The sequence below is a fragment of the Choloepus didactylus genome, chromosome 7, assembly GCF_015220235.1.
Source record: "Choloepus didactylus isolate mChoDid1 chromosome 7, mChoDid1.pri, whole genome shotgun sequence".
NCBI classification, from domain to species: Eukaryota; Metazoa; Chordata; class Mammalia; order Pilosa; family Megalonychidae; genus Choloepus; species Choloepus didactylus.
In genome coordinates, this window is record NC_051313.1 from 104,379,190 (window position 1) to 104,523,368 (window position 144,179).

A 144,179-nucleotide genomic window follows, 5' to 3' on the forward strand; every position below is an offset into this window, starting at 1 on the left:
TACAAGTCTTTGCAGCAAAGTAGATGCTAGACTGGGATGTACAGGGTGTAAGAAGGCTAAGAAAAGGAGCAGTCAGGGGTGGCTTTGGGATCCAAGCCCATGGATGGGGAAGAAGTGTAGTGCCACTAAAAGAAACAGTGATAGAAAAAAGAGGCATTAGTTGATTTAGGGAAGAAATGGAGGATGGCTTCGGAAATGTGGAGTTTAGGGCCATTTTTACATTGAGGAAGAGGCATCAGGCTGAAAACACAAAATAGGTCTTGAGCAAAAGGTAGGGCCAGAGGAGAAGAGTTGGAAGTTATAACAAGTGATAATAAATGCACTTACGAAGGAGAAGGCATTGAGAAAACAAAGAATGAGGCAGAAGAAAAGAGGAGTCAGAAAATTAGACACATTCAGGTAATACTGTGAAACAAAAGCCAGCAGAGAACAATTTCAGGAAGGAATATGGAGTCAGTAGTGCCAAAAGGTGAGCAGGAGCACTGAGGCACTGAGAACTGATGATGAGTGTGTGCTGTGATGAGAAGTAAAAGCAGATTTAAGAAGGACAGAGATGTGGGTTACTTTTTTCAAGTAGTTTGTTGAGAAAAAGAAGATAGATCAAATAAAACCTCAAGATAAATCAAACAGTAACTTGAAGAGGTAGCAGGGTATCATATATTTGTTTATGCATTTGTGTATTTAAGATAGATTCTTGAACATTATTATATGATGGGGAAAACAAGAGAGTGATTTTAAAATGCAAGGTAGAAAGAAGGTACAATCCTAGAGGAGGCCTGGACAGTGAACTCAAGATCCTAAAAAGAAGGCAAGAAGGACTGGTGATTCAACCACTAAAACAGAAGTAAAGAAAGAAGAGGGAAGTAACAGAATAACTTACACTTCTAAAGAAGGAAGTGCAGGAGGTTTACATTGTGGAACCATGATCATCAATACTGATTATAAGATGAGAGTGAAGGGACATGGCAGGGGCAGAGGATTTGAGGAAAACAGAAAGAGCTTAGAACAACCACAATGTAGAACACAATGAGAAGTAGAAGATAGCAGTACAATTGCCACTAAGCAGTGAGGATCAAGCTGGGTTTAGGCAGCAAAGAGTTCTCTTAGCATGGACTGGGACTTTCTCCACCAACGCTGGGCATTCATGAGGCAAGAACTGAGAAAAGGGAGGGCAGGTCTTACTAAACTGGATGAACCTTGTAAGGTAGGAATGGCAAGTCTCAGGGTAAGGACTTCTTGAAAGATTCTGGGAGCAAGTAAAGTGACAGTGGGAGGAAGGGTGTCAGACTGGGAGAGTAGGGTGAGGTAGACAGATCAGAAGCCATGATGAGAGTAATGGTCTGGCTTAGTGGGGCTGAAAGAGAGAGAAAAGGACAGGGTGTTTGTTCAGAGAGGGAGGATCTTAGATATTGAAATGGCAGTGTCATGTCTTCCTTGTTTGTACCTCTGCTTGTGTGGCTTCTCTGGATCAGAAACCTAATCAATTTCTTTGAACACAAATATTTTCCATTTTCATGAATTTTAATCCGTTCAACCTTGCCCAATACTCAAACTCGCAACAATCTTCTTTCTCCTATCCATGTAGAGCTTGGACTACACGTCTTGGTACTCAATTACATATGGTCCTGTGTGCTTTTATTCTATTCGTCTTATCTATTTGATGTTGTTGTGAGCTTCTGGAAGGCAGAGAACTTGCCTGATATTCTGCCTGCAACCCGGCCTCGTAGCCCAGCCCTCAATAACTGGGCCAAAGCAAGACCTCAATAACTACTTGGGGATTGAACAGAAGAAAGGAGATCAGAGAGTCAGAGGGAGCTGGTGAGAAAGGTAGAGAAGACAATGACTTGATAAAGTTCAAACTGGACGAACAGCTCCTGAACAGAAGCTATTTGTGTTCCATGATCCTTCCACATCTCCCATTTTCTGCTTGGATGTTTCCTTCCCCAAATATTTCCTTCTTCAATCTTCTCACCTTTCCTCCTTCAAATAGCTTGAACTCCTCATAGCCAGGAGAATGTATGCCACATGAGACAATTAGCACCCTAGAATTTCAGTTGTAGAAAGGATCATAAATGATCACTTAATCCATGTTCATCATTTTGCTCATAGCTGACTAATGCCAGAGGCAAGATTAGAAACCAGGTCTCCCAATAATTACACTTTTCCTGACACCACATTGCATAATATCCAAGTAAGCAATTTTTCTATTTCAATTCCAAATTCTAACGTCTTTGAAGAAATGTCAAACTTTCAAACCCAATGCTTCCTCTCTATAAGATAGTTTATGAAATATTATCCTCTCCAAAAAAGAACTGGAGAAGGGGAGTTGATTTATTGAGTACATACTAAGGGACAAGTCCTATGATGGAAATGTTACACATTTTTTTAAATCATTTATTCCTTATATCACCACTATGAGATAGTCCTTAAACTGCTTTACAAATAGATAAATTCAAAGAGATTAAAAGACTTGCTCAAACCTACCCAATTAATAAGTGGTAAGGCAGAGATTTGATTCAATAGCTGATGGATTCCCAAACCTATGTCTTTTGATTAAATCTTCTGTCTTCCATCAAGGAAAGGGAGGGTTGAAGAAAGAGGTCTATTTTCTTATCAATTCTCCCATCAAGAGTGGGAAAAGCTATGGCAAAACTAAAGTGTTATAGGTGCACATTCTGGAAGTGGATGGGTGGTGGACAATTCAAGGTGAGCTCCAATTTTCAAAGTGCTATAACTCTTGCAGCACCTATTCTCTCCTTTAGAGAAGAGAAATAAATCCAATTACCTTACTGATAGTGGAAGTGACAAAAAGGTGTCAAACCTTTGAGAGATTAACCATTTTATTATTTTAATGATCCTTTCTTATCATCCAAGAGAGAACTTCTGGAATTAAGGCTGCTTTGCAATTCTATCCCTATTTAATCTTATCCAAGAGTGTCATCTTTATAACATGTCACCATGGAGACTTGATCAAACTCATGCTCATGCACTCAGTCTTACAATCTGTTGCTGAATTGTTGATACTCTCTCTTACGCCAAAAAACAGAAGGTTCTTAGATGAATTCTTTTAAGGAAATAGCTGTGGACAAATTGTTTAACCCAAGTCTGGGACAAGGCACTTTAGTAATGCACAAGATTAAGCCTATAATTATTTACGTAACACAATTCAGAATATTTGAATTAAAGCTTGGAAAAAGAAAAGAAAGATCAGATTTGTTAACTATTCCATTGCTTATCAAAAATTCCATGTATGTTTCATTCAACAAATACTGAGCCAAGTAAATACCTCATATCTTTACTATGGAAATATGAAGATGACTAAGATGTGGACTTTACACTCAGAGAGCTCAAGATCTGGCCAGGGACACAGGGAAGTAAACTAACAGTTGGATAATATTCTATCATGTTATAACAGAGCCAAGAGGTAAAAAAACAAAAAACAAAAAAACTGGAGAAATGGGGGTAGGGAAGGTGACGAGAGGAAATTAGGAAAGGATTCTCAGTGGAGGTGCCAATTGAATTTAGTTTTAAAGGGCAGATTCATAGGAATTCAGTAAGCAGAGGGGGGAAAATGAAAAGAAAATAGCACCTAACTAAGGCTTGGAGATGTGATAGGATCAAGGTAGCTAAGAAACACAATGATCTAATGGAATTAGTATGTAGAACCTAGGATAGGGATTTCTAGAGATTGGTAGGCAGTGGGGATGGAAAACAAAGCAGGGTAGGAGGTAAAAGACATAATGTGGCTTGCTTGTGCATGTTTATTTGACCCTGTAGCAATGGGGAGTGAATGGATCATAGTTCAAGTAGGACTTGAACTTCAAATTGAGCATAATGAGGAAACTTTGCCAGGCTTCTGGCAAGGGAAGGACATGATCAGATTTGGGTTCTAAAAAGCTCACTTTCCTGAGGGTGTAGGAAGTGATTTATTATGGGGCTCAGAGGTCCATGCAAAATCAGATGCAGGGAAACCAAACGTGAGGTTTGTGTAATCCTCTATGTCAGAGGTATAGATCAGAACTAAGGCAGAAGGAAAAGGGATATAGAGGAGAGGCAAGGGAACAAAATGAGAGACCACTGAGCTAGAATTGGCAGACTTTGGTGACGACTGAATGAGAGGGATGATGGATAACTAAGTCCCAGTCAATGAGAAGCCTTTCCAGAAGGCACACATGATAATTCTGTTTACATACCATTGATCAGAACTTTAATCATGTGGCCATACCTAGGACCACTGGAGGCTGAGAAATGTAGTCTTTTGTTCTGGGCAGAAGAAAATTGGTGTGGACCTATAATGGGGGACAATGAGCAATCTCTACCATCCATATGTGTATTACAGCTGTAGTATTTTAGTCATCTTTTTACCTTTCTTCTCCCCCAGACTGTGAGTTCCTCAAACACGAGGAACTCACGAGGTTGAAATTGAATATCCATTTTGAGAGATGAAAAAATTCAATCTTGTTTACTACCAACATTTAAATATGTGTCCCTCTGTACTAGTGATAGATTGTGGATAATTTGAATCAAGATGGGATTTGAAGCTTTGTTACTTTGAACTAAAATATTTAAATAGTTTTCATTTCACTTTGGAAACATTCTTCAACCATTGATTGACAAACTAACTGCTGCATTTTCAATATTGTCACTTAGATATGGATATTTTCTAGGAAAGGAGAGAAATGTAACAATGCATGAGGAAGTTTCTCTTCAAGGTTCAAGGAAAGAGAAGTGTTGCTAAATTATAGTTATAGCCAAAATCCAGAGGCCCAAATAAATAAATAAGGCCTAAATTTGTAAGACCAAAGTCATCTTTGCCATAAAATCGCTCTACCCCCAACCCCCAACGCCTAATGACACCCCGGCTTTGGGCTTTTTCTATTTCTAGCAGGGCTGCACGATTCTAGTTTCCCAGCCACAAAATCATCATCCTTCTTCTTCCTTAGTACCTTTCCAATCAACTTGCTTTTTTATCCTACTTTCCCCATTTTCTCTGTCCTTCCAGTTAAAAACCTAATACTACATATCTAGACACTGGAGTATCACGAGAACTATTACTCTGTCTTCAGTTTTTTTCTTATTTGATTTCTCCTGCACACTTTTAGCAACTCTAGTACAGTCTCAATTTTTAAAAATGTAAATAACCATTTTCATATTGAAAATAACAATTTTTTCACATTCTGAGACGTGACTACTTTAGGCCACATCCAGAATTGAACCATAAAGTACTGGCAGGAATTTGATGGGAATAAGAGTGAGCATGCAAAAGGTGTAGGAATCAGCTGAAAATAGGCTTGAAGGGAGGAAGAGCATGAAATTTGTTTAATCAACAGTAAGATTGTTTCATTTCAACATCTACTGAGTATCTGTTATGTGCCACATCAGGAAACTCAAGTCAGATTCCTTTATCTGAGGACTATGCATTTGACCTCAAATCTCTTCAAATAAAAACTATACTTTCTTTATAAGATAGTTTTAGGAAGACAGATAGTTGAGAAAAGACTTCTCATACCTGTATCATAATCCAAACTCTGAATTTGCCAAACTCCATGGAGCAAATCAATCAGATTTTACCTTGAGAAAGAAAGTTCTTAATATAAGTTTCAGTACAAAGAATTAATGGGTTGGCATTTTGGTTTAACCGAGTAATCAAGTCAAGTCATTCAAAGTTATAAATACTAACAATTTTTTGACCTTTTTTTCTTTATCACATCATTGTGTCTTCTTTTAAAAAGAACTTATAATAGTATTGACCAGTCATTTGAATTTTTGGAGAAATAATTGAAACCGTTATGCATGGGGACATAGCTCATGTCCCTCTTTTGAACTTCTGGAAACTGGGAAAGGATATCAAGTCTGAACAGCATCTTTTCCCCAGAACTCCATATTTTGTGGTAATATTTTCCAGAACCTCTTTGAAATTTGCCATAGGTTATATTTTATGGCTTTTTTTCCTCTAACATTTATGGACAATCCTGTTTGTTACCGAGTGAATGTTTGAAAGGGTAGATTGGAATTAGTCCTCAACTTCGTGTTTTCAGCTTCTTCCACAGTGTGTGCAGAACAAAAGCCAAAGGATGACATGTTAATAAGAAATCCACTAGTTGGCCCTTCTGCCTTAGTAGGTTAACTTTAGGGGTACTGGCTATTGGGTCTTGTGGAGATAAATGAAAAAGTGTGTTTTTCATGAAGTAGAAGGGGCCAGGGAGAATCAGAATAAGGCCGGCACCGTAAGAATCACAATTGAGTGGTATAGACTGGATGGTTAAAGAGGTCATTTCAGTATGGTGTGCCATATTTGCCAGTACTTAGATAATGGACATATGATACCAAAAATGGTGGCCACAGTCAGGAGACTCTGCTCCCTGCTGGTGAAACAAAGACAAGGATGCTAGGTCCTTTCTCACATTTGGAGGTCTGGGAGATGTCAGCCATCCAAGAGAATACCCTGGCAGCTGTTAAAGCTGAAGAATGTGCTACCTTTCTTCTACCCACCCACGTTCCTGCTCCTCTCCCCAGGCCTTTGGAACGCATCTCAAAAAAAAAAAAAAAAAAAAAAAATTAACACTTTTTGGAAAAGGGTGTGATAATCTGATCCAAAACTCTGGATCCTTTAATTAGGAAAGTACACATGCACATGCTTAAAAGAGTTCACATGCCTCTCTAACACCATCCACAAACCCAAATCCATGAACTCCAGATTTAGAGCCTTAGTTTGAGTTTCCTTAACAGCATTAAGTTCAGAGGTTCTCAAACTTTGCCTATATTAAAATCACCTGGGAATTTTTAAAAATGCTATTTTATTGAAATATATTCACACACCACCTAGAAAACTTTTAAAAGTCCCAGTGCCATGGCCCAGGCCATAACCCGTTCCAATTAAGTCAGTCTCTGGGAGTGGGACCCAGGGATCGATATATCGCACTGTATTTAACTCTTCAGTTGATTCCAACTGAAGTTGCCAAGTTTGCGCACCAAGGCACTCATCTATTTTCCGCAAGCAGGTGACCTAAGAGAGTTGTCTGTGGTCGTTAGCTGTTCTTAATCTTTACGTCAGAAAAAAAATAGGCGGATGCCGCAGACATGTCAGCGAAACAATTTATTTAGAATTAATTATTTCTTTAGAAATAAAAAGGAAATTTTGGTCGGGGTGGACACGACTTCTCAGCGCTTTCCCGGGGTTAAACAAGCAGCTGCAGTTTCCTCAGCGAACGCCAAGGGGCACCCTCTCCTTCACGGCTCCACCTGGAACGCCTTCCCTTTTACCACCGCACAAAGAGCCCGGCCTCCTCCTGGGTGACATCACAAAGGGCCAAGCCCCCGCCCCTTCGGCGCCACCACGTGTGTCCCCTCACCCGGCAGCCGCCCGGCTCAGTCCCTCGCCGGCTGGTCCGGGCAGCAGAGGAGGGTGGGCGTCAGCGGCTGGAGGTTTCGCTATGGGAAGTTGCTCCTTTGCTCTCTCGCGCCCAGCCCTCCTCCCTGATTCTCCGCAGCCGCTGTCGGAGGAGAGCACGGGGAGGCGCGGGCTGGAGCCGCCGCTGCCTCTCTCTGCCCGGGCGGCCGCGCCGCTGGGCAGGTGCTAAGCGCCCCCGGAGCCTCCCTCGCCGCTTCCCTCCTCTGCCCGGCTGCCCCACTGCCACAGTGCCTATGGGGTGTTGGAGGTAGATGGGCTCCCGGCCCGGGAGGCGGCGGTGGATGCTGCGCTCGGTAGAAGCAGCCTCCGATTCCAGCTGCCAGGGGGCCGCGCGCCCCAGGCGCCCCTGCGAGCCCCTGGCCCAGCCATGGGGATCTCCAGGAGCAGCAGCACCGCCGACTTCACCTCCTGCAGCCGCATCGCGGGTCGAGCCGGAGCCACGATGATCGCTGGCTTGCTTCTCCTGGTGAGCGCTCTGGGAGACTGGGAGCGGCGGCGGCGCGGGAGCAGAACGCGCGGCTTTTCCGGAGCTGGGCGGGACCGGGGCCGGGGCTGCGGGAGCCACCGACCTGACTGGCTAGGCTGCAAGGCTAGCCAGGGCAGAAAACACACCCGAGGACCCCGACGGGGTTGCCTGGGGTAGCCGTAGGGCCCGGCCGGTGTTTGGGAATGAAGGCGAATTGTTTTCCTTCCAGTCTGGCTGCGCTGGGAGAGGCACTGGAGGTGGTCGCCCGGCTCCCTGCTCATTTCAGTTTTTTTCCGCTACGCGGTCCACCTCTTGGCCCTGCACCCCATACCCATCGGCCGCGGCCTCCTCCGCATGGCTTGGGGCCGCGGTTGCAGTGTGGGGAGAAGAGAACCAGCCGCGGCCACTGCTTTGTTGCAGCTGCAGTGTCATGTCGGGATGCTACCGCAGTGGGAGAGAGTGGTACCAGGTGCGCGCCGGACACTGAAGACCGGTGGTTGCATCAGTGCCTGGAATTCAGGAACAGGGCTCTAGCCGCCCCCTCCTCCATCCCACTCCCACCTCTTCTCCCTCTTGGCTGGGGTTGGTCCCAGTATCTGCAGGCCAAAAAATCCTAAAACCCGCTTCCAGGCGCCTCCGAAGTCCCGGCTGCCAGCCAGCCCGCGCTCTGACACTCGAATGGGGGGAGGGGAAAAGAAATCTACATAAAGAACGATGAATTCTTTCTCCAGCCTGTCCGGTCCCTCGTTACCTGCTACTAGGCAGGTGACCCTGCAGGATGGTGCAGGCTTCTTCAGCACCCAAGCTGCATCCGCATCTGGGCGTGCCCTGTACTTAGTTCTCCATCTGGGCAACGCCTGAAACCATGCTTAACCCAAAACTTCTAACTTACCCCAAATCTCTTCTCTTCTTTCCAAATGTTCCCGTGGGTGGGGTGGGGGCAGGTGGTGGTGGAGGGAAGATGGAGAAAGGTGAATAAGCTGGAAGAAAATTTTGTTGGGCTCAAACCCTTGAGCCACTATAAGCTTCCCATGTCTATCTTTTGGTCCCTGCAGTAGGGGAGGGTGGAGATTCTTAGCTAAAAACAAAAAGATAAAAAAAGCAAACAGAAAAAACCAAGAGTCTGTCTTCAGGGCAGGGCTGTGTAAGGGAAAGGCAGGCTTGCTGTCTCCTTCCCTGTACCAGCTTAGGGCTTGGCTGGGCCAGATGGGCTCAGCTCCTGGGACACTGCAGTTGCTATGGGCAGAACATTCATCCTACAGACATTCTGGTTCCCTGTGTGAGTATGTTTTAAGGGGAAGGGAGAGCCACTGAAGAAAAGTTAGTTGCTGTTGGCACTTACAGTGAGGCAATTCCCTGTCTCCTTTCTGAGATTCTTTTCTGCCCATTTGTACAGTAAATAAAAAGACCAAGGTTTGTGTCCTTGAAACAACTGTGGTGGATGTAAGCAGTAGGGGAGTCTCTTCTGGGTAGTGAACCTGGATTTGCCAATTTTGGTGTGACAGAACCCCATCTAAGTCCATGGGAAACACCCACTCTTGGGTTTTCCTTCCCCACTGGTGGCCTTAGGTCTACTACATTACCCCACCACGTGTTTGTTGGGTCTCTCCCACACATCTGATTATTTTAATCCCTATAGAGTCCATTCCCAGGTTAAATCTTGAAAGAGTATGTGATATTTCATTTATTTTACCTTTTAGCATGAGATAGGTGTTAAAGTAAGGTGTCGATGTAATCAAATTGCTTTGACTAATAACCAAGAAAGAACCAGCTCCCTTTCTTAAACCATCCAGCTCACCTTACATAAAAATTATGCACTAGTTTTGCAACTGAAGAACTGAGAAGTTAAGGGTTGACTGTAGAAAGAACTGAAATTCATAGTGGGGCACAGAAGCAATCTCAAGGTGTTACCTAATATAAGATTCCTTTACTCTTCTGATAACTATAATAAAAAAGCTTCTCTTATTATCGTGGAATGGTGTGGAGTTACTGCATTCGTCCTTAAGGGTGATTGAGAGGATATGCTGGGGATTATCAGTGACTTTTGCCATAGCACCCAACCAGGCTTGGAAAGAAATACCTTTGGTTTTTCCCAAACCCCTGGACAGTCTTTGTTAATATGTAAAATGATGATCTCAAGTTCTAAGGATAATTTATCCTGTTTGGATGCTTTGCCACATGAAAATGACAGACACTGGGCATTGGAGGTCAGGTAAACGCTGCAGGGTGCTCAGAACACGGAGGGCAGGCAGATTAGTGACCTACCTCTATATTGCACTTAGATTAATAATAATACCAATAAAATGCCATGTTTCTTATTAAATTGTTATGCTTTCAGTTAACACTCTTCCTTCAAATACCCCTTTTTTGTGTGACAATATTTATCTTTCTGACACTTTTTTTTGTTGTGATAGACTAGCTGCGTGGAGAGTTTACTATAAGCTTTTTAAAACTACTAATTGATGTACTAAAATATATAAATATAAATATAAATTGCTGCATAGTTTATATACAGTATGTCACCTGGGAAGCAGGTAGTGTTATTGCCATTTTATTGATGAGAAAAAGGAGGCTCAAAGAACATCAGTGGTTTGTCCTGGGCCACACAGTTAGGAAGTGATGACAGGGTTGGGGGCCCAGGTCTGCTTGAGTCTTCAGCTCATGTTCTTTCTCTCCCCTGTTCCACGCTGCCTGTTTAACATGTCCAGACTGCTACATGATGAAATGTAACCTAAGAAGACTCACTGGGGGAAAGCTGGGACTGGTGGTTTGGTTTGTTGCAGAACATAAATGAGAATTACATGAATATCTTTGGAAGGAAGTGTTCTTGCTTCTTGTACTTCTGTTCCTGCTAAGTTGAGGCATTGGTATGGTATTAGAAAAGTAAAACACAAACTGAAAGAGGAAATATTATATGTTCCAAGCCACAAGTCTGGAGACAAGATAGAGACCTTAAGGATTGTGCCAGTGTTACGAAATGCCCTAGAAGGGCTTGCCCAATGTGACACAATAGTCAAAGATGCCCCTTGCCCTCAGGTAGCTTGCTATGACTGAACAGATATAATGTTGGCAGTCAGAAAGGAGAGGAGCCATAATTGATAAGAAATGAGATCTGCAGTTTTGGAAACTTCTATTCTGCATGTGTAAAATCTAGATAAAGGATCATTTGCTGTAAGAGCCAGCCCAGCTATGTGCTTGCCTAGAAGGTACTAAATATTAGTGTTTGTCACTGCATCTGAGACTGGACAGGCAGCTTAGTGCCAACTTTGATCTTCTGTTATTGAAGTTAATTTCAATACCTTTAATAACATCTCACTTGGCATCTCACTTTGGCTACTTGACTCGGCAGGTGTGGGGTATTCCAGTGGGGCTGTTAGCGTCAGGACTTGGTGGCAAGTTTAAGTAGAATTTTGAATTAGAGCTGATGTTATTGTGTTCAAAACATTGTTTTCTTTCTTTGTACCTTAACTCCACAATTTTAGAGGGTAAAAGCTGGAAGGGAGTGTAAAACTCAACTGATCTAATATCACACATTTTTTTTTTCATTAGAGAAGTTGTGTTTATAAAACAATCATGCATAAAATACAGGATTCCTGTGCACCACCCCATCACCAGCACCTTGCATTGGTGTGGAACGTACTATTAATGACAGCACTTTTAAAATAATTGTACCGTTTTTATCAGTAGTAACCTTTGTTACAATTGATAAAAGGTTATTAAAATAATTCTATCATCCATTATTTACATTAGGTATATTTTTCCCCATATACCACCCTATTACCACCTTGTATTAGTATTGTACATTTTTTATTATTCATGAAAGAACATTCTCATACTTGTACTGTTAACTATATTCCATTGTCTACAGTAGGGTTCACTGTGTTGTATAGTCCTATTTTTTATCTTTTAATTTTTATTCTATTAATATATATTACCTGAAGTTTCCTCTTTTAATCACATTCACTTATACTGTTCAGTGCTATTGATTATGCTCCCAATAATGTGCTACCATCACCGCCATCCATTTCCAAACCTTTACCATTGGCCTAAATAGTAAATCTATAGAAATTAAGCATCAACTCCCCATTCTCGAATTCCAATCTATTTCCTGGTAACCTATATTCTAGATTCTAACTCTATGAGTTTGCTTATTATAATCAGTTCATAATAGTGAAATTATACAATATTTGTCCTTTTGTGTCTGACTTACTTCAGTCAACATAATGTCCTCAGTGTACATCCATGTTGTCCATGCATCAGGACTTCATTCCCTTTTATACCTGAATAATATTCTGTCATATGTATTTACCACATTTTGTTTATTCATTCTTTGGTTGATAGACATGGGATGCTTCCATCTTTCGGCAATAGTGAATAATGCCAGTATGAACATTGGTGTGCTAATATCTCTTCAAATCCTTGCTTTCAGTTCTTCTGGCCATATACCTAGTAGTGGTATTACTGGATCATATGGTACTTCTATACTTAGCTTACTGAGGAACTGCCAAACTCTCTTCCACAGTGGCTATACCATTTTACATTCCTACAAGCAATGAATTTCTCCACATCCTCTCCAACACTGGTAGTTTTCTGGTGGGTTTTTTTTTCTTTTTCTTTTTAATAGTAACCATTCTAGTAGATGTGAAATGATATCTCATTGTGGTTTTGATTTGCATTTTTCTAATAGCTAGTGATGTTGACCATCTTTTCATGTGGTTTTTAGCCATTTGTATTTCCTCTTTGGAAAATTGTCTATTCATGTCTTTTGCCCATTTTTAAATTGGGTTGTTTGTCTTTTCATTGTTGAGTTTTAGAATTTCTTTATATAGTCTGGATATGTTGTTTCCAAATATTTTCTCCCATTTTGTCTTTTCACTTTCTTGATAAAGTTCTTTGCACAAAAGTTTTTAATTTTGAGGAGATTCCACTTACCTGTTTTTTTGTTAGTTGCTTGTGCTTTGGGTGTAAGGTCTAGGACACCACCTCCTACCACAAGAGCTTTAAGATACTTCTCTCCATTTTCTTCCAAGAGTTTTACTGTCTTAAGTCTAAATTTTAGATCTTAATTTTTTTATATGATGTGAGATGGGGATCCTCTTTCATTCTTCTGCATATGGATATCCAGTTTTCCTAGCACCGTTTATTGAAGACTGTTCTTTCCCAGTTGAGTGGACTTGGCAGCTGTGCCAGTTTGAATGTATTATGTCCCCCCAAACGCCATTATCTTTGTTGTAATCTTGTGTGGGCAGACCTATCAGTGTTAGTTAGATTGTAATTCTTTGAGTGTTTCCATGGAGATGCGCCCTACCCAACTGTGGGTGATGACTCTGATTGGATAATTCCCATGGAGGTGTTGGCCTGCCCATTCAGGATGGGTCTGAATTAAATTACTGGAGCACTATATAAACTCAGACAGAAGGAGCAAGCTTGCTACAGCCAAGAGGGACACTTTGAAGAATGCACTGGAACTGAGAGGAGCTTCAGCTTACAGATACATTCTGGAGAAGGCCTTTGAAAGCAGAGTTTTGCTCCGAAGAAGCTAAGAGAGGACAAACACCCCAAGAGCTTCTAAGAGTGCCATTTTTGAGGAACTGCAGCCTAAAGAGGAACGTCCTGGGAGAAAACCATTTTGAAACCAGAACTCTGGAGCAGACACCAGCCATGTGCCTTCCTAGCTAACAGAGGTTTTCCGGACACCATTGGCCATCCTCCAGTGAAGGTACCCGATTGTTGATGACTTACCTTGGACACTTTATGGCCTTAAGACTGTAACTGTATAACCAAATAAACCCCCTTTTATGAAAGCCAGTCCATTTCTGGTGTTTTGCATTCCAGCAAACTAGAAAGCAAACTGGAAAGCAGCCTTGTCAAATATCAATTGGCCATAGATATGAGCGTCTATTTCTGAACTCTCAATTCTATTCCATTGGTAAGTATATCTGTCCTTATGCCAGTACAGTGCTGCTTTGACAACTGTAGCTTTGTAATAGGCTTTAAAGCCAGGAAGTGTGAGTCCTTCCACTTCATTCTTCTTTTTCAAGATGTTTTTCGCTATCTGGGGCCCCTTATCCTTCCAAATAAATTTGATAATTGACTTTTCCATTTCTGCAAAGTAGGCTGTGGGAATCTTGATTGAGATTGAGTTGAATCTGTAAATCAGTTTGGGTGGAATTGACATCTTAACAATATTTAGTCTTCCAATCCATGAATACAGAATGTCCTTCCATTTATTTAGGTCTTCTTTTTTTCCTTTTAGCAGTGTTTTATAGTTTTCTGAATATAGATCCTTTACATCCTTGGTTAAATTTATTGCTAGATATTTGAGTCTTTTAGTTGCTATTGTAAATGGATTTCCCCCCCTGATTTCCACCTCTGATTGCTCATTGCTAATGTATAGAAACACTGATTTTTGTGTGTTGACCTTGTGTCCTCCCATTTTGCTGAATTCATTTATTAGCTTTATTGTAGATTTTTTGAGACTTTCTATATATAGGATTATGTCATCTGCAAATAGTGAAAGTTTTACTTCTTCCTTTCCAGTTTGGATGTTTTATTTCTTTTTCTTGCATAAATGCTCTGGCTAGAATTTCTAGCACAATGTTGGTTAACAGTGGTGACAGTGGGCATCCTTTGTGTTGTTCCACATCTTAGAGGGAACATTTTCATTCTTTCACCGTTGAGTACAATGTTAGCTGTGGGCTACAGCCCACGTTTTTTGTTCGAGGGAAAACAGGCCAAGTTGGAGAAGTGACTTATTTTTCATGTAAATAAACCTACACTGAGCACCCTCTGTGAGTCTGGCACTGTCCTAAGCAGTGGGAACCCAGGGAAGAATTAGGATTTGGATCTTTTCCCAAATGTACAATTTATATGGTGTTTAAAATATACACTGCCATCAGCAATGCTGGAAGGGGTTTCACTCACTTATATGTAATCAGTGGAAGACTGTACTATACACTGTAATGTGCAAAATGTTATCCATGTAAAAATCTTTAAAACATTAGAAATAAGTTTGGCCGTTAGTCTGAAAGTCAGAGGAAGGAAACACTTCCACGCCTCAGGATAATACACATCAGACCTCGGTAAGGAAAGTGACCTAATCAAGGCGATGGGAAAAGTAGAACCTGTACCAAATGCAGGACTCTTGACTTACCTCGTGTGCTGCCCATCCCTCCAGTCAGAATGGATAGAATGGGGTCAAGGTTTCTCCTCTGAACTGCTTTTAAAGGTTTATGTTCGCATTGTTAAAGGCCCAATCCAAAACCAACCAACCAACCTCCAGTGTAAATAAACTATACAAGCAAACCAATTACACAGAAAGTTCTTTGCAATGGAATTCATACTCCCTTAATTTGAGAGAAAAGAGAGACTAAACAGGCATAGACTTACTCACTGGCTGCATTACATATGTTAGTGTGGCTACATTTGGACAAAGTCTAGCACTTTAGATATGGTAAGCACAGTTAGTGCCATGTTTTCCGGGACAGTTTTCAGAGTGTCTCTATCTCCAGGTTTGTCTATATTGGACAGGGGCAAGTAGGTGTGAGCTACTGGCTAGCAGGTGCTCTGTACTTTCTATGCTGTAGATCAGGGTGTGAAGACATCACACTTTAATGTTGCACTTTAATTGATAAAGCATGTAAGCTATAATTGGCTTAAGCAAACTTACTTTATTATTTTTTTTTCATTTTTAAGTGATGGGAAATGGTCAGATGCATCATCTGCAATGCTGATTTTCCAATATGCACTGGTAATACCCTTCTGGCCCTCTTCCCCCAAGCAGGCCTGGCAAATTCCAGTGATGCCAGGTCACCAGCAATTTCCTGGCAATCTGAGGTGCTTCCTTTTGTGACGAGAAGCCCAGCCTTTGGGCATGTGTATGATGACTGTTTGGCGCAGAGTCAAGCCTGGACTGTCAGATGCTGACGTGTCTGCTTAAGAGAATGAAAACCGAGGCCCTAATGGGAATCTACTTGGTCACCAAACTTGAAACCTCAGTTAGCGTTAGCAGGAGGCTAAATTGTTTTGCTGCTGCTATAGCAGCTGCTGAACTTTCATTCTTTAGAAATAGGGATGAGACCATGAATAAATACTGGCCTTGTCCCAGTGTTTGTATTTGTCAAATACCAAAAAGTAAACAGAATCTTAAATTGGCTTGCATGCTGCCACCTGGCTTTCCTACCACCTCCCAATCCCAGCCTGAATCCAAGAGGAGAGGACCTTGAATAGAGGTTGTATAACCCTAGAGCCACCTGTGCGTATGAGTTGGCCTCAGGGATGTAGATGGGTGGGGATCACTGATACATAGGCTGTTGATTCAAAGCAGTAAGTGACCCCACTCTTCTTGAGAAAGCTAAAGGCCCTCAGGAATGTTCTCCCTGGTTTTGTGACTGTCTGAATTTTTCTCACATGTCAGTGCCCTGGCCTTGGAGACAACAGAAGTTTATAGTGGTAGGAAAGTCATGTTCAAAGGGACATCTGGCAGACGTGGGGCTGGGCTGCTGGTGTATGTGGGGAGTGGGGGGCGGTCATGGTGCTGAGCTATGCATATGTTGCTTCATGTTCTCATTGGAATATTTAGTTTAGGGTGTTTAGAATATTTAATTAAAAATATTTAAAAATTATATCTAAGGCTTCGTTCCAAACTGAAAAACATAAAAGGGGGCACTTAGTAAGCTCATTATTTGAGCAAGGCTCACTATCTGATCTTTATATAATTTTCAGTTTGCTTCATTTAACCCTCTGCCACCCAAACTGCTTTGTGGCTCTGACCCTTGGAACTATTTGCAAATCTCTCTGTTTGAGAAGAAGGAAAGCGAGCTTAATGGGCATAGGACAGAGGAGAGGAGTGAGTCCATGAGTGCTGGGATCAAAATAAGAGCAGCTATGGATTCAATAGGACTACAGCACAAAGAGCCCAGAGGGGACGAATAAGAAAGTGGCCATTAATATTCCTAGTCCTCTGTTTATTGAGTGCTTACCATTGGCATTGGGTTGAATACCTTCTACAAATGTGAATCTTACAAGTTCCTGAGTTGGTAGCATTAGCCCCATTTTACAGATAAGGGGATGAAGCTTAAGAGAGGTTGTGGTCACAGTCACTCAGCTGGCAACTGCTCGAGATTTGGAACCCTTAGGATCCAACAAACCTGGGTCAGTGTGATTTCATACACACTGCTTTCTACCAACTTGTGGGTAAGGAATGGGTAACTTTAATTTGCCATAATTAATTTTATCAGAGTTGTGTTCTCTTTCTAGCCAGTGAACAGTTCTGCTCCATGATTGTGCTAGGAAGCTGAGCTGAAATGACTGGTTATAAAGTAAGAGCAACATGTGTATGTGGATTGAAAGGGGAGGGCGTGGAGTCATCGGCAAGCATTTTCCTATGGTGTGACTCTGACGGGCAATGGTGCCACGGTTAAGATGGAAAGATACTCCTACAAATTGAAATGTTATAAATAGGTAATGGATCCTTTGCTTTCCTGCTACTTCGGTCATTTTGAAAAATATTTGCTTAGTGAGTAATAATGTGACATGGGTCCTACTTAGCAATGTAGTTTCTACTTATGTATCCTGAGAACTTGAAGAGCTTCAGGGTTTTCTTTGCTGTCAACTTAATGATTTGTATAGGATGAATACTATGGGCTTGCGCCATCTGACATTATTGTTTCCTTTGTTAACTTTCCATTTCAGGTCTCTTAGAAACTGATTTAACTCCATGATTTGAGTGGTCCCATAGGTGATGTGTTTGTGTGTGGTTTATCACACTCCCTTGTAGAATCTGCTTAAGCAAACTTTTAAACTTCTCTTCACTTGGCAGCCATAGATTATAGAGACTGAGTGGAGTATAAAAAGATGAGAGTGAGAAGAAGTTGTTTAATCATTGGTCCTGGAAAAGAGGTTGGAATTCTAGTCTCCCAAAAGCCGTTTGCAGCAAGACCATCATCTGAATTCATCCTAAGTATGGCCAGGTCAGCTCAACCAAAATTAGGACAGAGTGAAGGGTTAGGAAGGTCAAAATAGATTCAAAGACAAGTGGTACAGGTTCCCAGAGTAATTTACTGGTTATTATTCAGTCCTTGCTCTTCCTTACTTCTAGAAGTTCATAACACCTCTCTCCTTGGCATTTAAACCTTGTATACCTGGTCCATGAAAAATCAACAGAATGGGCAAGGTCTGTGTAGGTTTCTCTCCTGGTTTGTAATGCTCAATGCCAATGTTGTTTTTCCTTTTCAGCTTTTCAAAGACAACAGACAATGTGCTATTCATCTTAATGTTTCTGGCTCAATGCCCTGACACATAGTAGTTAAGCAATAAATGGTTGTTGAGTGAATTTAAGAAGAATCTTGCTCTAAATTAACCATTCATTCTAGACAAGTTAGAGGGTAGTTGCAGCTTGAGCTCCATCTCAATACTTTGATCTACAACTCAAGATTATTGAGTTATTAAGAAATAACATTTTATACTTAAGCAAGTTGGCAGACTAGAAGAACTTAGTGGAGATGGAATTCTCTGTGTGTGTCCTCAGTTCAATTATTTTCTTTGATGGTAGACAGGCATTTATGCATAGTTAAAACTAATAGGTTTGCTCTTGCTTGTGTTCTGCTTTTCTTTGTATAGTTATTTTTATGTTTTTCATTAATTTACCATATATTTATGGAGCATGTACTAGGTGTCAGGCATTGCTAGATTTGGGGAATATGGTAGTGAAAGCCTAGTCATGGTTCCTGCCTCTTGGAGTTCATAGGCCATGAGGGAAGTGACAAGGGGTGGCATTGAAAAAGAACCAGCCATTCAAAGAGCAGAAGGAAGAGCATACCAGTAGGAGGGAACAGCATGTGGAACGGCCCAGAGGTAGGAAAGAGTCTACATATTCAGACAATGGAAAGAAGGCCATCAGGGTTGGTGCTCCATGAACTGGAGACAAAGGGAGCATGACTTGAGGTTGAAGAGGCGGGCAGGGACCAGGTCATAGAAGGCCTTCTGAGGTGTGAAGGCATCAGGATTTCACTCAGGGTGCAGTGGGAAGTAGGGTTAGAATATGGCTTGAATTAGATTTTTCCAGAGATCACTCAGGCTGCTGTGTGGAGAATGAGTTAGAGAGGGGAAATGTAGAAGCAGGCCAGTTGGAATCTTTTGCAGTATTTCAGGAGACAGATGACAGTTCTGGAGTGGTGGCAGTGAAGGTGGGGATTTCATGACAGATTTGAGAAATTTTGGAGAACTGATAGTTTACTAATGGTGGGATAGGAGGGGTAGAGGTGGGTTTGAAGGAAAGGTGTCTTTAAGGCTGACTTGCTTGAGCAATCTATGGGGGTCTGATTACTTTGAGGAGGAACACTGTGGGAGGAGTGGGTGGGATTGGGGAAACTGAAGTTTGGATTTATTTTTAGTCCCTGTGATTGCTGTCAGTTCTGGCCTCTAGCTTACCATTTTTAATAGCTGCATTTTGTGTGATTGGCAGTGTTGAGCCATCCTTCTGTTGTTGGATGCTTGAGTTGTTGTCATTGTTCTCTCACTGCAGACAGCACTGATGAAGTTGTCCTGTACAAACAAGTTGCTCTTTTCCTTTTGGGCTGTTTCCCTGAGGTGTATTCCCCAAAGTGGCGTTGCCAAGTCAAAGGAAATGAATGAACATTTTTATGGCTCTTACTGCATATTGCCAGATTGCCTTCAGAAAGACTGAATTAATTTAGAGTGCCACCAACAACCTATAAATGTGCCTTCCATCTTACAAGTCTGCCAGCATTGAGGTTTATCATTTTAATTTATTTATGTTGCTTTAATATAGATATATAAGGGTCCTTGGTTGTGGAAATCTGCATTTCAGTAGTTGCTAGGGATATCATAAATTTACCCACATGATGCTTAACTTTGCAATTCCTCCCATAGTCCTGTGTATCAGTGATTGAGTGGAATTTGTGTAAACCTCATTTGCATTAATTCTTTGTACATTTTAGGTTATGAGTTTTTATTAGCTGTGTATGACATACATTTTCACATTCTACTTTTAATATATTTAATAGAAATTTAGATTTATGTATTTAAACCCTTTTTTTTCTTGTTATCTGACAGTGTCTCTTTTTTTTTGCTCATTTTGTTTTAATAGTCAGAAACTGGTCTCTCCTTACAGATGGATTAAACAAACTATCCTGATTTCTTTGAGTTTTAAATGTGATTTTTAAAATGCTGAGTGGTTGACGTTTCTGGAATTTAATGTCATGTTTGTGGTGAGGACTACATTAGTGTGTTCTGCAGGGTGTGCACACACATTGCTTGTGTAAAGGATTGTATGGTCAGGTCAGTTTGGGAAGTGCTGAGTTCAAGAAAGTCACAATTTTCTGCAGTCCTGCTGCAGGAGTTCAATAAGCTAATATTAAGTGTATTTCTACAAGAGAGAACAATAGTCAGGAGCAATTCCTAAACTTTTTAGACCATGAGGTACATAAACTTTATCTCTAAAAAGCCAGATAGTAAATAGTTTTGGCTTTGTGGGCCATAGCAAAGCTGAAACTACTCAACTCTGCCTTTGCAGTGTGAAAGCAGGCCTAGATAATACTTACAGGGCTGGGCATGGTTGTGTTCCTATTAAACTTAAATAGAATTTCTTATAATTTTAATGTGTCATAAAATATTATTCTTTTGATTTTTTTCCCAGCCATTTAAAAATGTAAAAAAGCATTCTTAGCTTGCGGTCTGTACAAAAACAGGCAGCCAGTTGGTCAGAGTGTGCCCACCCCTCTTCTAGGCTGTATTCATTAACCTCTTACAGAACTAGATCAGGAAAATTCACTCTGGAAAACGCCTATTTTAATTCTGCCCCAAAGTCTAAAGTACGTTTTCTGATAGTACAGCCTTTTCCTCTCTTGCATTTTCTCATTTACTATATACTGAGTTTATATTTATATTTTAAACTTTTTGAAAATGCCAGTTGGTCTTTATCTCTTTTAATTCACTGCCATGCAGTCTGTTTTTTTTTTTTTTTTTTTTTTTTTTGTAGTATGTTCTAAGTCCCTCTGGGTGTTTTTTAGGATTACAACTTTTTACAATCTGGTGTCTTTGATATGCTTTTCAGTAATTGGATATTTGCATTTTTAACTGGGGAATTTTAAAGATTGTCAAATCCCAAAGGAATTAAGCTAAATTCATAGGATGACAAGTGAAAGGAGTGATAGTTAAAATAATTAACATTTATGAGGCATTTACCATGTGTCAGACATATTCTACCTGCTTTACTTGTCTTACAAATTAATTTTCAAAACAGTCTGATGAGAGGTAGATATTCGTATTGTCTCCGTTATACTGAAGAGGAAACTGAGCCACAGAAGTTGAGCCACTTGCCCAGGGTCACCCAGCTATTACCCAGTAGAGCTGGGCCTGCTTGGCACACTCCAGGCTAAAATAGCTTTTCTTATATTTTCCTGCTAGAGTTGCTGCAGTGGCTGGTTTTGCCTTGGTTTAAATGCTCTTCTGTAAATCCTTAGTGATGGGCACAGAGGACTGTTCCTCCTATACCTACCACATTGGCTTGTATATAATGCCAGTTTATTCACAACTTTGTGGCTTAATAAATGGGCAGCTTACTCTTGGCTTTGCCATGTGGGAGGGGGTCCTAGCCTAAAGAAATAGCCATTGTGGTGGTAGGTTCTGTGGTCCAAGGACTGAATGCTGAACACACACACTCTTCTGCATTGCAGGTTCCAGGGAAGACGCATCTAGGTTAGTCTCGCTGTTTTTCCTTTTCCTGGTGTCCCCTGAGCTTGCCTCCTTCCAGTCCTATAGTCAGCACTTTCTAGCTTTGGCATTCTTTATAATCACCAGCTTTAAAAAACAGGCTTTGCTTTTGCCTGAGCAACAGAGGTTTCTGTTTCTAAATCAGAGAGGATAGTAGGAACTGCAAGAGCTGACCAGATTTATTTAATGCAGTTGATAACAGTTCTGTCTGATCTGTGGGTGTTTTATCCTTAAAGCTTCCCTCATAAGCATTTCTTTTTTTTCCAAGCAGCCAGTGTCTTAACACTATAAATTTAACATGATGCTCAAAATAAAATGGCCAGAAATTCTAGAGATGCCCAGCTCTGCATGACTTTGGCCTTTTGATCTTATGTTAGCATGCTTTATAGTCACCATCTCAGGAACAATGTGGTTGCCTTATCTTTGTTGTAATTTCTACAATAACTGAGTTTCCTCTTAAAAAATTATTTTTAAATAGCCTTAAAAAATTTGCTATTGCCAACTCACAGACAGTCTCCCTTGCTTATTCATTGTGAATAGATAAAAGTTTATCACTGCCTTGAGTTTGCTTGTTTTCCATTAAGAAGTTATTAGAATTTGATGGGGAATAAGAATGACATAAATCTGTTGTACTCGTAAACTGCAAGGGGTTTTTTTTTTTGTTTGAAAGATGAGGTCATGGAATAATTATTAAAGTATAAATAGATAATCAGCATTCTGACGTGCATCAGCACATCCGGCGCTTCTCGTTTGGTCCCTCTCTGTGCCCTGAAGCAGGAGTGACCACAGGACAGGAATGGTGGCAGTGCCCAGGGTGAGTGCCAAGACCCTGCAAGCCTTTACGCCTGATCATCACGGGGCAACTTCTTCCCTCTTTTGAAATTTGCTTTGTCCTGGGGTCTATCTTTTAATCACTCAATAAGCATTTACAGACTCCTACATCCTACATAGTTTGGGATGGTTCACTGATATTTGCCTTATTTATCCATTATTGTTGGCAAGATAATTCTCCTGGATAAGCGAAAATTTTCAAATAGCTGAAGTTTAAACTAGAATGGACCATAGATAACGTCTGAATAATAATCTTTTGATACTCCTTATAGTTCTAAACACCAAGTTAGTGCAATCTTTAAGAGAAAAAGAGAGGGTTTTCTTGTTGTTGTTGTTTTCTTTGTGATCCTTTTAATTCTGGTTATATGATTTATGATGGAATTCAACACCAAAAACATTCCTTAAATTTACAGTGACAGTTTTCATATAAATATACATTAAAGTAGAAAGTTGTACAGTCTTTTCTTAATTCTCTACAGTTTCCAATGGAATAAATCTTCTTCCTGAGATTACAAATCAAACAGAAGACTCCAGCACATTTATTTGGTCTCTTTCATAAAAACAGTAGAGCAATTGTCTATTCTGCTTCCGAATTTTCCTCCCTACCTTTTCTCTTCTCTAGCTGTGTAGTGAAACTTCTGTTGATGGGGATTGGTGGAGTTGAACACAAAGTCCTGAAAATCCTATCCCTCTGTATGGTTTTGGCTTAACAAAAGGAAATTATCAACTCATCATTTTGAGGCTAGAAGAAGTGAAATATCAAGATATTGGCAAGGCTTGCTTACTCAGAGAGTCTGTAGCTTTCTGATGCTGTCTTGTTTTTGAGTTTGCTTGTTTTCCATTAACAAGTTATTAGAATTTGATAGGGAATAAGAATGATATAAATCTGTTGTACTCGTAAACTGCAAGGGTTTTTTTGTTTGTTTGTTTGAAAGATGAGGTCATGGAATAATTATTAAAGTATAAATAGATATATAACATAAGATCTACAATAATGTATATTTGGGGTTCCTTGGCTTGTATCTCTGTCTTGTCATGTGATGATGTCCTCTCCTTCAGTCTGCTCTTTTGGTTTCCATTGACTTTAGTTTCTGGCTCTTCTGTGACCTTCTTTGACTGCATACAAATTTTTCTGCTTATAAAGGACTCTAATAATAAAGATTAAGTTCAACCCTGTTTCAGTTGGGCCACACCTTAACTAAAAATAACATCTTCAAAAGGTCCTATTTATATATGGGTTCACACCCACACTGGAATGTGGATGAAGATGATTAAGACCATGCCTTTTTGTTGGGGTACGTACCCTGCTATGCTTTCTCATGACTGCTTCAAAATTAGTTCCTTCCAGGTCATGCTCCAAGGAAGAAGACAGGACAGGAACCAGAAGGAGTTGAATAGATATAATTCCTGGAAATCCTATCCCTTGAATGTCTCAAGGGAGAAAACAGAAGTTTGCCTCCTTCTATGGGCATGTTTTAAACCTTCCAGCTGTCAAATCATCACAAGATAGATGGTGGTCTTCTGACTCCAGGAAACTGACAATCAGCTCAAATTGGAGAGGGATTGTTTTAAACTCTTTAGTATGCTTGCTTGTCATTGTAAGCACCATGCCAACCCTAATTCTTCTAAGCCAGTGATGGTGCTCTTAACACGAAGTGCAGACCTCAGAGTCTGGAGGCAAAGTGAACTCTGGCCCCTATAGAAAGTGCACTTTATTTCTTGAGTTATTATGGCTACTTGTGGATGCTTTTTGGGTTTTCTACACACTTGCTTTTTTATGTGTACTTGTCTTCAGCAACCTCCTCCACCATCATACTTTAATTTGCTGCTTTTAATTATTTGTGGTCAGCAAATCATTCATTTAATCAGTAAACACTTGTCAGGTATACCATGACTCAGTTACCGTCCTTGAGGACTTGGATAGCATCAGTAGGTAAAATAGATCCATCCTTGTCCTTGAGGAACTTGTGGTTCAGAGGGGAAGCCATGTCAAATAGATTAATGTGTAAGTACAAAATTAGGGTAGTTATCTAGGGAAAGAAAGAGAATGAAGAGAGATGGTGAACATTGTTTTAAGTTGGGGAGGGGAGGGCAGGGATGGCTTTCTAGAGAAAGTCCTGTCACTCTTAAAGATTTTGCATTTCATCCTAAGTCATGTGGATTAGATTTGGTGTGTGAGTTGGGTTGGGTGTCAAGGAAGGAAGCCAAGAAGAACTCAATACTCATTGCTAGACTCTCAGAAGAGGTCTGAGGGTTCTTGTGAGTGAGCTCCTGGTGCCTGCATTTTTTGACATTTCTTTTGACTGCTCAGAGCAGCGATTGGTACTTTTTCTATCAAGTGCCAGATAGTGAATATTTTCAGTTTACGAGCCATACAGTCTCTGACACAACTGTTCAACTCTGCCATTGTAGCATGAAAGCAGCTATAGGCCACATCTAAATGAATGATTATGCTCCAATAAAAATTACTTATAATAAGAGGAGGTGTGTGGAATTTAGTTTGCTGCTCCCTAGCTCAGAGGATGTTTTGCTTATTATTTCCCTGCTCTTCATTGTTGAGGTTGTTGAGCAAGGGAGGAAATGAAATCTATGAGGTTGTCCCTGGCCTTGAGCTGCTCATAATCATTATGAGAAGATAAATATATACACTTATGAGGCCATCAGCAAACATTACAAGACAATATGTAATTAGGTACCAAAATGATTAACAGAAACAGGAAATGTGATGAGGAGTTCAGCTCATCTGCTTGGAATCTGGGTATCTCAGAGCTCAAGTAGTCTTCACAGAGATGGTAGAAATTGACATAATCAAACACAGACTCCTAGAAGGTTTGAGTTGAATATATGCTAATCCAATTTGCTAATTTTACAGGTGAGTAAAATGAAGTCCAAAGGAAGTGAAGCAGCTGATCTTAAGGCAGAGCCTGGACAGGAATGCAAGTCTTGTGTTTTCTAAATCTTTGCCTAAGTATTCTTTCTACTCCAGGCCTTGTTCTCTCACGAACTAGAAATATATATGTATAGCAGATGCATAATAAGAGAGAAGAGGTGTATTGGTTAGGATTCTCTAGGGAAACAGAACCAACAAAGAGATATCTGTAAATATAAAATTTTATAAGAGTGTTTTACACAACTATGGGGATGCACGAGTCCAAATTCTGTAGGACAGGCAGTGAACTGGCAGCTCCGAGGAAGGTGTTAGATGAACTCCTCAGAAAATGCTTCACTGGCTAGCCAAAGAAGAAGTGAAAGTCCTCTCTCCCTTAAAAGTCTTCAGCTGATTGGATTAAATCCAGCTGTTTGAATTCTCTCATTGTGGAAGACATAACCTTCGTTGATGTAATCATTCTCTCATTGATGTTTATCAGTCACAGGTGCAGTCAATTGACCGATGATTTAATAAAGCAGCATTCTGGTTTATTAACCATCCACAAATGTCCCTGCAGTAATGGTTAAGCCAGTGCTTGCTTGACCAGACACCTGGACACCATCACCTGACCGAGTTGACACATGAACCTAACCATCACAGGAGGAGAGGGAGTGAGAGGTTTCAAGTAAGGAGAAAGCAGTTCGCAAAAGACTGAGAGCAACATGCTTGTATCTGTAATTTAGGAAAGGAAAGAAAGAAGAGAGAAACTGAGGGGAGGGGTGTGGGGAAGGAGGGGAATATGGAAGATAAAAAAATGCAAGCACACGATGACATACGGACAAGGAGACGACCTCCATATCCTCAGTAGGAAAGACTTTTAAATTAAGGCATATCTTGACTGTGGAAGATAGCTTGACTCTTATAAAGAAAGAGGTAGTCTCTGTGTTCTGACAAAATTCAGTGATGCAGTATTGGAAGAGAAACAAAAGTGAATTACAAAATAATGTGTATGGCCTGTTCCTACTAGATACATAAAACAAAATCAAGCCCCAAACAACTGAAACTACCAACTTAAAGTGTATATGTGTAAATGCATGGAAAAAGTTCTGGAAAGAGATGTACCAAAATTGACAGTGAGTCTCTCTGGGGATGGGTGGTGTTTTTGCTTTAAAAATAATTATTAAAAAAAAGTACCATGTTAAAACAATAAGTGCCAGGTTGGGTAAGAGATGTAGGGATGGGCTCTGAAAGTGGGACTGGGCTGTCTCCAAAGTGTTTCTCATAGAATCAGAGAATATTAGAGCCGGGGGGGGGGGGCTTGGCTTAGAACAGGGGGTCCAAAACATGGTTGGGCATCAGAATCACTTGGAGAGCTTAAAAACAAAACAAATTCCTGGCCCCACTGCAGCCCACAGTGGTCCCAGGTGATGGGTCTGGGGATGTGCATTCCTAAAAATTGTTTCCAGGGAATTGTGTTGCTGCCTGAGGCTTCGGTGACCTCTGTACAAATGAGGGAATTGAGGGTCTTGATTGGCGAGGACCCAGCCTCAAGTTTTCTGCCTTCCACTCTCTTGTTCTGTTTTCTTTGAATATGTCTCCTGCTTCATGTGTTTTCCTTAGCATCAGCTTTAGGTATCATCTCAACTTGTTTTTTCATCATATGGGGGAAATTGTTAAATGTATTTGAACTTGAGCTACCTCCTCCCACTACCCGTTGTTTCACTCCCAGAAAGGTCTTTGAGAATGATTTTTCAGTGTTAATTTTCTTAGAAGACAGAGAGTGGCCACCAAGCTAGTAGGAAAGGCCATAGTTTTACATTTTGAGTCTTCGGTTGACCAAAAGGCCCTAGGAAAACAACTTTTTATCAGGTTCCATCTGTGTCTCTCTATGAAGAGAAAAAGAAGTTGCCACCTTTTCCTTTTCTCAGCAGTGCTTTTGTGGGGGAAAAAGCCCACAGAGCAGTTCCTCTAGTTTCCTAGCACATCACCATCCATTACTAAAATTTTTTCATCTTCCCAAACAGAAATTGCACTCATTAAGCAAAAACTTCCCATTCCCTCCTGCCACAGCCCCTGGTAACCGCTAAGCTACTTTCTGACTATGAATTTGTCTATTCTAGATATTTCATGTAAGTGGAATCATACAGAATTTCTCCTTTTGTGTCTGGTTATTTCACTTAGCGTAATGTTTTCAAGGTTCGTGTTAGCTGTTAACTTTACGGTTGGAAGAGATCTTAGGGGTTTCCCTAGCTCAGGGATTTTCAAACTTGTTTTAGTGGTAAAACCTCCTTCAAGTGATTTCTTACTTGGAACCCCCTTTAGCAAATTGGTAAAGCAGAGCTGGTCTGTTTGAAGCAGAGATGAGGGGTTAAGGGATGGAACTCTCCCTCCCACTGCTCCCTGGGGCCCTCAGTTGCACCCTGCCCAGTCTGAAACGTTAGGACTTAGAGCTGTGTTCTGCCCAGTGCTCTCTTGTTCAATTTGAAAAATCTGTTTCTTCCTCTTTCCCCTTCCTTAGGTAATCATTCACCAACTCTGGCTCATCCAACCCCTCAAATCTGTCACCTTCTGTCCATTGCCACAGACCTACCCTAGTCCAAGTCACAGTCAACTTTCATCTTTTCTTTACTCTTCTAAGTGGGCGTTCTCATCTGTTCTCCTCACCCCCCCCATCCCACCCCTTTCACCTTCCTTTCTGCAGCCCGATAACATTTTTAATTCACAAATCTGTTTATATCTCTTCTCCCCTTCCCCCATTCCCCCCATATAAACATATAGTGGTTTCTCACTGCATTTAGGATTAAAATACAAATCAAGATCCTCTCAGATTCAAGTAGGGCCACTCTGCTGCATGTTGAGGTTGAGCCACATAAGCTTTTTAGTTCCTGAGCTGAGCATCCCTCTGTTTCAAGCTTTTGTGCTGGGGTTCCCTATGCCTAACCCCCCTCCAACCCTTCCCTTCCCCAGCCTACACTCCCACCCTGTGTTCATTTCTGCGTCTCTGTCTTGCCTCTGTCTCTTGCAGGTACTCCAAAACATTTCTCTAACATCCCTGAACTACGAAGTGCCTGTATTTCTCTTTCTCACAATCTCAAATCTAATTAAGTAATTGATGTGTAATTAGTTGTTTTCATCCATTCCCCCTTAGTGCTAAACTCCATAAGGGCTAGATTAGAGTGTTCAAAGTTCTGTCCTCAGCCCGTGGCACATAGTAGGTCTTCAAATAAATATTTGTCAAATGAATTCGTAGTGTCTAGTTATTGTGTAAATCTCATTTCTAGTGGTCAGCCTTCCCTTGACTATTTCCAGAGGCAAGACTCAGGAGACATCACTGTTAGTTAGGTCTGTTTGTAGGAGCTGGAACTGCCTCCTGTAGCATGTGGTAATTTAAAGGTCCATCTTTAGAGCTGCGTTGTCTAAAGTAGGCTATCGGGTACTATGCAGTTTAAACAGCCTTGAGCGTTGCTTTAATTAGAAACGTGATCAGTTTTTCTAAATGAACAAAGAGCTGAAAAATCCACGGAAAGAGTGGGAAGAATGTGGGTGGTGTGGGGCTTGGAGTTGGCTTTTGTGTACTGCTTGGGGACCTCTGATAAAATAGGAATTGGGGAACTGATGCAGAATCTACCATGTCCAGTGGCTGTCTTAGTCAGTATTTAGAAGTGTGTGCTCTGGGGAAATACCTGAGGCTGTAGGAAACCTACTCTCCTCTTTCCCCCAGTGCTAGTCTCATCTGGTTAGGCAGAGTCCACTTCCTGGGTGTTTGGCTGACTGCTCAGCTTCCCGGCACAGGTAGGGAAGCAGACAAGTCACATAGCACCTCAATGTGATGTTTGTCCCCTGGCCAGATGGCAGGTTTGGTTCTCAGCTTTCATGTAATCTGCACCAGTGTAATAACCTGTCATTAGTTCATCATACATCTTTTCAAACTTCTAGAACACTGCAGCTACCTAAAACTGCCTTTGCACTTAGAAACCAGATAATAACTCAAAAGGCATTTGCAGCCTTTTGAGCTGATCTTAGTGTCAGGGAGATTGGATCTAATCTTGTCCTTGGTGTCCTTGCCAAATGAAACTTGGGCTCCCCAGACAGTGATAGGCTTTTTTCCCCAGAAAAGGGGCTCAGAAGAGGGTGGCTGGAACTAATTTTGCAAATAAAAGGAGCAAGGAAAGGAAAGGTAAAGCCATAAGTGAAAAGGGAAGATGTTACAGAATTTATCATCACTGAGCAGATTATTTTTTTAAAAAGTGAATATATTCTCCTAAACTAAAGAAAAGATGAATATAGTCTCTTAAGCTGAAAATTGTTTTCAATATTATCATTTAACCTGAGGCAGCTCTGGGAAATACGGTGTGGGGGATTAAAGGAAGATACTTTTGGTTCATGTACTTCAACTATTTTGGGGGAATTGAATCTTCAGTCAAGTTTTAAGGTGCTTAAGAAGACAGGAACTCTGATCACATTGAAAAACTCCTGCTTTATTCTCATAGTTACAAGTACTGTGGGTGATTTAGAAGGAATTTGCTCTCTCAAGCGGCTGGTAGTTTGAGGCAGCCGTTTTTTTGTTTCTTGACACAAACTTTCTCCGTTTCATAGAGGACAGTGAAAGCTTTTTTTGTTGGAACCACTACTCTTTGTCAATGCAGAAGAGCTCTCTTTTACTATGATTTCTTAATTTTTTTCCCCTCCCAGAAGCATGTCAGGATTTAGCAGCACAAATATAATATCCTTTCTCCCAAGTCTGCATTCTGGAAGCTTGTGTGAAATTCTGTCTAGTTGGGTGAAGACTGTGTATTAACAATTAAATTAAAATGCCTGTGGCATCCCTCTCCCTGGGCCCAGCATTGTGTTTGGGCTGCTGGGTGGCAGCAGGTGCACACTTCAATGATCATGGACTTCAGAGGCAAAACAAACAGGGTGTGAATCTGAAAGCATCAACTCTGTCATTTAAAGTCCATTGCCAAGAATGCCAAAGACCTGCCTGTGCTTTGCATAACAAAAACAAAAAGAAAACAGCTCAACCCCCCCAAACAAAAGCAGTTTGGCTTTTCATAGACAGAATCTCTGAACAAATTATGCCGTGCCTTTGGATTAACCCCAGCTAGGTAACCTGGTGCTATGAAAATAGCAACTTGAACCTATGCCATCTTAGTTCTCAGTTGCTTTGTGCTGGTACTGAGCAATGGCAGCTTAACTTTTGGGTTGTGGAAAGGAAGACAAATATTCAGCAAGTTATTTTTTTTTTTGCATTAGGATTTTAACTTCTTTATGTTATTTTTAGTACCAGCTACAAAGCACTTTCACATACATATTCTTGATTGATTTTCATAATAAATCTGAGAGATATTGTCAGGTTTATTTTTGCAGATGGAAAAAAAGAAAGCTGAGGCAGAGGTCAGGCAACTAAACCACAGTTTCACAGGTAGTAGGCCTGGAGTGAGGATGGAATCCAAATGCTTGTTCCTCTTTTTTTATTGTATTGCAGCAGAAATGTCAAGAGGCTTCAGTGCTGGTCAGACCTTTAGTACACAAGAAGATGATGGTGTTGGGAGTGTTTCTTCCTTTTTCCTCTGTTCCCTTATAATGCCTTCTTGGTTTTTGTTTCTTCCCCCTCCCTTTTTATTTCTTTCAGCTTGGATTCCTTTGTCCCACCACTGCTCAGCCAGAACAGAAGGTCCCGAATCTCATTGGCACCTACTACCACGTTGACCGTGTCACCGGCCAGGTGCTAACCTGTGACAAGTGTCCAGCAGGGACCTATGTATCTGAGCACTGTACCAACACAAGCCTGCGTGTCTGCAGCCGTTGTCCTGCAGGGACCTTTACCAGGCATGAGAATGGCATAGAGAAATGCCATGACTGCAGTCAGCCATGCCCATGGCCAATGGTTGAGAAATTACCCTGTGCTGCCTTGACTGACCGAGAATGCACTTGCCCACCTGGCATGTTCCAGTCCAATGCTACCTGTGCCCCCCACACAGTGTGTCCTGTGGGTTGGGGTGTGCGGAAGAAGGGGACGGAGACTGAGGACGTGCGGTGCAAGCAGTGTGCTCGGGGTACCTTCTCTGATGTGCCTTCTAGTGTGATGAAATGCAAAGCATACACAGACTGTCTGAGTCAGAACCTGGTGGTGATCAAGCCGGGGACCAAGGAGGCAGACAATGTCTGTGGCACACCCCCATCCTTGAGCACGACCCCACCTTCCCCTGGCACAATCATCTTTTCACATCCTGAGCACATGGAATCCCAGGAAGTCCCTTCCTCCACTTATGTTCCCAAAGGTAACTTAACCCCATGAATTACTTATTTGGGAAAGGTGTTGAGCCCAGTGGAGATATCAAGGATAGGTTTGGGTACCAAGGAAGTTGTCTCCATTTTGTATAGTCCCAAGTCATCCTTTAAAAAGGGGGCCTCCATTTTGTTGCTAATTAAATCTCGTCTTTGGACCTATTAGAAATGTTTAGACTCAAAAGCTTTCTATTAGGGGAGATCAAATATTGAAAAACTAGGTTACATCAAGCTAGAAAGTAAGAACCAAGAGAAACAGGGACAGCATGTGATCTTGTAGAAGTCACTTAACTGCATCAGACCTCAGTTTCAAACTTGTCAAATAAATGAGTGAATTAGATGTTTAAGGTTCCTTCTAGCTAAAAAAAATATGACACGGTGTCCATCCTGGGTGGATACAGATAGAAGGAAAGGAGGGAGAAGGGTCAAATTGCTACTCAATCTAGAAGGGAGGGATGAATATTGGACCCAAGTGGGACAATGGATAGGAAAGAAAGTTAGAAGCTTCAGTAAACAAGTAAATTTGTATGAAACTGAAGGTAAATGGCATTCACATCTTGAAAATAACTATTTTTTCCAGTGATTTTAGCTTTTATTAAATATCCCAGTTTTCCTCAGAATTCATTTTGAACCTCCAGCAGAATATAGAATTTCACCTTTATTTTCAAATCTTTTTTGATTGAATTCAATTTTCATGAGATAACAAACTTGAGTTGTGGTCCTAGCATACTCTCATGTGTGATTGCATTTGTTCTTCATGATAACCCTATAAATAAGTCCTTCTTAGAGCCTGCATTTTTGAAATGAAGAAATAGGTTCAGAGAGCTCAAATGGCTGATGCAGGGCAGGTCCTCTCTCTCAGGACTCAAAATCCCTAGTTTCTTGACCTCCTTAAGGAAGACTGCTTGTGGAAGCTATTCTGAAAGAAGTCTACTAAGCCTACCCAAATCTTGTTTAGCTATTTTAATAGAGGATGCTAAGAAAGTCCTGCCTTATTTTAGCCATCGTCCTGTCCCACCAAAACTTTCACTGGTCAAAATTGAATTTGTATTTGAGCTCTTTTCTTTATCTTGGTCATTTTCCTGTTTTACTGGTGCATCATGAAAAAGTCAAAAGGGAAGGGTTGGAGGAGAATGAACATAGGAATTAAATTTGAACTTGTTGAATAACTGAATAATTAAATTCAACATAATTAAATTAAAACTCTTTCAAAATAATTAAGAGTTGACCATTTCTATGAACGTACATGTCTCTGCTCAGTACGTAAAGAAAAGGAGAAGCTGCTACGAAGCTCAGATATTGGATTCCTGAGGATGCCAGTTGGTTTTGGATTAAGGAAACAAGTTTAGCTGTTTAATTCAGTTTTTGCCATCCACATAAAGTTGTTGTTAGGGCCTTTATGGAAATTTGCAATATAATTAACTCTTCAGCTCTAAAGTTTACCTCTTCTTTGATATACGTGGCTTGATTAAGAAATGACCAGGGAGAAGAGAGACTATTTAGATCCCCAAATATGGAAAAGCTCTTCTCCCCTCCTTACTCTTTTTTTCTAGGCATGAACTCAACAGAATCCAACTCTTCTGCCTCTGTTAGACCAAAGGTACCTAGTGGCATCCAGGAAGGGACGATCCCTCAAAACACAAGCTCAGTGAGGGGAGAGGAAGGCGTGAACAAGACCCTCCCAAACCTCCAGGTAGTCAACCACCAGCAAGGCCCCCACCACAGACACATCCTGAAGCTGCTGCCATCCATGGAGGCCACTGGGGGTGAGAAGTCCAGCTCAGCCGTCAAGACCTCCAAGAGGGGCCACCCCAGGCAGAACCTGCACAAGCATTTTGACATCAATGAGCATTTGCCCTGGATGATTGTGCTTTTCCTGCTGCTGGTGCTTGTGGTGATAGTGGTGTGCAGTATCCGGAAAAGCTCGAGGACTCTGAAAAAGGGCCCCCGGCAGGATCCCAGTGCCATTGTGGAAAAGGCAGGGCTGAAGAAATCCATGACCCCAACCCAGAACCGGGAGAAGTGGATCTACTACTGCAATGGCCATGGTGAGCCTTCTGTCTTCTGTCTTTGCTCACAGATCCCCCTGCCTCTCTTTTCCTAGTCCCTGCTGTTTGGAGGAATGGGAAATGCATCATTTCTGGAATCTCGTTTGTAGACCAAGTGCTATATGATCTAGTAGTGTTATGGAGAATGAGGTGGTCAGCATTAGATGTAATGCATTTGGAGAGAACCCCAGCTCCCTCTTTTCCCTCTGGCCTGGGAATGTTGCAGAATCAGAGACCAGAAAGTGACCTAGGGACTTTGTCTGATGTCATTTAACAAACAAAGCACTTGAGTTCTGAGAGGGATGGCTGCCTTGACCCTGGGTTACTTGTTTGTTCAAGACAGGTGGGACTGGTCACCAGGTCTCCTGACTCTGACTATTGGGACCCTTACTTTTTTTACACTCTTAGGCCACTGAGAAAATCGAGGGGAAAAAAACACCTTGTCTTAAATTTGCCCTTTTGAATCTGAACCTTGCTTTTAGATTTCTGCCACTGTCTTCACATGCATGTTCTCCCACTTAAATTTTTAGGATCCCATTACTATCAATGGGATTTGGGGTGATTTATGTGTGGCTCTTTTTTTTTTTTTCTTATTACTTTTTCTGTATGTTTCCTCAATACATCAGTATTTCCTAAAGGATATTCTATTAAAAAACCATAGGGTAGTTTTCAACCTCAATAAATTTAACATTGATACAATACTGTATTTTCTGTCTATATTCCAATGTTTCAATTGCCCCAGTGAGGCCCCTGTTAAGCTCGCTTTTTTCCTCTAGTACAGTATTTAGTCTAAGGTCAGATACTGCATTAAATTGCTCATTAAGTGGCCAGCCAGGACACTTGTTCTGTTCCAGATTTCTCTAATTAGTAGGAAAAAAACCATGAACATCCTCCTGGATTATGTAAATATATGAAACTGTCCTCTTGTTATTCACTTTATTAAAGTGGGGACTCCATTCCTTTAGTATTTGTATGTAGGGGCCAGATTATGGTCAGCTACATTTCCAGACTTTCTTTTGCATTATAGTTTTCAGAATTATTGGGAACACAGTTGTAGAAGCAAAACCGTCCACCAGCAGAAAACAATTTAATAGAATGACCTCAGACATTCATATGACTCTGGTAACCTTGTAAACTACTCTGCTTGTGTCCTTAAAACTATATTCCATTTCATGAAAAGAATGAAAGTACCAAATTAAACAAAGCTCGATCGTGCCTTCTGTCAAAGCAGTACTCCAGCAATATGCTTCTCAGAGCAAATCACAATAGTCTCGTTCAGGTATAACTATCTCCTCCAGTAGTTTAACCTTTTCCCCCAGGTTTTTGCATTGGTATGTTTATATTTAAAGTGTTCTCCTAAGGAAAGTCTTTTCAAATTGTTAGTCTCAAAGGTACAACCAGGTAAAATCCCTTTACAAAGAGAGGTTCTGTTTAATACAAGCCATTCCAGGTGCCGAGAGAGGCCTCTAGAAACAATGCCTCGTTGATCCGATTGCAGTGAGTTCTGTGCAACAGATAATCCTGTCTAATAAGATCTTTTCCTGGTCCTTGTCCATTTCACCCTTGATTGTTCACGAGGCTAAGGGTGGGGATGGCATCGGTTAGCCCTGGTCTGTTCTCTGTTGAGAGGTCATGTCTGGCCTCACTGCTGCCCCCCTAAGCAGACCATACCATGCTCCCGAAAGCACTGTAGACCCTCAGGACTCTGAAGTTGGGCCAAACTTCTTTGATTACGCTGCTCCACTCTCCCCTCCCTGCCTACCATGGACCTCTGGTTTTTAAAGTCAAATGCCACAGGACTGCACTCCTCCCTCCATGGAATCACAAGATGAGGCCTTCATGGCCAGGAGGATGGAAGAAAGAGGTTGCTGTGGTATTTTGATGCTTTTCTCCTTTCTGAGTCAAAGCAACATTATGTTTGCTAGATTGGGACCGGACTGTGGTTTCTAGCAATGTGTCTTATTTCTGCAACAGGAATTGGAAGTTCCTTCAGAGTTTATTATGTACAAAAATCTAAGAGTTCATTATTGGGTACAAGTGTTATCAAGATGTAAGTCTATGGATCATGCTCAATTTCTCATGTTTTTGTCAATTTAATGAATTGATTTCTTTTTTTAATATAACACTAACACAATGGGATAAGCCAGGGTCTGAAAGATTCAATTTAAAATTAATGTGGGGTTACATTAATTGGGTGGTTACATGGAAAACAATATTTTCTGTTTGATCAAAAAGCAAAAAAGTAAAGACAGTGAAACTTAGTTGATGTACAACTGGGTGTCATTGCACTGAGAAAGTTCCAAATGATCTCAAAACCATCACTTTCTTATAACAACAGAAGGTAAGAACCTGTAGTCCAGCCCAGGTGATAATGGGGGTTGCCTGAGAACAGGAATCAGTCACCGTTCTCTCATTAATCCTAATTTGTGCCACTATCATTTCCCTTCTCCCCACCCCCCACTCCCCACTTCTCCTTTTCCTCTCACTTCCCACCCTCTCCCTTCCTCTTTATTTGCAAACATTACGAGATTGGCTTCCCAATAACCTGCTATTCTAGAAACTTTGAGGAGAAGTTTGGAAAGCAGATGAGGAGTGGAAATTGCCCAGAAAGTACCTTGGAGGAGGTTCTGTGAGGTGATAGAGGGTACAGGCTCTTTTTCTTAGATAATATTTTCTTTTCTTTCAGACTTCAGGCTATGAAGAAAAATGAGGAGGAAAAAAAAGGGTGAGAGACAAAGGAATTGTACACATCTCTTAAACTGTGCTTGGTTCCTGATGAGCACATTCTTCTGTCCTTTGCTTTGGGAATTAGTAGGCACTGGACTGGGGCAGAAATGGCTCTGGTGTAGTTACTTAAAGCACACGACATAGACAACATTTCCTTTAAACTGACTACAGCATGGCTTGTGAAAGCAACTGGTGTAGTCTTTCTCAAACAGACTCTTTGGTGTCCTCAGCAGCAAAAGGACAAAGGCCTCATTCTGTAGAAATAGATTCCAAGATGCTATTTCTTAATTCCTTTATCTCTTAAATCTGTCACTGTTTAACTGCTCTAATGCATGTGGCTTGTCTCCCCACGTAGCTTGTAAATCCTTAGAGAACACACTGGATCTTATTGTGTGTTGTCCCCTGTCTCATCCCCCCACCCCCAACTTCCCCCAGCCGATAGCACAAGGCTCTGGGCACATAAGTGCTTAGCGGTGGTGTGGGGGTGGTGTTTAGAGCTGCCCCGGCCTATATGGTAGCCACCAGCTATGTGGGCTATTTAATTTAAAATTAAAATTAGGTAAAATTTAAAATTCATTTTCTTAGTTGCACTAAGCACATTTCAAGTCGTCCATAGCTACATGTGGCCAGTGGTTGTCATATTGGACAAGACAGATGTAGAACATTTCCATCATTCACATGAGGTTCCATTGGGCAGCCCTGAGCTAGAGCATCCATGAATTAATCTACTTATCCTTTACAAGGCCAGATTGTTTTCAAGCCATTGAACTTTTGGAGTTTTTTCTTAATGACTTATAGTGATATGTGTTGTTAAGGTTTTAAACAAACATCTAAAGGTGGGCTCTTTATCAAATTGCCATAAATGTGAAGAGTTATTTTTTAGAGTCAAAGGAGGCTTCCATGATAGCAGTGCTTTAAAATGTGCAAAAACAAATTGAGAAACTTGCTTCTTTCAAAGTGGGACCCTTTTGGCCTGGGGACACTGGAGAGCAGTGTGGGGTGAAAAGAGAGAGAGAGCAACCTGTCAAGTCAAAGGCCACGGCAACTTTGTAAATGCTTAGGTGTTTGGGTTTAATTAGAATGGAAATGTTTTAGCTTTTTGGGTGGCCTTAGGCACAGAAGCAAGAGAAGCTTATGAAAGTCATGTGGTTGGGTAAGGAGTGGGACTGAAGGAAGCAGTAGAGGTAAGGACTTGGTGGGGTGGGTATCAGAGTAGAAAATAATGTCAGCAGACCTGCGTTCTAAAATTATAGATTTGACATTCCCTAGTCATATACTTCTGTTTATTTCTCTGAGCCTCTCTCTACAAGGTTAGGAAAAGGGCATTATAATATGCAGCAAGGAGCAAAGCCCCTGGAGTCTGTTTCTATCTACCAGCTGTGTGATTGAGGTAAATTACTTAAACACTCTGTGCCTCAGTTTCCTGATTTATAAAACAGGAGTAATAATAGTACATAGGTTGTTATGAGAATTGGATGGGTTATTGTGTGCCCATGGTTTAAGCATGGTTTGGCCACATGGTGAGTTGTCCATAAGTGCTAGCAGTGATGTGGGTGGGGATGCAGATGATGGAGACGATGCAGGTGGTGCATCATCATCATCATCATCACCATCATCATCATCATCATCCACACTCTCACCATCTCTCTCATCCTCTCTTACATTCCTGATTCACTCATAGAAATAATGTCAAGGAACAATGCAGAAACATCCTCTATTAAAAGAAATAAACTGTACATCTTCAGACTCAACACTGCCACCTTAAAAGAGCTTCTGAGAAACGTGGTTTTCTCTGCATACCTGTCTGAGGGTGAGGGTGGAGGGTGATTCTTTTTTAGCTCAGGTATCAATCTGTTGTAGCAGCACTCTCACAGGTGGACAGGCAGCCTCTTAGATAATCAAACGAGACTCCTTATGGCTTTATACCTGAATGTGGATATATTCTTATCACAGTAATATTTTCTCTAAACTGTCTACTGGGAGGTCAGTGAACTTTTTCTGTAAAGGGCCAGATAGAAAATATTTTAGGCCTCGGTCTGTTGCAAGTACTCAATTCTGCCATTTAGCATCACAGACAGTACACCAATGAATAGACATGGCTGAGTTACAATAAAACTTATTTACAAAAGCATATAGCAGGCCATGTTTGGCCCATGGTCCATAGTTTACCAGCTCCTGATCTATACCATAGATTTGTCAGCTCTCAGAAGCTTCTTCTCTCTTGCCTTATACAGCTTGATTAGGCAGTCTAGTTCTCAAAGACTTTCTTGAATTCCAGCAGTTAGTGCTCAACCTAAACTTCAGCAGTTCTGTTTCCTTGCCTGCCAAAGGTATAAGTGACAAAGCAGGTTTTTGTGAGAGCTAGTTAAATACGGTCATTTTTCTTCTATTTTCTCTTAAAAATTGTTCCACACCTCTTATATCTCTTCCTAATAGAAATCAGCTTTTATCAGGAGAGTTCAACCTTACTCTATGGGACAATCTCACAGTTACACCTGCCACAACTTGTCTCTTTGCTTAAACTGGAGTCATGGGGGAGGTGAGGGTGGCTTGGGTTCCCATCTCTCTCCCCCTGCCTTTCATCTGCTGAGGGAACTGATATACTTTGAATAGAGAGGAGTAGTAGACAGATTCTAGTTTGAGACTCTAGCTCTGCCCAGCTTTCCTCATAAACTGAGAGGATTAATGGGGTCAGATTAGATGTCTTCTTAGCTTGGTACTCATATAATGCTACTTGAGGAGAATTTGAAGGAAGGGTGGGATGCAGATGTGCTGCACAGGAAAAGGACAACCAAAATATGCAGTTCTTAAAAAAAAAAAAAATGAGATGGTTAAGACAGGCATGGGCTCATTCCTCCAAGGTTGAACTCTAGCCCTGAGTAGCTGTGGGTAGTGGACATCACATTGGGCTGGGAGAGCCAAGGTCCACATCTGCTTCTGCCACTAAAAAGCTGAGGATCTTGGTTGAGCCACTTTCTCTCTTTGGATCTCAGCTATCTTGGTGAAATGAGGCCATCAGATTTTGATCAAGGTATACAACTTATTTTTTCCCTAACTGAGTTTACTTACTGTCCCACCAAGCTGTTGGAGGAAACATTGCCCTGATTGGGTCCTGCCAATGTGCTCTAGAGTGGAGTACAATGTGCTGCTTGTTAGAGATGAGATGCCAGGCTTAGCCCCAACCTGATGGCAGAAAAGGATTGTGTGTTCACTGCAGCATAAAAGAGTATCCCCTCCATGCTTAAAAAGAAGGGGTGAGTTAGGGCAAAAAAATTCTACTTGAATCAGGACACATGGTTGGGGAGGACTGAAAGACTATATGATACCTCTGTGTGCTTGTTCCACCATGGACCTTAATTGCAAAGGAGGTGAGAAGCCCTGCCCAAGTCTCATCCATTGCTGATTTTTTTATGCTGAGCGAGACCTTGGTCTTCTCATTTGGGCCAGAGGGTCCTAGCCACAAACAGAACTCCTGAGAACAGTGTTGCTTTGGTCACAAGGGGGACGCTTCTAGTGTGGACATAACCTGGTAAATGCTTCACCTGCTCTGGAAAGGCTGATCAAATGTGCTGGCTGACCAAAGGTCAGCAGCTCCCAGTCACCTGTAAAAGGCAGCCAGCTTCTGCGATACTGTGCTGGCAGTGAACCCCTCACAGTCTAGCTAAGTATTAATAAGTAAGTTTCGCCTTATACGTTTAGCCTAATGAGTAAGTTAGGCTACACTGAAACCCTCTTTAACTTTAGTATATTCTTATCATGGGTCATTAGTGTGAACATTACTCTCCCCAGTAAACGGGCTCTTAAATTACTTGTTTGCCACAGATCAGTGCATCTTTAAAAGTCTTTGGGAATATATGTTTAGGATTTTACAAGATAATCTAAAAGTGCTCCTTGGGGATGGGGAGAACTGTCCCTCATGTAAGGTAGGAAAATGGGGGTTATAGAAATATTTTATTTCACTTCCAGAAAGGCAATGTCCAAGACTGGTTTTGCCTTCAGGTGACAGGCTGAGCTCCCAGTTGGGCGGGAGATGACTCTTCATAAATTCAGGCAAAACACGGTCCACAGGATTTATTTTTGGCTGTAAGAACCGCACATTTCTTAAGAGAAAAAGTCAAAAAAATATTAGATTAAATAAAAACTATTCTCTGCCTTAGTTACCTATTTCTCTCTCTTTGTTCTGTTTCTTGAAATGTTATCTCTTGTTTGGGAGTTGTCATCCATATGTTGAATTGCTTTCCAAAAGAGAAACTAAATGATCGGTCTGCCTGATTCTGCATTGGCTGTACTTGGACTATAATGTAGGGAGTAAATATTTCCTTTGTACGCTGTGCTACCCTAATCTGAAATGATGGAAGAAAGTTTGGAATAAGTTTGAACCAAGTTTACCTTTAAGGAACCCAAGGCAAAGGAATGACTAGGCAATTTCAAAAAAATGACTCTAGTTATTAAACTGCTTAGCTTCTGTTGTTTTCATTTAATTGGATATATTTGAATATCATGTTCGAAGCACTGTTCTGGGATTAGGGCTTACCAGGCTTTAGTAACTCAAAGAATGTTTGCTTTTATTTTTGGAAAACATATAAATTGGAGAGCAATGGAAATCACGGGGAACTGTGTGTGTGTGTGTGTATGTTTGCGTGTATGAGTGTGTACGTAAGTCAGAGTTAGAAGATTAGAGTTAGACTTCTTTAGTCTATTCATTTTACAGAAGATGAAACTAAGGTCCAGAGAAGCATGTTGATTTGCCTGAGGTGACAGTGCTATGTTGCCTATCTGGTCAAAGGATTGCAGGGTTCTATTCAGTACAGAGGACATCGTGGTTTGAGAACAATTACTTAAGTTTCTTGAATGAGAAAACAGAGAGGCTATTTTCTCAAGCCTTGTGAGGATAATGGAAGCAGAAGTTAGGATTGCAAAAGATCTTAGCTCTTTGGCCTTTATCAAGGACTCAGGTGATACATGAAGAAGAGGGAAATGGAGGGTGTTTCTTGGGAAAGGAAGATCATCTGACCTGTTGTAGGAGCCTCTCCCTGACTTACCTTGTTGATAATAGTGATGGCCCCTAGTTGATAATTAAGTCAAAGGAGAAGTGGTCAATGTCTCCCTTTGTTGGGCATTTTAATGGCATGATTTCAGGCCATGGCAGGTGAAAGAGCTGGTGACTGGGAGATTAAATAGAAGATCTTGGCTCCAGTTAAAAGTAACTGAAAGAAATTCTTAAAGCTTCTACAATTGCTTGAAACCTTTACATTTTCACCTGCAAGAGGGAAAGGTGTTCCCTCTCATTTCTCTTTGCCTTATACCCTCTCAGCCTGCTCCTCATGACTTGAATATCTTTCTGGCTGTTCTTGATTTTCTCTGAACTTTACTTGAAAATGTCCTTGTCCAGGATATGTCTACAAGAAAATTTCTCTAAGGGATCCTGGATACTGCTTTGGTATTGACATACCAGTTTGAGGGGAGGGAGAGAGATAATACATAGGTTTGTTGAATGCTTGCTATGTGCCAGGCACTATTCTGTGGGGATTTATGTATTTTTTCTCATATAATTCTCAGAACAGCCTTATAATGTCAAGGTCCTGTCCATTATACATATCAGGCACAGAGGCAGAGAAAGAGTGAATAACTTCACCAAGGTCATACCACAAGTCAGTGTTGAGCCAGGACTCGAACCCAGACAGTTGGCTTTGGATCCTGAGCTGGTAACCAGTGTGCTACACTGCTATTCACTCTTGTCCCTCTGTCCTTTGGAGAAGGAGGGGTGGGGCTGTAGCCACAGCTGAAACCCAGACTGTCATAAACATACAATCGCAACATATTTCTCCTTTCTTTCTACTTGTCTCCCTCTTTATGTATGACCCCACAATGGGGAATGGAGAATGGAGAATGGGAATTGGTGGGGAGGCATATTTAGAAGATTTATACCCAAAGTAACAACCAAGACTCGGAAAAATGGGTTTGATAACCCTTTACTTAGGCACAGGAGGCTCATAGTACAATAAAAGATGATGGCCAAGGTGTCAGATTGGCCCAGGTTTTGACTTTCAGCCCTAACTATGTAACTCTGCCAAGCTGGCTGAACCTCTCTTCGGTTTTCTCATTAGTAATGTGGACATAACACCTTTTTCATGGGGTTGTTAGTGGAGATTGAAGGAAGCCATGTTTGTAACACCGATAAAGCTGCTAGCTTGGTTTTCCTTTCCTTCTCTTGTCCCACAAGAAGGTCAAAGGGATGAGCCATACTGAAGTATTCATGGAGAGCTGAGTTCAAGGCAAAGGGACAGTTATATCTGATTTTCAACCCAAATAGAATTCGATTAAGAGTCAACAGCAGTGAGTCACATGGGCCAGAAGAATGGCTGCAGAGAAAACGTCTGCACTAGCAACTTTGCCCATTAAATGGCTTAAAATCTGATTGACCAGTGTATGTGTTAGTGTTCTCCAGAGACATAGAACCAATAATATATATTTAATATTGAGTGCAAAAAAAGATGGAAAAGAAAATGATAGTGATAATGTGGCATGTGTAGTCTGATTTTAGTCATTCCAGAGAGTGAAAGGAAGAAACTGCTGGCTGCCTGCTCAAATAGTGTGAGGAATGCCCAGTGAGGTGATAAATGCAGTGTAGGGAAATAGGAGAAGGAAAACACTCCATGCGTGGGCGAAAATGGAAACCTACTCTGTGGGAGAGCATTGCCTGGGGGTGGGGGTGGGGGAGCTCTGCAAAAGAAAGGACCTTGAGGCACCCTGTTTTTGCTCATCTATACATGATGGTCTTGGATTCAGGTTATCTTTAATATCGTCCCATTCCCTTCTAAAATCATATTCTTCAGTGACACAAAAACCAAAACGAGAAGTTAAAAACAAACCCCAACCAAACCCCTTTGATATCTTAGGCTTGAAAGCCAAATACTAAATTAAGTACCGACCAGCTGGCTTGGTGGCTGAACCTTTTATTTGCATAACTTTGATGTCCCAGTCTGTATGTAAAGACTGTTTTCCGGGGAAACGATGCTGTTTAAGAACTAGGACATAAATTATTTAGTTCACGTGTTTAAAAAGTTCAGACATGGTCCTTGAACTGAGGTGTATTTGACGTCTTGAGTCTCTGGTGATGTATTTTTTTTAACTTCTTCCATCCTATTCTCTATCCCCAACTCATTGCTCAAGAAAAGCAAAACGTAATGTAGTACCACTTCACCTAGTGTCATAGTTTGCCACTGTAACAAAGTACCACAGATGAGTTGGCTTAAATAATAGAAGTTTATTGTCTGACCTTTCTGGAGGCTAGAGGTCTGAAACGCAGATGTCTGCAGGGCTGCTCTTCCTCTGAAGTCTGTGGGGCTCTGGTGGTAGCTGGTGCTCCGTGATGTTCTTGGCTTGTGGCATAATTCATTTTTTGCTGCCATCTCTCTCTGTCTCTTCTGTGTCCACATTTCTTCTTGTAAGGGAACCGTATTGGATTAGGGGCCACCCGAATCCGGTTTAGCCTGCTCTTAACTAATAGCATCTTCAAAGATCCCATTTACAAATACATTCATGCTCACAGGACTAACTCTCGAATGTGGCTTTTTGTGGAACTCAATTAGATCCATTACAGCTAGTAAGTAGGCAAAACTGCATCCCTTCTCATCTATGTGTTGTCTTTAGGTTTTACTCAATAACAGCCTTGTTCTCTGTTCTGGGTCCTTATGAATTCCAACAGCAGGCTTAGAAAAACGTTTCCTTTCTTCCTGAATTGTGGTTCCTCCTTTAGGATTGGTCATATGTGGGAGAATTGGTCTTTATTATACCTTTAAAGACATCTTCCTCTTTCCAGTTGTAGGTGTGGATTTGGAACCAAATGTGTTTCTTGTGTAAATATTTTCTGGAAAATTAAGTGATATATGTTGAGCAATTAGAAACTATGTCCTGAATATATTTGAATAATGTCAATATACTCTTCATTCAGGTTTCAGGAATGATTTAAGAAAACATTTGATCTGAATTAAAACCACATACACAGTGTTCAGAAATGAAGAACAAATAAAATGTGTTGGGAATTCAATAATAAATTAATACTTCTCGGTTCAGTTTTGTCTAAAATAAGGCTACGGTGTGTTCACTACCAACATAGGCAAGATTAGGAGGTGATTTTGGGGTGCAAAGATGACATAAACTCTAACCACTAATGTATGTTTTTTAACCTTAGAAGAAAGGTTTCTGCTACCATTAACAGTTTCCTTTGTCTCTTTTTCATTAACAAAGACTTATATTGTACTTAGAGTGCCATATCCTGTCCTAAGTATTTTACAAATATTAACTTATTTAATTTTTATAACCCTATGAGATAGGCCACTAACATGCCCATTGTACAGTTGGGGAAACTGAAACACAGAGAGGGTAAGTGACTTGCTCAAGGTCACACAGCTACAAAGTGTCACAGCCAGATTTTGAATTCTGGCAGCAGTCTGATCTAGAAAGTGCCTCTTGATTTTAGAATCTGGATTTCCTATCAGAAATTTTTAGATTTCTTTATTTTTTTTTCACCATGATCAGTCAAGAAAATATTATTTCCCTTAGCAAAGCCCAACTTGTTCTGAAAGAAAACATTGCAAAGTTATCATCAGCAATGGAGTTTTCCTCTGTAGAAGACATTCCCAATTTCCCATTTTTTTTCATGGAAAATTTGAAGTGGAAATTTTCTAAAGCCAAATGCCCAATGTCTGATGGCTCTGAGGGACTGTTTAAAAAATAAAGACTGTTTCAAATAAGTCAGAGGTGAGAGGGTCCTGCTAATCTGAATTCACATCTGTCTAATCTGGTGGTTTGCTGAGTGCTAGGCAGCATCAACGGCAGCAGCAGCAGCAGCAACCAAAGCCTTCCTTCCTCTGCCAGATAGACTCCTTGACTGAAAATTCCAGACAGTCATCCTCTCTGTCAGCCCAAATTTCCTATGGGAAGTAGACTTGCAGTGTAAACACCAGAAAGCTGGCCTGAAAGATCATTCTAAGAGGCTGCTGTGTCCTACACCCAGGGCCGCCCTCTGCCCGCAGTCATTTTACGGAGGCAGGAATAGCCAGGCTGTTTTCCAGCCCCCATCCCCACCCCACTGCCTTTTCCACCTTTGCTTCCAATAATACCACTTCCAGCAGACAGCACCTTTCTGTTTAACCTCTTAGGATAAAGAGGGTATAAAGCACACTGAGCTGTTGCAGGGGGAAAGCCTCTTACTGCTAAAGCCTGAAAAAGCCTGATCTTGTGCAAAAAGTGTCAAGGAGACGTGGCCTTTGCCCTCGGAAGTATAAAGGTGAGGCCAAGGGGATCTATCAGAGCCATTGTCACCTGAAGCCCACCCATGGTGACTTCTTCCTCTAGGCTTTAAGGGGAAGGCATTATTTTAAATGTTTATTTGATTCTTTAATTCATCCACCTTACAGCTTTTCAAATTAAACTGTTAGGGATATTGAAAAATGAATCAGCATCCCTCTGCCCCATAGGGCTAAAACACAAATGGAAAAAAAAAATTCCTAAAAATCCCTTGAATCAACATGGTCAGGTTTTATGTCAGCAGATTTTGCAGAGGAGAGCAATTTGTAGAATTCTGTTGATGATTCTTCATGAATAGTTGGTGGATAACATTGCAGTTTATGTACAGAGCTTGACCTATTAGGTTTGTTGATGATATATCAAACTTTAAAATTAGATGGGTTCAGTTTTATAAATTAACAAAATAATAGCACTATATTTCATGAAGTCCAAGTCCCTGCTGATTGTGAGACACACCATTACTTTATACATCACTAAGGAAAAAAAATAGTTACAACAGTCTTCTGGTTTTCCTCCTACTTCTCTGGCTGTTCCTTGTCCAATCTCCTTGGTTAATTCCTCCTTATCTCTCCAACTTTTAAGCAATGGTGTATCCTCAGTCCTTGCACCTCTTCTCTTCTCTACCTGCACACTCTCCCAGTCCCATGGCTTAAATGCTATGTATCGGTTGGTAATCCCCAAATGCATATATCCAGCCTGCATCTTATTCCTGAACTCAAGATAAAACTATCCTCCCACCCGCTCCAGAGACTTGCTGTCCAACAGGCATCTCACACTTGAGACGTCCAAAACCAAATCCCAAATTCTACCTCCCATCAATTACCCATCACAGAAAGTGCCTCCTCCAGTCTTCCATTTGCTCAGGCCAAAAATCTTGGAGTCATCTTTGACTACTTTCTTTCCGTCTCATCCTATGATTGATCCGTTAGGAAACGCCATTGTTTTCACCTTTGAAATCTGTGCCAGATCTTCCTTCTTCCTATCACTTCTATTGCCACCACCATGGCCCCAGCCACCATCACCTGCTCCTGGATCAGGGCTGTGGCCTTTAACTTGTCTCCCCATTTCCACCTGTGCCCTCTCAGTTTATTCTTGACACAACAGCCAGAGTGATACTGTTCAAATGTAAGTCAGATCATGTCATTCCCCTGTTCAAAATCTCCAGCGACTTTGCCTCACATGCAGACTAGTGGCCTATGGGCTCACATGTGAGCTGCACCCTTAATACTGGCTTCCTTTTGCCTCTCTCCCTATGACTCCCCCACTCTTGCCCTTGCTCACTTGATCCAGCCACACAGGTCTCCCCGCTCCTTCTCATATGTGCCAGCACCCTTCTGCCCTTGCCCCTGCTGTTCCCCCTGCCTGGCAGTTCCTTTCCCAGGTAACCTCACAACTTGCTCCCTTACCTCCTTTGGGTCTTGACTCAAATGCTCCTTAGTGAGGCAGTCTCATAGATCCGGGACAGAAGGCTGCTGTATCTAAAACTGCCACCCCTCCCCACTCTCCCCCCTTTCCCTGCTTTATATTTCTCCTTAGCACTTACCACCATTGAACACTGTATACTTTATTATTTATCTTGTTTATTCCTCCCCTAACCCCTTATAGAATGTAAGCTACATGAGGGCAGGGATTTTTGGTTTGCTTTTGTTTTTGTTCACTAACTTATCCCTAGTACCTAGAATGCTGTCTGGTGCAAAGTGCCTACTCAGTATGTTTTTATTGTTGTTGTATGGTTGAATGAACAGTTTCAAACATTTGGGATAGCTTCAAACAAAGAATGAGACAGGGAAGAAGGAGTTTTTTTTTTTCTCTGTCACTTCCTACCCTGCTGTGGAATGAGATAAAAGATTCGTTTTTCCTCACAGCATCAGTGGTATTTATTTATTCCATCTGGAAAATTGTATACTGTTTTGAGGGAGTTTGGCAGTGGAAGGCATTCTGTCCATTAACTTCAAGATATCTTTGCACAGTGGTTTTTTATTAGCTCCTGAGAGTCATCTGAGCTATACATACTATCTGTTGATTCAAGATAATGATTAATTCTTGCTTCAGAAATCACTTTTTGAAGGGCTTGCAGTCAAATCTAAAACAGTTCTCCAACCTTTGTGTGTCAACCAGGGAAGGAATACTTTAAATGCAGGGCATACCAGGTTTCAAGTGCTGATAAAACAGTTTCCTGTGTAATGCACTGTGATACACCATTTTTTAACCATCCTTTGGTTTCCTGCTTACTAAAACACATGTACTTGTGGGACTGTTGCTTTTAGGAGCGCTTGGTTATCGGGCCAGACAGACGGTGGTCTGGGCAACTTATCTCAGCACAAAGATTCCGCCGTGGTGGGGAGAAGCTTTTCCTCCTTGTGAGCTCCAGCCTCTGAGTAGAAGCACTGGATGGTCCTCAGTGGAAAGAGGGCACTGGCAGAGGGAGAGGCTCTTGTGGAAGAGCTGGGTTCTTGTGCCAGGAAGCCCAGGTTCCATCCATTAGTTAGTGAGCATACCTTGGGCCTTCTCATTAACGTAGAGACTAGAGATCACAGCTAAGGTGCGTGACGTGCGTGCGACCACTCAGGTTCCGTCTAGCTTGAGTTACTGATGTGATGACAGTTGGGGGGTGGGGGACAGTTAGCAAGAAGGGAGGAATGATAAAGACTTTCATTCATTCATTCATTCAAAGATATTTATTGGATTCCTGTTATGTGCTAGGCTCTGGTAGGTGCTGGGGATAATAACAGTAATTAGAGTAGGTATGGGGCTGGGAAAGAAGATGATCAGAAAATGCATCCCTGAGGACATGATCATTGTACAGGGAAGAATAGGAATGCTCAAGCCTGGCTTTTATTCAGAAGTCTGGACTTGACCTCTCCCTTCGCCTGCTCTGTGCATACATTATATGTGCCATGTCCATCTTTGCTGCTGATCTGCAGTGTGCAAGCCTGAGATTATAGCACTTGTCTATGTAACAGCATGTCTTTTGGGGGGATTAGGGTGGCAGTAAGAGGGGAGCTGTCTTGAGCTCGCATCTCCTATTTTCCACGTGTACATCTCAGGAGACTGCTGTGCGAGTGTGGAGAAGCCAGCACAGGGGTAGCCGTGGAGTCATCTTTCCTGGGAGGAGGTTGTGTATTAATTGCCTCCATGGGAATTTTCTCGCTTATTTATCTCTCTACCTTTCCTTCTAGAAGAACAGTGAGAACTTGCCTTTCATTTAACGTGTATAGGAGATGCTTAAATGATGAATTTGCTACAATCAAAAAGTTTATAAGTATATTTATCTATTAGCTGTACCCACTGCATGTGAAGCCCAGTCGTACGGCAGGAAGCCCAGAGCACCACGTGAGTGGCAGCAGGCGGCCATTGTTTCCTCCCACTCTTTCATCACTGTCCTTCGTACCCTGAGACCTCTTCCAGGGAAGGATTTAATATGCGTTTTTAATGATAGCACTCATTTCAGATATTTATCTCCAAAGGGAAAAGAGCTTTAATATCTTCTCCAACTATAAAAGTCAATTCAGGTTTTTATCACAACAGGAGGAAACCTTTTTTTGCATACCGGTGCTGACGCAGGGCTTTTTACAAAGGAGCCTCAAATTAGGGTTGCCGCCCAGGTAATATCTAATGCAGGGTTTTATAATGCACTGAAAATGCCAGTTCTTCTGTAATAACCAAGTTTATAACTTCATGCCTTGGATCAGGGTCGTGTCTGCTCACTCGGAAGAGTGTGCTGAATCCTGCTATGATGCTGTGGTGTGGCAGAGGCAGCAGCAGCAGCAGCATTTTTTTCCTTTTATATTTTGCTGTTTTGTGGATGGCTTCAGCAATGCTACCCATCCTGACACGTAGTATTGAGGTTCAGTTTCCAGGAAGCACAGGAAGCAAGGGTTCTGGTGCTGGGCATCACTGTTCAGCATCTGTAATTCTGGTGCTGAAGCCTATGTCCATGCAGAACCCCTCCCACCTTTTATGTACATCATCCCAATGGCTCTTGTCCGTGCAGAAACAGAAGGGGTAGGAGAGGGTGAACCAATGTGCACTGAGGAGCTGTGCTGGGCACTTTTAATACTTGATCCCTTAAATCTTCTTAACCACCCTTTGAGACGAGATGGTCATTTCATTTTACTGAAATCTTGGAGGTTGTCATTCGGCCCAAGGTCATCCAACTAACAAATCACGAAGCTGGAGCTTGAAACCTTGTCTTGTGACTGCAAAGTTCATGATCTTTCAACTAATTGCAACTTAGAATTCATGTGCTGCTTCCCTGGGGCCATGGGCACCTTCTCAGACACAGCTTCTGGCATGTGCAGCCTCTGGTTTATAGGTCTTGGCTTCTTAGATGACTCAGCCATTTCCTGGAGCTCCAGGACCTGGTGCCGTAGGAGAAAGCAATGCTGAGCTCCATGCCCCTCTCTGTCAGCCTTTCAATGGGTAGAGGATTGGCTCCATGTTCCCCTAAACAATTCAGATCTACACCTAGTGACTGACTCCAGTCTTGATGAAGGCTTTTGGAACTCTCTTGGGATAGATGACCAGGAGGCCCCGCCAAGAAGATAGTCAGTGTCTGGTTCACTTACCATCATCTCACATGGAGGTTAATAACTAGGGTGGAAACTTTCATTGTCTTTTGAGTTGTTTTTTAATATATATATTAATAAAACACTTAAAAATATTTATGCCATTTGGTAGCTTAGCTAGCTAGAGTCTCTTTAACTTGCTGTAGTTGCAGTGGTTGGCAAACACAGTTCTGGGCTAAATCCAACCTTCTCTTTTTGTAAATAAAGTTTTATTGGAACACAGCCATGCTCATTTGCATTGTCTATATCTGCTTTAGACAATAAACACTGCTACAATAGAATTGAGTAGGGGCGAAACCTAAAATATTTACTAACGGACACTTACAGAAAGTTTTCTGACATCTGCTCTAATGAAATTTTTCGGGTACCCAAGTTTTAAAGAAAAGAAATAAACTTGCTGACCTCAGAGAAAACTGTTCCAGCATCTTCCTGGTCAGTAATAACAGGCCAGACAGAAGCACACGCACCATGGCTAGTCTAGAGTGTGTTCAGATCTAGACTTGAAGACCATGCCAAGGGGCATAATTCCAGTGAATGATATTGCTCTTCTTGCTACACCACATTCCCTATTAACCACAATACGGGTGCCCCTAACTGGCTGGGTGACCTTGAACTGGTCATGAACCTCTCTACATCCAATTGTTCACTGATAAAACTTCAACACTTAAAACAAAATTTTATATATATGTATATATGTATATATATATTTATATAATATTTCCCTATAAAAGTGTATAATATATATTATATATTATATAATATATACACACACATATATTTATACTGTTTGTGTGTGTGTATATATATACACACTCTATACTGTGATACATATATATATACACACAGTTTAAAAGAAATAATATGAAAAGGTATATATACACAAATTTAAATGTATGTGTGTGTGTACATACGGTTTAAAAAAAGGAATAATAAAATTAATATAAAGTAAAATAATAAAATGAAAAGAAGACCCATTTCCCCACCATCTAGCTTGGGAAATAGAACCTTGTGAAACCTTTAAAGTCCCTTCTGTCTACCTATGTGGTCTTAGTCCCTTCCTTCCCCCACAGGTAATGATCTGAATTTGGTTGTCTTACTGTGTTTCTTTACGGTTATATTACACGCATGTCTCTAATCAGTTTATTGTTTAGTTTTATGTAAAGCTTTTTTCTAAACAAAGAACATTTTCAAAACCCATCCAATTTTGTTTCATTAGTGTTGCTTCATTTTCCTGGGGGTTAACTCATTACATCCTAAAATGTCATAGGGTTGTCAGTCCAGTAAATGCTTCCTAGTTACACAGTGGCTGCTTAATAAATGCTCGTAAATATTCTGCAGGCTTTTCTTTTCTCTTTTGGTGGTGATGGAGGGGCGGGGCTTTGGTGGAGACAGGATACAGGTGAGTACCCTGGCTGGTCAAGTCCACGGAACTTGACCAGGAACTGGGTTAGTTCAGACTGGTCTCCCCTCCCTTTACTGGCTGATAATTTGCTAAGCCTGAAAGCTTGGTATCTACAGATAAAGCCTATGTTTGCACAATCCTTAGACTTCAGCTCCAGACTGGGAGCGGGAAGTTAGTGTAGAATATTGCTAACTGTGGCCAGTTCACAGGCCGGCTAACTTTATTTCATGGTACGGAAATCTAATTGGGTTGGACAGGATGAAACCTAAGTTGCAGGCCTTGAACTTAGCTTCCAGTCAATTTCAGGCGCAAGGAAATCTCACTGTCTTCATTGTTTATGTGTTTTTCTTTTTTCCTTTTCTTTCTTTATTTTGCTGCTTTAAAAAAAAAGTATAAATACTGAGTTTCAGAAGCAGGAGCTGTTGTTAAACGTAAGCCTTTTAAACTCTGTAATTACTCTATAAAAGGCTGTGTATTTGCATCTGAAATGTATTGAGTCTTAAGTTTTAGTGCCCAGTGTATGGAACATTTATAATGAGGGGGTACTTCCAAAAATAAATCAGCTCTATAGAAAATGTTAATCAGCTCTTCCCCAGGGAATGTAGTGAATATTTCTATTATACAGATGAGGAAATGGACATGACAGTTAGTGGTTTGCCCCAAACCACACTGTCACTGGCATTATGGAGATTTAAGCAATGGTTCCATCTACAAGAAAACGCAGTCATGCTTTCATGTAAGACATGGTGGGCTTTAGTCAATCTGACCTAAATTAAGATTCAGAGACTAACAAGCTTTTTGGTATTTGGAAGAGTCTACCATATCAACCACAAAGGGCTGGCTTGTTCCTTAAAGTTACCTGTGGGATTTTAAATAGGACATGGGTTTTTTGAGGAGTCTATTTGCTTGAAATCAAAGGCTCTGGATCTGACTAAACATTGCTATGAAAACTAAAAAGCAACTGGTTCAAGTGTGTTTTACACTGCCAAAACAGTGTGAGTACAGTAACGTTTCAATTTGTGGCATTATACTTTTACAGTTGACCAAAAAAATAAGAAGCAAAAAATAAAAACAGCCTTCTACTAGGAACTTATTTTGAAAAACAATTTCAGGAGGATGATCACAGGATGTGTGTACAGTTTTCCAAATCATCTGCTCAATAGGATTGCATGGCAGAGTAAGAATTTATGTTGAGGAACCACAAAGTCCTCCATTATCAAAGAAACTTCAGGAATTATTTTTGTATTTTTCTTAGGCAAAAATTGATAGTTCATTTTATAAATATTTTCCACAACTGATTGGAGCAAAAAAGGATTTTTTCCTAGGTTAACATCTATTTAATCGAAAAGTCAAACGGGTAAGCTCCTCTTTATTCTTCTCTCTTCCTTTCTTCCTCAAGCTTCATTTGTGAACCTGACCCATTTTTACTGAGGATATTGTTAACTATAACAACTCTGATATCGGATCATGTGAGTGTAGCCTCATTTAAAGACCTGGAGTTGACTCAGAAGACTCACCCACCTGTTTTGGTTAAATACCAGAGCTCCCACATAAATTTGGGCAAAGCCACTGTGTAATTGCAGGGAGAAGGTGCTAGAAAGGCAATATCAAAGCCTGCTGCTCAGGGTGGGTCTCACCGAGCGTTGGTACCAGGTGCCCATCCTGAGTTTACAGATTGAGAGATTTGATTTTGACATTTCGCCTCGCATTCATCTGATTTGGTGAAAGCAGACCCACATTGAATAATGTATGAATGATTGATAAACCAGAACAATGACATATTATCAGGGGCAGTAACTGACAGTATAACCAACCTTGGTCATTTGCTAAAGATGCTTCCCCCTCTCTCAGTGATTATGAATAACAGATTTTGTATTATCAGCTGGATGGATTGGGTTCAACTTCCAGGCCATTAACCTTTGTGACATTGGCAAGTTGTCTAACTACTCTAAGTGTTTTTCTTACTTGAGACATTGGAATGTTAATACCTTGTCAAGATGTTCATTGAGCTAATGCCTTGACATAATATCTGATAGATAATATATTTGCACATACATACTATCATTTTGGCTGTTGTTTTCATTATAACTATGCAGGTCAACTTAGCAAATTGAACAATAGATCAGAAGATTGCTTATTAAGAATAGAATTAGAGCACAGAATTAGAGCACGAGAAATTAAATGTTGTTAAGGAATGCCTCTATAGGGCTGGAACAGCTAGGTGCATCATCAATCTGTTGACATAAGAGACACCTATTCCCAGAATTTAGATACCCTTTACCCAAACAGTACTGTATAAACTCCTGCAGTTTTAGTCAGTGGCTTACCTTTCTCTCGATTTCATGGCATCACCTTTAACCTGGGAGCCTCTAATTTATTTGGTTATTGTTGTATTTAGTAGCAACAGAGGAATCACTCTGGTTACCTTGTTTGGGTTTGGCTTTTAAATCATCTTTTAGGAACAATTTATTGTACCTCTATGATGTTTTCTACTTGATGTTCAGGAGGTGGAATTCATTATAACATTCCTTACTAGCAAACCCCCAGGACGGGCTGTGCCAACTGCTCATGGCAGACAATATATTCCTTGGATGTATAGCAACAGGAAATTTGCTTCTTCATTAAAGCAGAGTGGCGTTATATAAAGACCTTCTCTCACATGCCTATATTTGTTTTTTTATTTTGTCTCTGGTGTAGGTATTGACATTCTGAAGCTTGTAGCTGCCCAAGTGGGAAGCCAGTGGAAGGACATCTATCAGCTTCTGTGCAATGCAAGCGAGAGGGAGGTGGCTGCTTTCTCCAACGGCTACACTGCAGACCACGAGCAGGCCTATGCCGCTCTGCAGCACTGGACCATCCGGGGGCCAGAGGCCAGCCTTGCCCAGTTGATCAGTGCGCTGCGCCAGCACCGGCGCAATGATGTGGTGGAGAAGATCCGTGGGTTGATGGAAGATACGGCCCAGGTAATAGAGCCCTGCTTGTCTGTCTTTCCCACTAACCTTTTGTCTCTGTGCTTCAAATTCTGTCAGGTATACCTAACAAGGAAAAGTAAGCTGATGTTAGGTGTTTAGGTGTACACACTCACACACACACCTACCTTCTGGAGCAGTGGTTCTCACTGGTTTCTATTAGAATCATCTAGGGAACTTTTAAGAATTTTTGATACTTGAGGTCCCCTTGCAGACCACTTGAAATCAGAAGTTCTGCTGGGAGAACCCAGGAGTCAGTGCTTTTAAAAGCTCTCTATGTGATTCTGATATGCAAAGCTGAGAAGCCCTTTCTTTGGGGTATGTTCTAGCATCAGCATGTGCTGTCAGATTTACTCCCTATTACCCATTTTGTAAGTCTAATTTTGCATAACCTACTTTGGACAAAACCAAGCAGCAGAAGGACTTCTTTTTTTTATCCCCTTCCTCCAGAGGATGTTTTTGTGATGTGGCTTAGGAAGGCTCAGTCTTGGCACTTGAGAATGTAGGCAGTGCTTGTAGCAGTTAGTAACAGGACTGTCCTCCCTCTTGGGCTTGTTCAGTCCCATACATCTGGTGGGAACTGAGGGATCCAGGAGGTGTGATTTATTTAGGGTCAGTGGTCAATGAGCCCCGACTTTGCTGGATCTGAATCCTAGCCTTGACACCAGCTGGGTGACCAAGGGTAAGTTATTTAAGTTATCAACTTTCTCTGCCTCTGTTTTCTCATTTGCAAGCTTACTCTATATGGTTAAGATGTGGTATAAAGTATACAAAGTGCTTGATGCATTGAGGATGTTCTACAAATGATAATTATGATCAGGATGTAACTCATTTGACTTAACCTTTCTTTAATCATAATATACTTCCCTAAAAGGCCATGAATTAAAGGCAGATTTGAATGTTGAACCATGATTCCCATGGACTTGACTAAAGTTCAGGACGTATTTCCAAAGAAAAGGAAATGCTGCCTCTAAGACTTGATAAATGCCACTTAAAATTTAAAAACCCATTCTGCCTGTGTTATTATTCCACTGGTCCAAACTCGTTACCTGAAAGAGGAAGAGATTTTTTTCCTATTAACTGATTCACTATCATTTTGCACCAGATTTTGTTTATTAAGTCTCAATTTTATATATTTAAAATGCCTTTGTCTGTTTATATTGACAGTGTCATATATCCTCACTATTAAAGTAAGCATTCATCAGGTGGATCTTTAATCCAAGAGGTGTTTGGATAGATATTTATAGGTGCTAATTGACTCTGAAGGTGGTCTTTAAAGTTCCTGGCATATTTTTCACTTATTTGAAATTTCAGAAAAAATATTTACTTTTAGAGCAAATGATAAATATTCAAAGGCACACATCAGTGTCTTGTGACTTTCTGAGAAGCCATTTCAATTAATGTGGTTCACAATTAAAATTAGGCTTTATCTGGGTGTTGGGAATGGCAAGGGACATGTTTACCCTGCAATTAAAATTAAATGACTGCAGTTAGAATAAAGCAGTCCAGAGGCAAAGCATTATTGTGCTTCCTTGGAGTGTTGGCTTTTAAGAAAGAATTGGTGGGATGAACAGCAAACTTGAAGAAGGAATTAGATACTTGGGAGTAAGCCAATAGATCCTGATGGTGGCTGCACTAAAGATTTAAAAAAAAAGTGTGATTGGGGCAATGTTAGGGTATGGTTAAATGGAATATTTAAAAAGGTGAACAGATGATCATGATGTATTGTTAAGGAGAAAGGGTTACCGTGTATTGTATTTCTCATTGTAAAAAAATGGCAGAAAATGACAAACACAGATGTTAATGGCTATTAACTCTAGGTGGTAGAATTAGAAGTGATTTTCTTTTTTATTATTGTTATTTTTTATAATGAGAACCTATTATTTTTGTGATTTGAAAATATTTTTTTCAGTACAAAGCTGAAAGGATCCAAGAGAAAGTACAGACAGAGCTTTGTTCTTAGCTCAGGAAGAGCAGACAGTAATTATGTGACAATCTAGTCAGTCCTTGTTAGGACTGAGTGAGGTTTTCTGTGTTGGATCAGATTTGCCAGAAACTCACTTCAGTTCTGATTTTTGTGAATCCGTCTCTTTTCTCTGTTTACATTCAATGATCACTTGGAATTTGGTCTGTATCTTTACGGTACTCTTTCATTGTGGGTGTGATGGTGTTGGTAGTAGGAGGGTGAATGCAACAAATAACCTTTTTATATTTCTCTGATGGTTCCATTGAGTACCACAAACATTTATTGAGCCCCCACTTTATTCCAGGCACTGTCACAGGGGCTGGGAAAGGTGAACCCATGGAAAAATAAGAGGAGACCGCAAATCAAGGAGAGTGATTCATGACATCAAAATCAATAGGTCAAAGGGAAGAGATGTCTAGTTGGTACAGGATCTATATTTTCTAAACAGTACAACTCTACAGTCGGTTTGTTCAAACACCACAATTACATGGAACTTTGAATAGGAAGTGAGATACAGTAGGTTAGTATAGGCTACAGTGAAATAGTGACACATCCCAAAGTAATTTGGGCAGATAATAAAGAATATATTTACATCCCCCCCCCACCAGCCCCGAGGAGCTGGAGGAAGGTGCAGAAGTGTTGGACTTCCTCACCTGGACTGGTGTTGATGTTGTCACAAACATTGGGACTGGCGGTTTGATGTGCTGAGCCCTCAATCATGGGACTTGGCCTTATGAAGCTCATTACTGCAAAGGAGAGGCTAAACTTGCATGTAATTGTGCCTAAGAAACTCCCCCTGAGTACCTCTTTGTTGCTCAGATGTGACCCTCTCTGTCTCTAACTGAGCCACCTCGACAGGTGAACTCACTGCCCTCCCCGCTACGTGGGACCCGACTCCCAGGGGTGTAAATCTCCCTGGCAATGCAGGATATGACTCCGGGGATGAATGTGGACCTGGCATCATGGGACTGAGAGTATCTTCTTGACCAAAAGGGGGATGCAAAATGAGACGAAATAGTTTCAGTGGCTGAGAGATTTCAAATGGAGTCAAGAGGTCACTCTGGTGGACATTCTTATGCACTATATAGATAACACCTCTTAGGTTTTAATGTATTGGAATAGCTAGAAGTAAATACCTGAAACTACAAAACTCCAACCCAGCAGTCTGGAATCCTGAAGACGATTATATAATAATGTAGATTATAAGGGGTGACAGTGTGATCATGAAGACCTTGTGGATCACACCCCCTTTATCTAGTGTATGGATGGATGAGTAGAAAAATGGGGATAAAAACTAAATGACAAATAGGGTGGGATGGTTTGGGTGTTCTTTTTTCACTTTTATTTTTTATTCTTATTCTGATTTTTTCTGATGTAAGGAAAATGTTCAGAAATAGATTGTGGTGATGAACGCATAACTATATGATGATACTGTGAACAGTTGATTGTATACCATGGATGACTGTATGGTATGTGAATATATTTCAATAAAACTGAACTTAAAAAAAAAAAAAATCAGTAGGTCAATGGATCAGGAAACAGAGTACCTACTCCTCACATGCCAAACTCTTAATCACTTTAATTCCTTTCTTCTTCTTATCTCCTATAACATACAAAAATATTCTAATAACAGCTTTTTTTTCACTTATTTTTTAAGAAATGGTGGCATTAAAGCATCCCTATAGCTTTCTCTTCAGTTCTAATGTAGCCTACTTATTATGATGGGGAGTGTGAAGCCATTGTTAAGCATCTTGTTCCATGTTTTAATAATGAACACCATTGTCTGGACCCAGTTCTAACTAATTTAAATAGCCAAGGAGTATGGGTTTCTGGCTGCCAGTCCTTTTAAATTGCACAGTATGTACTGTCTGTCCATAAGCTTATCTCTGAGATTTGCTGAATCACATGAAAGAATCATAAGGCAGGTGGCATAATTTAGACTTATTCTTCCTATCTCACAGTGTATTTGTACTCACTGTGTATTGTAGTACTGCTGGGGATTTGGGACTTTGCCCCAGGAGTTAATAGACTCTTAATGTGTTAAAATGACGGTTGTTTTTTCTTTCTTTCTTTTTTTTTTTTAAAGTGGTTAATGGTTTTTTCTATTCATGAACCTAAGAGTACCTATATTATAGTCCACTCAAAGGATTAGCCCTGGCGTGCCTTTTTGTTACCCCTGTCAAGAAAGGCTGGTACATTAATAGCCATACTGGACTATCTGTCACTTTTTAATTAAACAGATCCAGAGTCTGACTTTTTCTTTACTTCAGTATGAGGTATATTTTTCAGCACTCTCTTCTTTTAAATTCATTATCTAAATGAACCCAGCCCTTCCAGAATCCTATCAGTTCTTCCCTTCTAGGGCAAAAACATTTGGAAGAAGCAGCAAAATACTGGAATAATTGTTGGAAGTTACTGGGATTTTGCCAAAACAAAAATCTCTGAATACAACATTCCAAATTGTATGTTGTCTCTTTTCCATCATTTTATTTTCTTTTTTCCCTCTTTGTCTTTATTTATGGAATGTCTCTTTTAAGAAGCATATATTTGAGTTTCATTTTTTTTATATAGCTGGGCATTGCTATTTAATTAGAGAATTCCAGTCTGTATACACTTTTAATGTAATTACTGACAAATTTTTAATTTATCAGTAATTACATTGGTTTTAAATTTTACTATCTTATTTGTTTTGTGTTTGTCTTGTTGTTCTTTTTTCTCACTCTCTTTTCTTGCATTCTTTTGGATTCATCAAATATTTTCATTGCATTTTTGTTTCTCTATTAGTTTGCTAGTTGCATATTTTTTGCTTAACTTTTAATGGTTACCTCAGAGATTACAACATGAATACTTAAGTTATGAGAGACATTTTATAAATAAAGGTTTAAAAGACTTTAGTTCTATTTGTCCCTCTCTTACATTTTGTTTTATATTGTGATGAATTTTAACTGTACATTACATGTTTCTCAACCCCTACAAAACATAATTATAATGGTTTTATACAGTCAGGATTCACTTAAATTTCCCTGCATATTGATCTTTTTCCGTTATTCTTCATTTCTTCTTGAAGTTTCTCCTTCTACGTGGGATCATTTTTCTTTTGCCTAAAGAATACTTTTCAGCGTAGGCTTCCAGCAATAAATTCTATTTTTCTTTGCCTGGAAAATGCCCACCAAATAGACAGACAGATAGATGGGATTATTCCACTTTTGTTTTTGAAGGATGGTTAGAAATAATAGAATTTTAGTATAACAGTTATTTTCTTTCAGTACTTTAATGATATCTTATTGTCTTTTGGCTTCCTTCATTTCCATTTTGAAGGCAGTTTATTATTGCTCCTTTGAAGATAGCATGCCTTTTTTTCTCTGGCTTTTACAAAGAATTTCCGTTCTCTTTGCATTTTGGCCCTTGAGTCCTGGCTGCCTTGGTAGCTCTACAGTGTCTTCAAGTGGATGTATAGTTTTGGATTTTATCCAGCTTTCTAGGGCTTGTTGATCTGCTCAAGATAAATCGTTTATAGTCAGGAGTGGAAATGGTCCAAGTGGAAAAGAAATACTCTTTTGTTTTTGTCTGAAGCAAGCTGAGCATGCTTAAGGAAAAGCGAGGAGGCTGGTGTGGCTGGAGTAGAGGTATTAAGGGGGAAAGTGATAGGAGGTGACGTTAAAGAAGTGGCAGTGGGAGGTGAGATCATATAGGGCTCTTGGCTTGTACTCTGAGTGGGATGGCAAACCGTCAGAGGGCTGCCTTATAAATATGTCCCTTTGCTTAAGATAAATAAGATAACGTGAGGATGGCATATGTATGGATAACCCTTCCTGCTATTGGGAAGGAAAACACCTTCCAAGTCAAGAACTACCTTGATGGGTGACTAGGGATATCATATAGGAAGAGCACATACTGCCAGCATATTTTTCTGGGAAACCAAAGGACCATTGCTCATTCCCTTTATATCATTTTTCTATTATTTATATATAGCAAGTTGCTGCCATATAGTATCACTTTTTTTTAAGCCCATACTCTTGGGCTGAAGTTTAATTAAAAAATATATATATGAGGAACTTTTTGAAGTTCTATTGGATCGTATGTTAAAACATTTAATACTCTTTCACCTGGGTCCCTTGATATCTACCATTGTAGGTGTTTTGATTTGCTAAAACTACCGGAATGCAATATATCAGAAATGGATTGGCTTTTACAGTGGGGATTTATTAACTTAAACATGAAAATGCCCAACTCAAGGCATCAACAGGATGATACCTGGACTCCGAAGACAGGCTGTTGGCATCCGGGACACCTCAGTCACATAGGAAGGCACATGGCGGCATTTACTGGTCCATTGCTTCTGAGTTTCATTGCTTTCAGTTTCTGGTTCCAGTGGCTTTCCTCTCTGGGCTTCTGGAGGTCCTCTCTTAGCTTCTTTGGGGCTTTTCTCTATGTGCTTCTCTTAATTTTGTCTAAAAGAACTCCAATAAAAGGATTAAGACCCACTTGAATGGACTGTGTCACATTTCAATTGAAATAACTTAACCAAAAGGTCTCACTCACAATAAATCTGCACCTACAGGTGCAGAATTCATTAATTTTTTTAATGAATGAAAAGAATATGGCTTTTTCTGGGGGTGCATAATAGCTTCAAACCACCACAGTAGGCATATGAGATATGCCAGCAATTTCTACATTCCAAAAATATGACAAAAATTGTACATTTTCCTGAGAAAATACTTAAAAATGCTAATTGAAACTATAATAATATCACCTCAGTATGCTAACACTGTTTATCTGGTTCCTAAGAGATGCTCTGTTGGCAGTTATACATGTTTTTGAATTAAATGAGAAACAAATTGCCCCGTAAAATATGTAGCTTATTGGGCCAGACCTCCCTCAAAGTATGTCTTGAACTAAAGCATCGATTTGATGACAAAGCACTATGCTTTTATATAATGTGTTGTAATTTTTGAACCTTTTATTTCCTTAAGCTAAGAAACCAAAATGAAATGAAATGGTTTAGCCTGGACAAAAACCAAGGACTGAGTATAGTAGAGTCTAGTTTACATGCCGAGATGCATATTTGTCCTTGCATCTGTATATTTTCCTTTCTCTAGAATATGTGACTCCTCCCTGTACCTCAAGTGTGACTTCTCTGAGCAATGTCAGGCAAAATTTGACGAACGTGTGAGCATTTGTCCCCTTCTTTTTAGTCTGGGATGAACTTCCCCCTGCTAAACAGCAAAGGAGATGTTTTTTTTTTTTTTTTTTTTTTTAATTTCTATAACATAAGAAATTATTATACCAGGCATTTTGCTCAATGCAAAGATGAGTAAGGAAATGTCAGGGAAACCTGTAACTGAATGGGAAAAACCCAGACCTACTTATATATTCTAAGGGAATAAATCAAAGAAGATGGGGAGGAGGGATGTGTTGAATGTACAACTAAGCAGCCATTAAGGCTCCAACTTGGAGCATTAGTGTGGAGATAACGTGCCAGGTTCAGTTCCTATCTGGGCAGCATAATCACTCTGGGGATTCTATATAAATTTCTGGTCTCTGAATCTCAGTTTCTTCATGAGGAAATTTGAATAACTATTGTGCCTATCCTATGGGTTGCTGTGAGAATTAGGTAAGTGTTAGCCACCATAAGTGCTCAGCAAACATTTACTATTTGTATTTGCTGTTATTTCCAGGCTCTAGAAACAAGAGAGATGGAAGACTGCTTCTAACCAGCTCCAACTCATACACAAAATGGAACCTTTAAATCCTGAACACTGAAAGTCACTTAATGTGGGATGGGGAGGTTCTCCTAATTCCAACTTCAAGTGGACCGTTGAGCAGGAAGGTTGCCATCTGGGTTCAGTGCACAAGAACTGGAAATGCCAGCCAACTGTAAATATTTATTCTGTACTGCCCATGTGCATGTTGCTAGGCTGGCTGGGATGGTTTCTCTAATGAAGAAATAAAAGCAATGGTATGGGTGAAGATAACAGTCTCCTCCCTCAGTGGCTTTCAGAAAAAGGAACCAAGATTAAACACCTGGATTTCTGGGTTTTCCTTTCAGTTCTAATTTCCGTATTTGACCCTGAGGTTCTTCTATTTCAAATGGGAATTTGAGGACCTGCTCTTCATACCATTTTAACATTAAGAGCAACCACAACAATTTTAAGTAATATGAAGAGTGCTTTAACTGTCTACTTTCCCCAGAGATTGACAGCTTTAAAAGATTAATGCTAATCTGGCTGGTGAGTTCGATACCTCTCCTTCCCTCCTCCTGTAAATTTACGTAGAGTGAAAATACACTGTGATTTAACAACTCATGGACCTGGAGCCAATGTTTTTGTTTTTGTTTACTTCTATGTAGTAGAATGATTCTTTACTAGAGCATCTTATTCCTTTTCCAGAGCCGCATAGGACCCCTAAGTCCCATGGATAGAACTGCCCCCTACTACTCCCCTGACCTGTCAATCTCTCTCTCTTTGCTCTGTATAATCAAATGAGAGTGAAGCACTGGACCTTCTCTTTTGCCAAGGACAGGACCCCTGCTTCTGCTGCAGAGGGGACTATAGTTACTGCTTTTTTGGTTACCAGCTGCAGGACGCAGCTGTCCTTATCTATGGGTGTGCCTGAGACCAGCTATTTTCAGAAATTTAATATAGTGAGGGCAAGTTGAGGCAAATACCAGCTGCACATTTAACTGTTGTTGGCCCTTTGGTGGTTCAAATTAGTCTTTGTCTTTAATTTGTCAGTTGGTCATCTCTTAAATATAGAAATTACTGTCCTAAGATGTTACGATATTAGCTAAACTTATATGTATCTAGTCCCTGCTCTCTGCTGTGTTACCACAGTGCAGAGGGTCATTTAAGGCCAATTTACTGAATTTGCAGGGTGTGACTGACTGTGGGCTCTGGGGAACTTCTGGGGTGGTGAGGAGAGAGGACATGACAAAGAGACTGCTGACACGCAGCAGACCCAGGTGCATTTAGTGACGCTTGTGTTTAAAGTGGTACTCTCCCACAAAGGAGAGATGAGTATGCTTAGCCTTTGGATTTTTAATGGCATTTCAGGGTGTTGTACTTATTATCACATTCCAAGGTTTCATTCAGTTAGTCAGCGCCTTACTGCAGACCACCAGCTATGTGCCTGGTACCATGGAAAGAAGGAAGGTAGTTCTCCCTTTTAATAGCTCACTGTCTGGGATGGAGACAGATGTGCAAACAATCACAATTCAGGATAAGAAAGTATTATGATAGAAGTTTGAACAAGGACTTATAAGATAGCATCAGGAGGCAGGGGTACACAAGCTACCACAAAAATACATAGAAAACTAGCAGAGATATATATTTGTCCATTTGAAAGTCATTTTTAAAAAACCAGACTGAGTTTCTTTGAAGGAAGTAGACTTAATGACCTTTCAAACAGACTGTGTTTTGGCTTGCTTTTCCGAAACTTTCCCATTTGGTTTCTGAGGGAACCCTACCTCCTTTTTCACACTAAGGGTTTGTCAAAGCCTTTGACTCCACAAGGACTCCTCTTTTTCTTAGGACCTTTTTTTTTGTTTTGCTCAGTAGGTAGCTTTTCAGAAAACTTTCACTGTTCTGCAGTATGAAAGGTACAGGAATAAGATTCCTTTGCCCAGCTTCATGTTAAGTGCTGGAATTCGAACCTTGAGTCTCCACGAGTCCGTAGGAGGAGGTGACAAATCCAAGAACCTGATTTTGTACTTCTGGACTGGTTTTGATTCTTGCTTTAGCCACGTAATGTGTGGCCTGGGGCAGGTCCCGTCGTGCTTCATTTTGTTTGTAGCTACTTTGTGAGGCTGGTGAGAACTAGAGATAATGAGTATAAAATTCCCAGTCTTAACACTCCTCATATAGTGGGTACCTGAGTAAATTTAACCACTATTTTCTTTTCTGTGTTGGCATTTGAATTCCACATTCTTTCTCTTTTTTTCACTTGAGAGCAAATGATAACCACCTGCTTTCAATAAATGCACATCAAGCAGAAAGGGAACCAGAGTTTGCTGAGTATCTATTGTGTCCCAAGCACTATCTGAGTGCTTTACATCTGTTCTTATTTAACAAGCTTCATGGTCCTGAGGGGTGGAGGTAGGTATTGTAATCAAGATATGTTACTGTATTTCATTGAATGCCATGCCAATTGTAAGATGTATCATTATCATATGTACCACTAGGAAAGAAATACAAACTCTATCAATTATAGTTGGTAAGACATCCCTATTTCAAAGATCTTGAAATGTGAAAAAAAGTGGGTCTTAGAATTAATGAAATATGGGTAGTTTAGCTTGCCATATACAGCTTATAAGAAGAAAAACCTGGGAAACAGATTCTTGGGGTCTTGATATCATCCTTCTCCCCAACACACACACTTTTTTTCCCCCCTCTTTTTCTTCCTTCCTCTTCCTTTACACAGGCAATTTATTTCGCAAATATAATTGAGTACCTATTTTATACCATGCCTCTACCAGGTACTGGAGATACTACATGAAAACAAAACAATACAAACAAAACAAAACAAAAACGGAATCTGCTCTCAAGGGTGCTGACAATTTTATGGGAAGGGTATATATGAGCCACACTCCATGAAACTGATACATAGAGGGATTGAGGTGAACTTTCTTTCCCCGAAACACGGTATCTCAGTATTCAGAAAAGGCTGAGTCTGTTAGTTGGTGACGTTTTTACCCCTTTAATCCACACCCTTACTTGATTTCTCAAAAAGTGTACTAGATGGAACTCAGAATCAATACTGTGAAAAGAGTCCTCTTTGCTCCATCAGTTATCAGTGCTGGAGAACATATTTTCAGTTTTCTTTTTTTAAGCCAAAACGTATTTCTGGATAAAGCTTAACAGCTTCTAGCTATGACCTAGCTTCTCCACCCTTTGTTTGTGAGACTATCTCTGGCTAAATTGATCTGTTACAACCGAAGGGCCAATAATGGGTAAACTTGCTGAGGAGAAATTGCATCATGGTCAGCAGTGGGTTTTATTACACAGGAGTTAATTACAATGTTTTAATTGCTTATTCTTTCCCACTTCCTTGGGAGAGAGAGCTGTCACTCCTGATTTTCCCATTAAAAAAATTATGTCCCAAAGGAACTCTGATTTGTCCATAGTTTGGCTGAATTAGGGAACTCTGATTTGTCCATAGTTTGGCTGAATTAGGGGGCTGAATTGTTGGAGTTACCAACAATTAAAATGACTTATCACCAAAAAGGTTCTAGGAAAAAAAGCATGGGGAAGATTTTTTTTTTTTTTTTTTTTTTTTTTTTTTTTTTTTTTTTTTTGGTTTTGAAACTTTAATGAGAAAAAAATATATATGATATCAAGCTCAAGAACACAGTACGTTCAGTGTGTCATTCGGTGGAGGAGTGGTGATGAACGTTGACCGTTAATGCACAGAAACATAATGATTATACACGGTCACAGAATGATCAGCTGGGGCCTGGCATAGTTAGGACTCGGTTTCCTCTTCGCTCAGCAGCATGTTGGGGATCCCGCGGCTGATGGGGAACAGACGTCCAGACTCTGGGCATTGCAGAGTGCCCTCCAACACATCCACCTCCAGCAACACGTGGTGCATCTTCCTCAGAAATGTCTCATCCCGCTCATACCCCTCAACCGGTCCCTTGGGCACTTCGACCAGATGCAGGGTATCAGCCGCCTCCAGAAGCGCCGCCCACTCCACCTTGGGTATCATACGCGCCACGAAGTCGGGGTTGAACTCCACGGGGTTGATACGGACCTCGGTGGCCTGGAGCCGCAAGGGGAAGCCACGGGGACCCACCCCCCGCACGTGTGAGCTCAGCAAGTTGTGGGTGAGCAACTTCATGTCGCCGCTAAGCGTCCTCGCCAGCGATTTTTTGTTTTTATAATCAAAAAAGTAGGTAAAGTTCTTCTATGAATGATATAAAATACAGAGAGCATACAAGGGTCAAATAGCAATAAATATATAAGCCAGAAAATACCACACAAAAAAGACAAAATAATAACTAAGGGAAATTATTTGCAACATAGGGTTGTCTTAAAATATAAAGGGCTTTTACAGATTCATTAAGAAAGAGACCAACAGCCCAATAGAAAAATGAGCAGCCTGTGAACAAGGCAGTTCACCAGAAAGGAAGGTTCTTAAACACATACTGGTTTTTTTGAACCTCAGTCTCAATAAGAAAAGTTCAGATTAAAACCTACAATGAGGTACCATTTTTAACCGTTCAGACTGGCAAAGAGGTAAAGGTATGATAACAAACACACTTGGGCTGTGAGGGAATAGGGAAAGAGGAACTGCATCCATTGCTGATGGGTGTGGAAATTGATCCGGCCCCTGTGGAGGGCATCCTGGCATGATCTGTAAAAATATATGCTAGATGATCCATAATTCCACTTCTAGGAATGGGGGTCCACATATATTCCCACATACATGAAGAATGATGCAAGTATAAGAATATTCCTTGTAGCATCATACAAATCATTGTCAATAGGGAACTGGTTATGTAAGTTATGGAACATCCCTACAGATTGCACTTGTCAAAAGAACTGTGTCAGCCCTTTATGTTCTGATCTCCAGAATTGTTTTTAAGTAAAAAAGCAAGACGCAAAACAGTATGTACACTATGCTGTCATATTGGTGTAAAAACAAAACAAAACAAAAAAGTCAGAGTGGCATAGAGAATATATATACTTATTTGTTGTTGGTGTAAGTATAGACTCTCTTTGGAAGAGAACACAAACAACTGGTAACAATAGTTGATACCCTGGAGGGTAACTGGGACCTGGAAGTCATAGGTTGAAATCAGAGGTTGGGGAGAGAAGTATTTTTTCTGTATCCCCTTTTGAACCTTTGGAATTATGTATCATGTGTATTCTAATGCTCAGTGCATGAATCCAGTTAATGGACTTATTACTAATTTAATCAAATTTGGCAGGTTCAAAATCTGACTCACAAAGATGAGTTTGGACTTTTTTATCTCAATGCCATGAGTTTTCCTACGAAATTATTTTTTATCCAGCACAAAGCAAGCTTATAAGTTTCATGTAACTGCTTTTTCATGGTTGAAATTGTCCAAGGGCTTTCTCGTGGGAAAGACTTCCTAATAGTTCTCACTGAAGTTTAAAGAAACTCAGATAATGTTCAACAAAGTATGATCTAATGTGTTGATGGAGCTGAGTTCTTACAAGGCCAGCTCTGAACTGAGAAAGCCCACTTACCCACTATCCCACTTCCTTTTTTTGAGAAAGCTAGTCAGTGAGTCAGTTCAGGGCTGCAATAGCCTAACGGTTGATGTCAGCAGCCCGGACAGCTTGCAGACACACGTGCCAGCAGCTGGGTAGTGCACACCCTCCCTCCTTCCCTCTGGAACCAGCTGGTTCTTACCAGCTTTGGCAGCTTTGTGCTGTGCTGCTTGTTGTGGCTTTACGTGGCTTTTCCCATGTGCATCCAGGAGCAGAAACAGTTTTCTTGCTCAGGGCAGGGGTTGCCCACCAACACCTTGACTTAAATGTGGTGGAGTTACAGCCTTTGGGGTTCAATTTTGAAATTAATTCATAGATACGAGCAGGATGAGCAGATGGCATACTGGTTTGTGTTTCGGATACTTAAAGGAAGTAACACACCAAGGCCAGCTAACCTGTAGTCGTAAGTAATGTTGCAGTTGAGACAAAAATCTTTTCGTTACCCTGTGCTTGAACAGATGTAGGGTGGGGGTATGTTTTAAAATAATTCTCCATTTTGTTTGGAGTTTTTCGGCCAAGTTAATCCTGAGATCCTCCCGATGGCGGGCAAGCTTGTTCTGCAGGCTCCCAGCTCACTGGGCAGCCCCGGCTCAGGCTCTCTCAGCTTGTTACCTTTGTGTTCTGGTGACCTGTTGGCATTATGCACCTGTTCCTGCTGCCACCCTGTGACCTCTAATGACCCCAGGGAGATCTGGACAGCAAAAGACCCTCAATGTTTACTTGACAATTGGTGATTTAGATTTAACTCTTAGCCCTCTTCCCTATGTATGCTTCGCTCTCCTGTGGGCTGGGCTGGGCAGGAAAAGAGGCAAGCAGGAAAGAAAACACAGGGCTTTGACTAAACAATTAGGAGCCTAGGAAAAGTTTGGGGAATTTTTGTCTTAAGGTTATTGGCTCTTAACCCTTCTTTTTTTTTGTTTTTTTTTTCCAAACTTTTTAAAATAAAACTTTTGAAACAAAGAAAAGTTGAAAGCACAGTACAAATGCCCATAAATCTATCACTTAGATTCAATGATTATTCACATGTTGACATATTTACTTTATCAATATATATGTGTGTATATATTTCTAGTTCATATTCCCATTTCCAAGACAGCCACCGAAATGTCTTATAACTGATAACCCTTCTTTCAAGGTTTAGGAATCAGCATTTTTCCCCTTCTCTCTTAACATTATCCTTTTTATTTGGAAAAAAAAAATTGCTGAGTAAATATGTGCTATTCTTGCCATGACCCCTTACTCTGCATTGGACTTAATGACAATTCAGACTCAGAAGAATAATCTGAAACTCCTTGGCTCCGATCATCTGGGACTTTAAAAAATCTACTTATTTTTCCTTTTTTGTGTGTGGGGGCGATGCATTTTATTTTTCTGGGGGAGAAATCATTGTATACAGGTATTCAGTATCTGAACATAGCAATTGAATAGATTCAGATAAATTTTTGAGATAGAGCTGCTAACCCTTATTATCTGAACAGCCTCATTTATATCTGAAATCCTGCAACCAAATAGATTTGGATAACAAAGCATTCCTTATTATATGAATTCTTGCTCTCCAAGACCAAAGAGATTTGGATATCAAGAGATACTTATGTGGCAAGGAAGGTAGCACTGTTTTGTTTGTTTTGTCTTGTTTTTGGATCCCAACCCTGCATGCCCATATAGACCTATAGGAGGCCATGAAAACTGATTTGTTCTTGATTACATGGGCAGCTGAGAGAGCAGAGGAAACGAGTTTGAGATGACATTGTAATCCTTAAACAGTTATGATTTTACATTTACTTGTGATTTTAATTCTTTTGGGATGGACCTTTAGTGGAAATTTAATTTGCTTGTTTTGTAACCGGTTACTGGTCTGTTGGGATCTGAAATATTTTCAAATGGAAACAAACATTATTTGCTACAGTTGAAGTGTCTGGTACTTAGAGAATCTCTAATATTTATCTCAGGGCAGTCTTCCAACCAGAGTGTAAATTCTGACATTGAGTTACAGGCCCTTGCAGACCCTGCCTTGGATCCCTTCACTCTGGCTGAGGGGGCGGGGTGGGTCCTTAGTGATTACTTGGATCCAGTTTACAGTGTTTGTCAATTTTCCAATGCAGTGGACACAGACATTGAGGTGACACGGCTCAGCAAAGAGGATAACTTTGAAACTAGATAGACCTGACCTTGAATCCTGGCTCTGTAACCTTGGGCAAGTTACTTCAACCTCTTTGAACCTCAGTTTCCTCATCTGTAAAATGGAGCTAATAAGACCTATCTTAGCAGCAAAGGGATTATGATGATTTAAGCAGAATCACCTAGCATAGTCTTGGTAATGGCTTATTTCTTAAAGTCCTTTTGTTTACTGGATCTGATTAACCTGCTGGTCAACTCAAAATACTAAATAACTTCAACTGGACTTAGCAAATGGGCTTTTTAGAAACTATTAAGGTGATAGGGATTTCACAAGTATAACAACTCTCTTCTTTCTGTGTTGGAATGAGGTCTGGAGAAGTTAAATTGAAAAAGGTGACTTGACTGTAAAGAGCTTTCTTTCTGGAAACTAAACCATGGGGTGGGGAGTGGGGGTGAAGGGTGCTAATGAAATCCAACTAGGCAATGCCAGGGGCCAAGGGGGTTAAGTTGCATCATTTTAGCAGCCTGGCAAGGAACATCCAGGCTGGGTGATTAATGCTTCATTTCAGGAGGTCACTGATGCATCAGTGTTGTTAATTATTTTTGTGAAAACAGATTGTGTAATCACAGAAGATTGTGATTGTGTAGTAATTGAAAATAAATTGGTGGTAAACTTTAGTTGAGTGGACTGGTTGGGGGTAACTTGGAAGGAGAAAGGGAGTTAGGGATGGAGGTGAGGGGGAAGAATGAAATAGCAATAGATAAGACAAACAATAAAACATCATTTGAATTGAAGGAACTTAGAGGTGGCCTAGTCTAACCTTTTTTAGTTTAGAAATGAGTAATCAGGTCTGAGGAGGGAAGTGGTATGTCTAAGACCACACAGCTAGCTAGAGGCATGTCTCCGTTCTCCCTTTGCACTGATTTTCCAGGAGGTGACTGTGGTGAACCTGAAATGCGTACTGAAAAGAAGGCTTCTGGGGCCGGAGTCCTTGGTTCATTCCTACCTGCAGAGTACACTGGGAATGCAGCTAGATTATAGAAAAGTAGATATCTCTAAATCTTGCATGATTTATGTTCTACTCTCATCATTAATAAGGTTTGGAAGGATGTTCCTTTACTAGTCATAGCTTCATTGTCCCCAGGGGCAGCAGAAACACTTAAATTTTCCACAGCGTATCAGGAAAGACAGTGAACAGGGAAGCGAATTTTCAGTCTGATATTAAAAGTGGAGAATTTGTTTCTGAGCTTCGGTTTCAGGTTGCAATTTAGTTGAGCACTCTGGGTGGGCACTTCAGTTTTATAAGGCTCATTGTAGTGTGGGTGGAGACCTTGCTCATTTGAGTTAAAGTTATAAGTTAAATCATTGTTCTCAAGAACAACTGCCATGAACTTCTGTAGCCCAGAGGTGTTCAAGTGCGCAAATTTTAAGCAATATCCTATTCACCAAGTCTCTTTGGATGGTTCTCTGTAGTCAGTGGTGGCGGCAATCAGAAAAGAAAATAGTTAGGTCGGTGTTCCGGTTTGCTAATGCTGCCGTTAAGCAAAACACCAGAAATGGATCGGCTTTTATAAAGGGGGTTTATTTGGTTGCAAAGTTACAGTCTGAAGGCCATAAAGTGTCCAAAGCAAGGCATCAGCAATTGGGTACCTTCACTGGAGAAAGGCCAATGGCATCTGGAAATCTCTGTTAGCTCGGAAGGCACGTGGCTGGCATCTGCTTGCTCCCAGGTTGCATTTCAAAATGGCGTTTTCCAAAATGTCTCCATCAGCTTCCAATGGCTGTCTTCAAAATGTCTGTCTCAGCTACAGGAGTGAGCTCCTTCTGTTTGAGCTTTTATAAGGCTCTAGTAAACTAATCAAGGCCCACACTGAATGGGCAGGACCACACCTTCATGGAAATTATCTTTGGGGGACATAATACATCCAAATCGGCACAGTCAGAAACAGCTATGGTGTGGCTCCACTGTTGAATTAGTTCTCTTATCAGTGTGAACTAATAAATTCAATATCTGGAAGAACTGAGTATACTCCCATGGAAACGAATCAGGGGGACATCTGGGGCTCATTTGGCCAAAGAAATTGCACACCCTTGCTTCTCTCCCATTTACGCAATAGAATTGTTCTTCTTGGGCTGCATGGGGAGCTCTTGCCTCATTATCCCTGCCCCCTCCTCTTTTAATCTTATACTTCATTTCTCAAGTCTTCCAAGTTAGAATGATTACCTCATGGCTACAAAGCAAAAAGAACTGTACTTTTCAAGTTTCTCCAAAGGGTCTCCAGGTATCTGGTCAACACATTGCTTTGTGGGCCAAGTTTTCTCAGAGGCCTTTCTTTGAGAAAGAGAGAATAACCCTTTTGTTTCCATGAATACTTAAGAAAAGTATAGAGAGGACCTCAGCCTTGAAGATGATAGTCCACCTATTCTGTTTCTTGACTACCAATATAAATAAGAGCTGCTGCAGCCACAATATTTTCAAGTTGGCAGAAGGACAACACACTTAGTGGTGACTGCCTTTTAAAATAATGTTTATTGTTTTTCAAATTATGAAAGTTAATATGTCCCTGTAAAACAAAATTGGAAAACGTGAAGAAGGATAAGGAATAAATTGTTACTCATAATCTATTTTGTGGATGTTCTGGTAAGGTTATGCACAAAGCTTTTGTAAGATAAGACCCTTTTCTATGGGAATCTGGCTTTCTTTTTTGAAGTCTTTGTCTTCCCTTCTAGTATCTGAATCTTATAGGTGTTATTCATGTGCTGTAAACTCAGAATACTGAGCCATGAACTTTCAGAATTAATAAAATAGAGAATTAATTTATTGCACATATCCTGATGACTTAATTTTCTGATTGGAGATCACAGGCAACACAAAGTCTAATAGCATTGCAGTGTTGCAAATCAGCTTTGATGAATATTGCAGATATTAAGGTAAAAGGAAGAAAAGCTTTTTTTTCCCCCATGGGAAAAAATGCAAATAACTTTAGACAAATAAACAATGCAAGCAGCTACTGTTACACCAAGTGAGGAAGGAATAGTTATACTTTTACTTAAATATAAGCTACTTAGCAGGTGAGTAGATTTTCTGGAAGAGATGATTGTCAGATGGTGTCTAGCTTTAGCTGTGTTTGTTAAGCTTCATTGTGGTGATGCTAAAACAATTTCCTAGGGACATGTTCATATTCACCTGACTTGTTAATTACAGGAAAGCATCAGCTCATCATTCTCTCTTTCCAAATGATGTTGGAACCCATGTGCTTAATTTCCACTGATAGGAGCCATTTGGCAAAAGGGAAAAACTTAAATATTTGAAGTTTTGAACTAATAGAGTTTAGAAATAAGGTGGGTGGACTGCTTTTGGTCTGATGGCATGTGATTTGTGGGTGGGAATTTCTTTTTAAATCAAGAACAGTGCAGTATATTGACTGAGCATGTCTTCCAGTGTAATGTCCCTGAGAACCGGAGCATAAACAAATGCTCTTTGTCTAATCGAGTGAATAAGAAACATGCACTGGCATGAATGGCCATGTGCATTTTCATGGAGGAGGAGCTCATGCCAGGGCCTATTCAAATGAAATTTGAAAAGCATATACATAAAGCTTGTCTGTGGATCAGGAGGGGGCCACTGGGAATGCACATTATCCAAGTCTTAAACTTTCACTGGAAGCAGAAACAGGATGTGGGTGGTGGTACAGAGGAAAAGTGCTGTTGGAACATGAGACACGCGCAGTTATTTGTGGTCTTCAGAATCTGCAATCAGTTGCAAGAATTTCTCAGGTCTTAAAAGTTGTAGAAGAGGTGGTTGGGTTTACTTTGTGCCTTATCTAACCATCTAATGTAATACTTTGCAATGAGAGTCCTTATCTTCTTGGTTGAAGAGATTGAAAATATTTCACTTGAAGTGAATGAGTCAAGTGGTGAGGATTCTAAAGGGCAGTCTCTGGGGAGAGTACACATCACTTCCTGAACCCTGTCCTGTGTGATCTGGCCACCTGTCTCTCAGGTTTTCATCCATACTGGTAGAGTCTGGTTTTCCGTTCTCATTCTTTAAGCAGTTTTATTCAATTCGAGAGTCAGGGAACATGGAGTCTAGTCTTAGTTTGGCCATTTACTGGTAGTGAGTCCTTAATTAACACTTAACTTCCTCAGGCAAGCCTCAGTTCTCTTGTCCATAAAGGAAGGGGAATATACTAAATAGAATCTAAGGCCCCTTCCAGCTATTAAAATACTATTTAAGTTGGGACTTTTCCTCCTCATATGCATGCCCATGAGTTCCATTTCTCTGAGCTAAGTTTGGTGTATATGCTTCCTAACGATTTTTTTATGCTCATTTGTATTTTTAATGGATTTAAAAATATGTGTGTGTGTGTAGCAATAATATAAATTTATGAAATGTTGAAAAGTGAGGACTTGTATATAAAATATTAAGTGGAACAAAAATTAGTGTCTGAAGAGGGGTTTTAATTTCCTTTTTTTTCCCTTAATAAAATTTGAAGTATATGGTAAAAAAAATTTTTTTTGTTCTCTCCCACAGTTGGAAACTGACAAACTGGCTCTCCCCACAAGCCCCAGCCCACTTAGCCCAAGCCCCATCCTCAGCCCCAGCAAGAAACTTGAGAATTCCACTCTCCTGACGGTGGAGCCTTCCCCCCTGGATAAGACCAAGGGTTTCTTTGTGGATGAGTCTGAACCCCTTCTTCGCTGCGACTCCACCTCCAGTGGCTCCTCCGCGCTGAGCAGGAACGGCTCCTTTATTACCAAAGGTACAGGCGTCGCAGCTCGGGTATCTACTCCCATTCTTTGCACCTTCTCAGTAACGGTCCTTCCCGGTTTCACCCTCGTTGGGTCCACGGTCCGGTTTTTATTGAGTCACTTGAATAGTCTGGCCTTGGCCAGAAAGGATAGGTCGAAGAAGTCTTTGCAGCTCCTCCAGTGCCTGGCCAGGAGCTAGCTTGGAGGAGTATCAGTCACCCTTTCTCCTCATGATGCTATCAAATGTGTGTTTCTGGGAAGGTCTGATAAAATGTAGTCTGGCAGGTTTCTTGAAAATTATTTACCAGACTTGCTGAGTCCCAGGATTTAAAGTGTAACCTATCCTGAGAGTAGGAAAGCACAGGTTTTCATGACTTAAATTGATCCTAAAATTCATTCTGTTAAGCTAGGTTCCAAATAACAATGCTTTACAAATTATGGATTGGTACATTTGGGAAATAATTTGCCACTTTTAATTTTTAATAGCAATGTGGGAAATTTGCATATTCACTATATTGATGATAGATCTTTGTTAGACATTTCCTGGTTTATGTAGTTTGGGTTATATTTTATGTTACATTTTATAAAATTTATTTTTCATATTTATCCTCTATGCACTTTATATATTTATATTCATCTATTTTATATTTTATAATTGAGTTAATATTTTATGCTGTATATTGTGTTATATTTTAGAGAAAGCTTTTTATAATAATAGTAAAAGTTATAATTCCTCACCCAATGGTAAGCTATGACCCAAGAAGCAAAATTTTCTTATTTGTGTGCTTTGCTGTCTCTCATCAATTTAGTTTTAAAACATTGCAAGGCAATCAGAACATCAAGTGAGCAGAACTTAACTCAGAGTTTTTGATCATTTGGAAAAGAGATGGGGCAATGAATATCTTTGTATAGTAAACACGATACAGTAGTAAAATTTTTGTTTGTTAAGCTTCTTTACATATTCAGCATTCTCCATTTGGATTTTAGAAGAATTTGAAAGAGATCGTTTAAGTCCAGGCAAATGTCTTTAAAACAACACCCATCTATTTAAGCAGGTGTCTGCTCTCTGTTAGGGAAATCTTGCTTGTTACCTTATGTAAATTGCAAGTACAAACTCCTGTGTAGTTTAAAATATACCAGAGGTTCACTCGCCCATGTACTCTGTGTGTGTGTGTGTGTGTTGAGGGTGAGGGAGGGACAAGCTGGGGAGAGGGCAGATGGCATTCTTAGCCCTACTCCCACCCCAGAACAGTCTCATGACAGCTGTTCCTTCCCTTCCCTCTCTCCCCTGCAGAAAAGAAAGACACAGTGTTGAGGCAGGTGCGCCTGGACCCCTGCGACTTGCAGCCAATCTTTGACGACATGCTCCATATCCTGAATCCCGAGGAGCTCAGGGTGATCGAAGAGATTCCCCAGGCTGAGGACAAACTGGACCGGCTGTTTGAGATTATTGGAGTCAAGAGCCAGGAAGCCAGCCAGACCCTCCTGGACTCTGTTTATAGCCATCTTCCCGACCTATTGTAGAACACGAAGGATACTGCACTCTGGAATATTACTCAATTTAGTGGCAGGGTGTTTTTGTTTTGTTTTCTGTTTTTGTTTTCTGGTGTGTATGTGTGTGTGTGTTTAACAGAATATATGGCCAGTGTTTGAGTTCTTCCTTTTTAAAAACAATTTTTTTAACCCTCCTGGGAAGTTAGTTTATAAGCCTTTTCAAGGTGTAACTGTTGCAAAATACCCACTACTAAAGTTTTTTAAGTTCCATATTTTCTTTGTTTTGCCTTCTTGTGTATTTTCAAAATTGTTCTGTGCACTTTAAATTCACTTAAATACCATAAATGCAGTGTGACTTTTCCTGCACGCTGGATTTTGAGGCTCTTAACTTCTTAAAAGTGTAATGGCATCAATCATGTGAATTCTTCATGCCTCTCCACAGCCACACCTACTCTTTTTATTATTGCTGTTATTATTATTTGTCATTTACAAATTTTCTTAAGGGTTAAGGAAACTTAAGACCCTGTTGAGTTACTGTAAGGCGATTAGATTTTGAGTTATCCTTCTAATATGTCTTGTTATATAGTTTATATTCATGGCTGAAACTTGACCACACTGTTGCTGATTGTATGATTTTTACCTGGACACCGTATAGAATGCTTGATTCCTTGTGCTTCTCACGCTAATATGCTCTAGGCTGGAGAAATGAAATCCTCAAGCTGTCGGAACTTGCTATTGAAGTGGCAGACAACTGGGCCACCAAAGAATTTGAACTTCATCTTTTAGGGATTGAGCTGTTCTGGAATAGGTTGCTGTACTTTGGAAGATCAAAAATGGAGTCCTAGTGGCATCTTTTGCATAGAGAATTCACCCAGCTTTGCTTTAAAAGATGTCTTGTTTTTCATACACACGTAGTCACCAGGTTTAGTCAGTCCTCAAGCCTTGGTCTTGGTAGGTCGCCTACATCATTCAATCACTTTAAGTAAAAATGGCTGCAGCTGTAAGAACTCTTTGTCTGATATATTTGCAACTATGCTCCCGTTTATAAACACACTGTCTAATGCTCAGTGGCAGATTCTAATACAAAGTTGGTGCAAACTACCTTTGTGTGGACTGATTAGGGGTCTGTGGGTAGTGGTGAGGAACAGATATCTGAAAAATGCCTTCAAATGTACTAATTTATTAATAAATTTAGGTGTTTGTTACTTGAGTAGTACGAGTGTGTTTAATCCTTGAGTTTCCTGCCTTGTACTTGTGTTCAATTTATAACTCGTTGTTTAGTCTCTTCGAAAACTGTATGTGTTCTCAAACCTCAGCCTTTCTAATATATAAATTGTGAAAATTAGCAAAGGTTTGTGTCTGGAGGGTTATGTGGGGTTCAAAAAGGAGAAGTCTGGTGAAGATTACCAAACATTTCCTAGCCTTTTGGGCTCCTGTTTTTGATATTGTCCTTATTTTAAGAAATGAGGATTTGGAGGAGAGGTAAGGTGGGGTACATAATCTTCTCCCTCATTCCCTTCTAGGAAATTTCCCCATCATAGGAGGGTCAATGCAAGTTCACTGGCTTCTATGTGACTCCTCATTGCCCCTGAGTAACTTCAGGGGGCTTTCTTGGCAGTAAGGCAGATTGAGATGTCACATTGGTGGGATAAATTAAGTATTCATCACGTGTTCCCCCTTAGCTGGAAGCCCTGACCTTACACATTCTACCAGCCAGAAACTCAGCAATTTTGTGTTCCTCTTTCAGTGAGAAACCAGAAGTGGGCTTCATTGTCTGAACACTTTGATACCCATGTCAGCGACATTAAAGGACTTTTCTGGATTCATCCAGTTCCACATGCTCGGTTTTAGAGAACCACCCTTATATTTGGTTTCACTGGTTCTCACACCAGGTTTCCCCTCTTTCTTCTGTTGACAACAGAAGGCAGGGATTCTTCACAAAAGCAAAGTAATGCTGGAAAGGGTCATAGATGAGAGTGGAAGAGACAGATTCTTTGTTCAGAGGATTTCAGGACTGCCACTTATTTTATGTGGGTGTGGAAAACGAGTGAATGAATCAGCAGTGTGGTTAGTAAGTTTGTAGATTTTTCATAGCTTGGGGGATGGGTTTTTAAAAACCCATATTTACATAGGGCTCTATACTTGACAAAATGCCTTTTATATTATCTTATTAAATCCTTATAACTATTCTGTAAGATAGGTGCTATTATTATCCTCATTTTACAAATGAGAAAATGGGTTTATCAAGACTAAGGAGCTTGTTTAAGGCCCTGCAGCACAGTTGTACGGGTCAACTTGAATATGGATCTGCTTGACTCTTCACTCTCTTCTGACTTTTCACAGTTCAGGACCAGAAATCCCTTGTCAGGCTGAAACAATTGTAAGAGACCACAGTGATGAAATTTAAACAGGCCATAAGTAAAGCCCTGCACTAAGTTCAACAGATAATTATGAAAGTTTAGAAATGACCTCTCTTGATGACGCATGGAAACGAGACATAAGGAGTTGTAGTTAAAAAAAAAGTGTACTATTGAACTAACATGATACATAACTTTTCTAAAAATGCAAATGAAGTCTGAGCTGCTGTATTAAAAAGTTCCATGTTCCAATCAGAGTAGAGTAGAGATGATAATCTCATCTGCACACTGTGTTGGTTACATCAGAGATTCTCTGGTTTGGCCTGCCTTACTTTGAAGGGTATGGCTGAACTGGAAGTTTTCATTGGTGGGGTGGGGAGGGTAACCAGAAAAGTAAGAAACAAAATCAGGAGCAGTTGTTGGGAAATCTAGGCCTGACAATGAAGATCGAGAAAGACTATTTTCAGTTATTTGAATGCCTAAAGAAGAGAATTTATTTTTCTTTAGAAAGAAATACTGTTTCCTCTAAGCTGACTGAGACTAAATGCAGAGGAGTTTTAAACAATTAAATCGGATTGCTTTGCAAAGGAGAGAATGATTTCTACCTTAGGAAGTGTTAGACATGCTTCTGTGGTTCTCAAACTTCCATGTAATTAAGAATCACTTGGGAATAGGCAGCCTGTTAAAAAAACAGATGCCCAGAGAGTCTGATTCCGGAGATTTGTGGTGAAGTTGGGAACCAACCTTCCATGCAGTTTTTCTGGAAACACGCCTTGGGTCGCACTTAGAAAAAGAGTACTTTAGATCCTTGCTTCTGAGGCTAGAGGACCTCAGTTCCTACAGCAGAATCATCTGGGAGCTTCTTAGAAATGCATAATTTGAGGTCCTTCTGCTCCTCTTCTTAAACTGTGAACACCCAGGGACCTTGTTGAAATGCAGATTCTGTTTCAGCAGTTTTGGGGAAGGGGGCTGAGAGGCTGCATTTCTAACAAGATCACATTGAAAAGCACTAGATTATGCCTTCACTCAAAGGGCAGCACTAAATATGGGAGAGGATTACACCAGTTCCACATAAGAAAAGTAAACACATTCTGATGATCTAAAGAAGAGATGTCCAGAGCCACGCAATCCTGGTCAAAATCTCCAGTGGTGATTATCAGTCCTGACTGCACATTGAAATCTCCAGGAGAGATTTGAGAAATATGGATGCCCAGGCCATTTGCCAAACCAATTACATTAGAATCTTGGTGGATGGGACCCAAGCATCAGCATTTTATAAAGCTCCCTGGGAGATTACAATCTGCAGTTGGTTTGGAGAACAATTGATTTAAGATCTTGTCAAGAAAGTGCTTCTCAGGCTTCCCTCCAGATCTGACACATAAATCTTCAAGGGCGTTAACCTGGGAACCTGTAATTTAATAAGGGGTTTGCTATTGCCAGCCCCATTCAACTCTATGGACTTACCTTGGGGATCTATAACACTACCATAAGATTTTATGTGACTCCACTAAAAATTGATACGTTACCAAGTACTGATGGAGCAACACCTTAAAACTTAATTGCATTGATGAACCACCCACAGCTAAGCAATTCTCATGGCTTTGAGCATAATGCACAGAGTGATTAGTCAAGAATATTTGGGAAGTGATGTATTGTGATTTGTTACTACATATATTTGATAGAAGGTTTACCAATTTTCAAAGAAGTGCAGTAAGATATAATAAGTTATAAAGTTGCAATGAGTCTGCCATTGAATCCCAGATTTCTCATAGCACTTGGGCTATTTGGAGCATCAATCACATTGTACAATACTACAGGTGCAACAGGTCCCCATCCTGGACTTTGACTTGAGGAAAAGAAATGTGATCTCTTGTTCAGCAGAACTGTGGCCCTTACCTTCAGACGGAAACTTGGACGTCATCTAGTGAGCCTATCGGTTTTGGCTGAAGAGCTCAGCCCACATTTGCTCATTAGGTGGCAGAGACCAGTAACCTGAGTCCCTGCCAGCCGTCTCTCACTATCCCAAGTCATCACTTTTTGTCTCTTTTCTTGAAAGTTAAGTAGAAAATGAAATGAAAGGATTGTTGGAGTTCCAAATCTAAAAAAATGTTTTTTACAGTATTTGACTTTAAGTAGCTGTATATATGTAATGTGCATGGCAATGAAGCTGTCAGAGAAAAAGTTGCACCAGACAATGATAAACAGGCAAGGATGACTTTCTTCAAAGCTTTATGCAATAGAGAAGAGAGAGACCAGAAGGCTATTGTGATTGAAAGTGAGAGGGACTTTAGAAGAACAGCACAATAAGGAAAGGAGACAGGGAAACAGAGGGCAGGAGAGTGTGTAAGGACTGAGATGAGCTAACGGAAGACTGCTGGAGGGGAGGTCAGTAATGGGGTTGACTCCTGAGCTTACTGCAGAGGCCAGGTGGAACAGGTTCTATCTGGATTTTGTAAGGACCAAGGTGATGCAAGTCAGGATCCTAGAGACAAGGAGAAGCCTTGTCAATTTTAGTCAAGTTAAAGGGAAGTTAAGGCTGTTTTGGTCATTAACTTAATGGGTGGGATGGGAGATGACTTTACCAATGCTGTTTTCCAGGATCACAGGGTTCAGGTAAAATTCAACATTGTTAAAACACATCTGGATGCTGTAGTCTTGTATTTCAAAAATAAAGATATTCATAGAATGTCTTGCAAGGATAGTTAAGAAACATGGCAATTGATGCCTCCAGGGAGGAGAACAGGGTGGCCAGGAAACAGGAGGGAGAGAAAGGATATGTTGTTGTCATGATTTGCTCTTTTGAACCTTTCAGTTTTGTTTCATATGTATGTATTAGTGAATTCAAGAATTATAAGTAAGAATAATTTTTAAATATTTGTGGCATCCAGGGAATGTAAGCCCATTACTGCAAGGTAAGAGTTATGCAAACCAGACTTAAAGTGCTAGCAATATCTTTATGGGCAGCACTTTAGAAAAATCTGCCAAGGAAATCAGCCTGTTGCTTGCCCTCCAGAAGTGGCAGTTCCCCCAACCCAATTAGTGATATTAGATCATTTTCCTGAGCTTGACTCCCAAATAAACACAAAACCAATGCAATTTTCAAATGGAGATAATTCAAATGTAGATATTTAGAAAGGTAGAACATAGCAATTCTTTTCTGACCCTAAAATCATTTTAAAAAAATATTTCTTAGCACATGTAGCAATGATACTGTGTTCATAAGGGAAATGGTCAAAGGTTTCTGAAGGGTCTTTCAGTAATTTTTCATCACTTTTTTTTCTGCACTGGCATTGTCTTATCACCCACCTACTGCTTTATCCAAAGCAAAATGCCACACAGGAAATTGTATGGAGAAAGAAGAGGCAGAAAGGCAGCTCATTTCCAATAGTCTAATGTTAATTATTTTTCATTGTTTCCAGAAGCTTAGACTAGCCGGTTTCATATCATATTTTGATCCCTTTTATCTCAATAGAGTGTACCTGATAATAGAAATATTCATTTCTTCAATCTACCCATCCGTCTGTGAAACATTTGAGCACCTACCTTGGGTCAGAGATATAAAGAAGTACTAGATACAAGACCAATTACCAATGAGGACAGGGCTTTTATCTGTTCACTGCTGTATCTTTAGCATCCTGAACAGCATGTCTGGACCATGGTTAGGTATTCAGTCAATATATATTGAATAAATGAATGAATGCAAGCCTATGATTTCAAGAAGTTCACAGTCCAGTAAGAGACATTATAATCAAATGTATCTAAGGGAAATGAAAGAAATATGAAGAGCATATTAGGAAAATCAGAAACCAAATATGAATCAAAGAAAAATACTGCACGGTTCCCTAGTTTAAGCCTGCCTTTTTATTAATTTCAAAGAAAATTGTGTCAAAAGCAAAGGGTTGACAATTATAGTTCCATGCATTACAAAGCTTTGGGGAGTGAGGGTGGGCTTAAAAGAGGAAGAAAACCCAGGAGGAAAATAAAGGTATATTGTAGACATTATTACGTTAACAAGGAATTCATATCATTTGTATATTGGTTATTCCACATTTTTCAGGCTTTTTGTTAATTATTAGAATCATGAAACATGATGTCCAGTCACATGACACGTTCGCACATATCACATATTCAGAGCATGAAATGCATATCCCTTCATGGCACTGCTAGTCCTTGTATAAATTATGCAAAGTACTTGACATTACTAACTCTTTAATCTTAACAAGAACTTTATGATGTAGGAACCAACATTATTTCAATTCTACTAATGAGAAAGCTGAGGCACAGACAGATTGTGACTTCCCCAATGTCACACAGCTCATAAGTGGTGGAGGAGCCCGGAAGGCTAGTTGTAGAGCTGAGTGAGCCAGACATGGTGTTCCTGGAGCCTCTCAACTGGACTCATTATTATTATTGTTATTGTTGTTATTACCATTATTATTAGTGCTTCCTATCTTTCTAATTAAAAAAAAATTCTTTACTTTGAAGTAAGACATGACAGAGACTGCAAAAATAGTGCTGAGTTTCTGCCTACCCTTTACCTAGCTTCCCCAAAGATAATGTCTTACCTAACCATAGACATTATCAAAACCAGGAATTCACATTGACACAATTTTATTAACCTAACTACAGACCTTGTTTAGTTTCCACATGCACTTTTTTTTTTAGAGAATGATTCTCAAATTTATAGTCATCAGATCCAACAGATTTCCTATGTCCATACAATGTCCACATGCACTTTTGTTTTGGTGTACAACACAATGAAATGTTATCAAAGGTATCGACTCCTTAACCACCACCATTTCACAATACAGAACTGTTTCATCACCAGAAAGAAACTCCCTTGAGCTACCCATTTAGAGTCATATCTTCCCCTTACCCCTAAATCCCTGGCAACCACTGCTCTGTTCTCCTTCAATACAGAATCATACAGTATGCAACCCCTTGAGATTGAATCTTTTCCCTCAGCATAATTCCCTTGAGACACATTCAAGCTGTTGTGCATCATATTTTTATTGCTGAGTAGTATTCCATTTTGAGAATGTGCCATGGTTTGTTTAACCATTCACCCATGGAAGTTCATTTGGGTTGTTTTCAGTTTTGGACTACTGCAAATACAGGTGCTGTATCTGTATATAAGTTTTGTGGGGACAGAAGTTTTCCTTTCTCTAGGGTAAATACACAGAAGTATAATTGTTGGTAGGTTTCCAGTTTGCTAATACTGCCAAAATGCAAAATACCAGAAATGGATTGGCTTTTATAAAAGGGGTTTATTTGGTTATAGATTTATAGTCTGAGGGCCATGAAAATGTCCAAATTAAGGCATCAACAGAAGTGTACCTTCGCCAAAAGAAGGCAAATGGTGTCCAGAAAACCTTGTTAGCTGGGAAGGCACATGGCTGGCATCTGCTGATCCTGGGTTGTGTTCCAGCTGCTCTCTCAGCTCCTCTGCATTCTTCAAATTGTTCCTCTTAGGGAATTTGTCCTCTCTTAGCTTCTCTGGAGCAAACTCTGGGCTAGTTTCAGTAAAAGTCTGCTTTCATAGGCCGTCTTCAAAATGTCTCTCTAAGCTGCAGCAGTGAGCTCCTTCTGCCTGTAAGCTCTTTATAGGACTCCAATGATTAAATCAGGACCCATGGTGAATGGGCAGGGCCACACCTCCATAGAAATAATCTAATCAAAGGTATTACCCACAGTTGTGTGGGTCACATCTCCATGGAAACAACCTAATCAAAGATTCCAACCTAATCAACACTAATATGTCTGCCCCCACAAGACTTCATTAAAGAACATGGCATTTTGGGGGACATAATACATCCACATTGGCACAGTAGGTGAATGTTGAAATTCATAAAAAACTGCCAAACTATTTTCACAGTGGTGGTACCATTTTATATTCCCACCAGCAGTGAATAAGAGATCCATTTGGTCTGTGTCCTTGTCTTCACTTTCTATTGTCAATATTTTTATTTTAGTCATTCAAATTGGTGTGTAGTGTTAAAACTTGAATTTATAAAGTTATTGGGACATGCAACTCAGTAAGAATTTAAAATTGGTAATTGCTACCTCTAGCACTGTTGGTATGTTATTCTGATGCTCACTACAAGTCCTATATTAATTAATTGCTACAATTTCATTCTAATATTTAGAGAAATCTTGACTACTTCAATTCATATAGTTGCTGACAGAGGAAAATTTGTTCCAGATCAGTGTAAAAAGATGGAGCTTAAATCGCTCAGCATTTCCAAAATAGTGTGTTGGGGAACTGCTGGGAGCCATGTTTAGAGTATTCCACAGAAAAAGAGTTCCATAGAACAATAAATTTGGAAAAAAAAAAATGCCAACAAACCTACATTTGCTGCCCCCCACCTCTCCTTGAATATTCAGTGTTCTTAACAGCATATTAAAGGACCTGAGAAGTCCTGCAATGAAGTAACCTGTTTAACGTTGTTTTACACAGCATTTATCAAATTTACGTGATCATGAAATATACCCATTTAGACTTTTTAATTTGCTAACCAATTAATTTGTTTTTACAAATACCTATTGTCTCATGAAGTAGTAATTTTCTACAGAGAAGTATGGGAGACTCAGATTAATCACAACATTGTGGCATCACAGAAAAACACTGGATTTGGTGTCAGAAATCCTGGACCCACAGCTGCTCTTGGATAAGACTAGGAAGGTCTGAGTATACTGGAGTCAAATATCAGAGTAAGGTTATATCCCAGTGGTTAAAGAGGCCCTGAGAGCTCCAGGGAAGCAAGAGAAAGAAGATGGACACTGTTACCATGTTCAGGTCAAACTCTGGGTCAAAAACCAGCATCCAGACATGTAAGAACAAAAGTTGATACCAGGGTAAAGCAAGGAGAAAGTGATAATGTTGGGCTGAAAAGTGAGGCAAGGCTTTGGTTGAGCCAGATTTCACCTTTGCTTTCTCCTTGGGCAGATTCCAAGTCCAGGGTCATAAGTGAAGTTTCAGTCCTAGCAGGGGTTGGGAGGAGGGGTGTGGGGGCAGGTGTTGGCTAGGGAGCTGTGAAATTGTGAGCCCAAGCTGAGCCGGTTCAATAGAGCCTGAGAGTCCAACATGAGAGCCCAGCTGGACAGACACATAAAGATGGGGTTCCAGAGAGTACATGTCCCAGGGTTCTGGGACTTGTAGGTCACAAGGACCATTTCTGCCTTAGCAGAATGTGTTGGGCAGCCAGCCACTGAGACACTGGAAAATACAGATAGAAACCCCACCAGTGACGGTTTGAGGGTGGAGAGATTAAAGGCAGTGATTCTAGGCACCAATTACTCAAACAGCAGCCCTTTCTTTTTGCTGAAGTGAAAGTGAGAGGTGAATGGGCAGCAGCTAGGCGAGACAATACAATCTGCATGGAAAACCAGGCCCTTCCCCCATAACGAAAACTGATGAGTGAGGAATACATGGATGGAGATGAAGTCACAACTGGATGCAGGGGAACTGGCCTTGTCCTTGAACAAGATTCTAGGTGGACCTTGAGTCCAGATCTTATAAAGTCTGAAACTAGATCCCAAAGTGGTCAAACTCCTTCCTCCCCCATCCAAACTGGTCATTGAATAACTTTCCTAAAGTTCGGTTAATTTTTATTCTAGAAAAAAAATACACAAATTTAGTAGCTCTAGACATCCATGACCCAAGGCTAGAATATTACGTAAATAGAAGGAACATTAGAGGTCACTCAATCACACCTCTCACTCTAAGGCTCTCTATTTCATAACTCACTGCAATTCAAATTCCTCACCCCTGGAACATAAAAACGTCATGCCTCTAGGGTTTGCACTCTGAAGCCAGTCAAGGGCAAAAAATACTGTGCAAAATGTAGAATGGTCAACTGCCAAGCAAATCAGGGCAGTGAAGATAGCCAGAACAGATATTCCAGCAGCAATGACTACCTATACTACCCCAACTGAGCAGGCAACTGGCAACTCTGGATTTCATTTGGAGTTCTGCACATCTAACTAAAGTCTCAGCTACATGCTTAAACAGCTCTTGTGCTAGGAAATGAGTGTTTCCAAAAATATTTCCACAGGTGCATTCCAGATAGTCAACCTAATGAAGAATAATCACAATAAAAATGATTATCTGAATTACCACCCTTCCATCCCCATTAGCATTTGTTTTGTTGCAGCAAGTGAAACAAATTTATAAAAATAATAAGATCTGGTGTAGTTTCTGTTTTGAAAACATTTTCTGAGAAAACAAATGTATGCCTGAAAACATTTTTTTCTGAGCAAACAAATGTTTGCAAACTAACTAAATGTGCCTGTCATGAATAATATGCCTAGTCCGACAGGTAGGTTCAATGGGAAAACCACTGTCAAAGGGAAATGCTAGTCTTGGGAGAATGTGTTTTAATGGATGTCATAGAAGGTGAACAGTGCCGTGGTGAATCCAGGTGTTTGGGGGAATGGTCGGAGCTTGGTCTCCATTACATCATACCTCACCCTCCCTCCTACCAGCCTCACTCCAACTAGCTTCCCCACCCCAATCAGTCCTGTAAAGGCATTCAGAGTCCTCCAAGGTCAGGCCTGTTCTTAATTTTACATTTTTACCTCTCATAAGTCTCCTTCCTCTACCCACCCAAAGTTACCATTTTGTACTTCCCCAAGCAGCCCCCAAATTTCCTCCACAGACCCTTGCATGGACTCTTCCTTTGCCTAGAATACCCCTCCTCCACCCTCTTCTACCTCCTCTCTTTTAGGTCTGGGCCCTGGGCCCTTCCCCATCTCCCCGTTTTGCAAAACCAGGCTGCAGATCAGACCATGCCCCACGTTGCTGCCCCCTCCCTTTCCCCATTTTCATGCCACTTGCTTTGTTCTCTCCCATCACTGCCCTTCTCCCTTTCCTCACAAACTTATTCTCTCCCCCCTCACCTCTCCTGTTCAAATGCACAAACCAGGCATTGCCAAATTTACCAGAAAAACTATGTGTAACCCCCTGTTGGCCAAAGTTCATATACTTTACACTGTGTAACCTCCTGATTGGCAAATAGTCCTATGAAAAGAAATTCCACCATCCGACTGCACGTTTTCCCCTCCGAACAGCCTTTCTGCTGGCAGGGGAGCCCTAAGGCTTCTCTCAAATAAAACTTTTCTTTGTTACCTGCCCATTTGGCTTCGTTGCCTGTCTTTCGAACCAAACAACCTTACTCTCCCCTCCTCCTATTGGCTAATTCATTCTCACTCTTCAGGACTCAGTTTAACATCACTGCCCCTAGGACAGCTTCCTGCCACCTCTTAGCAGCCACAGATCTGCTAAGGGTTCCCATCTCGTATTTTGAGTGTCTACTGTATTCCAGCAGCTGTGCCCAAGTAAATGTCTATGGGATTAATGGAAAGAAGTTAGGAAGTTAGGAGACTGGTTAAAGAGGAATGCAGCATATAAGAAGGAAGGGAGGAAAGATGGTAGCTAACCATTATATAGAGCTCAAGGGCATACGACATTAAATTCAGTAAGAAGAAAAGATCAACCTTGCTAACCAGGCATTTCCAATTCAAATGATGAGGCAAACCCAAGTGAGACAAATTAATCTGCAAATTACAGGGCAACATATACAACAGTGATAAAGAATAAACTGTAATACATATCGAATGGAGAATCAATTAAAACAGAGTGGAATTAGTCACTTTCCATCCATTCTGAGGACTGGGTGTGTTGCTTTCCTCTTTCCCAGGCCTCATTCCTTGTTTTAGAAGTAAAATTTATGTAAAATTAGTTTCCCTTCTTCCTTTCCTTTCTCTTTGAACAATCCTCACCATGAAACGATAGGGTGTCTTGGATTTGCTTCAAAATAATTTGGGTTTGGGTGGGGAGTGAGTGGAATACAGATGAAAGAAGATTGCTATGAGTGATAATTGTGCAATCTGTTCAAGTTGGGATTTATTAAACTATTCTTTCTACTTTTCTGTATGTTTATAATTATTCAAAATGAAAAATACAAAATAAATCCTCATCAAGAACCATAAGTTCTGCCCCAGTGGAGTCCATTAAATACTAACAGTGTTTATACATGCCTGCAACAAAATTTAAAACACACGTACAATGTGTCAGGCATTTGACAAGGCATAAGGTATACCATAGTGAATGTGTTCCTATGCTTTCTCTTTCCTTCTCAACCAGAATCCTGATTGTTCTGGATCCTGACTCAGTTCAGGGATGATTTACTTTTTTCTTGGAGTGACGAGTCATCAGTGGCCTCACAGCTGAAAAATGGGCATAGTTTTCTCCTCTCATCAGATGCTTGCTCGATAATTTCATGGTTAACTTGGCTAGATTATGGTGTCCAGTTTGGTCAAGCAAGCTCTGGCCTGATTGATACTGGGAGGATTCATATCTATAGCATCTGTGGCTGCTTTCATCTGCAATCAACAAAGGAGAGTTTCCTTAGCAATGAGGGGAGTCTCCTTGTCCAATTAGTTGGAGGTGTTAAAGCCAGAATTGAGGATTTCAGAAGTAATAACAAATTCCTGCCTCTACTTCAGCCACCCAGCTTCTGAGGAATTCAACCTCACCTTCATTGGAGTTTACAACTTGCAGCCTGGCCTATGGAATTTGGACTTGTGAATCCCTATAGTTGCATGAGCCAATTCCTGTAATAAATTTCTTAATGTTTGCTTTGTGCATGCACGTGTACACACACACACACATACCTCCTGTTGGTTCTGTTTCTCTGGATAACCCTGACTTATACAGATGCCATCCAGAGCTTCTTACATATAAAATATTCAACAATTTGGGGACACTAACCACTGCCACCTAATATACCTTCACATATTTTGACTCATTTCCTATTTTTAGATGAGGAAATTAAGGCACAGAAAAGTTAAGTTAGTTGTCCAACATGGCAAAGCAGGAAAGGGGGATGAAGATTCAGGATTTGAACCCTAGGATGTCAGAAGCCAAAGTTAATTCATTTAATCACTAAGAAAATACCCTAACCAGTCCCATTTCTGCATCTAATTCTTTTGTTCTCATACCTTCCCACTCTCAAAATGCTGGCTTTAGGGGAAACTTGTCACCCCTCTCCCTCCACATTAGAGGTTAATTGTTTTTTCTGTCTTTTGTATACCAGAAACCTGGACCACCTTAAGCTAAATACAATTACTCTAAGTCCACAAGCACAATTTTTCCCCACACCTAGATTTTTTTGTTCTGGGGTCTTTGAAATTGTTGGTTAGGGCATGTGTTTGAATGACGGTAGAGAGGAAAGAGGAGAAGGAAGCAGATCTGTCAGCTGTGCTCTTAAGAAATTAGTTATTCCCCTTCCTCTTTTTGGAGACAGCTCATCAGTGAGGTAAAGAAGGCCAAATGGCAGTCACGAGTAGCTATAGTGAGTACTCAACAGACGTCAATGCTAAGCACATTATATCCATTTTTATTGATCCTTAAAACAATCCAGAAGGATAGGCACTATCTCCATTTTACAGATGAGGAACTGAGGCTGATAGAAGTTAAGTGACTTGCCTCAGGTCACACAGCCAGGCAACAGAGGAGGAATTTGCACCAGTTCTGTTGTGCACAGTTCTGCAGATTCGGCTCCGCAAAAGTGTGCTCAGCCAGGGGGTGGGGGGCAAGCTGAAACCCTGCTTGTTCTCTGCGGGCCCTGACTCGGATCTGCGCCTGACTGCAGGAACAGGTGCCACTTCTAATTGGTACAAAACTGCCTTATAAACTAGTGGAGGCCTTCTGTGAACCCAGGCCCAGCTGACTTGGGAGTCAGAGCATTGAATCATGCTCCTGCTGCCCAGGAGTGAGCCTGGACTTTCTACAGAGCACAGACTCTAGGCTTCCAGAACCAGAAGGAGAGAAACAAAAAGCACAAGAAGACACAACATCTACACTGAACCCACAAACAGAAACAAGCTAACAGTTACAGAACAATGACAAAACCATTGAAGACTCTTCTCCCCCACTGCCATGTAGTTTTTAAGAGCATGGGCTCAGAGCCTCGGTTTGAGCCCTGCCTTCACCACTCCCTAGCTTGGTGGCACAAGTATATTAACACAGCCTCCTTTTTTTGCCTCAGTTTCCAGGGGTAATCAGAATAACTTCCTCATAGGATTATTGGAGGATTAAGTGAATGAGCACCCAAAATTACTTGGAATTTAGTCTGGCTTTTGATTAGCACCCAACAAGTTTACTATTAGCCTTAGCATTACTGTTAGCACTAGTATTAGTATGGGTGTTGGTACAGAGTAGAGCTACAACAGCATTTTAAGAAGGGAGAGGTCAACGTGAATTGGTGGAGAAGAAGGATCCACAGAAGAGGTAAGCGTGAGCCACAGCTGGATGGATAGGGAGAATATTTCTAGACAGAGGGAGAAGACAGGATTTTCAAGGGGGTGGGGATGTGGATTCCTGACAAGCAGGCATGAGCACAGGCAGTGCAGGGAACGGTGAGGAGGCAGGTCTGATCAGATCAGCGTGTGCAAGTGAGTAGAGGGATCTAAGGATGGATGGTGAAGGCAGGGCTGGACTGTGGCACCCAGAATGGGGCAGCGCAGTTTAGACTTGAAGAAAGAGGCAGTTTGGAGTCAGAAAGGTGATATGATTCAGGGAGGGCTGAGATGAAAGCATTTTTCAGGAGGATTAGGCTGGTGTGAGGCACAGGACATCTTGGCCTTGTGCAGGTTCCAACGAAAAGGTTGACGAAAAGTCCCTAAGGAACTGTCATCTCCTGAGTGCTGCCCTAGTTGTAGTTAGGCAGCCTCCTTGGGAAGACTGGAATTATATAGGGGATCTTCCAGTCTCTCCCTAGGACTCATGCTAGCACCAGCTTTGCTCCTTTGCTACCTTCTCACCTTGCATTTTAGGTAATGCAAGTCAAAATTTCCAGCAGGCTAGGGGTTTCCGAGGCAACTCACAGGACCTGCTGGTCTGGCTGCCTCCGCTGCTGGGAGGAGAAAATGCATTGCTTAACTTGGCTTGGGGCCTTTGCAGTCAGATGTCCACAGCTGACTTCGGCTTCTCTTTGGCTCACCTCATCTGCCCCTTTCCTCTTGTGAGGCCCTTTCTCCCACCTGTTCATACATTGTATTTATTTAAACCTTCACCACTCTGGCTCCTTCACATGGAGACTATGAGGAGAAAATCCGCTGCCAGCCCCAGAGGCAAGGTTTGGAAAGACATCATGTGCTGCCAAAGCCAGAATGACAAGTTAATGAGATGGTGAGTCTGGACAGCTCCTGCCTACTTTCTTTCACTGGCATGTGTTTTATGGGTAAGGAAGCAGGCTCCAAGAGGGCATATGTGCCCTGGTCCAAGGTAGGTCTGGAGAGCTGGGTCTGAGTTCCAGTTCTTGCTCAGCCACAGGCCCCTCTACTCCATTTGTGCAATGAGTAACTTGGGCTTCTTGCTCTCTTAAGTTCTTGCCAGCTCCAGCCTTCCAGGATGCCCATGAAGACCTTCCTGCTCCCAGTGTGTTGGCCTGGGTGGAATCAGGGCTTTATGTGGGGCTGTGGCTGCCCAGCAAGGGAACACACCTGAAAACAATGGTCACACTTTGTGTGAGTTGCCCCACCCTTTACCCCAACACAGAAACACAACTTTACTGCTTTCTGTGACTCTGATTCTAACCCCCATCTGTCTAGAGAGGCTGGGTTTGATTTCCATTTGCTCCAAGAAGCTTTAGTGGAGGTATTACTTGTGCTTGTGTCACTAAAATCTCCCTGAACCTTATTCAGGCCCTTGGTTGAATCAACACTGAGGGAAATTTCAACATGTTTAACATGCTCATGTGATCCCAAAGCCACACCATCTCCCAGTCCCTCTACTCTGCTCCATTCCTTTGAATTGCCAGACCCTCTTCTCTGCCATTTTCTCCCCAAAACAGCAGTAGTCAACACACGATGGATATCTAGGGTGCCTGAGGTCCCGGCATGGCCCAAGGTGCTGTCCCAGAGAAGCACAGTCCAGGGTGCCTGCTTGAAGGAAGATTTTGGTCTCTTTAGGGAAGACAGATAACCAGCCCTACAGAGAGGTCCACGGGGTGACTACTCAGGGAGGGGAAAGGCTGTCAGTGCCCCGGGAGTCATCAGGAAGCTGAGGTGCTGATAGGTTCAGGGAAGATTTTTGGAGGACGAGCCTGCAGTGCAGATGTGAAGGACTGGGAGGGTTCGAAAAGTGCAGTCAACACTGTGTGTGCGTGTGCGTGTGTGTGTGTGTGTGTAAGAGAGAGAGAGATGGAGTATTGAGGAATTGAGGCAGGGGAGAAAGATAGTGCAGCGTCTTACTGTTGGTACCCAATAAAAGTTGTTGCTTGATGTTGCTTAATTGAGCTGAAGGAAAGAACAGAATTAAGAGCTGTACTGGAACAAGCATGCACTCTCTTTCTGGTTTGGTGGATCCCTCTACCAACTAAGACAGCACCATCTAGTTGCCTCTGTGGTAACAGAAATGCTGGCAAAATGAGGTAGCAGCTTGGAGGTCAATGTCTTTGGGAAAGTTTTGCTCTTTCTTGCTCTTAGGTTCTGTAGTTCTTCCTGCTCTTCAGACTCAATAACTTTCCTCTAAACCAAAGCTATTGACAGCACCCCAACCCCGTGCCAGCCACCTTACAAATGCATGAACACTTCAAGGTGTGATTATTTCCAGGTTAAACCATCACCACTACTAGAAATGTCAAAATAAATCTCCTGAGGTTGCATCAGCAGCACCATGGTCATGAATGGAAGATGACATATGCCATCTTTCTCAAGGAGCTGAGCTTCCACTCTGCTAAACAAGAAACCAATAAATCAAACAAATACCAACTGAAAGTCTACTATGCCTTTGGTACTTGGAGACAGCCTCCTTTCTTTGATACCTGAAGAATTTTAACTTTGACTTAAGTGTGACTTTGCCCCTTGCTCCAGAATCACTCATTTCTCTTAAATATTTTTGCTCTTTCTTTGGAAACTGAGGAAATAACGCTGAACTAAGTGCTCCTGGGACATGTGGAGGTCTTGGAAAATTAAGAATCAGTATGAGCAACTCTTTCAGTTATGGAGATCTCTGATGATTTTGGACAGCATGGTTATCTTTCCTCATTTTAAAGTTATGAAACATTTCATGTCTAGAGAAAAGAATAGAGAGTAAAATAGTAATCATTGCTATCCACTATCCACTTTTGTCATATATTAACACTTAGTGATAGGGAATTTTGCTTTTTAAAGAAATTTTGCTTTTTAAAGATTTGGAGCCATGTACTTTAATACCAATTCCACTGTGTAACCTTGTGATGAGTTGGCTGTCCCTTTGTGCTTTTTCTTTAAAATGTGGTGAAGGTGGTGCATTGGAAGGAAGGAGGTGACAAAAATTCCACTGTTTGTCACAGAACAATTATGAAATATGCTTAATAGAAATTCTAAAATATTTTAAAACTGGAGTTTATCAACAGGATTAATTACATTAGAGAGTTTAAGTGGGTCTTGATTTCCCACCTACTAAAACTTTTGAAAACAACATAATAAACTCATCCATTGTTCTAACAACTGTTCTTGCCCTCATCAAATCAGCCATATCCAAATGATCATCAGGCACTTTGAAGTTAAGACTCTTACTTATTCCTTTGGTTTCAGTCCTTAAAAACTCCAAAGTTCAATGTCACTGTTCTAGTTTAACTCAGTTTAACAATTTCCTAGGTTGTTCTTGGGAAAGAGAGATATGTTAAGAATAGTTAACTAAATTTCATTAATGAGTTGCTACTTGAGTACTTGGAGCTTAAAAGCTGAAGGAGTTTTTTCACTTGAAATCAGAGAGACCATTTGTAGAATAGTCCTTCAAGTATGGAACCAACCTGATAATCATTTATAAAATTTAGAATATGTAAAGCATATGAATAATATGGAAATACTTTGAAAGAATAAAGACAACTCCAGTTTACCTTTCCATTATATTTACTATTAAAAATCATTGCCCCCGAGGACAAAGATGAAGTCATATATATCATGTGCTTAAATCAACACAAGACAGACAGCAGTCCATCGAGTTCAATTTGGATGACGACAGTGCCACGTGTGCTTACTTGGGAACTATGAGAAGTTCAAAGATGACTAATACATAACTAGTTCACCGTCACCAAGTTGCATAGTCAGGGAGACAGATGTGTACAAGTAAACTGATTATAAAGCAGCAAGAAGAAAGTGCCATGACAGTGATACAAAGGAAGGAAGTGCCCTGGGATCAGTGAGATGAAAGCAGTCTGCTAATTCAGCAAAATTTATGTGGCAAATCCTGAGCAATCCATTCTTGAGCAAAAAAGCTCAAAATATGGTGGCATTAGAATTGGGTCTTGAAGAATGCCTAGGATTTGGGTAGGAAGAGAAATTAGGGGTGAGGGTGTAGGCAAGAGAGGGAAAGAAGCAGGAGAGGGGAAGACTGGTCCCGAATGAGCAAATGTTATAAAGATGTGGTGGGTATTAAATTTCCAGAAAACTTTGTCTACAATTGCGTTATTCAGTTCCTCACCTTCCATTCATCTCTCTAAATACTATACTATAGATACTCTTTAGTCCTTATCTTATATGACCTCTTGGCAGCATTGACACTGTGGTGGTGGACTCCTGCCTTTTCAAGAAACCTCATTCCTTGGCTTCTGCAGTGCCTGGCTATCCCTCTTTTTTTCTCTGATCTTTATTCTCAGTTTCCTTTTTCCTGTCCATCTCCCAAGTCTTTCTGCATCTATTTTCCTCTGTCTTAACAACCGCCCTCCCCCTGCTGCATCCTGCACAATGGATAATTCTTATTTACCCTACAGATCCCAGGTCAATTATTACTTTCTTCAGAAAGTTCTCCCTATCTCCCCATTCTCCAAATCTGGCCCCTATCAAGTGAGGTGCCTCTAGATGAATGACATAGCACCCCATTTCCCTCCTAGATTTGCACTTTACCACACTTTATTTTCATTGCTTGGGTTATTTAAATCTAAAGGCAGAAACCATGTTCACCATTATATTTCCAGCACTTAGGAAAATAAAGGGGTGTATTTCCAAGTTCTAAATATTTCTTCAATGAATGGATGAATGGCTTATTCAGGTGGCATCAAGAGACCTGGGCTGGCTAGCATAGGATGCTTATAGGAAAACATAAGGAGAAAAATGGTTTGGGAGAGAATTTTGACTTCCGAACTAAAATGTAACTCCATTGTATAGACAAAATTGACAGTTCAAAGGGGTCTGAGCCAGAGAATGACATGTTTGGGCTTTAGTCTAGTGGTCTGTTTTCTGAACAGGTGCCAATGTGGTCCATGAGTGAGGCACAGGTGATAGTCTGGTTGAGGGCTGGTGAGGGTGGGCCATAGAGAAACCAAAAGAATTGGAAGGAACAGATTGGAGAGACATGGTGACCAGAGGAATGCAGCGAGGTGATGGGGGAGAGGAAGGTTTTGAAAGTAATTCTGCGCATTCTCTTCTGGATCATTACCATTCACTCGGAGAAGGAAGCAGAGGGAAAACCAGGTTGAGAAGGAAGAGAATTAGTTCATTTTTAAATGTAGTATTTTGAGCTGGTTTGAGTGGGAGTTGTGAATTTGAGAGGCACTTGGAAAAAGACAATGGTTGAAGATGTGAAGGTCACCAGGGAGAGGAGAGAAAGGGCAAAGAGTAGAGGGCTGCATTGAAAACAGCCAGAAAAGAGCAAATGAGAGTTCTCAAGAAGGAAAAGGTAGTCACACTATCAAATATTGTTAGAGTCAGAGTCTTCAGAATGTGGAAACGTAACATGAAAGTGGCAAAGAAGAAGGGCAAAGAATCTGACATGGATTTCAAGGGAGGAGAGACTGTTGAGTTTAGGAGATGGAAGGTAATGTAAGGATGATCCGGAAGCAACAGTAAAGATGGAGGGTGGTAAGGCTGTGCCTTACTTCTTGATGCTGAGATATAGGAGGAAGGATGAAGGAGGCAAATTCTACTTGAGAACTTAAAAGTTATAATACAGTTAGGTTTTCAGTAGCATAAGGAAGTAGAAGGGGGAGGAAATGATGAAAGCATTCAGGGCAAATGTCCAAAGTGCAAAGGAATTTACTGACAATGAAATGAACGTTCCCAAGGTTACAGTGGAAAGGTTTAACTGTCAAATTTTCACTGAGTCAAATCAACTTGACATCATAGCACATCTCATCAGCTAATATCTGCTGCAGATATGTAAATTATGGTTCTACTGACTTTTCCCTTATTATGGTTTGTAAGAAAGGGATAAGTTTAGTTTTCACATAGAGACAGCATGGAATAAGGGAAATGGAGGCAAAACCAGTTTAAACAAGCCCCAGACAAAGAGAAGAGAGAATCTGCCTGCTCCTTATATGGAAAAGTAACCATAGTTACTGGAATGTAAAGAGATATGAGGTAATATCAGAGGCGGGAACTCACAGCAAAAAAAAATAAAAATTTGAGGGGGATAGGCTGATCAGTTCAAAATCTCAATAATGAGCTAGTTGGCTCTCTAGGATTGGCTGTACAAATTAAAATCTCAAAAGATGAATTAGTTAGTGTTCTCGGATAGGCTGTAACCTCTGTAGTACCCAGTCAATGGGGAAACAGGGGAGGGACTTGCGAATTAGGAGTAGGAGATTTAAAGATCGCCATTCTCTTCCTCTGGCGCGCGCCAGTCTTCCATGTGTTTGACTGGACGCCCTATCTTGCAAGATTGTAAATAAATTCTTTTCTCCTCCAAAACTGAGAGAGCGTTTATTCCCTTACAGGTACCACTTTATTTCCGACATGGTTAATCAGGTGTGTCATAAAGATAACTACTGGTTAGCATTCCACCTTCCTGATTTTTGTTACTTCTTTTTTTAACGGAGAAGTTGAATGTTTTATTGTTATTAAAGGGTTTCTTATTTTGCTGCAAGGCTGTTGCTTCATTGTATGAAAATAGCACCAGCAAATGTGGTATATTGCAAAATTAAGATAATACTGTTCTTCACCTGACACTGTACAATGAACCAAAATTGATAGCCACCCCCAGTTGTTTCCAAAGAAAATATCATTAAGCATTCTGACTCAAATCCAGGGATTGAAGTAAGCAACTTACAGTATTATGTAAGGCTTAAGATAACAATTACCAGTGAATTACAAAATTTTTACAAGTAGTTTTTACCTCAGATAATTTCATGGATTCTGAATATAATAACTAGATCCTAGCCGAAATCACTGGGTGATGTGAAAAAGATGCAAATTGTGTTTATCTGCTACCATTAGGAAGTTAAAGGGTATTTTCTTTCAAAGTAGTTTCTGTTTTTCTATTGGTATGCTAAAAGTTGCTATTATAAATTTCTATCCTCCAGTAATTTAAAATATTCCTGGATTAAATTGTTTCAGGCTAGTTTATTTAGGGGTTCCATTTTCACTCTTCAATAGATTTTATGTATTTCTCATATGCTTCTTCATTAAATTCTGTAGGATTACTCAGCGTCATCTTCACCAGTCAATCATCTTCATAACAAGATTTGTTGATAAGTCCTGGATTTTCTGCAAGAGCCTCATTAATTTCTGTTACTTTTGATAGAGGAGAATAATAGTTCATTAGCAGCTTTCACACTTTATAAAGCACCAAACTCCTTTAGTTTGTTCAATTTTGTCCCAACCTCGGGAAGACTACAGTAAAGGGCATCTCCCAAAGCTTCCTGTGCAAAATTGCTGATTCCCACTGTTCCAATACCATTTTCTGTTTTCATCCATTCACATTTGCCTGTGAATTTCTGCACCGAGAGCACAGCGGGCCGGTGCGTAGCGTGGGCACAGCGCCCGCTCCCAGCCCCCCGGGCGGCAGGCAGGACATGGGCGCCGAGGCCACGCGCAGGCTGCAGACGACGATCCGCAGGCTCCGTGCCGCGCGCAGCGCCACGTTCGCAGGGGTGCGGAGGGTAGCAGTACCGCAACTCGGCACCTGGCTGGCGTGGATGGGGGGGAAGGGGGCGGGAACCGCGCCGGACCGAGACGAGCCGGCTGGACCTGGGCGCGGGGGTGAAGCCCCGTCTGTTATTTCTGAGCACCATCCCCTTACTATTTTCTTCAAAGGGATTCACTGTTTTCTTATCCTCGTTTTAAACAATAAATGCTATGAAATCACTAATTTGTACTGCTGTATTTTTACAGTCTGTAAATTAAATACGTAACTGTTAAAATACGAAAAGTTTGTGCAGGTAGAACCCAGGATATGGCACCTGATGTCTTCGTTCAAATCTCATCTCCACGTTTATTAGCTCTGTAACGTTGGACAACTTATTTAACCCCTCTGTGTGTCTGGCAATAGCAATAGTACCTATGTCCTGGAGCTGTTATAAAGATTAAATGAGTTAATATATGTAAAGGGCCTAGAACAATGTCTGGTACCTAGTAAGTGCTTTAGCAAATGTTGGCTATATCTACTATTATTGTTATTGTTATTGTCATTAAAGCATTTAAAGTCTTTTTGCATATAACAAGTAATGAGTTCCAAGTTTTGAGAACCACTGGATTAATTCCATTAGAGGCTGCTAAAATATTAGAATGTTTACAATCCCCCCAATCAATTATCCAGCAAAGCCAAAATATTGATGCATTAATACATCTAATTAGAGGAACTTACAGTGGGTTAAACAGTATGATATTATTCAATCAGTACTGGGGATATTGGAGAATCCCCAACAAATAAAACAATTCCTGGAATGCAGAGGTTGCTCAATAAATAAATATTTGTTGAAATATGAATTAGGAGTGAAAATAGTACCATACTTTTATAATATTATGTTTCATCCTCATGACAGTATATTATATAAGGTATTTAAAACATGCCTATAAATTCATGAGACCAATTATAGAAAAAATTAATGCACTGTTTTGTCTGGACAACAAATACTATTCTTCAAAGTAGTCCCCTTGAGGAGCTATAATTCTAAAATATTGTTTGCTAAAAATATTGTTGGAAATCTTTTGTAGTCACTTTCAAAGACATAGCTCCCAATAAAATATCTTGTTACTTTAAGTCAAATCTTGGTTCAAAATGAAAATCAAAAGTGGTATTATCCAGCTCATTCTTATATTCAGTCTAGAGCCATGCTCCTAGTGACTGCCCATGGATTCCAAAATCAAATCCACCTTTCAAGCTCAACGAAGATATTCAAGTGACTATGTTGAATGTGGCTGGAAAAAAAGATGCTGCCAAAATGTCTTAGGCACTAAAACAAGAATATGGTCTCCTATTCAGCTGTAAAAAGGAATGGAGTTCTGATATATACTACATCAAGGAATCTTGAAAACGTGCTGAATGAAATAAGCCAGACAAAAAAGTACAAATATATATGACCACTTACATGAACTATCTGTAATAAGCAAATTCAGGTATACAGAAAGTAGAGTCAAGGTTATCAGGGACTGAGGGGATAGGAAATAGTGAATTATTGCTTGATGGATACAAAGTTTCTGTTTGGGATAGTGAAAAAGTTATGGTAATGGATGGTGGTGATGGTGGCACAATGTCATAAATATGATAAATCCACAGAACTGCAGACTTAAAAATGGATAAAATGGCAAATTTTGTTATATATATATGTTACCACAATAAAATTAAACAAATAAACAAAAAGTAACTCTACGTAGGAGGGATGCAAGAGGGATTTTTATCCACACCTTACAGATAAAGTTGCTGATGGTAGGTTTTCAGGCACTCAGATGTGGGAGTAGAGAGATTTGAGGGCCCACCATGTGGGAAGCTGCCTGGGAGAGGAAAGAAAGAAGGGAATTTGCAGTTAGGGAGCACATGCATCAGGCACCAGGCAAGACACTTTCCATGTATTAGTCCATTTAATCTGCCTAGCACCTCAGTTTCCTCTTAGTGATGCAGCACTGTGGCTCAAGAAGTTAGGAGACCAGTGCGGGTTCACACAGCCTAAGCACATGAACCAGGTACCAACCCAGGTCCAGGCTATTTCTAGTACACCACACTAACCCCACACAGCGAGAGCCCTAGCCCCTGGGTCTTTGGGACACCACCCACCAGCTCCTTTGCTCCCATCCGCTGTTCAGGGCCTAAGAGTATCAGGAATAACTGAAGCCAACTGAAGACTCCTGATGTACGTATCTGGGATGTCCAAGGGTACACTAACATCAAACATAGCTGGGTCCAGGCTCAGCAGTGCTTGCAGGGCTCATACTTTCTTCCCATCTGACCTCCCTTGTCTAAGCCGAGCCTCATCTTTCATACCAGCTTCACATGGCAGATAAGATGGCCACCAATAGACTGCAGACCCCAGCCTCCAAACAACACACATGGAAAGAAGGAGTCTTTTCCCATCACTTACCTAGCAACGTGCTGGGAATTCTTTGATTGGCTCACCTTGGGTCACATGTCCATCTTTGAACCAATCACAGCAGCCAGAAGGATTATCTGTTCTTATTGACTGAAAATTGGATCCGAGTTGTGACCAGAGTAGGCCAGATGGGTGCTGAGCAGGCAGAGCTAATGGACGGGTCACTGAGTTACCCCAGGAGCACCCTCCTCTTTAGATGAGTCTTGTTCCTTGTTATGGGTCTAATTGTGTTGCCCTGAAAGAATTTTTTTAAAAAGAAGAATATGGTCTTCCAGGTGAAGTGTACATTTACAGAATTCTTCTATTTTTGCTTACAAACCATCCTCATTGCCTTTAGAGTTCCACCTCAAGTATCATCTAAAGATAATTTTTTCTTGACCATATATATGAATAGTTAAATTTAAATGACCTCAATCCATTCTTCTGAAAGCAGATCTCTTCCATCCCTCAAATCTTTTATTTATATGAAACTAGTTTGACTATGCAGGAAGACAATACGACTATAGCCAGCTCTCCCTTCTGTTTAATGTTCATCTCTTTGTGATCAGTAGTTTTTTGTTTTTTTTTTAAGATTACTTAATTATTTGTTCTCATGAACTACTGTGACCTTAAAAGCAAACAAATGAAAACAATATTTCAGAGACATGCTTCCAAAGAAATGGATAGAAATTCATTCTTTCCCCCACCACAGAGGATATTAAAGCTGTCATTTTGCTACATGTTCGTATTTTGGGTGATTTTCTTGGAGCAGATTTTTAAAAATAGTATTATTAGGATAAAGAAAATGAACATTTTTGAGACTTTTGATATTAGTAAACTTCTTTCCTAGAACATTTGTATCAATTTGTAATCCCACCAATAGTATATAAAACTGCTTTCTCATTGCATCCTCAACAGTACTGAATATTGATTTTTTTAAAACAGAGTAATTTATCAGAAGAAAATGAAAGACAATGTCTAAGCACCAGGGAATTATTATTAAATAATACTCTGAAGATTTTCTCCTGGAATGTTCTACCTTCTCTGTGTATTTTTTCCTTGCTTCTCCTTTCTGCCTTTCCATATTCTATTTTTACTCCAGGGCCAACTCAAGTCCCATGCTTCCCTGGGGACTTTACTGTCCTCTCCAGCCCACTATGGTCTCCTTCCTTTCTCAAACTTTTTAGTAGCTCTTCATATGCTATTTTTCTATATCACTCCCATTTGTCACTTGTGTGTACTACCTTCACTCATTCATAGACAGGAAAATTACTGAGCACCTACTATGTGCCAGGTACAAAGGATACATGATGATAAAGACCCAGGCCCTTCTCTGCATTTATAGAAAGTTTCCAATATGAGGGAGCCCTCTTGGTTGAGGAAAGTACTGATTTCAAAAGCATGACTTTCAGCAACTTGATATTTGTTGAAATGAATTTTGGGGAATGACATTGGGCCCCATTCCAATTCAGGCTCAAGGACAGATCCTGGATTTTAAATAAAGGTGGTGACACTTTTCTGGAATCTGTGGATTGCTTGGTTAATCAGATAACATCTTCTGAAATAGAATCAAAAGGAAAGTTTCTGAGGAGATTCAAAAGCTTTACTCTAAGCAGCTGAGGAGTGTGCATCTGAGTCTGAACTTTCCTTTGACTCCTGGCCTGAGCGTTGCCTTTTGGGTAAACACCACCTACTTCTCTGACATGTCTGAAGTACAAAGAGCGTGCGGAGGGTCTTTATTGCCTCAATTCCAGAAGAAAGCAAGTGAAAGTGATGTGTGCTCTTTATAGTCTTCAGGAGCAAGATTTCAACATATGATGTGTTGATTGATTTTCCTTTTATTTTGCATATCAATAATGTACATCATAAAGCCAAATCAATACTCATCAATGATATTTATGAACTAGATTCAAATTGAGATACAACTTACCATTATTAGACACCTCTGACATATTAGATCATTTCATATATGTCATCACATTTAATTATAATACTCTTCACAACAAACTTTTTATTATTAATCCTGTTTTAACAATGAAGAAACTGAGACTCAAGGTCACTTAGCTAATATCAGACTCTAAATGTAACCACAAGGAAACACCTTTCTAAAACGACATTTTTTTCTGTATTGTAAAGCTCGGGTATCCATGAACAAATGCAGAAAAATTTACAAGTAATATATTTTTTAGGTTATAAGTTAAAGCTATTGGGTGGGACTGTAAATTGCTTGAGCCAAAGGTTATGTATTGTTTTTTTTTTTTAATCCCCATCTCCCAGTATGCAGAAGGATGTAATAAAAATGTTTTTTTTAGAGCCACCTACACCTGTGATTCTCAAACTTTAGGAGCCAGCATCAGAATCACCTGCGAAGGCTTGTTAAAACACGGATTGCTGGGCTCCAGTTCCAGAGTTTCTGATTCAGTACGTTTGTGGGCCTGAGAATTTGCATTTAATGATTTCCAGGTGAGGCTGATGCTACTGTTCCAGGGAGCAGCTTTGAGAACCACTAATCAACCACACCAATAACTAACATTTATTAAGGACCTGTGCTAAGCGCATTACCTACATTCTGTCATTTAATCCTTACAAATAAGTTTTAAGGATGGAGATATTGTTAGCATCCCTATTTTATTGATAAGAAAAATGAAACTCCGAGAAGTAATTTGCCCAACTTCACCCTTCTAACATTGGGTGGAACCAGGATGTGGAACTCAGGCAGTCTGATGCCAGATCCAGCACTTTCCTACTTCACTGAATCAACTGCCTCTCCTATCAATCCTGATGAGTAAATGAAGGTGTGCAAGAAGTGGTTTGCCCAGGGTCACACAGGGAATTGGAGCAAGAGTGAGAATGAGGACACAGGCTTTCCAATTCAGTGTATTTTAAAGTGTCTTCTCTTTCCATAGAGTACTAGGAGTGGGGAAGGACTCTATACACCCGCATCTAAATTGGATTCCCAAGGCCACTACTTTCTAATAAAATTGAGTGGTGCAGATAACTTTAAGATGTGTGCCCTCTACTTTCCCTATTATCTCACCTAAGAGAGGTAGTGGTTATGGGGGAGGAGAGAGTGGGAGGATGTGTCTTGAGGCTGGGGGCTCAGCTCTAGAAAGCAAAGAGACCAATCAGACTGGTGAGTGGCTAAGGAGGAGAAGGGGAATGTCTTCATGTGTCTCGGCAAGTCCTCAGTTATGTCTCAAGCAACACTTTAAACAGCCAGCTCCAAAGGACTTTAGGTCACTGTACTTTGGCCCATCAAGTCTCTCAGGGATGCTGGGAAGGAAAGCTAAAAATGCTTAGTTAGCAGAAGTATGGGCCTGGTCATCAGTTCAGTCCCCCAGAGGCTGTCTGTCCTTAGATATACTATTACCCATTGCCCCAGAATGTGCCCCTTCCCTGGGCTGTTTACAAAAAGAGGCAGCACACTGCAGTGGAAAGGGCACACTGGCCCTGGGCCAAGTGTCTCCTTGCCATTGATGGCTGCATGGACTTGAGCAGGGCCATCATCTTTCTGAGTGGTCTCCTCATCTCTAAAAATGGGGTGTGGTTGGCAGAATAATGGGCCCTTAAAAATATCCACATTCTAATCCCTGGAAACTGTGAATATGTTTCTTTACATGGCAAAAAGGAATTTGTAGATGTGATTAAGAGATTTATGATGGGGAGATTATCCTTGATTATCCAGGTCAGCCCAGTAATGGGTCTTACAAGTGAGAGAGGGAAGCAGCAGAGTCAAAGTCAGAAAAGGAGATGTGAGCACAGAAGCAGAGGTTGGAGAGACGTAATTGCTGACTAGGCAGATGGAAGGGGCCTGAACCTGGGAATGTGGACGGCCTCTACAAACCGGAAAAAGTAAGGAACTGATTCTCTCTAGAGCCTCCAGCCCTGCCGACATCTTGATTTTACCTCAGTAAGAGATGTTTCAGACTTCAGACCTCAGAACTGTAAGGTAACGTATTTGTATTGTTTTAAGCCACTACATTTGTGATAATTTGCGAAGGCAGCAATAGGAAACTAACACAGGGGGCAAATAACAACTGCCCTGACTACCTCTTAGAGCTTGTGAAAGTCACATGAAATCATTTACGTGGTTACCGCTTTAAGTACTATCACCCACTACCCAAAAGTAAGGCTCTGCCATTTGCCAGCATTTCAGTGGCTACTTGGGGTGGCATGCTGGTGATTGTTTACCAACCAATTCTTGGGACCGGGCAGTGGGGAGGCATGCCCTAATCTGTACCATTTGCCTATTTCCATGGTATAAATACTTGTGCCATGCTGATTTCAAGCTCTCAGTGTGCAGTCACTGAAGGGAGTTGGAAAAGTTGTGTGCCGACAGCTCTCACCTGTACAAGGCAGCTCCAACACCACTGCCTAAGGGCAAACACACCCTCTACCCCGACCCCAGACAAACAATGCATAGTAAATTTCTGTGAGCCCAGAGGTAATATCAGGGAAAACCCCTCTTCCAGAATCTTCACTGGGTTACTCTGTAATTTTCCAAAAGGGAACATATGGTTAGTCTCTGCCTTTAATAAGGACAGATCAAGAGGGAATGGAAACCTTACATAGCCTCAGGAATTATTTAAGTTTGGTTAAAAGAACAGTCTCTTAAATGCAGGAACTGTCTTAGTCTGCCATTTTGCTATGACAAATATCACACAGAGGTTTGGCTTAAACAACAGGTTATTGTCACACAGTTTCAGAGGCTAGAAGTCCCAGTCCAGGCATCAGCAAGGCTAGTCTTTCTCTTGGGATCAGTTGCATTCAGATGCTCGCTGGCCATAATCCTTGGGTTTCCTCACCTTGTGTCTCTGCCTCCCATCACGCAGCAATCTCTCTCCCCCTTGTGTCTGCTCTTCCAGTTTCCACTGACTGCAGGCTTCTTCCCATGTGGACTTCACTAACTCTGCTTTCCAGTTTCTTCTCTTTATAAGACTTCCAGTAATACAGGTTAAGACACTCCCTCATTCAGTTGAGACACATCTTAACTAAAAATAACATCTTTATGGGTTCACACTCACAGGAATACTGATTAAGATTAAGAACACATTTATGTTGGGGTAAAATTCAATCTACTGCACTGTCCCTACTGGGTCAAATTCCTATAGAGAAAATAATTTTTGGGGACCTGGGAGATAGGCTCTTTTGAAAAGTAGCTCATTGCTTAGGATGGCAGGGAAGTTACATTAAACAAATATAAATTGGAGACATACTATGTTCCAGTGCTGGGCTCATAGAGAAATATAACTGGCAATTTGACATGGTCCCTGTCCTCAAGGAGATCTAGTCCAATATTTCTCAGACATCAGTCACTTAAGTCTCATCTGCTTGTCTTCTGTAGCTCTATTTACCACCTGCACTTATAATTAATTCATATTTTGTCATTTGAACATTTTTTAATTTAAAGTACCAGGTTTGGATTGGGTTGGATATAAAAGAATTCCAACTGCATTGGTTTGACCTAAGGGGATTGTTTTTCACATAAAAAAGAGACGAGGGGCAGAAAGTCCAGGACAAGGACAGTTACACAAGGAAACAGGCTCGCTCTTCCTTCCTACTCTACTATCATAGCATTTTCATGGTCCAAGATGGCCAAACCTCTTCCAACCATCTCACCCCCTTTTCAGGCAGAAGGTGGGAGGCAAGAGAACAGGGTGGAGGGTTGAAGGGGAAAAGGTAGGTGCCACTAAAGCCTTTTTATCAGAAAAACAATAGTTTTCCTAAACCCCCATCCAGTAGACTTCCACTTACAACTCACTGGCCAGAATTGGATCACACAGCTACCCCTGGCTGCAAGGGAGTCTGGGAAATGAGTATTTTAAACTGGGAACATTGCTTCCTGATCAAAACTGGGATTCTGTGAATAAAGCAAAGTAAGAGGCTGAGATAGTCTAGGCAACTAGCGATATCTATTACTTTGAAATGTCTACTCAGCCTCATTTAAGAAATTTCTGCAAAATCCTGTACTTACTGGGCTGGTTCATATGTTTCTAGAATATGTATAATATAAAACAAAAATTAAAACCTAAAATGCATTACTTTAAAAATTTGAATATCAGAGTTTGGAAATTTGATTGTTATTACCAGAAGTTTTCTGATACTGCTTTATGGAATGTAGAATTTGCCCAGTTTCCTCTGGGGCCACAAAGCTAGCTCAGACTCCAGACAGGAGATGATTTCCAAAGGGCATGTGGCAGAAACTAGCCCTGGAATGTAGCATTTAAAAAATTTTTTTTTTCAATTGAGGTATACTTTTATACAGTAAAATGCACCGGTTTTAAATATGTGACTTGGTGAGTTTTAACAAATATACAGTCTTTGAAACCAATATCCCAACCAAAATGTAGATCATTTCCATCACCCTAGGAAATTATATTTTCCCGCTACTAGTAAACTTCACTTCTACCCTGGAGTAACATTATTCTGATTGCTATCCTTATAGATTAGTCTTGCCAAACATGAACCATGAGATGCATTCAGAGAGGTTGGGTAAAAAAAAAAAAAATTAAGTGAGTTTGACATCAGAAGAAACTTGCCCACTTTTCAAAGGTGTGTAGTATCTGGCACATACTAGATACTGATAAACAGTAGCTGCTTTTGTTGTATTGGTGGCTATTGCTCTCCTTTCTCTGGCCAGGAAAAGTTTCAGTCAACCCCCTGCCTGCAAGGAGCTGATTTCCTAAAGTGCTTTTCTGTTCCCAGAGCACATTGTTTACAAAACTCTTCAATATTGAGATCTTGGGTATGAATACTGATTGATCTATTTCCTGCCTCTCCCCAGTGCTTGAGATGGACGAATAACCAGGCGAGTTTGCTCCTCAGGTGCTCTAAAATGAGTCATTGGTAACAAGTAGACAATGCTTGCACATTTCATTTGTCCATTTTCTTGCCCCATGTCCTTCCTGCCCCCACTCCAAAGTCTTCTGTCACTCCCTCTGCAAGTAGAACAACTGGGTAAGAAGACACATTTTTGCAGGCAAGATAAGGTTAGAATGACTGTTTCCATTACCCAGCTACTCATCAGGAAAACATTTTCAGTGTCAGCACATTCATGGGTGAGCTTGCTAAGGGTTTTTCTTATTTTCTCGGACTTACAAAAGAGATGCACACTTTTGCAGCTTTTCTTTTTCTTTCTTTTCTTTTTTTTTTTGTAAAAGCAACTATGAAATGGATGAGGTTCCTGGGACACTGACATCCAGCCAATTGTCAGTTAACTAAATGCCACCGACCTGCTTGGTTCCCAGTCTCACATGCTGGGGATACCTACTGAAGGCCTCGGGGTGGTATGGACAACTTCTGGCCAATTGATGAGCCTCATGGTCACTGCTGCTCTCCTTACCTTCATTCCCCAAAGTTTCTGGAATCTCTTTGTTAGCTATGCCTTGGGCCCATAGTATTGTTAGTTATGTTTTCTCATAGTGAGCTATCCTTAATTAAGCCCACAGGCTTCAGCCTAGCAGTCCAGTCCCTTGGCAATCTGTTCCCAACAAACCATCATCACTGGCTTCTATTCTGTGCAAACCTTGTTCTTGTCTAGCTAGTAGAATGGTAGAATGTAATAGCCATGGACTCTGGCATCCAACTCAATTTATTATTATTAGCCTGATTGAGCTATTATAACTTGTGCTTTCTCATCTCTACACTGTCTGCTCTTTCAAATGTAGGCCAACCTCTATTCACCTTTTAAGGCCCAGATCAAATATTATCTCTTAGCCCTTCCTAATTAAACAATTGGATGTGATCTCCTTTTCTTTTGAGTTACCTCATCATCACATCTGTTTGCCAGTTCTCCTCTCTTGCTTTTTAAAAACAAACAAACAAAATTGTTCTCAGAGCATGCTCTCTCTCTTCTGCATTTCCATCTTGAATCTCCATCATAAATCCTACCACTTGCTAGAGTTGTCAAATAAATAGAGGATACCTAGTTAAATTTGAATTTCAGATAACTAGGTAAATTTTTTTTAGTGTAACTATGGCCTAAATATTGCATAGAAAATACACATACTAAAAATAATTCATCATTTGTTCTGCCTTTAAATTTGGCATCGTGCATCTTATTTTCTCTAAATCTGGCAATGCTTCATACCTGCCTCTTTGTTTTGTTTTGTTCCATGTTTTATTTTTTTTTTTTCTCTTTTTGTACCATTGTCACACCTGCCTCTTTTTAATATTTGACATTTATCTGGCTCCTTCACTGGATTGTACATGTGGGACAGTAGGAACCTTGTGTCACTCATCTTTGCAACCCCCATTGTTTCTTTGCCAATGCAGTTGCTTGGGATAAAGAGCATATATGGAAAACCCACAGCTAACCTTGCTCTTAATGATGAGAGACTGAAAGCTTTCTCTCTAAGATCGGGAACAAGACAAGGTTGCTTTTCGTCACCACTGTGACAAAACATTTTGCTAGAAGTTCTAACTAGAGCAATTAGGCAAGAAAAAGAAAGAAAAGGCATCCAAATTGGAAAGGAAGAGGTAAAACATTCACTATTTGCAGATGACATGATCTTATATTTAGAAAGTCCTGATAAATCTACAACAAAACTACTAGAGCTGATAAATGAGTTCAGCAAAATGATAGGATATAAGATCAACAGGCAAAACTCCATAGTATTTCTAAACACTAGTAATGAGCAACCTGAAGAGGAAATCAAGACAAAAAATTCCACTTACAGTAGCAGCTAAAAGAATTAAATATCTAGGAATAAATTTAACCAAGGATGTAAAGGACCTATATTCAGAAAACTACAACACATTGCTAAAAGAAATCAAAGAAGACCTAAATAAACAGGTAAACCTTTCATGTTCATGGATTGGAAGCCTAACTATTAAGATGTTAATAATACCCAAATTGATGTACAGATTCAATGCAATCCCAATCAAAATTCCAACAGCTACTTTGCAAAAATGGAAAAGCCAATTATCAAATTTATTTGGAAGGGCAAGGGGCCGTGAACAGCCAAAAACATCTTGAAAAGAAGAACAAAGTGGGAGGACTCATGCTTCCTGAATTTAAAGCATATTAGAAAGCCACAGTGGTCAAAGCAGCATAGTACTGACATAAAGATAGACGTAATGATCAATGGAATCAAATTGAGAATTCAGAAATAGACTCCTATATCTGTGGTCAATTGATTTTTGACAAGGCTGTCAAGTCCACTCAACTGGAACAGAACAGTTTCTTCAACAAATGGTGCTAGGAGAACTGCATATATATATCCAAAAGAATGAAAGAGGACCCTTATCTCACAAATACAAAAATTAACTCAAAATGGATCCAAGATCTAAACATAAGAGCCAGGACCATAAAACTCCTGGAAGAAAAGATAGGGAAGTATCTTCAAGATCTTGAGGTAGGTGTGGTTTCTTAGACCTTATACCCAAAGCACAAGCAATGAAAGAAAAAAATGGATAAACGGGACTTCCTCAAAACTGAATACTTTTTGTGCTTCAAAGGACTTTTTCAAAAGGTGAAAAGGCTACTCAATGGCAGAAAACATTTGGAAACCATATATCTGATAAGGGCTTAATATACAGAATATATAAAGAAATCATACATTCAACAATAAAAAGACAGCCCAATTTAAAAATGGGCAAAAGACATGAATAAACATTTTTCCAAAGAGGAAATACAAATGGCTAAAAAGCACATGAAAATATGCTCAGCACCATTAGCCATCAGGGAAATACAAATCAAAACCACAATGAAATATCATTTCACACTTCCTAGAATGGCCACTATTAAACAAAGAAAACTGCAAGTGTTGGATAGAATGTGGAGGCATAGGAACACTTACTCACTGCTGGTGGGGATGTGAAATGGTACTGCTGCTGTGGAAGATAGTCTGTCAATTCCTCAGGAAGCTAAGTATAGACCTGCCATATGAGATGGCAATCCTGCTACTAGGTATATACTCAGAAGAACTGAAAGCAGGGACACAGATAGATATTTGCACACCAAAGTTCATAGCAGCATTGTTCACAGTTGCCAAAAGATGGAAGCAACCCCATTGTCCATCAAGGATGAATGGAAAAACAACGTGTGGTATATACATATGATGGAATGCTATTCACCTATAAGAAGGAATGAGATCCTAATGCATGAGACAACATGAATGAACCTGGAGGGCATTTTGTTGACTGAAGTAAGCCAAACACAAAAGGACAAATGTGGTAGGATCTCATTAATATGGACTAAATATAATAAGCAAACTCATGGAATTAATATCTAGAATATAGGTTAGCAAAGGATAAAACGATAGAGAATGGGAGTGGATGCTTAATTTGTGCAGAATTTAAAAATAAGGTTGACTGTAAATGCTTGGAAATGGATAGAGGTGATGGTAGCACATTATCATGGGTGTAATTAACTGCTGAATCGTGTGTGTGACTGTGGTTGAAAGGGAAAGTTTAGGGTCGTGTACACTACTAGAAGGAAAGCTAGAGGGTGAAACAAGGGACTATTTAACAATAGTGAACCTGTTGTGGATGATGAAGGTGGTTAATAGTATAAATATAAGAATGTTATTCCATGATCTAGAATAATTGTATGTCACTATTACCAGGTGTTAATAATAGGGTGGTATATGGGGAAAATACACCCAAAGCAAACTATGGAATATAGTTAACAGCAATATTTTATGTTCTTTTTGGAGCTATGAAAATTTTCTATAATTGATTGTGGTGTTGAAAGTACAACTCCATGATTATAGTGAGAGCCATTGATTGTACACTTCAGATGGATTATATGGTGTTTGAATAAAACTGCTAAGAAAATATCTTCAAAGACAAATATTTGCAAGACCTAATTAAAATCTACCATACTTTGCTCTTAGGAAATGGACATGGCAGTATTAAGTGTTCAAGGAGCATGACGTATACAACCAACACTCAAGTGTTCAAAAAATAAATTGATAAGTACAGACGGACACATGGATGAATAAAAAGAATGATAAGAATGTGGCAACATGTTAAGATTGATGGATCTGGGTATCTGGGGGTTAGGGGTAGTAATATGTTGGAGTTCTCTATATAGAGTTTGTGTTATTTTTATAACCATTGTAAATTTGAAAGTATTTCAAAATAAAAAATTAGAAAACAAAAAACAAAAACAAAAAAAGCAGTTGCTTGGTAAATCCTTGTTGATTAACAAAGGGATTGTCACAGCAGCAGGGGTGGTAGAGCACAGTTCCTGAGACCAAGCTCTGAAATCGGATGGACCTGGATGTGGCCATATTCTTAACACTAGATTAACTGATGTGCTTGAGCAAGCTACTTAACTCTTAACGCATCCTCACCTGCAAAACGGGAAGAAGAGAAGTGTACTTATTCCATGGAGTTGCTGGCAGGATCCAGTGAGGAAGCATATAAAGGGCTTGGCACGGCAAATAGAAAGTGCTCACATTACTCTTGGATGTTACGAAATACATTCAGATGAGACAGCTTGAGTTTATAGTAACATTTTGCTGCAGGTGGTAAGGATTATATAAAGGAACTAAAGATAAACAGTTTGGAAACATAAAAAATATAGGATAGATCCCAACCTCCTTTGGAAAGAGTTCTTAATGCATTTTCTCTTGCTTTCCAGTTTCGTGAGTGAAGGTTTGTCCTTTTCTCAGGCTAAGGTCCTTGTCTGGCTTTCTAAGATGTCTGTTCTTTGTCTCTTGTTCTAAGCCTGCCTTTCCCAGCAGCCTGAGATATTGTTGTAGCTCCTCATCCAGCCTGTCATGACCAGATTTTCCTTTCTTCTCCCTTTTTGCTGGTTCTCTGTGCTTAATTCCCCAACTAGAAATTATTTGCAGCTTCATTTAGATAGAATTGCCTTTTTGGGTATGAGTATAAATGTGTGCGTGTATAACAGGCTGGAGGGAGGGAGAAAGAAATCAGTCATTTTGGTATCCTCTAATTATCCAGGCAGAATTGGGTGGATTGCCATTAGCAAAATCATTCAAATCTGACACGTGTCTTCCTTGCTTTCAATGTATCATTTAATACTGACAACAGCTCTGTGGGTTAGATGTTCTTATCCCACTGCCTTTTTCATCTTTTTTTTGTTAGAGCAGTTGTAGGCTTGCAGAAAAAATCATAGAGAAAGTACCCATGATTGTTTATTCTAAAGTGGTTAAAAGGGGAAATTCTATGTTGTATATATGTTACCAGAATAAAAAATTTGAAAACCCTAGAGCTGTAAAATACACCCCCTCCCCACTCATATACTGCCCCCCGCCCTAACTCAGAATTTTCCCTATTACTAGCACTTTGCATTAGTGTGGTAACTTCATTGCAATTGATGAAACAATATTATTATAATTATTCTATTAACTATAGTCTATAGTTTACATTAGAATTCACTCTTTGTACTGTACAGCTCTAGAGTTTTTAAATTTTTTATTCTGGTAACATATATGCAACATAGAATTTCCCCTTTTAACCACTTTAGAATAAACAATACAGTGATGTTGATTATATTCACAATGTTGTGCTACCATCACGACCATCCATTACCCAAACTTTTCTACCACCCCAAACAGAAACTCTACAAATAAAGCATTAACTCTCTACACCTCACCCCACCAGACCCCCCCCAACCTGTATTCTAATTTCTGACTGTGAATTTGCATATTCTAATTATTTCATATAAGTGAGATCATATGGTATGTGTCCTTTTGCATCTGGCTTATTTCACTCAACATGATGTCTTCAAGGTTCATCCATGCTGTCGCATGTATTGGAACTTCATTCCCTTTTATGGAAGAATAAGATTCCAGTTTATGTACATACCACATTTTGTTTATCCATTAATCTGCTGATGGACACTTAGATTGCTTCCACCTTTTGGCAATTGTGAATAATGCTGCTATGTGTGCTGATATCTGTTTGAGTCCCTGCTTTCAATTCTTTTGAGTATATACCTAGAAGTGGTATTGCCAGGTCATATGACAATTCTATACTTAACTTTCTAAGGATCTGCCAAACCATTCTTCACAGCAACTGTACTTTTACATTCCTACCAACAATGTATGGGTGTTCCTATTTCTCCACATCCACTCCAATACTTGTTATTTTCTATTTTTTTCATGTCTATAATAAAATATATTAATGCAAAAAAATCAATGCACAATTATCAAAAATACAAATTTTTTCCTCTTTGGTTTATGAAAAACTACCAAACTTCTGTTTAATACATTTACTTTTATGATCTTTCTCTGTTTAGCAGCACATGCTATATAAGTACATACATACTGGTATTTTATCATGAGAATCAAACGTCTCATCTCAAACTAGTGATACTCCTTTCATCCACACTTATATATGTTTTCTTTCCATGATAAGAAACTTAAGACCTTTCTAGCAGTACATTTTAGAGAGCTTTGAAAGAATTTTTAATCAACATATTACATAAAAAGAATTTTGATTTTTAAATGAAATCTTTTTAGTACTGTGGCATGATGGGTTTAATTTAATAATTGAAGCTTAACTATAGTAATCACATTGTACTGTTTAAACTGTTTCACAGCTTTAGAAAAATGATTGATTTTTAAAGTATAGCCAACATGAGACTGTGTAGTTACAAGCAGTGAATACTAGAAAATGGTGAATGAATAAATAAGATGATTTTTCAGCAGTGTTCGTTCATTATTTTGCTTTTAGGAATCTGGAAGAAATCATCCTCTTTGGGTTTCAAATGTTCTTGTAATTCTAGTCATTTCTTAGCTTTCTCAATACCATCTTGAATTGCTGATTTAAGTGACTCTAAAGAATCAAAGTTCTTTTCTGGTCTGAGATAGCCAACGATGGCCACATTGAGGATTTCCCCATAAAGGTTCTCTTTGAAGGTATGTACAATGTGACTTTCCATGAACTTTTTTGTATTCTTGAAGTATGGGTTCCATCCTGTGCTCACTACCATTTTATGGATATCTCTACTTCCAACACTGGCTGAAACACAATAAATGCCAGTGGATATATCAGCTGGAAGATTATCTACTACTTGTTCAGGAAAATGAGCAGTGGGGATGCCCAATTGCTTGCAGATGCCACCAAAACCCCACACCACATGGCCACAGCAGCAGTAGGGCAGATGCCTCATGATGCCACCTATGTGCTGTGCAAGGTCTGGCCCAGTCCATGCCTCCAGTAAGGTTGCTGTCTAGGTGGTGGCCAGACTCTTCTGAACCAGCCAGAGGACGCAGGAGGGAGCTTGGCGGTAGGCTGGGTGCACAATGGCCAGGTTGCTCAGACGATGTGCTGCAGCAGGTCCCTCATGCCTCTGACCCTACAGAAGCTACCAGGAGATCTCCAATTTTTTAATAGTAGCCATCCCAGTGGATGTGAAATAGCATCCCATTGTGGTTTTGATTGCATTTCCCTAACGGCTAATGATGTTGAGCATTTTTTCCATGTGCTTTTTGGCTATTTATACATCTTTTTCGGAGAAATGTCTATTCAAGTTTTTTGCCCATTTTTAAACTGTGTTGTTTGCTTTTGTTGTTGTTGTTGAGTTGTTCTCATCTCCTTTTGTAGAAGAAGAAACAGAATGAGAGACAGAGTAGCAATTTGCTTTAAGGCCACAAGGCTGGTAACTTCTGTTGGTGAACAATCCTGGGTCCCTGATTCCAGCATTCAGGCTCTTTCTCCAATGCCAGTGATTCTTCACTCTGGCTGGGCATTAAATCAACCTGGGTAGCTTATCCAATGAACTCATGTCTAGGCCTCATCCCCAGAGATTCTGATTTAATTATTATTTTTAAAAATCATTGTAATTATGTTACTGTAACTCACCCCTATGCTAGGTTATAAAAAGAAATGGATCAAACACAATCTAATTTGATTCCCCATATTCTCCACAAATGGAACTTGGGCATTTAAACTTTCCTACAATTTGTATTCAAGGATTATTTGTGTCAACTGCTGTAGATTGGTCCTAGTGTATTCTTTGTTTAAACTGTGGAGGTATGGAGACAACTGCTCAGAAGTGCCAACTTAGAAGCAACAGCATATCCTGTTATTCTTTAAAGAATGTATTTTGGCAATTTTTCCCCAAGTTTATTTTACATTGATTTCTTTGGAAACCTTTTGCTGCAAGTAATCCAATTTTCAGAGACTACCGTCCTCTTTGTTGATCTTCACCCAATAGACTATTCCATCTTTCTTCAGGCCAGGATTGTCAAAGCAAAAGCTGTATGATTTATTTTCTGTACTGAATTGAATTTGTCTTCTTTTTTATTTCCATTCCAGTCTAAAGATTTTGCTGATTGTATTCACTTTTCCTTTTTTCTCCTTTCTTTCTTTTTCTTTTTCTTTTTTTTTTTTTTTGCCTTCATGATACCTTAGAAAGTCCTCCCTACAAAGAAAAATGTAATATGCCATTAGTAATCTATATTTGAAATTGATTTTTGTTTCAATCCCATGCTTATTTATTAGCACTGTGATCTTTGACCGATTTCATTTTAGGGAATCTCACTTCTTTCATTGCTAAATCAGGGATAATAAAATTTACCACAAAAATTCACTCACTAAGCAAAATCTGTGTGTTTATTAGTTTATTGTGTCTCCTCTACTAACTTGTAACACTGCGCGTCTGGTCCTAGACTTATGGTAGGGATTTAGTAGGTGTTCAGGAAATAGGTGGAATGTTGGATGCTGAGTTGGTAAGAACATGGGCTTGGGAGTCACGCATGCCAGGTTATGAGTTTCTGCTGCACCACTTAATGAACTGTGTGACCTTGAGCAAGTTATTTAGCCTTTCTGAACTTTCATTTCTACATTTGTAAAATAACAAGAGTAATAATATTTACCTCCTGTAGCTGTTGGGAGGATTAAATGATACGCACATATAAAGAAATCAGTTCAGTGCTTGGCAAATAGAAGATCCTCATGAGTGCTAGTGAAGATGACATTTTCTAGAATACTGTTGTTGGGAACTAGAAATATATCCCCAAATTAAGAGCTGCTAACTTCAAAAAATCATAGTAATTCAGCTCAACTGTGGCAAAGTATTGAAATAGGAGAAGTTTGTCCACTTGCTTTTTCCTATATTTTTTCATCCTTTTATGGGTTTCTCTTTGTAAAGAAGCAAACTGATAAATCCAATTCATGGTCACGCATGAGTGACTTCAGAAGTTACTCCAGGGAAGATTGTTTGCCCTTTAAAGTAAAACTCATTAGTATACTTAAAATCCATGCATTTACTATATAGATAACACCTCTTAGGCTTTAATGTATTGGAATAGCTAGAAGTAAATACCTGAAACTACCAAACTCCAACCCAGCAGTCTGGCTTCCTGAAGACAATTATATAATAATGTAGATTACAAGGGGTGACAGTGTGATTGTGAAGACCTTGTGGATCACACCCACTTTATCTGGTGTATGGATGAGTGGAGGAATGGGGATAAAAACTAAAGGACAAATGGGGTGGGATGGGGGGATGATTTGGGTGTTCTTTTTTCACTTTTATTTTTTATTCTTGTTCTGGTTCTTTCTGATGTAAGGAAAATGTTCAGAGATAGATTGTGGTGATGTACGCATAACTATGTTATCATACTGTGGACAGTGGATTGTATATCATGGATGATTGTATGGTGTGTGAATGTATTTCAATAAAACTGAATTTAATAAAAAAATCCATGCATTTCACTGTTTGTAAATAATACACACACACACACAAACACACACACACACACACACACACACATGGTTGTTGTGCTGGTTTGAACGTATTGTGTCCCCCAAATGCCATTGTCTTTGTAGTCTTGTGGGGCAGACGTTTTGGTGCTGGTTAGATTTGCTTGGAATGTGCCCCACCCAGCTGTGGGTGATGATTCTGATGAGATCTTCCCATGGAGGCGTGGCCCTGCCCATTCAGGGTGGGCCTTGATCGGTGGAGCCATATAAATGAGCTGACTCAAAGAGAGGGAACTGAGTGCAGGTGGGAGTGATGTTTTGACGAGGAGCAAGCTTGCTAGAGAGGAACGTCCTGGGAGAAAGCCATTTTGAGGCCAGAGCTTTGGAGCAGATGCCAGCTGCCTTCCTAGCTAGCAGAGGTTTTCTGGATGCCATTGGCCATCCTCCGGTGAAGGTACCCAATTGCTGAGGTGTTACCTTGGATGCTTTGTGGCCTTAAGACTGTAACTGTGTAGCGAAATAAACCCCCATTTTATAAAAGCCTATCCATCTCTGGTGTTTTGCATTCTGCAGCATTAGCAAACTAGAACAGTTGTAAACAAATATTGAATTCTAGTAAATGAAATGCAGGTTTTAGTGTTTAAGGTGACATGTGCTGATGTCTACAACTTACTCTGAAATGCATCAAAAAAAAAAAAAAAGATGCATTGATGGGTGGATAGATGCCCACATATGTGGTAAAACAAATAATGGCAAACGTATTTATCCTGGAATCTAGGGATTAGGAGTGTTCACAGTGCAATTCTTTCAACATTTCTGTAGGCTTGAAAATTTTCATAATAAACTGTTGGAAGGAAAAAGAATGTGGGAGGACCTTAGGGAAGGCAATACCTAGGAGGGCTCATTCATGCCCAATTTCAGAGATGTGGAACTTGTAAGTATAGATATTTTAGGAAGAAAGCTTCCCTGATTCTCATTTAATCATAGCTTGTAAGAAACTTGCAACAATGTCTATGCATAGTGCCAACCCAGATGGAGAAAAACAAGCTCTGTGGTGGAAAGAGAGCAAAGAAAAAACTAACTTATTAGAATCCCAGCTTCCAAGAGCTGCAGAGAGACATGGGACTCTGATCTCTGTCTTTTAGACCTTGTGTCATATTTATTGTTCATCATGTATTTGAAAAACACCATGAACAATTAATCCCTTGGTAGAGGATTACAACCAAAGGTAAATGCGGGCCAGGTCCTTGGAAAAGGTACTTGTGATATCAGCTTCGATTTTTATAATGGTCATTTTTCCTTATTGTGGAAAGACATAATAAGAAAGGATTTGATAACTTTGAGACTATATTTCAACTTCTTACAAGTTAGAATGGTTTGGACATTTGGTTATGCACTGTGGTAGGTTGAATTATATACTCTTACAATCATGTTCTTAATCTTAATCCATGTCCCTGAGGGTGTGAACCCATTGCAAATAGAACCTCTTGAAGATGTTATTTCTAGTTAAAATGGGGCCAACTGAAGCAGGGTGGGTTTTAATACAGATTACTAGAGGTTTTATGAAGAACCAGCAGCTGGAAGTCGGAGAGGACCCAGAGGGGAAAGGAGAGGACATTGCCTTGTGATGTGAGGTAGAGATGCAAGCCAAGGAGCCTCAGGGATTGTGGCAGGCCAACACCAGATGCGATGCTATAAACCCTGGGGAGGAAGCAATCCTCTAGCCTCCAAAACTGTGAGACAATAAATTCCTGTTGTTAAGCCAAAACCAGTTTGTGGTATTGTGATAACAGCTCCCGCGAACTAAGACACAGGTTAAAGATACATTCTAGGTTTATATACACGTAAATAATCGAGAATGTACCTTGATCACTAAGTATCTTCTCTTCACCACAGAGGGTTGCCAAGGGGATGGCAAAAAAAAAACGGAAACTCCCTGCAGGGGAGATATATTAAATATCAACGCTGCAAACTGGTTTAACCAGGAAACAGTGGGAAGTACACACAAAAGGGCAGAATCAACAGGAGTGGGGTAGAGGGTTATGTGGCTACCTTCAAGAATGCTGCCTGAGGAAAAAGTTTCTAAACCCAGGTCATAGCCGGGTACAACCAGTCACAGGGAAGAGAGCAAAAAACACTCACTTCTTTACTGTTTGATCAACAAACTGAACCAGCTGCTGTCTGGGCTTCTAGGAGGACTCCTTGTTAAGCACAGACTGAAACAAACGAATCCATGGGCTGACATTCCAGGGCAGGTCTGGGGGTGGCTGGACTGTGCCATTTCACACTGTGAAGTATGAGGGTCCTGCTAGTAAAGAAAGTGCCTCTGTGTATGTTACAAAAGGTGCCCTCTGGGTGGATGAATTAACAAACAATATGCCCCCTCCTCTAGGCTGGCACAGCCCACTCTATGTCTCAGGATTTGGTGAGAGGAGTGTTGGCTGGATTTTGACCCCACTCTCTGCCTTGGATGGGTCCTTTGAGGCATGCACAGACCCTATAACTGTGCAAGGTGGCCTTGCAGTACCTCTTAACTATTGTTATCCCCATTTCACCAAGGAGGAAATTAAGCCCCAGAAGCCTAAAGTGTCTTATTGAAGGCTACAACCTAAATAGTGACAGGCCTTTCTTGGAAAGCATACCGCTCTCAAAGTTGGCCTTCATCATCATCTTCATTGAGTAAAGCACCTACTATTTGCAAAACTTTGTTGGGTACTCGGGTATGGGCTACAGGAGAATTAGACATTTTAAATCTAATTTTGGAGGTAGGCAGCCTATGATCTGTGCTGCCTGAGTGGTGTAGACAATGAGTGCTATAGCAACCCACAAAGAGGAATGAGTAATCACTCATTTCTGGTGCAATCAGAGAAGGTTGCACTGAGAAGGTGAGACTTGAATGTTGAAGAATGGAAAGGGTTTAGAAAACCAAAGAGGAGCAAGCAGGCATTGCAGGGGGAGAAAAGTGTGTGAGCAAAGATATGGAGCGAGGCTTCACCTCAGGCATCCAGAGACCTAAGTCACTCCATGGTATCCCATTACCCACTCTGGTTCTCTGTTGATATCAGGTCTCTCTTAAGTGCAGTCCCCACTCCAGACCTACAACAATCTCTTGCACAGAGCTTACACACCCTGTGTCTCATGCTCCCCAGGTCTGTTTCCCGAAGGGAGGTAGCCAGTTATATAAGAGAATCTGGGGTTGGATATTAATGTTCATAATGTTAATGCATTAATGTATCAATCCCACTCACATTACAGATATACTTTTAAATGAAAAACTTTTGGACATAATGCCATAAAACATTTCTAAACTGTGGAACAACAGGAAAGGCAGAAAGAGTTTGTATTTGATATCTATTGCTCTGCAACAAATGCCCTCCGAACTTACCAGATTTAAACAACAAACATTTATTCTTTCACACAGTTTCTGAGGGCCAAGAATCCAGAGGCACCTCAGCTGGCTGAAGGTAGCTCAGGGTCTCTCACGAGGTTGCAATCAGGATGTTGGCCAGGACTATGTCATCTGAAGCCTTAACTGGGATAAAAGTTCTGCTTCTACACACTCTCTGGTTGTTGATGGCCTCAGCTGCTTGATACTCAAAGCCCTCCATGGATGAATGTTCTCTTGATATGGAAGATGGGTTCCTCAGTGTGAGTGATCCAGAGAGGTCAAGCAAGAAGCTTCAGTGCCTTTTATGACCTAGTCTCTAAAATTTCATCACTTCTGCTGTATTTATTTGTCATGAGGACCAATCTTGATAACAAGGCAGGAAGAGATTATAAAGGACATGAATACCGGGAGGTGGGGACATTCAGCGGCCATGTTGAAGGCTGGCTGTCACTAAGTTCATATTTTGGGGAAACTAGCACTTTTAAAACATATGATAAACTAGATATTTTTAGAAACCTTTCTTCTTCAAAACACCTAAAAAGCTGAATAGAATATTAAAAATATTTTAAAAGGCATCACTAAGCTGGCAGGAAAGTAAAAGACAAACAAACAATAAATAAACAAAAGACAAAAAACAAATGAGGAAGCATGAATCCAGAGAGGTGATTAAGTGTTTAAACTGAAGGCTCCCATGGAGTGGGGCATCTGCCTATATTAAGTGACCCAGAGGTAAAATCTACATGGGAAACATGAGGCAAATTCTAGAGGAACTTGGAAAGTCATATTAGAGATCTTCTTTTAAATAATCTTGGATTCCAAAGGATATATCCTCAGTGACAATTAAGACCAGGAATTCTGCAACTCCCTTTCCCTACTCATGAGGATAGAAAGGTAACTTGCCCATCTCAACCCTGGCTCTGGAGAATTTATAATTTATAAAATCTGAGAATTTATAATCGGTGAGTCTTTACATGAGTTGTCAGCCAAGTTTATATTTTCAGTGTGATTTTAAAAACCTTAGCTAATAATTTGTTTTAATGTGGTTTAGGGTTGGTAGCACTCTCAGGCACCTGGTAGAAACAAAGGCAAATCCTCTCTGAAGGAACCCCCTTTATCACAGGACTCAAAGATTCCTAGATATAAAGTTCTGTGGAACTAGAGTTCACAATTAAGAATTAATTGCGAGTCTGCCCTTCCCCCTATGTGGGACCTGACTCCCAGGGATGTAAATCTCCCTGGCAACACAGGATATGACTCCCAAGGATGGCTTGACTCTCGAAGAAGATTGTATAACAATGTAGCTTACAAGGGGTGATAGTGTGATTGTGAAAACCTTGTGGATCACACTCCCTTTATCCAGTGTATAGACGGATGAGTAGAAAAATGGGAACAAAAACTAAATGAAGAATAGGGTGGGAGAGGGGTATGATTTGGGTGTTCCTTTTTACTTTTATTTTTTATTCTTATTTTTATTCTTTCTTGTATAAGGAAAATTTTCAAAAAGTTGATTAGGGTGATGAATGCACAACTATATGATGGTACTGTGAACAGTTGATTATACACCATGGATGATTGCATGGTATGTGAATATATCTCAATAAAACTGAATTAAAAAAAATTAATTGTGAGTTCCAAATCAATGGAGGGCACAATCCCATGCAAGACTTCTTTTTCTTCAGACACCACTTGCAAGTGTAGAGTTCCTGAGCTATCTGCACTTCTGACCAATGAACTTAAAATAAAGACTTTCAGATTAGCAAAAACCATTCAAACAATAGACCATTCTTAAAGGAAATTCTAAAGGATATAAATATTTTTAAAAATAGGAAAAAACAAAAAGAAAGGAAAAGGAAAATAATCCCAGATGGAATGTCTAGGATACAGGAAGAAACAGTAAGCAAAGAAAAATGGTGAACAGATAGGCAATAAAACTGTATTGGCTGCATAAAGCAATAATAAGAATGATGTCTCCTTTAAGGAATACGTATGTATCATACAGCTGCCCTGAACAATTGTCTAGTGATCCTGGATGATGGTGAATTCTTGGCCCCATCCGTCTTCATCTCACATTCTCAAAGTGTTGATGGGTGGGGAATGAAGAAAGTTCACATAAGGAAACAACAAAAGCAGGCAGAGTGGGGCTAACAGGAACGAACCAGTAGAATAGTGAGGAATGGAGTCCTAAATAGCAGAGGGACCTCAGTCAAGCCCTTACCTTCTTTATGCCTCAGTATCTACATCTTTAAAATGAGGAGCCTGGATCACGTTTAATTGTCTATGTTTCTAAGAGGTGAGGTGAAGCACCAGGGAGATTCACTTCCATTACAACAGAAATATGTTGAGCTGGGAAAAATCCCTGATTCTTTTGGAATGAAAAGCAGAAATCAGACTACTTGTCTCACTGAGAGTCCAAGCAAACATGTGTCCTCTGGATGCGCTTCTAGGTTTAAAGGAGAAGCTAGTTTAGAGAGCTCATAATTCTGAAAATTGGTGGCAAATGCTGGCCTACAGATAACTGCTACCTGCCTTGGTCCATGGAGAAATACGAATAACAAGGACAGTGGGTTACATTCATAAATACGTTGGTATAAGGTTGCCAATTGTTTCCTTTCCTCTAATATTAGATCTTTCCTATACTTTCCATGGTTAAAAATGTATTTATTTCAATGGTTACAGAGGATGGTGGTACAGTTTTTTTTTTTTTTTTTTTTTTTTTGTTTGTTTGTTTTTTTTTTTTGATTGTCAACACATAGACAGAATGAAAAGTTGCCATTGTTATGCCCATGCTGTGCTGGTTTGACTCTGTTATATATCCCCAGAAAAGACCATGTTCTTTTAATCCATTCTTGTGGAGGCAGACCTTTTGTGGGTGGGACATTTTGGTTAGGCTATTTCAATTGAGATGTGACCCAGCCCATTCGAGGTGGGTCTTACTCATGTTTTGGAGTCCTCTGTGAAGAGGATAAAAGACAGTAAAAAACCAGGGGGCTGAGAGAGAAATGTCCCAGGAGAAATAAGCAAGGACCCACAGGAGCTGAGAGAGAGCCACTGAAACAAGAATTCAGGAGAGAAGAACCAGCAGTCATCACCATGTGCCTTCCCATGTGACAGAGGAACCCCAGATGCCAGCAGCATTTCCTCAGAGAAGTGATTTTCCTCTTGAGGCCTTAACTTGGGCATTTCCATGGCCTTAGAACTGTAAATTTGTAACCTAATAAATTCCCATTGGAAAAGCCAACCCATTTCTGGTATATTGCATTCCGGCAGCTTTAACAAACCAAAACACTTGCCCTGAAATATTTTTTGAACTTCTTCCAGCCCGTGAAATGTAGAATCTGGGAACAACTGGTTTATAGAGCTTTGCAGCCACAATGCTCATTCCTATAGGGCTGCCTTTCCTGGATGGAGATAATGGGCTTGAATTTCCTAACAGTGTAGCTTAGTTAGTAACATACTGGAGATAATCAATAAAGATTTGTTTGAATGCATCATTCCTTCCTCTTTTCTCTCAAAATGTGATTTGGAGCCATTTGGATTGGGATAAAAGCAATCAAATCTAAATTGGGGTTGGGGAGAGGACTTTAGATTAACATTAGTATAGAAAAAAGACACCAAGACTAGGAAATGTGATATACATGTGTTCCGGTTTGCTAATCCTGCTGGAATGCACAAGACCAGAAATGGATTGGCTTTTATAAAAGAAGTTTATTTGGTTACAAAGTTACAGTCTTAAGGCCATAAATTGTCCAAGGTAAAGCATCAGCAATCAGGTACCTTCACTGGAGGATGGCCAATGGCGTCCAGAAAACCTCTGTTAGCTGGGAGGGCACATGGCTGGCATCTGCTCCAGAGTTCTGATTTCAAAGGGGCTTTCTCCCAGGATGTTGCTCTCTAGGCTGCAGCTCCTCTTCAAAATGTCACTCTCAGTTGCTCTTGGGGCATTTCTCTGGAGCAAAAGTCTGCTTTCAAAGGCCATCTCCAAAATGTCTTTCTAAGCTGCAGCTCCTCTCTCAGCCCATGTGTTCTTCAGAGTGTCCCTCTTGGCTGTAGCAAGCTCACTCCTTCTGTCTGAGCTTATATGGTGCTCTAGTAAGCTAATCAAGGCCCATGCTGAATGGGCAGGGCCACACCTCCATTGAAATTATCTAATCACAGTTATCACCTATAGTGGGGTGGGTTGCATCTCCATGGAAACAACCTAATCCAAATTTTCCAACCTAATCAAGACTAAATATGTCTGCCCCTACAATATTGTATCAAAGAACATTGTGTGTTGAGGGACATAATACATCTGAACCAGCACAACATGGCATTTAGGGGTGGTGTTAATGGGAAAGCCTGGACCCAGATCTCTTGAAGGAGAGAAAGGAACATGGGGAAAAATATAAGGGTAAGAAAACATGACAGCCTGGAGATGGTCCTAAAGATAGGGCTAAATGCCCTAAAGCAGGCGTCAGCAAGCTATGGTCCAGGGGCCAAAACCAGCTACTGATCTGTTTTTGTACAGCCTGTGATTTAAGAATGTTTTTACATTTCTATGGATTGTTTTAAAGGGTTATATAAGTGCCTCTAGAATAGCTTCATTTGGCTTCTTGGTTCATAAGCCTAAAATGTTTTCCAAGTGGCCCTATGGAAAAACTTTGCCAAAACCTGCTCTAAAGACATCCACAGAGGAGGACTTTGGTCAGTGTGAGGGGTGGGAGGACGAAGATGCAGGGAGCAGGCATGTGGGCAGGCTTGACTCCTGGAGAGCAGAAGACAGGAAGGGATAAAATGAGGGAGGACAAGGGAGCGTAGGCTGGACACAGTCTTAAAATCTTGTAACAGAAGGGGAGGCTGGTTTTACATGCCCATAAAACAGACTGATGGCCACTGTGAATGACCCCAGAGGAGCAATGAAACCCAGGGATGTGGACCTTGCCTTCCTTGCTTTTATGTATGGGGTAGGTGAACCGAATCTTAGTTTCCTTGGAGCCTCCAGAGTGTCATGCACGAGTGTGGGGAGATCTGGGGTATCAAAACATTGGTCTATGTATATAATTATTAAACGATTGTAGATAGCATTCTGCAAATAGGGCAAATTAAAAGGGGAGGAGAGAAAAGAAATTTCTTTGCCTGAATCATGCATCTCAGCTACACATACTCAGATCCTCTCTGATTGCCAAATGTGGACCAAGGCCAAGTGCTTTTTTATTACCACTGGCTCTGCCAGGACCGGCCTCAAAACTCTTTTTCTGAGCACTAAGTGCTTACGTTTGTACTGGGAGGAGTGAGGGAGAGACAAGATGTGGCAGGAAGCTTTGGGATGGCTCCAGGGTGGTATTAGCCATAAGAAGCCAGTAGGGGAAGTCATTTGGGGAAAGGAAGGCCAGAGGCTCACCACGCCTCAGAGTTCTCCTTTGAAGATGGGAGCCACACCTGGTCTACCCAAGGCCTCCCTGAGGATGTGTGCTCATCCCTCCCAGACTCACAATGAGTCAACAAGGACTGAGCTATAGAACAATGTTCTGGGCTCTGAGTAACCATTATGTGTGAGGTGTTTTACGCATTTATCTGTGATCCTCCATCACTTCACAGAACAGATATTATTCTCCCCATTTTGCAGATGACGAAACTGTGGCCAAGATAGAAGCATTAAGGACTGTGTCCAGGGCCACAGAGCAAGTTAGCGATGAACTCAGGCATGTTTCACCACAAAAGCCAACTCTTTCCTTCCCACCAAGTAGGTGAAACCAGGAGCCACCCTGTTCTTCTCTTCACTCCCCAGCACATCAGCAGGTGGGTCCTGGGAAGAGCAGAAAGGAAAGCAGAAAATTAGGCCCTACTGCCCTGACTCCCCCCACGTCCACGTCTAACACCCAAGGTTATTCTGCTAAATAGAGTCATTTCTTTCCGAATATTTACTATGACCTATCATAGCACTTCCCATGTCACATTCTACCTCCAGCCTCAGTGCCACAAATGGATGAAATGATATAATACAGTTCTGTTATTGGTTGCTATGGAAATAGTCACATTTGGGAATGGAAAGGTGCAGAATGGTCTCCTCAGACTTTCACCTCTCAGTAAGGATGTTAGACTCAGGGAACGCCAAGATAGTCAGAGAGGTTGACGCCCAGTGCAGAATGGGAGGAAGGTTCTAGTGGTATATGGGGTGTGGATCAATACGACAACTCCTGACTGAGGAGGGCAGGCCTGAGGCCCATGTGCAGGGATGGATGACATTCACAGGTTTCATCTTTATCGTGAAAGCCAGGACCAGGTCTCACCTTCTGCTGGAGAGATGAAAAGTACAATGGCAATTGTAGAAAAGAGTAGAGGGAAGGGAGAGGCAGAACATCTTCTGTATATCACCTTCTTTTCACTTTGTGGCCTTCATTTGAAAGTTGTGGGTAGATAAAGCCTGGGGAAGAACCAGAAAGAGAAAAGAGCAACACTTAGGCTCCACAAGTACTTTAAACACTGGCAATTTAAGGATGAGTGGGCTGGAGGCAATGGACATAGGGGTGGCTTCATGGGCATGAGATCTGTGCATTCACTTAGGGCCCTCTACTTACAGGGCTCTGCAGTTTGTTCATTGCTCTGCTGTCACCATCTTGAAATTCTTAATAATTTTTGAACAAGAGGCCCTGTATTTTCATGTTGCATTAGTCCCTGAAATTATATGGTCAGTCCTGAATGGACGGGTGTGGTTTGTCCCTTAGAAAGATGTTGGTGACAGGGCTGGGAAGCAACAGCAATCTCTGTTGCAGCAAAGAGGCACAGATAGCATTCCCCCAATTCCCCCTGCATCCCTCCATTCATCATTAACCTAGGGACCAGGGACTCAGATTTCTCTTTAAACAGTACAAGAAGGAAAGTTAAACAAGTTTCCCAAAGAAAAAAGTAGTGGCTCATTCTGGGACCTCAGGTTAAATTTCATTACCATTGGTAACTTAAACCCTTCTCTCCAGGACTGCTGAAAAATTAAGTAATAAGAATAGGCTAGCAAGGCATCCCCCTCTCCCCACCCTGCAGGAACTATACACTGAGAGTAAATGATCTCCCCAAGGCAAAAGATGCTGTCAAGTGCATTTTACTGGAAGGTGGTCATTAAAGCCCAGCTAGGGAGTGTCCTCAGTCCCATTAGGCCTGAGGCTGCCCATAGGGATCTTGAGCAAGGCTTGGCCAAGTTGTGCAAGTATATACCAGGTCTAGAGAACTTTATAGCTCAAGGGCTTCCTTGTAAGACATTTCAAGCTTAATGTAGTCACTACATAAGTGTATTCCAACTTTATGTAGCCCCTTTCCCCTTTCAGCCAAGAATTCCAAAACTCTTCCAATGACAAATCCTCTCAACTTGCAATTCAGTTTTTTAGATGGTTGGTGAAAGCCAGCAGTTAGCTGGTAAAGCCTGGAAAATAGCACCTTTCCAGTCTCCTTGCTGTCTTTATATAGATGCAGATTCTGCCCCATAATTCCTTATGGCCTGCAATAAACCCAGGTTTTAGTCAACAGATTTTTCTTCTCCTCACCTGCAACACGCCCACACCCACACATACACAAACACATGCATGTGCTCCATATTCCTCCCTCTTTCTTTTTAAAAGAGCCCCACTTGTTTTTGGTAAATACTCCTTACCCCACTCAACATGGTCCAATTGGGATCCATGATCCTTGTGGAGCTGCCTCATTTCAATAATAGCACCTCAAGGGCCTGTCCATTAGTTCTGGCTCCCATGATCCCTAGAACTGCTTCACTTTCCATCCTTCCCAAGCCCTGAATGTTCATCTCTATTTTTTTTTTTTTATCCTAAATTCCATTTTTGCTTAAGTCCTTCAAGGTCAATTTCTGTTAACCTCCCCCTTAACACCAAAGAAACCTATTTGTTATGGGAGGGAGCATCATTCTGGAGGGCCTGGACCTTCCCTACCCCAAAACCCTTAAGAGTGATAAAAACATAATCACTTTCCTCAAGAACCTATTGGTCTTCCCTTAGGAAGGAAAGCATAGTGGATGGAATGTTAAAAGCTTACTGCAGTTAGCAATGGCCTTATTCTCTTTACTCTAGGAATTCAGGCAGAATAAAGAGCAAAACTTCTCAACGTGCTATTTGATTTCTCAGATGGTTATTACAATTTAGCCAACCAATAGAATAGATGGAACAGTTTCCAGCCTGAGTAACTTTCAGGGATTCATAAAGCAAAGTGAGGACACTGGAGCCCTCTGGTCATTGCCAGCCAGAGCAGGGTGGGTGGCAGGAATCACTAATATCAGTGCTAGCCTGGTGCACAGCCAGTTCAGAGGAGGATTGCTGGTGACTCAGTGCTGGGCGTGGAAGGGTGGAGAGTGTAGATGTTCAAAATCAAATGGTGTTTCTTTGAGGTTGACTTGGAAACAATTCTATTCTCTATCATTATTAATAAGCAGAGAAAACAATGTAAATGGCATTATTTAAATTTGATAATGGTGCTGAGTAAGATAATTGCCTAATACTCACAAAAATGAGAGTAAAATTAAAAATGGTCTGGACAAAAAGGGAAGAGTTGTCTATTTGGTGCAGGATCTATATTTTCTAAACAGTGTAACTTCTACAGTCAGTTTGTTCAAACACAATTCATGGAATTTGAATAGGAAGTGAAATACGGTAGGTTTGCATAGCTTAGAGTGAAACAGTGACACATCCCAAAGTAATTTGGGTGGAGAATAAAAATATATTTGCAGGGCCCCCCTGAGGAACTGGGGGAAAATGTGGAAGAGTTGGACTTCCTCACCTGGACTGATGCTGATGTTGTCACAGATATTGAGGACTGGCGGTTTGATGCACTGAGCCCCCTATCATGGGACTTGCCCTTATGAATCTTGTTACTGCAAGGGAGAGGCTAGACTTGCATATAATTATGCCTAAGAGTCTCCCCCAGAGTACCTCTTTGTTGCTCAGATGTGGCTTCTCTCTCTCTCTCTCTCTCTAACTAAGCCACCTTGGCAGATGAACTCACTGCCCTCCCCTCTACGTGGGACCTGACTCCCAGGGGTGTAAATCTCCCTGGCAACGCAGAATATGACTCCCGGGGATGAATCTGGACCCAGCATTGTGAGATTGAGAATATCTTCTTGAACAAAAGGGGGATGCTAAATGAAACGAAATCAAGTTTCAGTGGCTGAGAGATTTCAAATGGAGTTGAGAGGTCACTCTGGTGGACATTCTTATGCACTATATAGATAACACCTCTTGGGTTTTAATGTATTGGAATTGCTAGAAGTAAACACCTGTAATTATCAAACTCCAACCCAGTAGTCTGGACTCTTGCAGACAATTGTATAACAATGTAGCTTACAGGGGGTGACAGTGTGATCGTGAAGACCTTGTGGATCATGCTCCCTTTGTCTAGTGTGTGGATGGATTAGTAGAAAAATGGGGACAAAAACTGGATGAAAAATAGGGTGGGATGGGGGGGATGATTTGGGTGTTCTTTTTTACTTTTATTTTTTATTCTTATTCTGATTCTTTCTGATGTAAGGAAAATGTTCAAGAATTGATTGGGGTGATGAATGCATGACTATATGATGGTACTGTGAACAGTTGATTGTACACCATGGATGATTGTGTGGTATGTGACTATATTTCAATAAAACTGAAGTTAATTTAAAAAATGGTCTGGACAAAACTGAAGGGTCTTACAGAACAAGGTGATATTTCACAAGACCTGGGTTCTTCCCTTCAAAAATTTAATAGTGTTTCCCAAGGAAATTGATCACTCATCCTTTAGGGAGGAAGAAAGGTAGTATACTGCAGTAGAAAGAGTAGGGACTTTGGAGCCAGAAAGACTTGCATTCAAGCCAAAACTCCAATGACCTTGGCTAGGAATGCTTTGGGTTGGAAGAAACAGAAACCCAAACTAGCAGTTACTTTACCATAAAATAGCATTTGATTGTCTCACCTAACTAGTTGTCTGGAGGTAGTTGGTTCCGTGGTATATGCAATAACTCAATGATAGCAGAGTACTAGCTAGGCATCTTTACAATTTTAAAAATCTTCTCCTATTACACCCCAGAGAGCTTCAACCACTCTAGGCATTAACTTCCTCACGTGACAGCTTCTAAAAGTAGGATGCAAGAAGGGAGAGAGAGAGTAGTGGTATCAAAGAGGGCCTTTTCCACATCCTCTTATCAGGGAGGAAAAGCTTTCCAGTCCTCAGAAGAGTCACTAGCTAAAAAATACAGACTCCCATGAATGGCTTAGATCACTCATGCTTTATTTAGGTGAGACGGGCACATTGTTGCTTAAACAAAATCAGGGTTCTGTTAGCAAAGAAAGAAAGAATGGACGTCAGCTTCAGAACCAGCTGTGACTGACATAGCAAGTCACTCAGTTTCTTTGTACCTTGCTGTATTTATCTGAAGTTATGTACCTAGCAGGATAGTTTTAATATTAGAGATAATGTGTGTGGGGTGCTACGTGGCACTGTGAAAGACTTCCTCTGAATGTTTGTCCTGTGTTGATCACCTTTAGGCACAATGGCTGAAATCAAATAAAGCGGAGGAATTAAAGAATTAATTACAAACAAGTTTAGCACTGTGAGTGATTGCAGTGAAAACAGAATATATCTTTTAAGGCAGAAGAGGCATTCCATGGATGTGCCTTAGAAGTCAGAAACTTCCTAACTGGAGGTAAATTTCTGTAGAATAGGGACATGTTCTCAATCTTGGGGGATGGAGGATGAAAAATAATTAAATATTAACTTAAAGAGCAAATGAGAGAAAACTCAGTGATATGCATGAGAGTTTCTGTTTAAGAATATTGATAGTAGTGCCATATAGCATGTTGAAAAATGGAGTGCACCTTATTTCTGCAGCTCTAAATGACTGGCCCGCTACATTACTGCACCTCCAAATGACTATTATTCAGGTATAAGACATTGTGTGTGAAACAATATTTAACGACCTAGGAAATTGTTTACAATGTAAATGAATGGTATGCACAGGATGATCTCAGTATGTAACAAAAATCTGCTACATGTTGTGTGTGTATATTGTGTGTATGCAAAACAAAACAAAAATGACTGCCAGGAAATATACAGTAGTGTTAAAAGAGCTTATTTTTGGATGGTGGAATTTAGGATGACTTTTAGCTTCTTCTTTCAGCTTTTCTGTATATTCCAAATTTTCTAGCTATATATTAACTGAAATAAAAACTGTAGATGGTATTCAAACTAAAAAAAAACAGAACAGTAAACATTCCAGAAAACTTAAGGGGTCATCTGTTGCCCTGGATCGGAAGATAGGGTGGCCAGGGGTTGGGAAAGGATTAAGGGAGATGGAGGAGGCACCCGGGCTGGGTTCCAGGGTTCAGGGGCCCTTCAGACAGAAGGATAGCAGTGTTAGTGAAACAGAGGTTCTTCATCCCACCTGGGCTAAACTTTCACAGCCTCTCTTAGAAAACAAAGGCCACCTGGTGCGGTGAGTCCTAGGATTGTCCCTTCCAGATCCACCCTTGAAGCCTCCTTAGACTAAATCAGGTTTTCAATTTTGGTCAGTAAATTTACCCACTTATCCCATCAGATGACTACTGCCCTAATATCTTTAAAGGGAAAAGAGAAATTTGCAGTTTAATTACAGAGAAGAGACAGGATGCTTATGTTAAGTTGCAGAGGCAATTTGTCTAAATAAACTGGTTAAAGTGTAATCCAGGGTTATTTTGGGGGAGTGGTGGTGGCAAGAAGGAATCAATGAAGGATCAGCCAGATGGTACAGGGCAATTAACCTTGAAGCTTAAGGCAGTGGTTCTCTTTCTTGGTGATCACTGGAATCCCTTGGGGGCCTTTAAAAAATCCTACTGTCATTGTCCAGGCCACAGACGGGACTAATTAAATCAGAATCTAGGGGTGGATCCAGATATCAGCATTTTTAAATCCTCTTAAGTTGAGTCCAGTGTGTAGACGAGGTTGAGATCCACTGTTGCAAGAGAAAAAAGACAACCCAGCACTGAGAGACTTTCATGGAAGATTTGGCCATTTTAGTTATGATTGGTCTTTAGTTACATTCACCTGGTTGAGCAGGAGGCATTTTTATCTTGCAGCTGGAAGTAGCGGTGGCTCTGCTTTTTATTATGGCTGAAAAATGTTTAGGTTTGTGTTTTTAACATGACTGACATATAAAGGAAACTTTTTTTTTCCTAGGGGATTTGTGCTGTCTACTGGATCTCTGTGTGGCTTTGGAAACTAGAGAGTGAAGAAGGTACCCATGAATCCCTGTGAAACATGATGTTAAAATGTGACTCTCTGCTCAGAACAACAACCAAAAAAATAATTTTGCCAAGTCCCCCATATTCTAAAATAAGATGTTAGACTATCTAATTCACTAATTCATTGTTTCCTTCTTGACAATTTGATAGGGACCAATAAGGTTAAATCAAAGGGTAAAACATTTTTTGAATTATTGTGAAGGAAATATGTACTTAAAATGGAAAGTTGGAAAAAACAAAACTGTAGAAGAAAAAAATACTCATAATTCCTCACACCATAGAGAACTACCATTAATGGTTAAAAGTCAGGGTAAAATTGTGATTGTATTTCGGCCAGGGATACAAAATTAATCCCTGGTTAACTTTATTTTATGATGATCTTGTTATACTACATTTTCACATTATTTTTTTCCTGTCAAACATATCCATGTTATGATAAACTGCTTGATATAAAGCAAGTTTTTCTTATTTCCCTCCTATTTTTTTTCTTCAAATAAATAAAGAAGAAAAACACCTTTTTGTGGGAAGGACTTTCCATCTAACTGACAGTTCTATGACCTTGGACAAGTCCATTCACCTTTATGGATCTAAATTTCCCCAACTGTAAAATGAGCTGGTTAAATTAGATGAGATTTAAGGTCACTTTCCTTTCTGAAATTCAATGATTCCAAGGCTTGCATGATCTAGTGTGTGACCCCTACCTGACCCCTGTTACCTGATTCTGATCTCCCCCTCTTCTTATTTATCCACTTATCTTTTTAGCTCCCTGACCCGCTAGTTCATGCCATCCTCACTGAGCAAACCTGAGTCTCCAGGTGCTGTTGTGAGATGATGTCACGTTCCATTCCAAATCCTTTCCCAGAAGCTGGTAAACAATATATATATATATCTGGGCTGCCCAGGGTACAGTCCTCTTTCAGATCTGGAAGCTGACCTGTTTTGATGACCGCTGCTTGGTGGAGATAAAAATGAAAGTCTGTGATTATGGCCCACACAATCAGTATGATAACCACTTCATCTAAATCCCAGCTATACTCTCCAGGTCCTTCCTGGCTTAAAGGGAATTCTAGATGGTGAACTCCAGGGTCAATAGCTCAGACTTTAAATCCAAATATAGCATTGACTAACATGTGTTTGATCCTGACCCAAGAAACGTTTCTAGCAGTTCCCTGGAAGCTACAGACTCAATAATAAAATCAATTGAGGAGGCTTCCTTTGATGACTGGAACTGACACAAGCTGGTAGAGGAATTTTGGACAGTTTGGGGAGGGGAAGAACAAGAAGACTGGCATAGGCTTTTTGAGAATTTGGTGAGTAAGTTTCAAGATGACAGTATGTTGAAGGGGAGACATAGAAATGACTAAGAGACAACATGCCTGGAAAATTGATGAAGCCAGAACACCAATGGGAGATGAGGCTCACTAAAGGAGATACAGGCAGGTATCCAGTGGGTGAAATCCAGACCTCAGTTTGGTGTTACAGTGACTGTGGGCAGGCATACCTGTCGGAAATAAAGCGGTGCCTGTAAGGGAATAAACGCTCTCTCGGTTCTGGAGGAGAAAAGAATTTATTTACAATCTTGCAAGATGGGGCGTCCAGCCAAACACGCGGGAGGCTGGCGCGCCAGAGGAAGAGAATGGCGATGTTTAAATCCCCTACTCCTAATTCGCAAGTCCCTCCCCTGTTTCCCCATTGACTGGGTACTACAGAGGTTACAGCCTATCCGAGAACACTAACTAATTCATCTTTTGAGATTTTAATTTGTACAGCCAATCCCAGAGAGCCAACTAGCTCATTATTGAGATTTTGAACTGATTAGCCAATGCCCCCCCAAATTTTTATTTTTTTTGCTGTGAGTTCCCGCCTCTGATACTACCTCATGTCTCTTTACATCAGGCAGATTCTCTCTTCTCTTTGTCTGGGGCTTGTTTAAACTGGTTTTGCCTCCATTTCCCTTATTCCATGCTGTCTCTATGTGAAAACGAAACTTATTCCTTTCTTACAGATTCCCTCCTCTTTCTTTTTTAAACACTTTTAGTTTTCACATTTTAGATTCTCAAATTTGCTAAGGGCTTTTTCACATTCCTCATCATACGGATCTTTCTTATTTTTGATTCTAGTGGTTTTGATGGGTTTTTGAACTAGCCTTTGAGCACACAGGATTATGTAGCACCCAGCTGTTATAAACATTTTGGCTGGAATGATAAGGAAAATTAAAATAGATGTTGCAATTCCTTTCCATTTCTCGAACCAATTTTCCAACCATTCTATGAGTGGGTTGTTAATGCTAGAATTCTTTTCTAGTTTCTGAAATAAGGCTGTTAAGCCTTGTAGGGCTTTGGTGATAGTTCCATTAGGCGCGGTATTATAGGGGATGAATGTGCGACAATTTCCCCCAACTATAGCACAGATGCCTCCTTTTTCAGCTAGCATCATGTCTAGGGCCATTCTGTTTTCCCATGCCATTCGGCTAGTGGCATCTAACTGTTCTGCTATTTCTTTAATGACATCCCTGGTATAGTTGATAAATTTTAGCTGATGATTGACATTTTTATTGATGGTGACCCACCAGAATAAGGACGATTTAAATTCTGCAGCTACTTGATTTTAGCTTTAAACTCATTAGGAACTTTCTGGGGAACCCCTATACTATCTACAAACATTTTTTTATTGAAGGAACTAGGTACACTTTGTACATTTTTCTTTTCTCCTTTGCCTTGGGTTGGTACTTTTTTATTACTTTCAAATGCCAGGGTAAATGAGATAGCCAATTGAACCAGAGCACAGGTTCCTCCCCACCTTTCAGGTAGTGTTGGCCAGAGGATGCCCTTCCCACAGTACCACCAGAGGTCTGCTCGGGGTATAGTTAGGCTGGAGAAGTTGCCAGTACTATCCTTGCTCACATTCCACACCTGTGTACACAGAGCCATGGTACCAAGATCCTGGAGCCCTTCTTCCCATCTGGAGAGACAGGCAGAGTGGTTTCCGGGACCGAGGTGAGACGCTGGTATGGCTTTGACAATTCCCTTCTGGACTGGAGGGAAAAGGGAGGACAACGTACTACAACTTTCACCAGGAGTAGCATTTTGAAAGAGGAGTGTTATACATTTAAACTCCCTTTCATGCTTTTTCATCCCCAAGGGGAAGGGCATAATCTGAACAGTGGGTTGTTTGGTTGTACAAGCATAACAGTCACTTCTGTTTAGACTCTGGATGGTATGTTTGCCCCATTCTACCCAGGCATTTGTATTTCCATAACCTGTCTCTATTTCTGTGGTTTGCTTTAAGTCTTTGGTCTTAAGTGTTCTAATGACCTTGGGGTCAATTTGAACTGGAGAGTTAAATTCCAGCCAAGTTTCCCTTAATGGTTTTTCCTCCAACCTGGGTAAGACCCATCCCTCATACTGTGTGGTCCACCAAGCAGTGTCCCAAGAATAACAGGGGTTAGGTGTCTCATAAGTTATACTCTCAAATGTTCGCCCCCCAACAATCTTGCTTTCTATTTGAACAGTCTGCTTACATAAATGCTTATATTCCTCACTCAGTTGTTGCTGACGTTTTAGATTTTTACAGCTCATTACTTGACAAACATCAAATTGTACAGTTTGAGACTTTAAGCCTTTGACTACACTTATAACCAGCTTAGCAGAACCTGTTACTCCTTGAATATAGAACATTATGATCAGTATAAGCAATTTCATCATTAAGCTATACACAGAGCACAATGCAAACATAGGGTTTAATTCAGCCCTTCCTCCCTCCTAGTATGTTCTTTCAACTGTTGCCTATTTAAAGTGATCCTTAGGGGATCTGAGGTAGGAGTCACTTTCCAGGATTCAGGTTGAGTTGCTGGATACTTATCGTCTGGTTCAGGCACCGGTCCCTTCACTCGTGTGTAATGAGTCCAGCCTCTTTCTGCCGTTCGGACTGCCGTCTCAGTTGTCAGCAAGACCTGATAGGGTCCTTCCCAGATCGGTTGAAGTTTGGATTCTTTCCACGACCGGATCAGAACCCAGCTGCCAGGCTGATGTCGATGGGCAGCAAATTCAAGAGGCGGGGTCTGAGCCAGCAGTCCACGGTGCCTGAGAGATGATAAAGTAGAAGACAAGGCCAGTATATAATTCTTAAGAAAAAGATCTTTTGTGTCTAGGGAGGGGAGCTCTCCAGTCTACCTGGGGAAAGGCAAACCAAAAAGCATTTCATAAGGGGAAATTCCCAGTTCTTTTCTAGGGGCAGTCCTGATTCTTAGTAGAGCTATAGGTAAGCACTTGATCCAAGGTAACTTTGTTTCCAAAACTAATTTAGAAAGATGTTTCTTTATGGTTTGATTCATTCTTTCCACTCTCCCAGAGGATGGTGGATGCCAGGGAGTGTGGAAGTCCCAAGTGACACCCAGGCTTCTCATGACATTCTGCAACACACAGGAGGTAAAGTGACTGCCATTATCAGAGTCTATATTTTCCACTAACCCATAACGGGAATGATTTGTTCAAGGATAACTTTAGAAGTTCCCAATGCTGTAGCTGAGGATAGAGGGTAGGCTTCCACCCATCCAGTGAGGTGGCCGACAATTACCAAAATATATTTTAAACGACCGATTGGTGGCATTTCAGTATAATCAACTTGAATGCTCTGGAATGGTCTCAGGCCCGGCTCTCTTCCCCCTTGTACCTGTTTTCTTAAAACCTTTTTATTAATTTTTTGACAAATTATGCACCGCTCACAGATTTGTTTAGCAACTGTATAAAGGCCTACACATCCAAATTGTCTAAGTACTACATCACACATGGCTTGTACCCCCCAATGACTCCCCTGGTGTAGGACTGCTAATATCTCCCTCATTATTTGTTTATTTAACATTTGTCTGCCATCTGGGAGAAACCATTTCCCCTGATCATTTAAGGTTGCTCCTAACTGTTTCAACTCTTTTACTTCTTTGGCAGAGAATGTAGGGACCCCAAATTCCTTAGGGATAGAGGGTATTAGGATCATTATTTTTAAAGGGGGGTAGAGAGAGGCCTCCTTAGCCTTTTCATCAGCCAACCTATTGCCTTTTGCCTCAAAAGTAGGTCCCTTCTGGTGTCCATTTATATGCACCACTGATATTTCTCTAGGTAAGAGTAGATTGGTTAATACTTGTTTCACCAATTCCCCATGAACCAGTTCTTTTCCTTTGCTATTGATTAATCCCCTTTCTTCCCAGATCTTTCCAAAGGTGTGGACTACCCCAAAGGCATACTTAGAGTCAGTGTATATTGTACCATCCTTTCCTTCTAATAATTTGAGGGCTTGATTTAGTGCATACAATTCACAAGTTTGAGCTGACCACTTATTGGGCAATCGGCTAGCTTCTTCTACTTCACAAGTTATCCCATCCACAACTGCATAGCCATTGTGCCTTTCTCCTTCTAGGACTTTGGAGGATCCATCTATGAACAGTCTTTCCCCCGAGTGCAGGGGAAGATCCCTTAGGTCAGGTCGGACTCGAGTTTGGTATTCAATTAGGTCTAAACAGTCATGCTCAGGGGTCTCTACTTGCTCAGGCCCCTTCCAGAGGAAGGAGGCCGGGTTTAGGCTATGATCTGTTGTTAAGACCAAATCATCTTTTTCCATTAGGATTGCTTCATATTTTAAGATTCGAGAATCAGTTAACCATTTCCCTGCCCTTTGAGACAGAATAGTTCTCACTTGATGAGGAGTACTAACTACTAATGCCCCTCCAAAGGTTAATTTCCTGCTTTCTTCTACTAAAAGGGCAGTTGCTGCAATGGCTTGAACACACCCAGGCCACCCCCTAGAGACTGGATCTAAAACCTTCGAAAGGAAAGCCACCGGCCTTCTTTGGCCTCCCCAGATTTGGGTTAGGACCCCCAAAGCTGTTCCCTTATCTACTGTAACAAACAGGTGAAAGGGTTTTTCGAGGGAAGGAAGTGCTAGAACAGGAGCTTGCACCAGTGCCTGCTTGAGTTCATTTAATGCCTTTATTTCCACTTCCTCCCATTCTATCTTGTCAGGCTCTTCCTCTAGTAATTTTTGGTATAGCTCTTTAGTTCGAGATGCAAAAGAATCTATCCACAATCTACAGTACCCTACCAATCCCAGGAATTTTCTTAGCTCTCTTTTTGTTTGAGGAAGAGGCAACTCTACTATGGCCTGGATTCTTTCTGGATGGATTTTTCTTTTTCCTTCACTTATGAGGTGGCCTAGGTACTTAACTTCCCTTGCTACAAATTGCAGTTTACTTTTAGATACCCTTAATCCTTGTTCCCCTAAAAAGTTCAGTAGATTTTTCGTAGCTTGAGCCACCACTTGCCTTTCTTTACCTGATATTAATAGATCATCTACATATTGCAGAAGGGTGATTTCAGGTGGGACTGGAAATTTTTCCAGTACCCTCTCTAACTCTTGCCCAAAGAGATTGGGGGACTCCGTGAAACCCTGAGGTAAGACCGTCCATCTGTATTGCTGCTTTCGCCCATTGAAGGGATCTTCCCACTCAAAGGCAAACAGGTCTCTACTTTCTGGATCAAGGGGACAGGCCCAGAAGGCATCCTTTAAATCTACTACACTAAACCACTTATGATGGAAGGGAATTTTACTCAGGAGAGTGTAAGGATTAGGAACTACAGGGTGTCGAACCTGGACAATTTTATTAATGGCCCTTAGATCCTGCACCATTCTCCAGCTACCATCTGGTTTCTGAATGGGGAGAATGGGAGTATTAAAAGAGGACATACAGGTTTCCAAGAGTCCATCCCGAAGGAGACCCTCAATGATGGGTTGGAGTCCTTGTCTTCCTTTAAGAGGAATAGGATATTGTTTCTGGCACACGACCTCCCCTTCCTTTTTTAACTTGATTTTAATTGGGGGAATTTGCAACCCTCCCCTGTTTCCTTCTTTTACCCATACCTCCTCCTTAATGTCTCTTTCATCTTCTTCAGTGAGCAGGGCCAAAACCTCAATCCGTCCATTCCTTACCTCTAAATCCAGTCCCATAGGTATTATTAGGTCTCTTCCTAATAAATTACTCCCAGCTTCTGGGATGTGCAACAAGGGAGCTATGATTTGATTATTTTCCCAACAAATGTTAGTAGGTTCAAGAATGGGAACTTTAAATCCCTCCCCTTTTACCCCTGTGACGGTGAGGGAACTGCCAGAGAGCCTGGCCCCCTTTGGAAGATGATTTACAGAGGAGCAAGCTGCTCCAGTGTCTACCAAGAATGTAATTTCCTCTTGATATGGGCCCACCTTTAAATTTACTAAAGGCTCCCGGTGGGCTTCTGAGATGAGGAGCCTCTGACTCTCCTAGTCTTCAAAATTCATTAGCGGTATAACTCGACCCTCCTTCTGTAAGTCTGGGCACTCCCTTTTGAAATGGCCAGGCTTTTCACAATGATAACACCCTGCAGAGTTCTGCATTTTCCTTGCTCCTTTTTTTAAATCAGCCCAGCCCCCTCCCCTATCTCGCCTCTGTCTGCATCCCCCATTTCCTGTTTCTAATCTTTTCTTGACCAAGTGGTCAACAGTGGCTATCATGACTTTAGCCTGCTGCTTTTGTTTTTCGTCCTCCCTTCTTACAAATACTTTCTGTGCTTCCCTTAATAACTCCTCCAATGGCTTATTCATCCATCCATCTATTTTCTGAATCTTTTTCCGAATATCAGGCCAAGATCCCTTCACATAGCTGACCTTTAACATTCCCTGGGCTACAGGGTCATCAGGGTTCATACCTGAATATTTCCTTACTTGTTCTCTCAATCTTTGTAGATAAGCAGAGGGAGACTCATCTTTCTCTTGATTTACCTCAAAGGCCTTATCCAAATTTTGAGATTTGGGTACCGCCAATTTTATTCCCTCTACAATGAGGTCTCTGAGATCCTTCATTTGTGCTCTATCCTCTTTATCATTATTATCCCAATCAGGGTCAGTATTTGGAAATTTTTGCTCTGCTGCCATCACCCCTTGCCCTGGCGGGTGTTGCCTTTCCCATTCTTTCATAGCAGCCCCTCTTATCATTCCTCTCTCCTCTTTTGTAAAGAGGATGTTTAATATGGACATAAGTTCAGACCACGTGTATAGGCTAGAGCCTAGGAACTGATCTATTTGCTCAGCCAGCCCCATTGGGTCCTCTATTAGCAATTTCATCTCCTTCTTAAAATTTCTTACTTCTGCACTCGTTAATGGGGCATTTACATACCCGACTTCCTTTGGCCCCATAGGCACCTCCCTCAAGGGGTAAAGGGATTTAACGGGGTGATGTTCCCTTACTCTCTTTCCTTCAAGAGTTTTTGGAAATGGAAAATTCTGTACATCCTTTTTGCACTGTATTAATTCTTTCCTCAACCATTGATGGGTCATATCTGGTGGGGCAGTTGGCGCCGATGGGCCTCCTGATTCCCCTGGAACCTGTGCGGACCTTATTAGGTCCTCAGACTCTAACAATCTCTGCCCTGGGGGAGGAGGGGAATAGTAGGGAGGAGGAAGGCTTAATAAGGGGTCCCAGGGTTTAGATTCTACCAACTCATCTTCCAAGTTTGGGTTTTTATCTTTCACAAGGTAAAGGGGAGTTTTTTTGTTCTTTAGCCAGCACGTGGCATAATCAGACTCCTCCTTAGAAAAGGGTTTCTTCTCATTAACATAAATTACAAGGTTGGCACAGAGCCAGTCCTCCTCTGACCCATACTTTGGCCAGAATACATCTGGTGGTGAAATGCTTTCTTCAGTCCAAATGTAACAACAGTATTTAATCATTTTCTTTTTGTCCTTTCCCTTGGTCCGATCGCTATCGGTCCAATATTTTAACATCCTACCTAGTGGGCTATCTGGAGGGATGTCCCCGAGGGACTCTACAGGTGCCCCCTTTTCTTCTTCCCCGGCCGGCCAACTGCCTCTATTTCCCATCCTGAGTCTTGTCTGGGCTTCTTTCTCTCAGTTCCTTTCGCTTCGTCTGTCTCTGGCCCTTTCCCTCGCGGGAGAAGGGAACCGCAGATTGAGACTCCGCACTCGCTTCGTGCAGTATGTCGCACGTCTCAGTCACACACAAGCAGCTCCAGACTCATCAGGAATTCCCGACCACCAAGGCAATATATTACTTTCCTTACCTTGGTCCATGCACGGAGTTGCCTGGTCAAACAGAGGCAAGCCCTTTCCCCCTTTTCTCATCCACAACCGGCAGATCCAAGCGTCTGGTCTCGGGCCCTTTAGCTGCCGGAGATGGGCCCCCAATGGCGGAGTCCGAGACCGCTCAATCAGCGGGGCGCGCCTTCCCTTTGTCCACCTCGGGGGTCCCCCTCCGAAGCTTTGGATCCCGGACGAGCCCCCAAGTTGTCGGAAATAAAGCGGTGCCTGTAAGGGAATAAACGCTCTCTCCGTTCTGGAGGAGAAAAGAATTTATTTACAATCTTGCAAGATGGGGCGTCCAGCCAAACACGCGGGAGGCTGGCGCACCAGAGGAAGAGAATGGCGATGTTTAAATCCCCTACTCCTAATTCGCAAGTCCCTCCCCTGTTTCCCCATTGACTGGGTACTACAGAGGTTACAGCCTATCCGAGAACACTAACTAATTCATCTTTTGAGATTTTAATTTGTACAGCCAATCCCAGAGAGCCAACTAGCTCATTATTGAGATTTTGAACTGATTAGCCAATGCCCCCCCAAATTTTTATTTTTTTTGCTGTGAGTTCCCGCCTCTGATACTACCTCATGTCTCTTTACATCAGGCAGATTCTCTCTTCTCTTTGTCTGGGGCTTGTTTAAACTGGTTTTGCCTCCATTTCCCTTATTCCATGCTGTCTCTATGTGAAAACGAAACTTATTCCTTTCTTACATACCCGAGTGGAACCACCTATAAAGGAAGGGAAGGGGAGGTATGACTTATTTGAAAAAGGGATGATTTGGACAGACCCAGAACTCAGTGATGTTTGATCTTTCACTATGGGGGACCTCACAAGGGTAAATTTGGATAAGTATGTTAGAACAAAAAAATGGCTGGAACCAAAATCGAAATTAAAGAAAGGGAAAGGAATATACAAATATAGTTTTTGGCCAAAGAACCAGGAATCACTGAATTCTGAACTGGACCATAGTCACATTTTCCTGTTAAGAACTCTGCAAAAAATACACACAATTGTTTATATAGCACTTACTATGGGCTAGACACTGTGGTAAGTAGCTCATTTTGTCCCCATAACCAAAGTCATGTAAATAGAAGGGCTAATGCATTCAACAGGTCATTCACTCAAAAACTGAAGTCAACCAAAATGATCACACAACATGAGGCAGAGAGGAAAATGGTGAGCCAAGGCTCAAAATCCATGAATATGGAAAAGTCACCAGGAGACTACATGAAGGGGACAACAATGAAGAGAGGTAAAAAGTACCTTAACTAACTTGCCAGATGATTACTCATTCATGTATACATTTATCATTTATTGAGCTTTATTGTAGGGTATGCCGATGTTCAGCTTTAAAAATAATACCAAATTGTCTTAAATGGTGCATGTACTTACACTGATAAAAGAAAACAAGATCCCGTAGATCCTGATCCTTCCAACACTTGGTATTGATAGACTTTTAAATTATTGACATTTCAAATAATTTTATACCCAATGAGATCTTATCATGTCTTCATTTGTATTTCTCTCATCATTCTTGGAGATGTATGCTAGTAGTCATGTACAAGAATGTTCAAAGTAGCACAATTCATAACAGCAAAACACTGGAGACAACTCAAATGTCCACTGAAAGATGAATAGATAAAATATCGGGATATTCATATAGTGCAGCATTATACAGCAGAGAAAATTAATGCATTACTGCTATGAAGAGCAACATGGATGAATAAATATATACAGTATGAGATACTTTTATTAAACTCAAAAGCCAAAACAATATATTATTATCACATACATATTATATGTGATAATACTGATTTATTCTTTTTAAAGCAAGGATATGAGAACAGAAAATTCAGGTTAGAAGTTATCTGTGTGGGGTGGGGCATGCAGGAAAAGGGGATAAAGGACAAGCAAAGAGGGATGAAGTTATTGACAATGTTCTCATTATTGGGTTGGATGATTGGTTCATGGGTGTTTGCTATAAAAATAATTAAATTCAATAGA

At 40.7% G+C, this 144,179-nt stretch overlaps 3 protein-coding genes and 1 pseudogene across 3 annotated transcripts; 1 reads left to right on the plus strand and 3 right to left on the minus strand.

Moving 5' to 3' along the window:
- The first annotated feature begins 7,348 nt into the window (after positions 1-7,348).
- On the plus strand, positions 7,349-77,403 carry TNFRSF21 (TNF receptor superfamily member 21). The gene is made up of 6 exons (XM_037842848.1): positions 7,349-7,877; positions 30,944-31,592; positions 33,153-33,647; positions 54,354-54,619; positions 74,482-74,710; positions 75,994-77,403. Exons 1-6 carry the CDS (start codon positions 7,779-7,781, stop codon positions 76,221-76,223), a joined length of 1,968 nt encoding a protein of 655 aa, XP_037698776.1. The 5' UTR covers positions 7,349-7,778; the 3' UTR covers positions 76,224-77,403.
- Positions 65,877-66,450, minus strand: LOC119539350 (multifunctional methyltransferase subunit TRM112-like protein). Its single transcript, XM_037842849.1, has one exon. It carries the CDS (start codon positions 66,426-66,428, stop codon positions 66,051-66,053), a length of 378 nt encoding a protein of 125 aa, XP_037698777.1. The 5' UTR covers positions 66,429-66,450; the 3' UTR covers positions 65,877-66,050.
- Positions 77,404-97,895: 20,492 nt separating the features above from the next.
- Positions 97,896-102,770, minus strand: LOC119540687 (annotated as a pseudogene).
- Positions 102,771-114,492: 11,722 nt separating this feature from the next.
- LOC119540997 (riboflavin kinase-like) lies at positions 114,493-114,910 on the minus strand. Its single transcript, XM_037844912.1, has one exon. The coding sequence runs from the start codon at positions 114,908-114,910 to the stop codon at positions 114,524-114,526; it is 387 nt and encodes a 128-aa protein (XP_037700840.1). The 3' UTR covers positions 114,493-114,523.
- Between the last annotated feature and the right edge of the window lie 29,269 nt (positions 114,911-144,179).

Coding starts and splice junctions, on each gene's coding strand:
- LOC119539350 (XM_037842849.1), bottom strand. CDS start 66,428: ATGAAGTTGCTCACCCACAACTTGCTGAGCTCACACGTGCGGGGGGTG.
- LOC119540997 (XM_037844912.1), bottom strand. CDS start 114,910: ATGAGGCATCTGCCCTACTGCTGCTGTGGCCATGTGGTGTGGGGTTTT.
- TNFRSF21 (XM_037842848.1), top strand. CDS start 7,779: ATGGGGATCTCCAGGAGCAGCAGCACCGCCGACTTCACCTCCTGCAGC. Junction 7,878..30,943: donor TCGCTGGCTTGCTTCTCCTG/GTGAGCGCTCTG, acceptor TATTTCTTTCAG/CTTGGATTCCTTTGTCCCAC. Junction 54,620..74,481: donor TGATGGAAGATACGGCCCAG/GTAATAGAGCCC, acceptor TCTCTCCCACAG/TTGGAAACTGACAAACTGGC.